Source organism: Scatophagus argus, chromosome 22, assembly GCF_020382885.2.
Source record: "Scatophagus argus isolate fScaArg1 chromosome 22, fScaArg1.pri, whole genome shotgun sequence".
Taxonomy (NCBI): Eukaryota; Metazoa; Chordata; class Actinopteri; family Scatophagidae; genus Scatophagus; species Scatophagus argus.
Window position 1 is genome coordinate 13,544,645 of NC_058514.1, and position 136,405 is coordinate 13,681,049.

At 40.6% G+C, this 136,405-nt stretch overlaps 6 protein-coding genes across 13 annotated transcripts in view; 3 read left to right on the top strand and 3 right to left on the bottom strand.

The window, feature by feature from the left end:
* Nucleotides 1-4,833: 4,833 nt before the first annotated feature.
* pik3cg (phosphatidylinositol-4,5-bisphosphate 3-kinase, catalytic subunit gamma) lies at nucleotides 4,834-18,975 on the bottom strand. The gene is made up of 24 exons (XM_046379721.1): nucleotides 18,779-18,975; nucleotides 16,976-17,196; nucleotides 16,675-16,846; nucleotides 16,333-16,595; nucleotides 16,131-16,217; nucleotides 15,939-16,039; nucleotides 15,577-15,746; nucleotides 15,251-15,438; nucleotides 14,523-14,630; nucleotides 14,292-14,379; nucleotides 13,771-14,200; nucleotides 13,567-13,665; nucleotides 13,343-13,478; nucleotides 11,324-11,389; nucleotides 10,853-10,996; nucleotides 10,581-10,662; nucleotides 10,202-10,305; nucleotides 9,666-9,812; nucleotides 9,492-9,582; nucleotides 9,265-9,395; nucleotides 8,045-8,156; nucleotides 7,236-7,393; nucleotides 6,812-6,893; nucleotides 4,834-6,615 (listed from the first exon to the last, which is right to left on the bottom strand). Exons 2-24 carry the CDS (start codon nucleotides 17,186-17,188, stop codon nucleotides 6,416-6,418), a joined length of 3,372 nt encoding a protein of 1,123 aa, XP_046235677.1. The 5' UTR covers nucleotides 17,189-17,196; nucleotides 18,779-18,975; the 3' UTR covers nucleotides 4,834-6,415.
* A 1,673-nt stretch (nucleotides 18,976-20,648) lies between these two features.
* On the top strand, nucleotides 20,649-27,673 carry LOC124054063 (HMG box-containing protein 1-like). Of its 2 annotated transcripts, none has more exons than XM_046379725.1 (13): nucleotides 20,649-21,047; nucleotides 21,721-21,822; nucleotides 22,159-22,266; nucleotides 22,602-22,797; nucleotides 22,984-23,110; nucleotides 23,221-23,332; nucleotides 23,528-23,637; nucleotides 23,889-24,045; nucleotides 24,133-24,277; nucleotides 24,409-24,527; nucleotides 24,697-24,880; nucleotides 24,995-25,136; nucleotides 25,222-27,673. In XM_046379725.1, exons 2-13 carry the CDS (start codon nucleotides 21,732-21,734, stop codon nucleotides 25,237-25,239), a joined length of 1,509 nt encoding a protein of 502 aa, XP_046235681.1. In that variant the 5' UTR covers nucleotides 20,649-21,047; nucleotides 21,721-21,731; the 3' UTR covers nucleotides 25,240-27,673. The 2 variants fall into 2 exon arrangements, with proteins under 2 accessions (XP_046235681.1, XP_046235682.1); XM_046379726.1 differs by lacking the exon at nucleotides 20,649-21,047 and adding an exon at nucleotides 21,072-21,091.
* A 42-nt stretch (nucleotides 27,674-27,715) lies between these two features.
* Nucleotides 27,716-91,050, bottom strand: LOC124054059 (receptor-type tyrosine-protein phosphatase zeta-like). Of its 4 annotated transcripts, XM_046379719.1 has the most exons (35): nucleotides 90,815-91,050; nucleotides 89,818-89,937; nucleotides 88,424-88,475; nucleotides 62,663-62,731; nucleotides 51,123-51,302; nucleotides 49,356-49,507; nucleotides 49,175-49,270; nucleotides 48,944-49,010; nucleotides 48,544-48,701; nucleotides 47,216-47,366; nucleotides 44,914-45,098; nucleotides 43,165-43,291; nucleotides 43,030-43,082; nucleotides 42,090-42,563; nucleotides 41,713-41,899; nucleotides 40,881-41,099; nucleotides 37,842-39,527; nucleotides 36,921-37,065; nucleotides 36,746-36,834; nucleotides 36,568-36,653; nucleotides 35,570-35,590; nucleotides 34,780-34,876; nucleotides 34,000-34,082; nucleotides 33,760-33,894; nucleotides 32,503-32,634; nucleotides 32,238-32,395; nucleotides 32,027-32,162; nucleotides 31,776-31,922; nucleotides 31,529-31,622; nucleotides 30,899-30,972; nucleotides 30,663-30,791; nucleotides 30,396-30,548; nucleotides 30,145-30,287; nucleotides 29,917-30,052; nucleotides 27,716-29,815 (listed from the first exon to the last, which is right to left on the bottom strand). In XM_046379719.1, the coding sequence occupies exons 5-35, from the start codon at nucleotides 51,235-51,237 to the stop codon at nucleotides 29,672-29,674; spliced, it is 5,772 nt and encodes a 1,923-aa protein (XP_046235675.1). In that variant the 5' UTR covers nucleotides 51,238-51,302; nucleotides 62,663-62,731; nucleotides 88,424-88,475; nucleotides 89,818-89,937; nucleotides 90,815-91,050; the 3' UTR covers nucleotides 27,716-29,671. The 4 variants fall into 4 exon arrangements, with proteins under 4 accessions (XP_046235675.1, XP_046235673.1, XP_046235676.1 ...); XM_046379717.1 differs by lacking the exon at nucleotides 89,818-89,937; XM_046379720.1 differs by lacking the exons at nucleotides 37,842-39,527; nucleotides 89,818-89,937 and having other exon boundaries at nucleotides 90,815-91,049.
* On the top strand, nucleotides 90,767-92,733 carry LOC124054065 (cytochrome c oxidase assembly factor 6 homolog). 2 transcript variants are annotated; one of them, XM_046379728.1, is made up of 3 exons: nucleotides 90,767-90,916; nucleotides 91,610-91,771; nucleotides 91,929-92,060. In XM_046379728.1, exons 1-3 carry the CDS (start codon nucleotides 90,843-90,845, stop codon nucleotides 91,930-91,932), a joined length of 240 nt encoding a protein of 79 aa, XP_046235684.1. In that variant the 5' UTR covers nucleotides 90,767-90,842; the 3' UTR covers nucleotides 91,933-92,060. The 2 variants fall into 2 exon arrangements, with proteins under 2 accessions (XP_046235684.1, XP_046235683.1); XM_046379727.1 differs by having other exon boundaries at nucleotides 90,894-90,916; nucleotides 91,610-91,775; nucleotides 91,929-92,733.
* Nucleotides 92,734-92,882: 149 nt separating this feature from the next.
* On the bottom strand, nucleotides 92,883-115,304 carry slc13a4 (solute carrier family 13 member 4). Of its 3 annotated transcripts, none has more exons than XM_046379723.1 (16): nucleotides 114,812-115,304; nucleotides 106,922-107,050; nucleotides 104,041-104,177; nucleotides 103,717-103,892; nucleotides 103,038-103,101; nucleotides 102,561-102,597; nucleotides 102,364-102,450; nucleotides 102,022-102,206; nucleotides 99,595-99,714; nucleotides 99,274-99,375; nucleotides 98,514-98,615; nucleotides 98,158-98,273; nucleotides 96,817-96,929; nucleotides 96,254-96,415; nucleotides 95,138-95,275; nucleotides 92,883-94,910 (listed from the first exon to the last, which is right to left on the bottom strand). In XM_046379723.1, exons 1-16 carry the CDS (start codon nucleotides 114,932-114,934, stop codon nucleotides 94,773-94,775), a joined length of 1,929 nt encoding a protein of 642 aa, XP_046235679.1. In that variant the 5' UTR covers nucleotides 114,935-115,304; the 3' UTR covers nucleotides 92,883-94,772. The 3 variants fall into 3 exon arrangements, with proteins under 3 accessions (XP_046235679.1, XP_046235678.1, XP_046235680.1); XM_046379722.1 differs by having other exon boundaries at nucleotides 102,561-102,600; XM_046379724.1 differs by lacking the exon at nucleotides 114,812-115,304 and adding an exon at nucleotides 109,148-109,194 and having other exon boundaries at nucleotides 102,561-102,600.
* A 12,929-nt stretch (nucleotides 115,305-128,233) lies between these two features.
* Nucleotides 128,234-136,405, top strand: part of zgc:162331 (uncharacterized protein LOC793007 homolog) — a 15,912-nt gene continuing 7,740 nt past the window's right edge. Inside the window, exon 1 of the mRNA XM_046379659.1 lies at nucleotides 128,234-128,896. Within this exon, the coding sequence (XP_046235615.1) occupies nucleotides 128,623-128,896 (274 nt within the window). The 5' untranslated portion in view covers nucleotides 128,234-128,622. The remainder of the gene's footprint in view (nucleotides 128,897-136,405) is intronic.

The window sequence follows — 136,405 nt, forward strand, 5'->3', positions numbered from 1 at the left end:
AATGAGGAGTTTCACTGAAGAAAAGGGAGATAATGGCGATTTGCATAAGGAAACTTGAAAATTACAGCAGGGGAGAATTCATCCTCCAAAAACACAAAGCAAAACAGCTGATCCTTGTCTTTCTCTCAAACACATAGGGCTAATAAAGTCCTTACATCTCTGCAATGGTTTCCAGTCTGTCAAATAAATGCTATTAAATGTATAGCTACTGAGTGACTGACATCTCTGTACTTTCTAAACTAGGCCTGGCACAAGGACGCATTAAATATTTTTACTAATTCATACTAGCGGACTGATGGTGGCAGTAATGCATGAAGCAACTTGTCAGTAAAATATAGGAAAGAAAAACTGCTGGCTAGTACATACCGCATTGCAAAGCGGGGACATGTATTATATAGAACTGAATACAGCTGTGCCCCCCAGCCTTGCTTCCCATTTTGCTTCTGATTTTCAGAAATCCTTATTAGACTGCTCCATCTTTGCTTCTGGTATCCTATACTAAATCATAACTGGGTGTAGAAGTATGTTATCCCATTGTGTCAGTCATTTGGGCATGGTGGGAAGCTCAAAATATTGTCATATGTATGACCCCTGACTGTTGCTAATATGAAAACAAAAAAAGTCAGAGACGCAAGTTGTAACAAATTCAAATTCAGGCCCGTACCTTTTTATCCAAGAAGCACACATTTTTTGTTGCAGTTCTTAATCTTCGTGATGAGTGATGATTCAACCAGGAGAGTTTCATGCTCATCCAAGCAGCACAAGTGCTTCAGCTCTAAGTTGTGTAATGTTGTCTATGGGAAAAAGACACATTTTCAGAGAGCATTTTGGTGAGGAACACAGAAGGTAAACATTGCGATGTGTAGCTTCACAGGGTACCCTTGACTTTAAACTCGGTGGAGCTGTTCTTTGTTGTATGCTGCACAGACCTGGTATGAACTTCCATAAAATCCTGACTCATCCTTTCAGTATCCTGCTGAGGTGGCCTCTTAGTTTATTACTTTGTGCAGTAAACATGGTTTACAAAATATACTGTACTCATAGGAAGTTCTGCAGTGTAACATTTAGCAACTACAATAAAGATTATTTTCTTTAGATTTAAGTTTGCATACTTCTCTCTGGCTGACTGCAGCGCCACAATTTTAGCTCTACACAATGTCTTGCTTTTCCACTCTTTAAGAAAGCAAGGAATGAAATAAATGGTCAAACGTTTGCCTGGTTGTGTGTTTCACATTCTACTTCCTCCCAGTCTAATTGCTTGGCCAACCTCCTCAGTATAACTAATTGTTCTACCTGATGGTAACTGATGCTAAATACAGATAGAGTGTGAGAGGCAGTGTCAGGTTGCACACGCACAAGCACGTACACACCAACACGCACTCCCACGCGCCCTCGCTTTCTGTCAGTAAGGATATCTGATGTGGCACACTGACCAGACAGCACCCCCCCCCCCCCACACACACACACAAGCGTGCGCACCCAAACACACCTCCACGTTCAGTGTCCAGTTACAGCGGGTACAGATATGTTCAGGGTGTTAAATATTAAAGGCTGTAATATTAACAGAGAGGTGTTGTAATCAAGGAAACTGCTAAAAGGTCAAGTTTGAAACAGAGGCTGCTGCTGGCTGACCGTCATGTTACGTAGCTTTATCAGCAAGCACTTCTCAGATGCTGACTCGCAGGAGCCATCCAAGTTCACTGTCACTCCTGTGGGATTAAGAAAAGTTCTATTAAATTCAAAAGATCAGCCAGAGTCTGAGTTCAGTAGCGCTGAAGTTCCAAGTCACTTTGTTTGCGACTTTGGTGCGATTCTAGTCCAAGTTTAAATCACAAGTCCCGTATCTGTGTACTAAACTGTGTTCTCCCAGTTGTGTAATGTGCTTTCAGACAGAATGTCACGAACAAAATGACTTGACACTCGACTTGAGAATTGGCCTTAAAAGACTTGACACTTGACTTGAACTCTAGTTCTAAAACTTGAGACTTGCCTTGAACTTGGAAAAAATGGCTTGTGAGCATCTCTGTCTGGGAACCCCGGCATTGCCTCATCATGGATGACAAATAAGCAGCAACAGTGGGAATAGTTTGGTAGCTTTTTCATACCTTCTTTATACTCATTTCATTGCTAACATTAAAAATGAAAAATACGGATATTATCGAACTTAAAAGGGAAAGCATCTGTATTCATCCTCAAGCCACTTAAAGGCACTGTCATAAATAGTCTGAACTGCATCACACCTACACAACATCATCATATACATATATACACACAATATAGAAGCATTCATATTTATAAAGAAGTGCACATAAAAAAAAATGTGCACGCACATATACAACAGTATTTCAGTACTTGTGAAGACTCTCACTGAGTACATGTCTAGCTCCTAACTTTTAGCTCTATACATCACCTGTACACAGTGCTTAATATGTGCTAATTAACTCTAATTAACCTCAGCCCAAGTGCTGACCCTAAATCAACTCCTTGGAGAACTGAAGACAGGCAATATAGCCTCACCCTGAAGATCTAAAACTCAAATTGTTCCTTGTTAACAGAGAAGCACTGGAACATATTAAACCACATATGAGCGTGTGCACGCACACACACACACACGCAGGCAGAGTGATTTCCCCCGTCGTCTGATCTGGTTCATGTCTTCCTGGAGAGGAACCAAAGATAATAGAGAAAGAGAGTGAATCGATTCTCGATGCTCCAGTTTCTTCCAGTTTCCTCCCACACCAACCTCACACACCTGTCAGAGCCGAGGACGTCATTCCTTAAAAGCTACAGAGCACCAAAAAAAAAAGAAGAAGAAAAAAAAAAAAAAAATCTGTCAATATTTCAAAAGCCAAGTACCTCCTGCCAAAATGTCTTTGTATCAGGAGAGATTTCCAATCTTAGTACAACTTGTCTTGTGGCATTTTACCCACAACCTTTCTATAAGAAAAGAATGTTCAGGTTTTGTAATAAACGGCTTAAAATTATTACAGATCGATAATTTGATTTGTTGAGTTTGTCAGCAAGCAAGATACACGGTAACAAAAACAAGTCAACAACAAGTCACCATGATCGGTTGTTGTTGGTGTTTTGCAGGCTTTCCATGTGATGCCACTGAACATGTGCAATGTAACAGGACAAAACAAAAACAAAAAAGTTGTAGCTTTACTGACATAACATTTAGCATGTCCATAATATCACATACTTGACATCCTATAGTTTGATAGTACAATTTAAATCCTGCAGTGTGTTTGTCAACAAAACAAATGATTTGAAAACATATGTTGAATGCAATCCCTTCCATTATAAAACAATTTACTGCCACTGAACATCAGTCACTGGGGCAGTGTTATGACCATGAAAGGTCTGGTTGCAGAGGCGTGATGTCCCTGTCAGGACAAAACAGGAACGTCCACGTGGATCATTGGTTTACACGCCACAGAAGTGCCCAGTAGCTACAGACCTCCATTTTTTCTGTCCATACTTTATTTATACCTGCTGTATTTACTGTATTGTTACAGGCTATGCATTCAGTTGATTTGATTCACTTTTTGTCAAATTCTTAAATTATTTATGACTTATGATGAAACAAATGGTGAAAACTAACAATTGCTTAATGTTACTTTAAGTAGCTCATTTAGTTCAGCTAACTTAGCAAGCAACAACCACTGATGCTAATAATGTAATGCTGGTAGTTTTGAATTTTGAACAGTCTCCATATGCTGTCATGCATCTTCATATTGTTGTTACCTGCAAACTTTCAACAGTATGATGTAGGCTGTAGTTCAGAGCAGAATTTTTCAACTGAAATTATATATATATAAAAAAACAGGGATGAATAGCATGAAAATGGTTGGCTTGAAATAATTAGCATCAGCGATTTTGTTGTAGAACAGAAAAACTGACCTTCCACAATGCACTCAGTATCTCTCAACAGACTGCATTTATTTAAAAAGTAATTTTTTTCTATGAATGTTGAGATTGTGATTTTTTTTTAATATCTAATACAGATTCTACAGTTTGTAAATGAAAACAAATTCAAATCCAGTCATTTAATCAGTGCACTCGAGATGGTTTGAAAATAACGCTGCCTTTTTTCAGTTCTTCAGATCATCAGATTTCTTAACGTCACATTTTTTCCAATTCATTTGGCACGATGCATGAATAAATACACAGATGCTATGGAGAAACAGCGAAGAAAGGGAAGAAAGGTCCTGCAATCTATTTAAATTTCACTCTTCACTCCCATCACTTCCTGGAGAAGCCTCCATACAGTTCATAGACATGTTATAAAGCATGCATTCAGCAGAGCAACAGCATATAGAAAGAAGACTTAAAGCTGTGGGGAATGAGGAGGCTTATCTTTCTAATCCATTTAGACCCTCAACATCCTGTGCATCAACACATACATATAGCAGTTTACAGCCACAAAACAGTGACATGAAAGAGGCTTGTCCTCCATGCAGCGCACTCACACCCACTCATACGTTTCTGTGAAAACAGTGCTGACGGATATGCTAAGAGGAGTGGGATGAAGGTATGAGTGGAAACTGACAGGGAGGAAGAGGGGAACTGTGAGAGGAAAAGGAGGAAAATTTAGGGGAAAGTGTGTGAAGGACAAGAAGAGGACATCAAAATGCATGATGTCACTCTTGTGGTGTTGCTCCATCTTGTGGTCAAAGTCAATTATTGCAGATGATATTTCAAACACGGGATCTTATTCAGCATGAGACTAATCCTTTGTGGACTTTGTAAGACAAGCATGTAAATACGGAAGATATAACAGAAAGGGTGTAAACTACTGCAATCAGGAAATGCTGAAGAAAACACAAAAAGTATTTATAGGACAGAATTTTAATTTGTCTGATATGAATACATAGAAAACATGTTTTGGTTATTTAATTTTCAGAATCAGTGACTGAAAGCGTTTGCAGTCACATTTTACAAAATATTCATTTTGAAAGAAAACAAAGGTTTGGATCTTTCTGACATGTTTTTATGAACTCAAAAAATATTGATTTTCAAACTGCTGATGCTTACTATAGCTTTATATCCAACTGGGACGTAGGTTTTGCTCATGAAATGTAACAAATAATCCACAATCCGTGACTGTCCATTCCAAACTTGAAGAAAAGACTGTTATTTTGGTTTTACTTTGTCTCTTGTCTCAGGCTCATACATTTGTCAGGATTCACGTCAACAGAAACTTGGCTAAGAGAGATGTGTCAATTACGAACTTGTTGCTTTCAGTCAAAGAAGTCTTGTATGCTTGTTTGAAAATATGATCCATAGTTTAAGAGGATAATAAGATCACATAGAGATTTTAAAATCCAGTTACTGTGTACAGAATTCATTTACTTCTTGCTGTCTTTGGTGGTATAAAAAATGTACACGTTCCACCATCCTATAAGAGGTGACTACAGCACTGACCAGCATGTGCTAAATGTCACCAGAAGGCCACCGTAGAAACACAATGCCACGGTCGTGGAGCATGTGATTATAAATTACGGTAGCTTAATTAAATCTCACTTTAAATACACACTTTTGGAATTTAAATTTAATTTGCAGTAAGTTATTCAAGACATCTGAGAACAATCAGTGCAAATAAGAAAAAGATTGTTAATATAAATAACAATCAAAATAAAAACTCTCAACCTGAACACTTTGATTAATATTAATATTAATATTCATTTTTTTCCGTATTTAACCTCCAACTTATTTAATAATTCCTTCGAAGTTATTCTGTAAAGAACAATATGAAACATTTAGCATTTTGCTATTTGCTATTTCACAGGCTGACCCTTTAATCTTCAGTCTACCAGATCCTTCTGGAGTGGAGGGACAGTGCAACATTTCTTCACTGAGAATTTGATAACCAGTGTAACATGTACCATGTTTCAAAATGGAAACAATGTGACGGAAATGTGAGAGAAATGTGTTTCCTCAGCAGGAAATGACTTGAATGAGACGGCTTGAAACGGGAAGTAGTTAAGACTTTGTAAAAGGACAAACCAGAGTTTGCAGAGATTCATTTCCTTACTCACGGAAACCGGGTTTCCACTCTAAGTTTGGTTCCTTATTTGCATTTGAGAAATACTTTAAAATGTGTGGAAATCAGAGTTTGAGTTAACCCTGAAAAACCACCTGTTTTGTATTTTAAGTTTGGTGTGGCTTCTTGACTTGAGTCTAAGCTGTAACAGTTTGATTTCCAGTTTTAGTCTCCTCACAATAGAGCAGAATCAATTAAATTTTATTTACCACTGAAACACCTTGGTTTCTGTGTTTGGAGGTATACTAGGTCTTTATTTTCATCCCTGTGTGCTTATTTACAACAGATAAAAAAAAAAACATTAACGCCTTAATTAAAACTGTTAAGAGAAAAAATTTAAATCTCAGTCTTTGCTAACTACACCGAGTCTTAAGTGGACCGTTTCTCCACACCCTGCTTGATACCCAGCACCAGATGAACAAACCAGTTAATCTGAACCATCCAGCCTTTTTCCCTGCAGATCTCTATCTGGTCCAGCAGGTGGCGCTGTGCCTCATCCTCACTGCGGCCAACTGTCAGCGCCTCACGGATGTACTCGATATCCTCCTTACTCGTCAGCTGGGGCATGCCTGTCGGTGACCACAATTTTAGTCTCACATCGACAGCAGCGAGATAACTGATTTAGCTTTCATCATTTTGCAAATGCATGCGACCGTAGTTCTGTTAGCAAAAACGAAAGCATACAAGTTACCCTGACTGACTTTTTAATCTCAGTTCTAAGAAATAATGGTGACAAATTGGTTTTGGGAAGAAAGCAGGTCGTACCGGTCATCAGCATCATGGAGAAGAGGATGATGAGTAGGTTGGTGTGGTGCCGAAGGGCGAGGTAAGCCTTCACACACACATCCTGAGACAGAGATAAAAGGTGTATGACACATGCACACTGTACATGCAGACAAATAGATGTGAAAGATATGGAGCAAAGAGACATATGAGCTAACATGACACAAAGTGCGCTCAGCTGAATGTGTTTTCAAAAAGCTTTTTTTTAAAAAAAAGATTTTTTTATCTCTCATATCCATATCCTGGGAATTTCTTCAGGGATAAATAAAGGAATTCTGATTCTGATTCTGATTCTGGGATGACTTTTCTGACCCATTTAATCTTTAAAAATTGGTAGATGGATGTTTGTGTATCCGTGTATGTGGACGACACACAGCGTGTTTAGTGTCTTCACACAATTCTGCACCTGGAATTTCTGGAAGTGGGGGCTACTTTTCTTTCCTGATGTTCCCATGACATACAGGAAGTCTGGCGTGAGCACGAAGGGAACCCACTCCTTACTGATTCCCATAAAACTCTTATAATTCCCCAGGATGTGGCCAAAGTCGATGTGGAAGAGGTTTCCTGCCAAAACACAAAGGAGACTCATTTTATTTATATTCCTACACATGAGTACATCTAAAGCCACAGGTGAGGAATTTTGCTCAGTACTGAAATTTAGATGGTTTATTCAAAGATGAATTAAATTGCAGATGTAGGATGTAGGGGCAGCCGTGGCCTAGAGGCTGGAGAAGCGGCCTGTGATCGGAGGGTCACCGGTTCGATTCCCCCACCGGACAGGCAGGAAAAATTTGGGTGTGGAGTGGTGGAGTGATTAATGTGAAAAAAATGCTCCCCCCTCCATTAGCTGGCTGATGTGCCCTTGAGCAAGACACTTAACCCCCCAATATGCTCCCCGGGCGCTTGATGCTGCCCACTGCTCCTGTGTGTGTTTCACTGCATGTAATTTGCTGGGTGTTGCATGAGTGTGTTCAACTAAGGATGGGTCAAATACAGAAGACGAATTCAGTGTGTGTATGTAAAAATATATATACTGTCAATAAAGCTGATTCTTCTTCTTCTTCTTCAAAAGAATGACCTGATAATGACCTTACAATATATTTTATTTTAGTTATGCTTTTAATAATATAATAAGAACTTAATAACAACTAAGCAACAATGGGTTTTTTTGTAAACAATACAGTTTGCAATATTTCCAAAATGATAAAAGCTTACCAGATTCAGTGATCATGATGTTGTCGTTGTGGCGATCCCCAATACCCAGGACGTAGGTCGCCACGCAGTAACCACCGCAGGAATACAGAAACCTCTCCACCGCCTGCTGGAACTGCAGAGACAGAGAAACACTTTCTCACACAATAAAACAGATTTCCAGCTTATTTTTAGTGGCATCACTGGTGTTGGTTTGTTGTCAGATTCAGCTGATGTGTCCTTGAGTAATACACTGAGTGAATTCCTCACCCTGTCATTAGAGCTGCAATTTAGCTAAGAACAATGAACGTGCAAACGTGTGGAATGGAACAACAGTGAGAAAAGCAGGGGTGCATGTGTCACTGCTAAAAGTGTGTGTGAGTGTCAATGTGACGACGTGGTTACTTCCTTCCTGTCTGTTACGCTGTCACATGCTGTAATGTCTGATAAACAAAAGTAGCTGCTGGAGACAAAACCTTCCATCTTATTATGTATCACCATTAATGCTACAGTCTGTTGATTGTATTGTTGTCAGGCTCATCTTTATGCTGATACTGCTATATATTCTACTGCTGATCCTGTACAACTGGTATTACAAACATCAGGTTTACTACTCATTTTGGTGATAACAAAGCAGCGTTTATAGCTAACTATGTTACAAAGACTATCAGAAGTCACATACTAACATCCATCCATCCATTTTCTATACCGCTTATCCGCCAGGGTTGTGGGGGGGCTGGAGCCTATCCCAGCTGACTGCGGGCGAGAGGCGGGGTTCACCCTGGACTGGTCGCCAGTCAATCGCAGGGCCTCACATACTAACATCCTGCCTAATATTCAGTCAGCATGCGTTGCATACAGCCCATTAAATGAACCATTAAGTGCTTCACGAAGATTAAGTCTTCTTACATGACCATACCAACAACATTACTGGTCTCCATCATTCTTAAAAAACTTTCATAATTGAATTAGACGGTCTGAAAAGACATAATGCATATACGCAATAAGCTCATGCCACATACTGAGAAACTCTTCTCAGTACGTGTCTCATGTTGTGTGAGAAACACACAACATGCTCGACTCAACGTCATGTTTGGTGTGAACAGTACTTTATACAGTACGTAGTATGCGATTCCAAACACAACCAGTGTTTTCTTTCTGTTTCTGGTTGAAGAATAGTCTGTGTGTAATAACTATTTGCATGTTTTCAGTCATGAGCCTGAGCTATGTGATGTCACGCGTACCTTGTCCTCGCTGACACACCTGTCCCGGAGCCACTGATAAAGGATTTCATCTTTAAAAGCGCCGGTGCTTCCAACAACACTCTGCTGGATGTTAGCAATGGTGGTGGCGTCCTTCACGGTTTCAATCATACCTTTAATACAGCAGTAAAGACAGCAATTAAATATCGCACAGCAACTATGATGTTCAACTCATGTGTTTTACATATATGTCTGGCTGAATAACTAACCTATTCTGTTTCCAGTGGAGATGCAGCCATATGGCAGCAGACAGAGATCCAGTGATTCAGTCTCCCAGATCGACTCCATGATCAGCAGAATCTAACGAGACACAACAGGACACTAAGTGCAAAGACTCTGTCTTCACTCATCTGCTAATCTGTCTGTTAGAGACTGCCGCTCACCTGCAAGATGAGCATATCCTGTCTGAGGTCATCGCCGTCTTTGAAGATGATGCCGATGGGGTCTTTGGACAGAGTGGTTGGGTCGGCCCTTTTAAACTGCAGCCACAGCGGCTTCTTCTTAGATGCCATCACTTTGCAAAGCTCGATCTGAATGCACGTCAACAGTATTTATCTTCACATGATCAAGTTAACTTTCCATTTTTGTTTATTTCACTTATAAAACCGCTTTGATATATTAGTTATTACAAGTTTTCTTCTTGCAGCAGTGGTGGGATATAACAATTATTTCATTACTGTATTTGAGTACAGATTTGGGGTACTTGTACTTTGCTTGAGTGCTTCCTTTCTGCAACATTCTACTTCTATTCCACCTCTTAGAGGGAAATACTGTACTGACTATTTTACTATTGTGTATAACAGTATAAAGTACTTTTACTTTGACATATGTTTACTTCAATAATACAAGACACATGGGTGTAAGGGTGTATGGTTTTCTCCACTGACAGTGCGTGTGTGCATGTGTGTTTGTCCCTCACCAGCAGGGCTCCTGCTCGGAGTCCAGGATCATACGGGACTCTGAAATTCGTCGGCAAACCGGACGACTGCAGAGTCTCCAGCTTTTGACGCAGCTGAAACACCACTGACACCACAGACACAGACAAACACTTCAGGACTCGCAGATTTTTATCTTTAAATCATAAGTTTGAATGAGAACGTGTAAGGGATCCAGTGATGTCTTTAAATGTTCAGTCTCACATGTTGCTTATGATTATATTGTGCTGACTAAAAACAACCTAGAAAACGTACTAATATATTGCTATGGCAACTGAATACTGCAGCCTAGTCTCAGTTCTTGACATCAACTTGCAGAGCTGCAGGATGGCCTGGATGAAAAGTTTAATTTCTCCGTCCCACCTTGTGCTGTGACGTCGTACTTGTCAGCGGACATGGCCTTGATCTCACGGGTGACTTTCTGCAGAGCCTCAGTCACCTCCACCTGGAGAGCATCAGTTCATGGTGTCAGTTACCAAAAGAGCTGATTAACAGACAGACTGCAAAAGTGAATTAAAAGGTCACATGGCTCCCTCCCCACTGTGATCTGTACAGGATGTAAAGCCTCTTGAGGCAAATTTGGGATTTGCCAGGCTAAATAAAGACTGCACAAGGCATGCTGACGTGTTTCTCACCTGTTTCCTGAAGTCCTGCAGCATGTCTTCGCCACAGCCTCTCAGGTAGGACTCCAGCAGGACAGCATACCTCTGTTGGTAATGCATGGACTGGGCGATCTCACTACGCAGGAACCAGAAGAGAAAATGACCGATACGCTTACTCTGTGGAGAGAGAAGGAAGCAAATTAAGAAGAACAAAACAAGAATGGAAAACTCACTGTAAAATATCCTTCGCATCTTTCTGCAGCTAGCATCAGGCGGAAACCTGAGACAATAAAACTTATTTCAAGTTATTATCAGTCCAGGTAAGACAAAAGAGACCGAATTAAATATTCAACAAAACCTCTTTATATTAGGGAGAAAGACAAAAACATACAAACAGGTGAATGGGCAGAAAGGCAGATACCCAAGGAACGAACACACACACACACACACACACACTGCACACATGGAAAGACAGTGTGGAAAACACCTGTTGGTCCTGCTTACCCTCAGAGCTCTCTTCAGCAGGAACCTGACCAGGGCGCTGTCATGGTAAGGCTCAAACTTGACCGCCTGCAGGACACACACACACACACGCCTCAAAATAAGCTGGTTTTCTTTAAAAAGGATGACATATTGGGCACGAAGGTTTCATATTGTTTTAGATTCTGATTTCACTGTGAGGAGATTTTAACCGATTAGTGGTGCTGTAGAGCAGCTTGCGTGCCAGCAGAACGCAAGAAGAGGACCTCGATCTGGTGCGAACAAAGCCTCATTCGAGATATTGCAAAAACAGGTTTCGCAAATGTTTTACGAGGTTGAACACGCTTGCAGAATGTTTCAAGTGCCTTAAGGACGCACACACGTGTGCAAACACACACAAAACGTTGAGAATAAAATCCTCACAGTGTACTCAGTGTGTCAGAGGGAGTTCAGAGGTCACAGCGTGATGAGACAGAAATTGGACCGTGGTGGTTAGGTGGGGTGAAAACAGAGGGCTCACTGTGTTAACTGAAGGAAGTGGAAAGTGGTTCAACAGGTCGGAGGTGTAGACAGACACAAAGACAAAAGAACTGAGCAGCAGCGCAGTTTGGCCTCAAATGAGAGTCAAACGTTTCCTCAACAGCATGAACATGATGCGAGAAACAAAAAGGCCTGACGGCAACTTTCGCACCTACCAGTAACACGATGATCAGAATGCAGACTAGGGACACGGCCAATACTCATTTTATTATCAATTAATCCATCACTTTCTTTTCAGATTAAATTATTTTAAGGTTAGCTTGGAATTTATATCTAATTAAATTCAATGAGTGGTTGAGCCTATGTCAGTATTAATTACAAATACTTTTTCTGTTTAATTTTTGTTGTACTTAGTAAAAAAAAGAGGATGACTGATGTAAAACCACATCTTTGTAGCAAAGTTAGCCATGTTTAAGAAGAGAAACAGTATTTGCAGCAAGGAATTTCAGGCAGCAGTATTTCTCTAAAGATACAGCGAATAACATTCCCTACATACCAATCTTTGTATAACGTGTGGATCGAAAGCCTCCACATCACACAAAAGTTCACAAGATGCAGACACAACGGTTTATGTAAAGGTGAGAGTCTGTGTCTCCTGTCTGTGCAAAGGGCCCTTTGTTGGCCTAAGCCGATTATTCATATAACTCATGCAAAGCTGACCACAGAGTCGCTATGGAAACACATCACAAGACAAACATGCAGTGTGCATCCCCTGAGTTGCCTCTTTCCATGAACATGTGAGATATTGTAACTGAGAATCAGGTGGAACAGGAGAGTTACTGGAAAAGGTGTTTTGCATGTGGGATCATCAGAAAGAGTTGTTAAATAAACAATGATGCTGCAGTTTAATAACTGTAAACAGTAACTATCAAACGTTGCCCTGCGACAAGTAGTAAAATGCGTTCAGTAAACAAACATCATTTGGCAGAGGTAATATGATTTAGCAGCAAAATCTCACTGTTTTAATGCTTTTCACTGAATACTAGCTAATGTAATTAAAGGAACAGTTGCCAATAAATGCATTTTGGGAAACGCGTACAGATAGAAAAGTGATCGGCAAACCTCCTCTGCATATTTGGCGTACAGCGCAGAATAGCATACAAACAGAAGATTGGTTTCTAAACATGCAATTGCCACAAGTAGACTTAGCACAGGTACTGGAAACAGGTGGACAAAGGTGGCTTGGATCTATCCAAAGGTTAAAAAAGTCACCTCCCATCTCCCTTGTATTTATCCAAATAACAAATTATGCTTTGTGTGTTTAACCTGTCCAAAAATATGGCAATTCATGGTCCAGTTTATTTAGTCTTCAATGGTTGCCGGGTGACAAAAGCATACCCAGCTGCAGCCGCAGTGCAAAGGACAAACGTGAGGGAAGGTGAAGGCTTGCTGGCTGGTTGGGTCACAGAAAAGACCAAAAACTACATTTTGACATACTATTGTAGAGAGGGGTTGCAACTTCAACAGGTAAGCATTAAAGGATGTAAAACAGAAAAAACACACCTGCACAAGCTGGAGAAGATATATGAGCACATCATCATTTTCCAGAGTCTCCAGCTTCCTGACAGCCATTGAGCGAACCTGAGCATCTGAGTAGTGACAGTCCAGCAGCTGCATGGCCAGGCCGACATCCAGACCACTGAACAGGAACGACATGGTGACAGGTGACGGGACACTGAACGTACTGAGGACAGAAGCAGAAAGTGGCTGTGTGAAAGTCCTTTTACCTGCTGTCCCACGCATTGCTGCGCTCCAACAGGCGATGTATCTCCAAAACATCCTCCTGTTTCCCCCACCTGACCGAACCCAGAAGCTTTGGATAGGCCCTGAAGACAGGAAGGAAATATTAAATACCTGCAGTATGAGCTAAAAAAAAACAATGACATGACAACTTGCAATCAATTTTCTTGGGAATAAAACATAATAAGTACCTGGGATCACGCATACACTCATGTCTGAAGTGCCAAAGTAGCTCTTTGTCCTCAGGACTAAGTGGATGCAGAGGGTCGGTACCCACGATCGCCGCAAACTGTTTCTTCAAGTGGTTCGGCATCTCTCTCTGGCCTCTCTCCCCACCCTCGGCTTCCTCGCTCCCAGAGCTGACATCCCGGCCCACGTCACGACTCTTGGGCAGCACGACGGGGTAGCAGTACTTGTCCAGTAAAATGGCGATGGCCATGGAGGAAGCCTTGTCTGGGTTGGTGGCAGAGGTGAGCTTGTCTGCGTTGATGCTGCTGCTGCTCTCCTCACCCTTCTCTGGCATCTTCCACATGTGGAGGATGAACTCACCCTGGCGGAGCAGAGAGCGGTGGTCGATCAGCAGCAGGTTGACGTAGTATAGGAGACGACTCTTGGTCTTTCCTGAAAAAAAAAACAGACAAAGAGACCAATATAAACTTTACTCTGATGGTTGTCAAACAGGTTACAGCTGGTAAATGTCTGCTGACTGCACCATCATGGCTGCCTGTTCCTGCTGTATTATCCTGGTAGGTTGAGCCTCCCTTGGAGTTTGGCGTCTGGGGCTGCTTCCCACAAACCACCTGTGGGGAATAAATAGAGGAGATTGTTGCCAGAGCATGTGGAAACTCTTTTCCTACCAAAAAAAAAAAACATACCCGGGGATTGATTGCAATAAGTTATGAGTGTAAAACAGCCCTGTCTATCCTTTGAATCAAATGTTTACCTGGAGGCTCAGGCGTGCTCCTTTGGGCAGGTCCTTGATCTTAATGTTAAACTCCAGCCAGCAGTTCCAGAGCACTTCTTCATTGAAGGTTTTAGAGGATGTCCTCTCCTGAGAGAGCAAAGGCAGGGTTAAACTCTGCTACTTCTGCTGTCCAAAATCAACGGTCTGTGTTTTGGAAAACAAGCCCTTTATGAAATTGCTGGTTACATAAACACACAACTGAGATGGCTTTTTCTTTTTTCATAAATTTACAGCAATATCCCTTTAATGTGTATACAAGTTTTCAATAGAGGCAGGGTCCGCCACTCTCCTCCAGGATTCAAATTACCTTCACACATAAAAGATTCAAATGAAACAGTGCAGGATATAAACCATCGACACTCTTTTTAATTTTATCTCACTGATATCAGCCTCACAGTAAAATTTCTTACAGTCGTAAAAAAGAAATCAGATTAAAAGCATCCAACTTGTGAAACGCTGGGAGGTTTTTATTATGGAGCAGACACTTGACATAGAATGTATTTCTCACTGTTAGCACTGAGAGTGACCATTACCAAAAAATATGCGTATTATATAAGACAGACATTAGTTTGAACCCATGATGAGCCGTTTTGTATTCTTTGTACTCTTTAGTGTTGATCACATTTGATTTTAGCTTCCATAAAATCAGTGCACATCACAGCCGTCATCACATTTTATTCCCTCGTGTGCTTGAAACATTGGATTACCTGGGCTAAAAGCTGTTGTCCATGGAAGATGCTGGCCTCTATGAAGACAATAAATTCTGGGACTTTGGGGAGGGAAGGAATGTCAATACCCAGCACCTTTACCCTGAACTTCCTGTTACAGTCCCACATAGAGATGGTGAACACTCGTTCATGGTCCTTCTCATCGATGGTTAACTGCTCGTGGGTCCCTTTCAAAGAGACATCAGAGAGAGGTTTCAACCACTAGGAGCTGCACTGTGTTTACGTAGTACCAGGTTGGCCATATCTCAATAAACTGGAATTCATACGTCGTGCAACAGCCACACAAACAACACAGAACTCATTACCTGCCACTCCAGTGCAGTCATCCACTTGAGCCCAGTCCTCCTTCTGGACCATGTCCAGGTTAGGGTCAGGGGGCATCTCCAGAACCAGGTGGATTTCCTCCCCGCTCTTCAAACACTGCCGAATCCAGTTGAAGTTCTGCAGCGGTTTATCTCCGTAGAGGTACTCCTCCCTGTGTGAGCACACACTGGGGGGGTTATTTTCAAATCACGAAACAATATATATTATTAATTATCTGCTTAAAACTACCATCTGTAACAAAATCCAGTCAATTACTTTTAATTTCTGTGCAAATTTGATCACAATATCTGCATGTCTAAGACGCTACAGTGTGACTGCTGATATGTTTCAGCAACTGAAGTACCTTCCACACACACGTAGCACAAAGTCTGTCTCACACGTGTTATCAGGAATGCCCAGCAAAACTCTCTTATTTGCTGTCTTGGCGAAAAAACTCACCAATACCTGAACAAAGCAGAAAATCAGAAAATGTAACAGCAACAGAACAGAAAGTCGTAAACATAATGAATTGTTGTTCATGACTAAGCTCGTCTACCTGCGCTGGCGTGTCATCGATGGAGACCTTGATGGTCTGGCTCACCGTGCCGATGTGGATCACCACCAGAATGTGACCGTTACTGACCTGAAAGGAGGAAGAGAGTGAACAAAAAGACAGTGAGAAGCATTCTTTGGAACCGCTGAAGTATACTTAGGGAATGGACAATTTAAATAACGAAATCAATCCACCAAACACACACCTTGCTGAGCAGGTGCTCTGGAAGTGACTTGCAGGTCACCCAGGGATCCATGGAGTAGAGCTTCGGGTCGCGGTCGGACAACTCGATGCGTCGAGGCGTCAGCAGCTTCCTGCGGGTGAACTCCAGCTCGTCGTCATGCACGTTGCTGACATCAGTCACATCATAGCCCATCAGGTAGTTAAGGTCGCGCTGGTACTGCGTGGACTCGTCCGACGGCTGAGGACGGGGAAGCAGCTGGATCCGCCCCACATCTTTCTTCAGGGCTTTTAAAACACAGCAGACATGTTTGAAATCATCCCAATGACTCAATTTCTGAGCCCACAATTTGTCACTGGCTGGTACCTCTCCAGTAACGGATGCAGTCCAGCGTCTGGAACACCTGGTGCTTATCGTAGATCTCACACACGTTGCCTTTCTTCTGGTAGAGCAGGATGCAGTGGTCGGGAGAAAACCTCTGGTAGAAGTCAGGACAGAGGTTTAAAGTCACCGCCTTCAGCCACACCTGAGCTTTCACCTGAGAAACAAATAAGCACTGAATCAAAATAATGTCGAAAGCCTCTCTGAGTACCATTTTAACATCATTATAACATCATTATAACAAATAACCCCACTGTATTGACAATGAATCTGTAAGTCGGGCGACCTGTTCCACCGTCCAGTTTCCAGCCACCTCCAGCAGCAGAGTGTCGGGGCCGTTTCCACCCCTCGCCGCCGTGGGCAGGACGAACTCCACAGTGACTTGATCCATGGAGGCGTTGGATGACGAGGTGATGGCCTTCTTTCTTCTCCTCCTCCGGTTGTCTTCTCGCACAACTTTGGGCTCTTCGTCGCTCACCTGGATCTGCTTCCTGTCCATCGCCTTAGCTTGAGGGGAAGGAGAGACACACAGAAAGAAAAAAAGATCGAACATTCTGCTGCCGTGGTCCTTCGTACGTCCTCCACTGGAGGCAGATTGATCAAAGAAGGGTCATAAATCCACCAGGAAACACTGACCTCTGACCTTCTGGGCTACAGGCTATTAGCAATAAACTTTTAAACTGGTTTCAGTAACCAAAGATATTTAATCTTGCTTCCTCCAAACAATTAAACAAGTAACTACTCTTTTCATTGTCCATTAATCATTAATTTTTTTTTCCATGAGATCAATTTTTAATTGTCTTGTCTGCAAAATGTCAGAAAACAATAAAAAAGGTCTGTGAATGACTTCCCAGTCCAATCAGTGTGATGTGATACAAAATAATACAAAGAAAAGCAGCAAACCATCATTCTGAGATGCTAGAACCACAGAATAACTTATATTGTGCTTAAAAATGACTTGATCATTTATGTCCATCATGCTGTCGATTAATCGAACGATCATTTCAGTTCTAAACTGCCGCTAGCAGCAGTGATAGAGACATCAGCCTACACCTGCGCTCACAAGGCCAGTATAAGAAAAAAATGACATGACATGTGGACGTGTCCATAGTGTACAGAACAATGCAGCTAAGTGACATCTCTTCTGACATGTGCCACGCTCTCACACCAGGTACATTCTGACCTACGACAAATCCCAGTGTATTTTTACATTTAATTAACCTACAAAAGCTCCATTTAAAACAACAAGTTACTGCAGAAAGTAACATTTTCGTGGCAGCTGTAAATATGGGCACTTGGCCGCACTGCTCTTCAAAGATGTCAAATTGTGACATTTTGAGCAGCGACAGTGATTTATGTTTGGCATTAAGTTTACTTTTAATACAGTTGGTGTATTAAACCTGAAAGAGACCAAAGGGATCTTACTTTAACCAAAAATAAACAATAATAATAATAATTTATATTCACTGTTGAATTGACTACATTTCTAAAATACAACCAAATCAGATGAACAGGTTTAAATTTGTTGATTGAGACTAATAGTGTCTATTGGAGCGCCTTCTCAAAGCAAAACACTTCAGTCTTAATGTTTGAGTTTGTCTAAAACAATCCAATAAAACTCATGTTAGACGAATGAAAATCTGTAATTTCCTTGAGAGCAACTGAGAAACCCTGCAGTGATGACAGCCGCGTTATTTAACGTATTTGAACGAGCATACTCCTGATCTTTACTGAGAGAAGAGTCTTCTGTTACAGGACTAAATGGCTGGCGTTTCCCCTCTGCTTCTGTCACATCAGCAGAGGAAGTTTTCTAAAGCAGGAAGCGACAAAACGGGCCAGCATGGATGCAATTATAACAGCTCAGACAGCCCGCTGTTTCAGACGAATGGGGAATAAATATTATTACGCTTGTATCAGCAATTAAAATGGATAGCGACAACCCCGCGAGAAGTAAATGAGTCTTTTCAAAGACACCATAGCGGAACTGGGTTAGTCTGTGGTGAATGTAACGGTACGGCTGCCATAATAATCGGAAAGAGAGGCGTCAATTTTGTCAAACAAGATCATGAAACTTTTTTTCATGACTCACCAATGAACGCAAACGCAGCCAGCAACGAAACCCGTAGGTCCGAGCAAAAGTTTCGGCATTTATGCTACATGGAGCGACCAAGAACCAGAGTAAAGAAAAAAATATCAAGTTTTTTAGTTTGAGCTAACTCTGTGTTAAGGAAATGCTGCGCTTCAACTCGGGAAGAATGTCAATTTCACCGGCTAACTTCGTCCAGCCACAACAAGAACACTACTTCCGGTTGTTTTCTTCAAAATAAACCACGTATGACAGCTCTCAAAACTGGTTTTGATAAAGCAGACATAAAAGCCACGTTTTGATTTTCTGATTGTCAACTATTCTTCAAATATGCAAAATAATGCATGGAACTTTTCAAAGATATGCAAGAACTAAATGTGTTCTTATTTACAAACAGGAGGGCTAGTTTGGGCTTTAATCCCAGGCAATTATGAAGGTTCACTGCTCACCATTGGTAATTATGAATCACGAAGAAGAGAAAGACACATCCCTATTTAAAAATGTATAGTTACAGTTGGCTCACACCAACGTCACGCTGTAACGATCTGGAATTTCTGCTGTCTACTTTCGGATTGTTGTAATGTATTATTGCTTATTGATTTATTTCGAAAGTACTGGACGGAAGTGTCTCAGGTGTAATTTGACGTGTCCTGTCTTGCTGCAGTTGCTTACTGTGACCACTGGAGGGAAGTGAAAACACCACACTGATGTTACTCTTAATGTCTGAAACAATCTCACTAATAAAGTCGTGGATATATTACCATAACAACGTATTATAAGGAGACTGGAACTTTGAACCATCTCTATTTCAACCCATAACGCCCAGTGCTTTGTTTACTTAATCTTATCAACATTAAACATTTAAAGCTTTGTCAGGTGACTTGTTGGTCGAAGTATAAGGACACCGTGACAGGGTTTTTATCCACTTTTTTGTTGTTTGGTTATTTATTATTTGTTGACTCATAAAGTTACTCCTCATTCAAGTATATATTCTTTTTGACTATTTTTATCTCAGTATTTTTGGTCCTACTTTTATTTATTCAACAGCCTACTTGTTATCATTAAAAAAGTAGCACTACATTTTACCTAAGTACAGCATTTGGCAGCTGCATCTCTGACTAGGTGAGTGGATGTTGCTCTCCCTGACTTGCAGCAGTGAAATATCTATAATTATGCTAAAGATTGTACTTATGGATATTAAAGGTTTTATCCATGTGTTACAAATGTGTTTGGCGCAGGGGAAGGTCAGTTCACTGGGATGAGACTACCTGTTATACTAGTTGCACTGGGTGTATAACAACTGAGCTGGAGGCTATTTGTGCGCTGCTGAAATTGTCAACATACTTGTACTTCATAGTTTATTGTTATCATGTATTCATTTCTGCATGGCAATGTGCTTATTGATCATGTTTACTACATTACACACTTAGGTGCACAATTATATACTCTCAATCTTTGAATTGTTAAGCTCAACAGTGAATATTGTGTCGTGAGCAGCTCAGTGATAAATTACTTTTACATATAGCCACATAGTTAGTTTAAGAGATCAAACTTTTTACTTATCTTGTTGTCTCATAGTCTGCTTCTGCCACTGTTATGATGTTGAAAAGAAGATATAGCACACGTTTGGTAACTGCCATTTGTGGTACTCTTTGCTCAGCCATCTTTCATCATTTTAACCACTGGATATGTAAAGACCCACCCAGTGTTTTATTGTTGTGGGATGATAATGAAGAGAACAAGTCTGAACTAAAGTAACCAATGAAGATACGCGCAGCTGTAGATTGACATCAGGTCTGTCCAATAGGAACGCAGGGGGAAATGTGTTTATACCAGCCCCCTTCCCCGTACGAGACGACTGTTTTGGTGAGTTAAGGAAAGTTCATTGAAATCATTTATAGGGTTTAAAACATTGAATTTGAGACGTGATTACACCATTTGAATGATTTTTCCTTGAACTTGCCAGACGAGCAGTTATGTGAAACTGACAAGGCTTGTTTTTTTGCTGTAAATGCAGTTTCGCTGCTCTCCGTTAAAGCTTCATTGTCGACGTTAGTTGTTTTGTTGTAACTGCCTTTGCGCAATAGGATGACTCGTCCGTTTTAATGCATTCAATCATATTTTCACACTACGAGTGTCTTTAATATTGTTAATGTGTCCGTTAAAAGATAGAAGTTTAAGATTTTTGTCGTTAACGTCGACGTATTTCAACGGCACTTTTCTTTCGTGACAACAACGCTGCTTCGCCTGAAGTTTTCCGACCCGTGAAAAGGTTGACACCTGTAGCTTTTAACGCCACTCGATAATGTCACAATGGTTAGCTTATATTCTGTGATTCATTTGGTGGTTTTTCCACATTTTGAACTACTTACTTAAAATGTATTATGAGTGTCTTTCGTATTGAATGAATGGGCTTTTCGTGCGCATGCGTACAGGATCTCAAAGTTTATAAACAAGAGGGAGTCACATGACAAGAATATTGCGAAATAGATAAGGCTGAAACAAGCTCTTATCGTGTTTACATGTTTAAAACGGAATATTTTATATTTTAAACAATTATATCCAATAATTTAATGAAATAGTGCGGCGATCACCATGGTGAAACATAGAGAATGTGCCTAAACTCGTTTAGTTATTAGGTAATGGCACCTTGTCACCCTGTGTCTCCTTGTCTCACCCCAGCCATTTATAGCCTATACATTATAGCAGTGGGGGATTAAGTTTCTCTCTGTGTGTTAGTGGGTACTTGGACCATGAGATCCTGGAATGTGGTGCCAGTAATGTATAGTTTATCATTATGTGCATGTTTTATTTTCTATCTCCATCATATTCCCTTTAACTTTCAATTTAACTGTTCACATTGAAAAAATAAAACTATTATGCTTCTAAAGTGAGACTTGCTGGCTTTAGAGCATACAGTTATGCAGTTTGTCTGCGTGTTTCAGCGAGAGTGGACATGATGGTTTGGGAGGTGGTGACCCCAGCTGTGCGGTCCAGCGACACCAGGCAGAACGTGCGGGAATCAGAGCCTCAGGGTGATCACACAGGTAACCACAGAGCGTGGGGGGGGGGGGGGGGGGCTGCAGAGCTCACCTGCATACTACATGGTAATAGATATAATATTCATTTCTCCATAGTAATAAGGATAGGCCAATAGTAAATTGTGAAATACATTCAGAAAACACAACCGTAAAATGCGCTTCATTAATTTAATATCAACTTTATATCCATATTACAACACGTGTATTTCGCATTTCTATTCAGTAAGTCACCATGTAGAAGTTATTTTAAAGGCTGCGTTAATCTATGAACAAATTTAAAAGTGCTTTGAAGCTTAAACATCACCCTCAGGTGTCCTGCTGTTTGTTTGGTCTTACCTTCAGGAGTGATGATGGATGAAGATGGAAACCAATCACGTGGCCTGCTTTGCTGTGAGGAACGCCTCCCCTCCTCACCTGGCTGCCCCACCAGCGACAGTCATATGGAATATGGTACATAAAAAAGCAACAGCATATGCCAGTTTTTAACACAATAGGCCTCGTCAGGGGGGGTTACATTATTTTTTTTTACATAGATTTTTACATTAGTAAAGGAGAATAACCTAAATGTGCTTGATTGACTAAGGAGTGTGTCTATGGGATCAAATAACCCTGACTCCATTGGTATCCAAGAATTGACCAAAGCTAAGCAGGCAAACTAAGGTGACACCTTTTCCAAAGCTTCGTTTGAGGGGAGGCTCAATGTGTGAGGCTTTCTCTGGCACAATGCACGTGGGCTTCAGGATTTTCACATCACACTTTTCTGCTTGTGTTTCTCTCCTCTTAAGATGACCTTCCAGACCTGCAGGAGGTTCAGGAGGAGGCGGGGCCAGCAGCGCAACCTGTCTACCAGGTGAATGTGGGTGTGTCTCACCAGGAGCGACATGCACACGCACAGCCTCCTGACACACTCTGGCTGACGCAGCTTGCTCACATCGCCACGGGGCCTCAGAGCCCACTGCTACAGGAGCCGACTCACAGCAGGTAGGTGTGCTTTGTACCTGTGCTATAATATACACGGTTGTAACATGCCTCCATGTGCAGCAAGCTACAGTATCACAGGAACACCACTTCTTTTAAAAGTGCCATATTGCATCAGCCCTACAAATGACATTCCACTGAACTGTTTGTTGTTGGAAATGAGTACTTATGAGCCTGTGTCATTTTCAGCTCCTCCTCAGTCTGCCTCCCCAGAACCAGCAATAATCTACATTCCTACGCTCGGCCTCCTCCACTTCTTCCCAGCAGAACCTTGTCGCCCCCTAGAGGTCATGGCAGGGAGCACAGGCGCAGCAGGGTAAAGCTCACGTTTACCTGCTTCTTCATAAAAATCAAAAAAGGAGCTGTTGGCTCTGTGGCAGCTGCTTGTTCCATGCCTGACAGCGTTGCCGCTTTGTTTTTCCACAGAAGAGCAGTGAATGCGGTTCCGGAGTGTCGACCAGATCTTCCCTGTCTGATGATGAAGACATGGGCTGGAGCTTCTCCTGGCCACCCACTGCCTGGCACTGCTTTCTCAAAGGTATGCACACACACGTACACACATACATTGGGCTTAACTGGACAACTGGATGAGACAGTGGGATATCGGAAAAGCTTTCGTTGTCCCCCCCGTCACGTCACGTATCACCACTTGTTTTTTTCTCTATTGGGAAGACTTTAACTGTGAGATTTCATTTGAGGCTGTAATCTAAGAGCAGCTATTCCCTGTCGCCAGGCACTGTCCTGCGCTTCCACAGTGGCTCTAATGTGGAGTGGCAGGACGTGGAGGACCTGGATTCTGCTGAGGAAGACAGTGCTGATGAGGAGCAGTCAGTATCCCTGAAGGTACACGATGCACTACGCTTGAGGCTGCGCTTAACACTGTCGGGCCTCTGAGTTCACTGTACTTTTTAATCTGGTCTCCATCTATGGTGCTGTGTGGTGTTTGTTTAACAGCTGCAAATGTATAATTTAAGGAGACAAAAACTTAGATTTTAAGTCAATTCTCTGCCAATGGTTCAAGTCGGAGATGAACAGAAAAGACTGCAAATGAAAGGCAAAATCTCTGAGTAGAACCACTGCTTTCTCTTTCGCAGAGTTATGGCACTGAGGGTCTGCAGCTGGTGGAGCATTCAGAGATTGTGTTGTCTGGTCAGGCCGTCCTGCAGCTCACCTTTGACCCCGGGGCATTCGGAAGCACCCCCATGACCGCCCGGTGCCAACTCGATCACCCCTTCTATGTCAAAAACAAAGGTGACAGTGATGAAGAGAAAAGAGCGGGACTGTTCAGTTTAGATAGTTCAGTTCGACTTTTTCACACTCTGTATCGCTTCCTGCCAGGCTGGTCGTCATTTTACCCGAGCCTGACTGTGGTGCGTCATGGGATACCGTGCTATGAAATGGAGGTGGGAGGCGTGTGCCTTCCTCCGGGACACAGAGATGCCAAACACACCGATGACTCACCGGTCTTTGACACATTCAGGAGGTAAAATAAAAAGTACAAGTCAATGCACATTTGATTGCTGTATGCTGTTCTAAAACTAAAGCAGCAACAGGCCAATCAGCTGATTTATTACTGTTTGTGAAATACTTTGTTTTTATATGTGTCTTCCTCAGTTATGATTTCACTCCTCTGGACTCCTCTGCTGTATACGTGTTGAGCAGTATGGCCAGACGGCGGCGGGCCTCCCAGTCCAGCGGGGGAGCTGTTTCTCCAGACAGACACACATCACAAGGTACTGTACTTCATCTCTGCTACATTTTTAGATAATCTACTGCACGGATGCGCAGAAGCATTAAAAACAGGGATTGTTCAGTTTAAAATAAATAAAACACTCAAACATTGTTGAGGATGTATCTCATGAAAGCAAGCTTGTCAGTCCTGGATGTGTTTAAAACCTGCAGACGCCCACAGTCCCGGTCACTCCAACTCTCCTCTTCTGAAACCAACCAAAGGCCAGAATACCAGCACAGTAGGAAGTAATAACGTCACGGCCACTAAGTGCAAGCGGCCAATGAACGCCTTCATGCTGTTTGCCAAGAAGTTCAGGGTGGAGTACACACAGATGTACCCCGGCAAAGACAACAGGTGGGTGCACTCTGTGTTTGTGTGTGTTGGGGAGCCGTAACTGCTTATGTGTGATGTAAACAGATTTGTCACATTGCCAGTCTGAGCCTGAATGTGTGTGTGTCTGTGTCTCAGAGCAATCAGTGTCCTCCTTGGTGAGCGCTGGAAGAAAATGCGAAGTGAGGAGCGTCGGGCGTTCACCATACAGGCCAAAGTCCTCGCAGACGAACAGAAAAGACTCAACCCAGACTGCTGGAAACGCAAACGAACCAACTCGGTGAGAATACACAAACACACACACACACACTGCTGCTAATCCTGTGCTTTTTACAGCTGTCTAATTCCTTCTCTGTGTCCAACAGGGTTGTCAAGGAAATTGAGGATGCAGACGAGAGAACGAATAGCATGGCCTGTAGGGGTACAGACAGACAGACACACACACGCAGATGTTCAGAAGTGACAAGGAAAAGGAGCTATGCATATTCTAAAACTATGCTCGAGAATTATATTTTGTTAACAGACTTGCTTTAATCTCCCAAAGAGGGAGAAGGATTAGATTCTGTCTTTTTAAAGACTCCCGTCACAGTAAAAAGAGCAGCAGAGTCTACTTCCTGCGGACTTTCTGAGGAACTCTCAAAGTATGCGTCTTCCCTATTGCTTATAAAAGGTGCCAAAATGCAACATTTTAAAGCGGTATAAATCATTATCTATTGGTAGTAATTGTAACAAGTTATAAGCCATTACATGTTGAATGTTGCAGAGCACCATAGCATCTCCCTACAGAGGGGACATGACAACAAAATCATAAAGCAGATCAGTGGATTTTATGTATGACTGGAGCTCGCAAGTGATTTTACACAATGTGACAATAAAAAAAAAAAGAGATTCTGATCATTTTCAGTTTCTCATCATATGCTTGAAACAGGTGGAAGTTGTGGTGCTGTAGCATTTTAGGTAGAGAATGTAGCAATTATCCCAAAATTATATATAAAGTTATATAGAGTATTTTCTTGCCTGTGTTACTTGCATTTGCACTCAGTGTATTGCACAAAACTACATATTTTAACTTTGCTTTCATGTCATTTACTATGTCATGTTTAGTTATTAAACAAATGTACATCGTAAATTCTCAAATAGGGGTCCTGAGGTTTTAATGATTCCAATTTGAGATCCCAACCGAGATGGCAGTAGGGGAAACTGAAGCAGTTCGTGTCCAGATTCCCTTTGCTTCTGCTGTCGTTTCAATAAGCAGACTTTTCCACGACAGCCAGTATAGCAGAGATACTGCAATGGCCTTTTATTTATTTTATGGCTTTTATTTGAGAATTTATGATAATTAATGCGTATTGTCACAAAGGATATAAGATCACATGGGCTTGTTACAGACGATTGCCATTATAGCACAGGCTGCAGGATGACACGAGGACTCGATTTGAAATTGTCAGACATCACCTACACTGCTGAAGGGTCCTTGAGCAAGACGCTGGATCACAGCAGCTGTAGGGGGGCAAACACACTCTCAGTGCAGGAATTCATATAATGTGATTGCTTTAGATTCTAACATTTGTATGTGCCATTACACAGTTTCTCAGCTGTGTGTTAAGTACAGTATGTTTGTGTATAATCAAAGAAGCGTTAATACAGGTGAGGGTTGACGAAGGTTTGTGACGAGGGTCCGTTTCTGGCCTCAGGCGGGCGGGTGGTGTTCACACTGAGAAAACATTTTGTGGCAGGTGAGGTGAACAGACAGATGAGGTAAATTGTCTGAGACAAAATCACTCCGAGTTGACACTGCTCAACAATTATTGTGAACAATGGGAACTAATAAACTACTCATTTGATATTATCAAGAATGAGGAAAAAATACAAGGCATTGTTTTCTTAATCAGGATGTTGGGGAACTGAGGTCAAAAATACAACAGATTGTTTATCTGAACTCTTCATTCAGTTCTTGGTCTAGTCTCTTACAGTAGCACCTTTGGCTCAGGTAATGGAAGTCTAAGGAAATCTTTGCTCGTTGGTCCTTGTAGTCCAGACTCACGCCTATTGAGTTTGAAAGCATCACAAAGAGCTGTGAGAATTCACTGTCTGCACAGTGAGACGGCTTGATCCCACATGGACTTGGATCAGAAAGGCTTAGCAAAGTCTTTGAGGGTGGAAATCAGTGTTGCACACCTGCTTGAAAAATGTTTCATCTTAAAATGAAGCCTGGCTCTTTCTAGCTACTTATTGTGTATTACAAATGTATGTTCTGGACCACTTTTTACTTGAGAAAAACGCCTGTCAGCTAACAGGTCGGCTAATTTCTAAAATGTCACAGCTGAAACACAAGGACACTTGATGCGGAGCAAAAATGCTAAATAAAAGCCCGGCTTGTGTTAATGTAGTGATATGTCGCATATCATTTAGAAACTGAATAGCATGTGTGAGCCCAAATGTGTGAGGCTTTAGAAACGTCACAACTGGGCGAGTTATTTTCATGCAGAGTGCGAAGGTGGGGTGCGGTTGAGAAAGTGATGTTTTAACAGAAATAGTGAAATTCTCACAGGGTGGACACTTATATTCTCACTGCATAACGAGGTTTATTCTTAATGCACTATATACACTTTATCTTATGTGACTGCTACAGTATAATTAGCAAATATTAATATGATTATATAGAAATATGTATTTTTGGATTTAATCTTTGTTAACCTTTCAAGGTTGTGCATTGATTATTTTGTTTGTCTTTACTATCATGTCACGTGCAGGTAGATCAGGGGAGACAATGCAATATAATGTATTATGGTATAAATAAAAGCATGATAACTCTGTAGTCCTGTGGCTTTATGTTTTTTAACTCAATTAAGGGATACGTTTGGGTCTAAGCAAGAACGCTTTATTTTTTTTTCCCACCCAGAAAAAGAAACAAACTTAAATCATAAACAACCTGTTTCTATATACATACTGCACCAGTTTCTGGCTGTAGATAAAGGTAGAGACAATAAGCTGCTACTGTAATCATAAAGATAAAAAGAGCTACCATTCCATTTAAACTATAAACATGATCAATATTTCCAGGCTAAAATTATCAAATAGAATCCACACAGTTATATATGTGTAAATGACTAGAAAATCACTTTTTATAGTAAAATAGAAAATATATAGAGATACAGTATAAACATAACAAGTAATTTGGCCTTTTGATGTAGTCAAGGATATTTACACAAAAGGTGTTCAGACTCGTTCCAGTTAGTATCACTGCTTCAGCTGCAGTAGCCTTTATGATTTGTGCCATTTTGCATCCCCAGACGTGCTAAACAAATGGCACAGAGCAGACGCAAAACAGGCACAGACAGAAGCTGCAACGTTGATTGAAAGTGATTCAAAGGTTGATCGTATCTGACGCAATGGAAACACCTGGGCTCCCTCAGAACGCGAACAGTCATAGCAAGCGGCACAGGGACGCAGAGGAAGTGCGGGGAATCCAAAGTCTCAAAAATCTCACTTATTTCAGCTGTTTGTCTCATCATCTAAGCATTAAATGTTTGCATCATTATGACAACTGTCTCAGCTGAACGACGTAGTGATGTCCTCATAGATGATTATATTGACTGATTATTCTGTTTGAGGAGCGGTTAGATAGGTTTTTATACTTATATAAGTATAAAAGCTGCTTATCAATGAGATGAGATTCAAACTGTTACTTTTTACAACCACGAGTCAGACTTACAGGGACTGTCCTGTTTAATACTCAGAATAGAGATTTTGTGTGGAATATCGCTTTAAATCCCAGTTTGCATCACTTAAAAAAACATCCGGGCCTGATAACATTTGCCCCTCCTGTCCTCTTTGACCTTTATATACGAAAGTAACAAGCGCAACAAAACTTTAAGAAAATAGAAACAAATCACAGATCATCATTTTGGCTTATTAGTCACACAGTTGTTGTATCAAAACAAGTTTAAAGTACAAGAAGATGAATCAAAAAAGGCACAGGGTGCCAGAGACTATGGAGCCAGTGGCAGCAGGACGTGAAAAGAGAAACGCAACAGCAGTAAATACCAGCAGTCACTATAATGTCACTAGTGCGGCCTTAAGAAGATTTGGTTATTCAAAACATTACTCTAAATAAGAATGCGGGGTAGTTTGAGCTCCAAAAACTGCTGGTTAATGTGCAGTGCATAACGTGAAGGAAAACAAGGGTTAAGGAGGAAGTCATTTCCTGCATCATTTTCCTTTTTGTGACAATGAAGTCATCTTGTGGTTCCACTTTTATTTTATGTTATTTTTTGGAAACCTTGATTCAGTTCTGTCTGCCTGCTTGCTAATTGGATTTTTTTTATTAATATGCCTTTCTTTGTTACAGAAGCACGATGGAATGCATGAGTCACGAAAAAAGCGGAAAAAAAAAGAGATCAAATGAAAGAAACAAAAGAAGTACATGTTAAAGATTTAAATGAATGTCAGGTAGGTATGTACTTCAAATTATAGAAAAGAAGAATCATTTCTAGTGGAATACAGAGGAATTCATTAACAAATTTTTAGGTTATAAGATTTATTTCATATTCATTAAGTTTTGAAGGAAAAGCCCTTAAAAGGATTTGGCTGTCATTTTTCTTTTGTTTGGCTCTCTTTACAAAAGGTTTAATTCAAAGGAAGTTTTAGTGTATGTGATCCCTGAACACACTGTACATTAGAGCATGCTCAGTGGACACAGACACACATCCTCTCATCATGCTGGGCCATTTCTATACTGGTGCGTGTTCTCGTATGATGCGGTTTCTGTGTTTGAGACACGGTTTTGTGTTAGGCGTGCATGTGTGTATGCGTCTACATGAGCGACTCCAGGCTCTCGGCGATGTTGGTCTGTCCCAGCGGTACAGATCCGTTGGTTTCTGGACTCTGCAAGGCTCTCTGGTCTTCCTGGCTGCTCACCAGGCTCAGCACGGCTCGGTACAGATACTGGTACTGCTCCTGAGGGAGGACAAAACACGGCTTCAACACTCAACCAATTTTAATTATAAAATATACATCATACAAGTGCATACCAAGAGACATTTCATTTCAGTACTTACTATGTCATTAAAAACTCCAGGCCTCATGAGATTGGTCATCCGTGCCACCTGGTAGACATCTACTGCTCCCTCCTCCTCTAGCTGACTTGACAGGGTGGTGAGGGCACAGAACAGCCCTGATGTAGCACCTCCCAACCTTCACACACATATCCAAACACATACATACACAGATTTAAAGAAAAAACAAAACATGAAATGAATGAGTGAACCTGTCTCTGTTGTACTCACGGATCATGTACGACTATAGGCGCATCAGAAAGTCTGCTGTGCTCTCTGACTGCGCTGACCACATCAAAACTGTTCCTGATGGGACTGTCTGGGTTGGGCCAGCAGTTGGCGCTGTACTGACGCACCTCCAACACATAATTGTTCTAGACAGAGGTGGAGAAACACAGAAAGGAGTGATTGTAGTTGACTTTATATGTAAAATACAGTATACTGTGTGTGTGTGTGCGTGTGTGTGTGCGTGTGTGTGTTACCTGTGGAGAAGCCACTGTAAAGTCCTGCACCAAAAGTCTCTCGTCATTGGGCAGACATACATGCTCCTCCTCCGAGTATGACACAGTGAAACCCTCAAAGCTCATTGGCTGGTCTTTACTAGGCCAGTAAACACAAGAATGCCCTTCCTCACTCTGACATAAAGAGGAAAACATGTTAGAGTTTGTGTTTATACACATTTTATTTAGGTAGACTTATTTAATTCTAGTGCTGTGAGGGGTGTATGCATGTGTGTGTGTGTGTTATACCTGACAGTGTGTGTCTGGCAGACGGACAACAGTGTGTGTGCCGTGTTCCCAGATCATTCTCCAGAAATCTGCCACGGTGCTGCTCAGAGGAGTCTGACTCACGATGAACTCCTTACTGTGGTGATGTCCCTGTGGAAACACGAGCAGCATCAGACCAGCAGCACACGTCACACTCACGTGCTTAAAGGGCCCTTAAATATAACGGCAACAAGTAAAATGATTTTCTGTTGTCTCACCGTGACATAGGAGGCATTGATGTATCCAGTGGAGTTTGTTTCTGAAGCGGTCAAGCACACTCTTGATCTCTCCACTATTCAGAAACAGAGACATGAGTCAGCAGTACAACATCTGAAAATAGAGACTTTCCATAATTCATGAGTGTCTGATCCATCTTCATCATGCTGATAAGCTTACCAGTCAAAACATGCACCTCAACCTACCACTGACATAAAGAGACAGTTCACCCCTAAATCAAAAATATTTTTTATTTTTTTTTCTCTTACCTGTTTTGATTTTGAGGTGAACTGTACCTTTAAGGGTACTGTGTACAGTATGTGAATAAAATTATAATATTATGAAACCTTCTAAGCACTCATTTGATTAAATGAAAATTAATGTAGCAGCATTTGAACTCAACATCAGCTTTGATGAATTAAAGTTTTAAAAGCAGATTTTTACTGTTGGCCTCTCTTTGAGACACGCCCTCAAGATCTCGAGGTAAAGCCCTCAATGTGTCAGTTGATATTGTGGTTCACTTGGTGCATGTTCCCAAATTTCCAAACAATTTGACTGATTAGCACTAACACACAGTGAACACAGGGTTTCTGGGGGCTTGTTGCAGCAGTTCGTAAACCCTCCCTGCTCACCAGGCATCAGAGCCCTGGCTCTGTTTCTCTCGGCGTTGCCGTCTTTCAGGGCAGTGCTGTAGTCTGCGTGCTTCGCCTGACGCTGACTGATCAACTGAAATGCAACAAAAAGACAACATTGCCACAATACTGCTGCAAAATTCAATGTGTATACTTGTATGATAATAACATGATCAAAAACTAAAATGCCTAAAAATGGAAAGGCTAAATCAGAAGAAACACAACTAAACTTCTAAATCTGCTTGACCTTCAACTGTTTGTCCATGCGTGTCCTGCCTGTTGCCCCAGGTGTCAGGAGGTCAGACACATAAGAGTGCAGGAGGTCAGAGGTAACCATGGTGTCACGGCTCAAGATGGCCTCCACCAGAGCATCATGGATGAACACGTACTGCTCCTACAGGTGAGCCACAGAAGAAACGATATCTTTTTGACTTTGTTCTCAATAAGGATATACTGAATGGACACTGAGAACATAAGTCTGTGTGTCAGTTCACCTACCTCCGTCTGAACCAGGAAGTTCCTCTGCGTCCGGACATGTTTTAGGAAACCGAGAACGTTGACAGTACCCTGATCCTGGATCTGCTGCAGCATGCTGTCTATCACGATGTAGGTTCCTGTCCTTCCTACACCGGCACTGTGACCCACATTACATGTCAAACACATGTATTCAGTATATGACGTGTGAAATAGTAACAGACAAATGGTGTACCTGCAGTGTACCAGTACGGGTCCTATCTCCTGCGTCCGTGCCTGGGAGGATGCTCTGATGAAGGACAGGACAGGCAGAGTGTATTCTGGGACACCCATGTCGGGCCACTGGGTGTAGTGGTAATGGAGGACCGTGTGTTCAACTCTCTTCTGAGAAACCTAGTGGAGCAAAGAGTTGTTATGTGTGCGATTTTGCATGTGTGGACACTGTTTGCATATCTAAAAAGCTATGCAAAGCCTGTGTGCGCGAAGTGTGTGTGAAGTACCTTATTTGTGGTATCTCTCACAGTGAACGTACGCAGTGTGTAGTAAGCGAGGGTCTTGCTGCTTTTCAGGGTCACCTGGTATGGGCCGTATTCCTCCAGGTTCTCATCCGGCCAATACTGGTCGCATTTCGTCTGTAGAATGATAATAAAGATAAAACAGGAGGAGATGACAAACAGAGATGTACCTATGGAACATTTGACATTTTGTTTTGTTTTTACAATTGTTTTGGTTTTACAGCCTGCAACTTTAAAGTTTTTATTGATATCATTCATTGCTTTTAGCTAAAAAGCTCTGATAAACCGACCATACACTACCTGCCCAGCACCAAATAGCAGACAGACAAAGTTAGCAAGTAGCTGTTGAACACAATGGAGCGTTGAGCAGCTAAAGTGCCACATGTTTCCCTTAGGAGTTGGTGGAGACCAAAACAGAGTTTACAGTAGAGTGAATGTTGGTGGCTGTATCAAAAAGCTGATATTTCCTAACACATTATAAACTTTGTATGGGGTTGTCAGTGTTACATAGCCTTCAAAGAGAGGGTCAGAGAATGAGAAAGGAAGCCGGCAAACGCGACTAAACGTATTCAGTGATAAAATTTTCAAGCATTACTTGGTCCGTGAACATTTCTGCCTGAGTCATGTCATGATAGATTTTCAGCAGCAGTGGTTGTTTAACAGTGAAAACAGCAACTCCCATAATCCCACGCTACTTAGGTTTCGCTTTGACTGAGAGACCTCATGATGGCAGAAACTACATCCTGTGTGTTTAACATAATGATAAAATATCATACTTACTAGGTCATCACAATTGCAATCTTGTTTCACTTCATAATATTTGAATTTCTGAGCAAAGTGGTGATTCAGAGGACTTGATTCATTTGCATATTGCTTGCAGGTATTTGACAAAATAACAATGTAGTTTGCTCTGCTTAACAGTGCTTGAATATTAATGTGCTTGTACTAATGCAGGATTAACACTTGACAGGTGTTTGAAGGCAAATCCTAAGAATTTGTTTTAAAACAGGGTCAACTAAAATGCAACTAAATGCAAACAAAGTTTCATGTTACTCATGGTACATTTCAACATCTCGTTTTAGGGAACAGGAAAGTAGAAGGAACCAAAATTAAACTGAGATTTTCTTCCAAACCATACAAGCAGCACAAAATGAGAAATCTCAAGCTTGGCCTCTGCATGTTATTTTGAAGTCAAATATAAGACCAGATTTACTGATCTCTGTGGGGATGAGTGCCTCCTACCCGTCCTTTCTCCTTGAGGTTGGTGATCATGACGATAACTCCAATGTTCTGCTGCCAGATCATCCTCCAAAAGTCTTCCCTGCCTGCTCTGAGAGGCCCCTGAGCTGCGATATACGCCCTCGTTCGCTCATAACCCTGCAGAGGAAACCACCATTTTGTCATGTAAACACTGGATTTAATGTACAGTATGTTTCAGCCTACAAGGCTTGTTTCCTTCAAGCCTGACAAAAACACACTCACATCCACAAAGTTAGCGTTGATATAGTCTCCACATTTTCCATCTCTGTCCAAACTGTTGGAGAGCTTGACTCTGCTGTGGTCATCTGGAAGAGAAAACGGTTCATCAGTTTCATCACCACTGGCTTTTAAAATTAAAGGGACAACTTGAAAGATATGACTATAATTCAACAATATCTCCAGAAACATAGTGGGCACCATGTCACCAGAGTGACTGTCGTGTTTTGAATTTTTTTATTTTATACTTGACTGTAACTTCAGGTACCCTTAGCTGAGCTAGCTGTGGAGCTAGAGGTCCTATAGCTGACTGCATTGTGCCTGGGCCACAACCTCAGAGCACAGAGGGGGAGCCACTGTGGATAACAGAGGTCAGCTCAACTGGACATCACAGCCTGGACACAACTGGACACCAGACTGTGACTGGACAAAGCCTCCAAGACCAGAGGAGGCCAGTTTGAGGACAGAGCATACAGTACAGAGGTGAGGATGAGGATTATGACGGCGGGGATAAGGAAAAATACAAGACCTATTCAGGCCTCAGCAGTGAGCAAAAACTTAGCGAAGAGCAGGGATATTTTCACATCTTACTCAGTAAATTGAGGATTTCAACAGAGACAGGACTCCCAAGCTGGTTAGCATACTTAGATATCTTGTAACACCGTTTTCCTTTGCTTTCTGAGGTCAATGTTAGTTTGTTCTGTTGGGTTTGTTTTTTACAATTTTACTAGTAAAATTATGGCCATATCTTGCACCGTTAAACATAAATGTTGATCAGTGACATACAGGCCAGTATGTTGATGTATCTGTTCTTGCTTTTGTTTTCAGGGTGATTGGAGCTGTCGGCGGTGATGCCCATGTCCACCGTGCATGCCTGTACCTCCTGAAAAACAACAATTACGATTCGGGTTAGTCACTCAGAGGAAGCTAAATACTAATTAGTACAATGAGCACCAGAGCCACTGGAGTGAACATGAAGTGTGGCTGTTGTTCTTCTGGACAGACTGGTTTTTGATGCCTTTTATATCTTTTACTAGTCTGTAAGATAACTACAATATTACAATACAACAGTCAAATCTCCAGTGAAGACATAAAGACAAAGACAAAAAAGCTGTAACTATAATAATATTAAGGGAAAAAAAATTGAGGAAGAAAGAGAAAGAATACACATACAGTTATCACTAGTTCATTAAGTCCATACATACGCTATGCACAGCTTCTTACACAGTGAAGGCATAACCCACGACGTTATGCAGGAGACTTATTGTATGTGACATGTTTTTAAGCCTCATATTCATCATACATAATAAAAATGTAAGCCCAAAGTCAAAAACGGAGAATTATTACAAAGGCAGATGACTTTCATCATGACTGTCTTTCAGTTTAAATATGGGTTAATCATAATCATACATCAAGTAAATATGCAATGAAATCTGAAGAGGCAGACGGCAGCAGAGAAAGTCATCTCATCAAAGCATAAACCTTACTGTTCACCAAGTCTACATTCAGTATCACATCTGGCGTACGGCTGGTGCAGCATACAAACTGGAGAGGGGTGGTACTGTAGGTTTCTTACCTCATAGGATTCTTTGACAATCTAATGGAAGGTAGTGAGGATGTAGAAAGCACGACGATGGTGGTGGAGGTGATGAAAGGAGAGCGGGAGGGGGAGGACAAGATGGCAGACAGACAGACAGGGAGTCAGTGTAGGTACAGGAATATGGGGTTCAGATACACACAGAGAGGCGGTGAGGGAAAACACTGATATTCCCAGTAGATCTGCAGACTTTTAGCTTCCAGCCATGTTAACCATGTCCTCTTGTTCTATACTGTGAAATACTAAGAATGAAATATTTTAGATTTGATAGGTGTGTTTCTGCAACTATAGATAAGGCAAAAACACTGCATAGAAATGGAAAAAAAACACACAAAAACACTAGTAATTAAGTAAGTAACATGGGAGATGTATACTTGAATCAATCCTGTCTGTGTGTGTTACTCAGGAGGTTCATGCTAGGAAACAGAGGTGACTAATGTCATGCAGATGTACCTATTGCTGGACCTAACCCAAAGGCTGCTCTAAAATGCCTGCCAACATTAAGATATGTCAGTGCTCTACATGAGACAATTTCAAAACACAGATGAAGACTTTAATGAAGCTTGCAAAGGGATGTTTTAATTGATCAAAACGTGCTTATCAAATTTCAAGTCCTGCCTTCAGTTTGATGTGCCTGCATATTTGAATTTGGAATGTGAGATGAGAACCAAGTTGAACTGCCGTGGTTAGTACCAGACGCCCTTTTTTTCATACTGTTGCACAGCATGTTGTATATGGACTTTACACATTGTCGCTGTGCTGAATGTTATTCCTAAAAACACAATGTTAATAGAGGCATGGGAGAGCATTAAGAAGCTGTGACAAATGAGGTACTGACTATGTACACATATGAACCAACACTAACTACAACTGGGGGACTTTTTAAAAAAAATATCTTGTTACTGTTTGTGTTCCCATTGTGAAAAAGCACACATTTTGTAGAACTCAAATACTCTTACTGTGAGCATCCCACTAACCTCAAACTCCTTGGAGAAGGTGTTGGTGGTGTGTAGCTCCATGACGTGCTTCACAAACTGCTTCACTGTCAGCGGCTCATGACCGTCTGCAACCAAAGAGTGAACAGAGTTTTATATTTCAAGGTATTGCCTGATCCCACAATGACAATGACATAAGGTCCGTGAGTGTGTGTTTTACCTGTGGCCAGCATGGGTGTTGATGGGGCAGATATGACTTTAGGTGATGCACTGTCATCTGGGTAGAAATTAGCTGCCTGGAAACAGTTTCTGTGACAGAAAAAGCTCAAACTGTCAGTGAGGTATGCAGGTGAAATTAATGCAAGCAGATACTGATCCCATGTGCGTGAGTGTACCTCCAGTAGATGAGTATGCCCACCAGCACCAGCAGACAGAGGATGGTGAGAGTGGAGACAACAGCCAGAGGAACGACTGTCCTCTTCTCCCTCTCCACACCTCCCACCAGCCCAACCCGAGACTCGTGGCTGCTGTTGCTGCCCTCTGAGAGGGAGGGATAAAGAGGGGTGGAGTGTGTCAGAAAGCACAGAAACAGGAGGCAAGGAGGCACAAAGATGGCGTCAGTGGAATGGCCTCTATTTAAAGTTGATTTATAGATGAAGACAACTGATGACTAAAAGCTCCAGAAATGAAAGATCAACTACTCCTCAAACCAATCTTTCATGCAATGCTTTGCATTTTTCATACATAACTGAAGACAAGGCATCAACAATAACACTGACATCCATTATAATCACATTGTAAAGTTGAAAGTTATTAAGCAAGCAAGAAAATCTATCAGAAATGGACAGAAAGTGTTGCAATCATTTATAGTCATGTCTTTGGCTTCTGAGTGAGTCCAATATTCACTTTCCTTTTAGCTCTGTTTGGGGCTCTACCTACTTCCAAAGGAAACTACTCCACAATGTTCTACAGATACTTATTGACTTTGTCAGTCACTTGGTGGTGGGCAGGTGGCATAGAGGTTTATCAGAGCTGAAAACAGCATCTGTAAAATGAGGATGAGCAAGCCGGAAAACCAAATCACCGAGCTGCTAAAGTGTTCCAAAGACTAAGAGGATATGCAGAGTTGAGAGACAACTCTCTGTGGGTCTGTTGCTACGATTGACCTCCCTCTCATTACACTTATTTCATCCTCTGTGATTCTAAAAATATACATTATTATTATTAACCTTAAGTGTTTATGTTTCCAACGCTGACTGTAAAATAAAGCCGGACAACATGACAGCTCACCATGTGAATCGCTGAGTAACATTTACCTTCCATTTGCTCCTCCGTGGCCTTGCTGCCATGTGTCAGTCTGAGCAGAGGGTCAAGACGTGCCAACACTGGACTTCTTGCAGCATCAAACAACAAGCCATCTGCATTTGAGAACTGCTGCAAACCCTCTCCGGTCACAGCTGCCCCACTACCTTCTCTACCACCTCCTTCAATGTTTTCCTCATACACCAGTTCTTTCTTTCTTTTACCGTCATTATTTGCCTCTTTGTTGTCCTCCAAAGGAGAGTTAACCCAAATAACTCTGTGGGTGAAACTGTTGTGACCCTTTTCATCATGTTCATTGCTAGTTTCTTCACTGCTGTCAAACAGTGGTAGGTCTTCTGTCGGTTTATCTTGACTGACAGACAGCTTGAGACCATCTCTTCTTCCAGATCCAATTTCTTTGCTGCTGTGTTCCCCTCCATCACCTCTGTCACCACTTTCCTTTCCAATTACAGCTTTGATACCTTCTATGTCATCACTGACTTTCTTTGCTTTTCCATTGTCTACTCCATCTCCTCCCTCTCCAGAACCAAGGATGTCCTCAAGCCAGCTCAGGCCTATAAAATTGGGCTCAATTTCATCCCCACTACCAGGCTCACTGTATATTTTCTTTCCTGCTCCAGTCTCAACTTTAGTTTCTTTCTCTTTCAGCATGCCACAACCTGATGTGCTATTGACCTGTCTGGCACTTTTGTCTGTTTCACCATCCACTTTCCTCATGCTCTGATTCCCACTGTTGTACACCCCTTCTCCTTCTGTTTCTTCTTCCTCACCACTTAGCTCACTGTCATTCCCCACCATTTCTTTCTCTACCACAGTTTCACACTCTTTCTTGCGACTTATTTTGCTTCCTGCCTCATTTGCAGTTTCACCTGTTTCACTATCCATCGTAATTCCTGTTAATCTGTTCTTGTTTCCAGTATTATCCACCTTGAAGCTAACACTTGAAAGGTCAGTCTTGACTCTATTGACTCCACCAAAGTCTTGACTGAACGTGTTGCTATAAAGGCCAGAGCCTGATCCACTTCCCTCTACTGGCATGTCTGGGTTGGACTTTTCTGAATTATCAGGAACAGACAACGTCAAGCCTTTAGAATTAAAGACAGATAGGACTGAAATGGAGTTGGGGTGTTTTTTATGTCTGTCCATCCTGCCTTCCTCTTGTTCTCTGCTGTCAGGTTGTGGAAAACTGTTCAGACCATCCTGAATCCTATCAGTTTGAGTTTGAGAAGCATTTGGGTTCTTCTCTTTAGCTGTGCTTGTTTCTGATAAGCTGATGGTACTTGAGTCGTTACCAGGCAGCAAAGAAAAAGAGTATGCAGTGATTAAGTGATCCTGAGAACCCAGAGTGGTAGAGGTCTGAGGGTATTCTAAATCCATTTGCAGACGGACAATAGAGTGCTCTTCAGAGGACTTGTCATTATGATGCAAGATAATGCCACTCCTGTTATCTTCAGGGAGGGCAGGAGAAGGATGGAAACTGCTGGTGTATTCATTAAAATGGTTGAGTGGCTGAGGCGTGACACTGAATGAATCTCCTTTGGCATGGAAACCTCCTTCTGGGACAGACACTGCAGGATTTGCAGGGTTGATGATCACTCCACTAAGAGTATTGGGAGAGTTTGTTAAGGCAAAGGACTGATCAATGGCTGAGTTCTCAATCTTGGATGTGGGTCTATTTGCTGCAACAAAAGCGAAAGTAAAGGTTTGAACAAAAACCTTTCCAGCAGGGTTGTTCTGATAGATGCCAGTGTCAGAAATGCCTCTTATATAGTACTCATGAGGACACGAGTCTATGCACCGATCTGACAACATGTCATTTATTATCTTTTAAAAGGCACCCTGCCACTTCCCAGCAGCATCTCATATGCCTGTATGTAACTTTTTAGGTACATTTTTTTATTTTTTTTACTGCACAAGTAGTATCCACAAATTTAGCAACCTGCATAACTTGGAGCACATGTCAGCAAACTTACATTTGCTTACATTTGTGTTCCTTATCAGTTATGACTGATTGTAACCAGATAATAAAACAGAATTCTAGGGAATTTAATTCTCTGCGTGAATTTGTTCAGGCTTTATAAAGTTTAGTAGTTTAGTAATAGTAAAAGAACTATAAAAATTAAATATAATTTCCTTTTGTAATGCACTGTTATCAGATCGGTGCTTGGCATCCAATCAATATAAAACCAATAAGTAAGTCTAGCAACGAAATGGTGTGCATTTCTCATTCCAGGAAAGATGAAAGAAAAGATGAGAATTGAATTTCCCAGAAGCTTAGAAATTTGCAAGGACAGTCTTAACTCAGCCAAGGTAGTTTTCAGTCATCTCCATGCACACATCATATTTAAAATGCAAGAAGAGGGCTAATAATCGGAACTTGAGCTGGAAGTTGTCATGAATCTCGTTTGTGAAGACGCAGAGATGAGGTCCCCTTGAGAGTAAGAGCGCTGGAGTCTTTGAGAAGGAAAGAAAGAAACCAACCACCAGAGTGCCCCATTGAGCCACAGAAATTGAGACAGAGCCAGAGGAGCCAGAGTCCCAAAAGCAGATGCTAATCACAAGATTGAGTGGACTCAAGTAGATTATACAGAGCCAGGAAAAATATGACCTCTTGGAGCTGAAAGCATACTGCATGTATTGAGAAAGAGTCGAAGCATATTTCATTCCTCCACCAGTTCAGTGAGTGAAGCAGCTGCTAACTATCACATTAATCATCACCAACACCAGCGTAGTCTTATCAACCATCACCATTACCACCACCTCCACCAGCACTATCTACATCATGCCACTATACAATGTGCCACTAAGATTGCAGAGCACAGCAGTCATTATCCAAACAGCAGTGGGCTATTAGAGGAGACAGGCAATCATCCACCGCAATTAAGTCCAACCGTCTACCCACTCCAAAAAAAAAAAAAACATTTATTTATACCAAGCAGCTGAGTTAAATCCCTCATATTTTAAATTCCTAGCCACTTTCACATGGTAGTAAGTCATATTCAGTGTATTACAGTATACATGTTTTATCTTACCATTAAACATGGGCTGGGTTGTGTGCATCAACACCCTGAGCAGAGAGGAGGAGGTGAATGATTTGTAGACTGACTCAGCCAGTGTGTTGCTGGCAGTTGCCGCCCTTGCCGTGATCCAGATGGAGGAGGGGGTGGAGGGGACTGAGGCGAAGGTTTCTGGTACAGGTTTGTTCACAGGGGCACTGCTGTCTTCAGAGAACGACGAGGAGACTCCGTTACCTGTGAGATGGAATGTACATAAGGATGATATGAAGCTGTGTGACATGATGTGATACCTGTTGAACCACAACATGTGAAGTGATTTTTCATGGTGTCATAACATGACGTATAATGATGTTGATTCATGTGATGTGGTAAGCTCAGATACAAAAAGACTTGGCCAAAAAATGACAGATGATGTGACATACAATAGTGTAACGTGATAGAATGTCATCTGAAGTAATGTAATGAGGCATCACACTCATAATCATATTCTATCAATCAGAAATCAGAGTAAATGTTGCTGTCTTTTCTTGGTTTTTGAGGCAAATTTAAAAACATCAAAAGTTAGCTGCCATTCAGCAGCAAATTGTTACAATGATTCCAACTGAAGCAGCAATGCCTACTTATTATTAAATGATTATCAAATGTTTGAATTTAAGTTTAAATTGAGAATTAAGCTGTAAAAAGTCAGCAGAACAAGCAGCAAACGTCCAGTGGAAGAAAAATCTTGTGGTGGTATTCATTCAAATATTTAAGAGCTAAAGTCCTGCAGTAGCAAAACCAACCCAAGATGTTTTTGGTAAACAAGAGTGCCAGAAAAAAAAGAAAAGCTCTTGAAGTCAAATCTGACCTGGCAGCACAGCAGCAGCAGACGCTGTAACAGCAGAGGTGGTGGTTTCTAGTGGAGAGCTGTTAACCGTGTCTTCATAGAAGACATCCGTGACTTGGATGTCCTCCACAGGAGGGGTGTAGAGGTCCGACTGGGGAGAAGGGAGGCCACTTTCTCCAGAATCATCTGGTGCACCATGGTCGCTTGACTGCAAGAAGAAGAAGAAGCAGTGCACAAAAACACCGGGTTTTATAGTATGAGAACACGAGACAAATGTTTGGATAAGCAACTCTACATTTCAACTTTGTGTGCCTGCTGGTTGTTTCGACATTTTAATCAGACAATTAATCAGTTCTGAGTATAAAGAGAATAAAAACACTGAGGAAAAATAGTCTTGCCTGAATTGATGACACTGATAATGACGCCTCCTCTGTGATCTGTCTGCGGTTCGTCGGCAGGGTGGTCGTCCGTGCAACTGGAAACAGGAAGCCCGGCTGCTCAGTTACGTCGGCTACCCATATTGCCCCGTTGCTGTCAAAACCTGCATTAGTGAGTGGCCGGTGCGTTGGCACATCCTGGTCCTCGTCGATCCAGTTTTGATCCATATCATTGAGATTAGAGCTGCTCCAGCCCGGTTTCTTTTTCACGTTCTGGTTGAGTTGAGTTTCCTGTAGAACAGCAGACTCAGAAGGAGTTCCTGGGGTCGAACGGGAGCCGACCTGGTTTTTGGGCTGATTCTGGTGGTGTGATGGTTGGTTCTGGTAAACTCTTGTCTGCTCCACTGGGACCTCCTCCACTGGGCTGTGGTCCTCTGAAGACAAATCCACCTGATTCTGGTTCTCGGGCTTCTCCCATCTTGCTTTTGATGAGACCTAGCACAAAGGAAACAGCACTAATGTTGACGCTGGGTCACAACATGATTGGTCAAAGAGTGCACAGTATTATGAATGAGATTCATTCAGGAGTTGAAATAGCAACAAAAACATAGAGGGATTTTTATGCTATCACAGCTTCCTCCTTAAACTGCAGCTGGATTGTTTACTTGTCCAACATTCTAATGAACTGATAATATGACTGAATGTAATCTCCATTAATGCAGTGTGGAGGAGCACAGTCAGTGCTGCTTCTCTCAGTGAGAAAAACACAGTAGGACTATTATTTCATTTTTTTTAATCTCTCCTAAACACGCTGCAAAGTCCCTCTTAACCTTTTGTGCCGCTTTCCAAACACGCAAGGACAAGCCTCAACTGACATAATTACAATTGTCTGCATAATAATTAGGTTCACCGATAAGACTGAATACGGGGCAAACTGCAAAACAGTGGTGTCAGGTCCTACCTCCCTGTTGCTCTCCAAGTCTCTTGTGATAGCATCAGGATCTGAATCACTTTCTGTAAAGAAAGGAGAGAGATCATAGTAAATTATCCCACATGCTCTTATTTTGTGTGAGTTTTTGTGTATGTTTGTTTGTACCAGGTTCTTCTAACGGCATGTCCACTATAATCTGGTCACTCCATCGTCCTCTGAGTCCGTTGGTGCAAACAGCAACCACCTGAACCACGTAGCTGCTGTTGGCCAGCAGGTTGGGGATGATGGCACCCTGTGAAATCATAAAGTTTAAATTAGTGGTTGCTGAACCTATTTTTTTTTTTCCTGACATACACTCACAACCCTGCCAGGGGAGTTCAAGTACCCATGCATCAACACCACTCCTCGTGATGTGTTTATTTGAATCCATTTTCAATTGACTGCTATTTATAATTGTATAAAAAAGGATACCACTTCAGTTATGATCCTGGAAGTTTAGGTTCAGTCTGGTTTTGTTTTCAGTGCATTTAGTCAAGTTTGCATTCGTATTACAGGGAGTATGGACACCTGAGGTTTCAACCAGCTGTTCTGGTACTTTAAACTATTTCTATCTATTTCTCTGCTCGCTTGCAAAGTTTTCACTCTGATTGCCATTCATTTGTGATGGTGGGGTATTATAAATGGTTAATTCAATGGTGACAATAAATATAATGAAGTTCAGTATCATCTTTTAACTAAGTTACTTCATAATCTTTCCAGATGCTGTCTCGAAACTGCAGAAAGGACTGCTTGGGGTAAAAAAGCCTTGGGAGGGATTTATAGATTTAAATGTCATTTTGAGTCTTGAAACCCCAAACCTGAGAAAGTTTAGGGAAAGAAAATTTCCATAAACACTGCTAGCCATGCTGTGTTTGACATTTAAATAAGACGATATTGTCAAAAAGTTTCAGATACACCTCTTTATCATTGAATTCAGTTGTGGGATGAGGCTGTTTTTTACAGGGGTTGGGCTTGGCCCCTTACTTCCAGTGAAGGTAAATCCTAATGCTTCAGCATAACAAGACATTTTGGACAATGCTATGCTTCCAACTTTGTGGCAACATTTTGGGGAAGGTCCTTTTTTATTCCAACATGACTGTGGCCCAGTGCACAAAGCAACGCGAATAAAGACATGGTTGGATGAGTTTAGTGTGGAAGAACTTGACTGGCCCACACAGAGTCCTGACCTCAACACCATCCAACACCTTTGGGATGAACTGGACCAGAGATTGTGAGTCAGACCTTTTGGTCCAACATCAGTGTTTGACCTCACAAATGCTCTACTGCATGAAGTATAAAAAATAGTATAGTATAGTAGTAAAAAAAAATATTGGTTGCAAGACCAGAATGATGTATGTTAAAAAATAAATGCAACACCAAAAAGAAAAGACAGGGTTTATATTTTCTAACAGCCTTTGATTTGTGTCCTATTATGCTGCTTTGAATACTGATGACTTGTCTACACACATGCAAAGGTTTACACAGACACACAAATATAGTACACACACACACACACACACAGATACTGCTGGTCACATTAATGAATGCTTATTGACCCGTTAAGAGGCCAAGATTGATTGTCACCTCCAATCAATCGATCACTTTGATCAATCCAGATCCAGCACTTGTAATGTGAGTGTAACAGACAGACAGTCAGAGCCAATGGATGACTGCCAGAATCCTAGCCAGCTGTATTCTACTGTTTGCCACAAAAGACAACAGAATGACTGTAATTTCTACCTATATTCTCTTTGTAAATGACAAACATACGTGTGGACTGTGGATAATGGTGTAAAAACATTAGCCAAAATTGCATGCAGTTAAAGAGGTGTTTTTTTTCTCTTCTGTGGAGATGTGAAGAGATTTTTTTCGTACCACATCCTGGTCCCCGTCTGTCCTGTACTCCCGCTTGCTCTGGTCTCGGCCCTGCAGCCTCTGGTAGGTGACGGTGTACCAGTCGATGGTTGTGTCGTAAACCACGCGGGGACGCTCCCACGTCACCACGATGGTCGTGTCGTTCTGGGCATCAGCCTGAACATTCTCTGGCTCCGAACTGCAGGCTAGAGACGGCAGAAAGAGGATTAAAAAAAGAGGATAAAATTGGCAAAAAATTTAAAATATTGATTGGTGTGGACGTAGCAGAAAACTCAATAAAGCCTGTAAGAAAGAGATGAGAAAAACACACTACAACTGTACAACTGTAAATCTAAATCTGAAGAGCCCAGTGCAACATCTCATATTAAGTTGACTGTTGTTCAAGGTAACTCGGGTCAATCGACTGTACCGAAAATGGAAGAAAACAGGAATGAATTTTAAAAAGTCCAGCTCAGGAGGTGTGTGGAGCAATGAGTGGGAAGCATACGAGCGCGTGCGCGTGTGTGTGTGTACAGCTGTATGATTTTTTTATTGAAAAAAAAAAAGAGAACCTTTTCTGAATTTCTGAATACTTTATTTCAATTTCAAAAAGAGCCGCAAAATAAATTGCCTGCGCTGAGAGGATGAGGGGCACCGAACTACAAAGTCGGGCTCCCTGGCAACCCCAAAGACCCACTTTACTTGAGGGTCGACGTTGCGAAGATGGAGAGCATCGTGAATTTTATCTTTTGATGATCATGACTAGACTGACCTTGGAGGACAGAGTTACAGCTACAAAGGAAGCAGAGGACTGGCAATATTTTCAGTCATGGCAAAAAGATTTAAATAATAAACTATGATAATGTTATATTTATATTGATCCATGAGGGAGGGTTCAGTTTTCTCCAGCATGCTGCCCAATATCTGGTAGAAATTAGACAAGCTTTGTAGGAGTGGGAAGTCTGGGCTGAAGCTTTAAAAGTCTAACAAGGAGGAATTTTTTGATAGTACAACAACATAACATGCTATAACTGCTGGGAGTCAGTAATGCTGTTGATCAATACCCATGTCTGAAGCAACACTTGGTTGGTCCAAACTCATTTTCAGGTCCAGACTGAAAAGTACCAATAAGTAATATCAAACTAAGCTCAGTGGGATGTAAATGTCAAAAAATGTATTCAGTAGATGAGTTATCAAAAGCATGATTTTGAATCCCAGATCCATAAGCAGGAAAAATAATTAAAAAAAGAACCCAAAGCTGCTGTCATGGAACACAGTTCCCAGTTCTACACCTGGCAAGCTATTGGACGGCCTGCAGGCACTCATTCCAGTTTCATGTCAAAACAGGCTCGGCACAGAGAACGAGAGGAGAGAAACAAAAATGTAACTGAGAACTGAGAGCACAGGTGGAAAAAGGCAGCAGAAGGGTCAGAGAATGGAAACCAATTTTTTTATATAATCCCAAAGATATTCAGTTTAGAATGATATGAGACAGAGAAAAGCAGCAGTCTTTGTTGAGTTGTTTGAAACAGAAAAGCATTTTAACACTATGTTTTCTTTAAAAAATAACTATAACAATTGATCAGTCACAGTATTTCTTTTATCAACTGTTTCCGATTTATTTCAATTCAAACATTTTCCAGCCAAAGAAAAAGGTGCTGTACCTCCTTTAGGCTCAGTTAGCTGAATCACACTCTAAGTACATTGAAAGCTATTCTTGAACTACTTGGAGTACAGGCAACAGGCACAATCACTCTGAGAGTGACTGGAGTTATAGAAGTTTGGGGATGTAACGAGACAGTTTTATTCATCTGTGAAATGCTACAAGGCATCAGCACAACCACACAACAACAGTTTGTGGCTATTTATGGATACAGTGTTGTGTTTTGGAACTAAACATTGTTGGATATACTGAACCTTTGGGAATGTAACAAGACCATTTTTGTTGGGTGGACCAGAACAGGAACAAGACACTTCCTCTGTGAGTAGAAGTTTGTTTATGGTGTTTGCCGTTTGCTGCTTAGATCTCTAACAGTGCTTGTCATGAACACCCACTTGGACTGAAGAGTCGTCGATGTTGCGTAGATGTGGTTGTGTTGTTGCGAGAAATGTTGAGATTAAACCCACTCTATGGCATTTAACATATCACGGAAACACAGTAATTAACCATTTATTCAGACAATACAGCATCTTTCTATCTATACTATCTTTAAGCCTTCTGTGTTTTTCTCAAAGTGCAGTTAAGAGAAATTAAATGGACTGAATTGACTTAAAATGAGTTTAAAATAAGAGAAACTTTTCATATGCTTGTTTGATGACGTACTGGGCGTGAGAACGTCCTCAACTCCGGTGTATGAGGCAAACACCTGACCCGTGAACTGCTGCTGCTGCTCCCTGAAGTTGTTCTGCAGGTAATCCGTCAGCATCACATATCCAGCCTGCTCCATCGTCATCACCTCACAAAACACCTCCAACTGGGAACACACAGACAGAAACAGTCAAAGAGACAGAGAAAAGAGAGAGGATGGGCGAACAGTAGCAACTGAAACAAAGAAAAACACAAGTCTGCTGCATCTTCCATGTTTCTACTCAGCCACCAAAATAAATGCAGCGCTAATGCTTGTGAGCGTGTTGGTGCCAGGAGGAGGCAGAGAGACAGTGCTGCTCTATTTTAGGCACGCCAAAATGTGCCCATGTCATGCCTTGCCACCCCTGTTTCAATCATGCAAACACAGACAAACACGAGCACGCCCACACAAATATGCTCACAGAATATACACACAGCCACTTTCATGACCTCATTTACTCTCCATTATCCTGCTACATAATTGATAATTATTACACAGATGATTTCATCCACAGTCGCTGCTCCTCAGAACCTTAAAGGACTTTGGCCTGAAATCAACCAGTAACCACATAACGGCAAAACAAAAACCTTATTCTCTAAGTTCACATTTTGCCTAAACCTGTCACAATGCATCACTTCATTGTGATGCATTGTTTTTATTTTGCTGACCTGAAACCAGTCACGAACTGCAACCAGGCACTACTGGCAGCACTGATGTTAACTTCACAGGTGCTTTTTGTCCATTTTAAAAATGTTGTCCATCTATACTTTTAGCTAATATTATGCTTATAGAGTAATATACAAAATAAAAACAATTACATGCATTTAATAAAAAGTGTGTTTTTCTTCTTGTTTCCACTGTTGAATGTTTGGGTTTCACTGTGTAGAATGATGCATGTACTAAGTATGACACTTGCATTGCTGAAAGTGTAAATTTGCTCAATGAAAATCAGATTTTAAGAGGCAGAGCCTATGAGCAAGATCTGTGACATCACAAATAGTTTGGTAACCAATCACGGTCCAGTATACAGCAATGTGACGTGTAAACTGGAAGTCTCCAGAGCACATACAATGTAAATGGACTTTGCCGTGACTAAGGAGATATCTTGTGAGTGACATCTTAAGGATTTTGATGTAGTTACACAATTTTGCAGATGCTTCAGGTGAAAAGAGTGAATGAATATTAAAAGATGATTCTATGTGTTGAGGTGTTCAGAAAGAATTGGTTAGCGGCAGTGGACACCTGTGTGTGAGTGTGTGTGTGTGTGTGTGTATGTGTGTGTGTGTGTGTGTGTGTCGCTGACCTGAGTTTCTGATATGGCGACGGTATGTTTAAAGACGATCCATTCCACCGTCTCAGAGCAGGGAGGTGCAGTCAGCGAGCCGTTGTAGATGTAGTATTTATCCGTATTATTAGGCAGCAAAGACCGCAGCGTGAAGGCTTCCATCGACCCGCTCTTACCTGGTCAGAAAAACAGTCAAATTACAGACAAACTGCCACAGCAAATAACAAACGTTTTGTCCCACCTGAGATCAAGCCTTTTAAAAGTGTTGATTCTATGTTACGTTTATGATATGTATCATCAGGCTGGTTAAAAGTCTTTTGTTTTATAATTTCATCATTTAGGAGAGAAAAGTGGAACTTGTCATCTGATATTGTATGATATTTTGACTCAGATGTAGTAACGGGGGAAAGTGACGTACCAAACCTGCTGACAGTGTTGATGGCCTCTATAACAGGAGTGAAGTTCTCATTGTCTTCCAGGCTGATCTGTGGAAAGGAACATGAGCTTCAAGAACATTCTTTACACACACTTTTATTTGAATCACTGTACTTTGGAGTATTTGAGGAGGGGCTGTCCTTTGACTGATCTGAGGACAGTCCCTCTGAGACTGATCTCTGACTGTGGGGCACAAATCAAAAGGTCGACCTACTTCAAAGAGCACAGCCAAGGCAGCGATCCTCCCTCCTTCTCTAATAGCATCATCCAGACTTTGGAAGTCGTCTGGATCATAACAGTAGATTTGCATCTGAATAACAATAAACGGGAAGGTCAGCTGAGTGAAAGGCAAATGTGCTGATGGACAGACGAAGTGACGCCTTGTATCTCTGTACCTCCAGTGGGTATTTCATCCCATTCAGGCTGTGTTCAGACCCTTCTGACGATGCATTGCAGCGCCCCCAGTGGAAGGTGATTCTGCCAACATGGAACCTGGAGCTCAACCCTCCTCCACTCACAAAGAATTCCCCTTCCACACTGAGGGCCACTAAAACACACACACACATGCATGTTTAACCTTTATTCAGACCATACTGTTCAGATCAAAAATAATACTCTTTATCACTGAATGCTAAACTAATATAACTGCAATAATATATCAGAGTCAAAACAGCAGGGTTAATCATGTACATTTAAAGGCTGTGCAGCTGTGACAGTTGCAGCTTGGCTACCAGACTCCACAGCTTTGCACAAATTTGAATCTTTTGGCTCTAAACAACTACCAAGATGGTGTTATTAACCACAGTGAAAAGGACGCAGCAACTTAAATGAGTCGATGTGATGCATTACATGTGGATATTCTGGTCTTTCAGCTATGTAATTCTGTATAACATGTGTCATCTTCATAGTTAGTAACACAAACAATACTTACCCTCTCTGTCTCTCAATACTAATAATAACATTTTTTTTTGCCTACTTGAAGGCAACCAACAATAGCTATCAACATAACATTATTACCATATAAAGGCCATAGGCAAGCCATATAAAGAAAAGCCTGATGGCAAAGAGTTGCTTATTTACGCATTCAGCAGCTACAGGATAACATCAGAATAACTCATGTTTCTGCTCACCCGATGAGTGTGGGTTCAGTACTCACACTTTTTAGCTCTGTTTTGTTCCCCACCTACTCCTGAGGGAAATATTTAGCTCTTTAGCTCTACCATGTACACCAGCTAGTTGCTAACTTTGTCTGTCTGTCATTGAGTCCTGATTGAGACTGAGCCCAAAGAGTATAGCTGTAGACTACAAAATCAAAACACTCCATAGAGGAGAGGGAAACTGTTTTAGTGACTACTGTCTGTGATAAGTCCACAAGTGACCCTTTTCATTTTAATGTACACTCCATGACGATCATTCCAATGTTAAAGCAGACAAAAAAATCATCCAACTCAAGACAGAACATTCAGTTTAGTGACTGTGCAGGCCATATATTTCTCTCATGACAGCTATGCATCTTTCTATCTGTTTTAATATGCAATTTCCTCCCTGACACCATGAAGAAAAAAAAGATTAATTTCAAGAACATTAACATATAGAGGGCACATGCGCACGCACGCACACACACACACACACACACAGCCCAGCCTGTATTGGAAAGATGGTGATGATAGTTCAGCTTTCATTTGTTTATCAGACCAGACGTCACTCCTCATGTTTTCTTTCCTCTCAGTTTCTCTTCACATCATCCTCATTTGTCTCCCCTGCTCTTTCTATATATATATATATATATACATTCTTTCCTCTTGCTCTTTTGTTGCTGCTTTTCTGTTGCTCATTTTCATCTCTGACTCGTCATATCGATCTTATTTCTTTCTCCACATGATCTCTCAGTTTTGCTGTCCCTCTGGCTTCCCTCTCTCTCAATTACTCGCTCCTACCCTTTCACTGCTTCTGTCTCTCATTAGCCTCTAGTTTGCAAATCAGTTTCTTGCTGCATGTGAATGTTCTTTCCACATATAGGAGTTAAGATGCCATGCTTTACAGCAAGAAAAAAAGAATATGCTTGGGTTTTGATTATAGCTAAATTATACTTGGGATTCCTATAGAGTGACAAGATGTATTTCCAGGCTCAGCAGGAGAGGAGTGAAAGAAGAAGAACGTACCAGTCTTCCCGTTGTTGTGGATAGTGCTGGATTCTGCTGTCAGTCTGTCCCAGCCTTCGAGCTGCAGGTTCTGGTACTGCAGTCTGACTTGGGTAAATGTCTCATCGATGTCCATTGGAGACTGTCTGGCGCTGTTACAGGATGGGTACCTCTTACCCCAGCTGCGCTGGTTCAGAGTCCCTGTATGCGAGAAAGCTGCGCTTAAATAAAGAAACAAAAATGTTCAAGGATGTCTGATCTAAAACTGCCAAACTTTCTGGAAGCTCATTGGAAAATCTTTTTCATCTGCTGTCACTGTTAAATCTAAAAGCTCTTCTGCATTGGCGCTGTTAAAACAACAGCCTGTTTCTGACCAACTACCCAAGTGTCCCCAAATGACTTAAATGCAGTCATGATTAATGGTATAGTAGTGAAACATTACTGGTTAGCCTGAGGTCACACTTTACCCAAGTACTGTGTGTGTGTGTATGTGCACTTGTTAATGCATGCTTGCATTTCTCTGTATTTTATTATTTTGAGGTGGCACACAGCATGTATTCAGTTTAAACTTAATGATGTGGTGTGGGTGTCTGTGGGTGTGTATTTGTGTTTTTTAACAAGGCTTTCCACATGAATAATGTAAAATCCTGTATGAAGAGCAACAGAACAGGACGAGCCAAACATGGAACGCCCAATCAAAAATAGCAAAGAAGTAAAGTGACATTCTTCTATTTCAGTGCTCATACAATTTTTTTTATTTATGAGCGCATGTCTGCATTTACAATTCAGCCACGTCTGAATGTCACACAATCTGCATTTACATTTACATCATCTGACGTGATGTGTGTATGCTTTTATTTATTCTTTTGAAAATATATACCGTATCTTCACATTTATTTACATGCAGTGTGTGTGTGTGCTTGTGTGTGTAAAATATTAATATGCATGTCCAAGTTACCTCCGTGCATGCTGGACTGCTGCACATACTTGTGTGCAAGCATGAGCAGCTCCTCTTTGTATGAGTCCGTGTGTTAATTTACTGCACATGCATTCACCCGCTATTAACATTCAGTCGTTTCCGCCAGGCACAGTCAGGGAAGTCTCCGGGTCTTAACTGCATTTATTATGCTGACTAATATTTCTGAGTCCAAATCACAGTAGAGGAGACCAGAAATTTGTAATACATTACAAATAATGTAATGTATGAACGTAAAGAAAGATCTTCTGTTCATATCTACCTTATCTGTGCAGAGCAAAGACTTTCTGGATAATGTAGAGTGTGTGTGTGTGACAGAGAGCATGTGTTACAGTACTCAATAAAGACAATGGGTCTAAAGAGGTCAGAGCAGATGGTTTAACTGTAACTGGTCACACATGACTTAACAGGTAGGCTGTGTAATATATAAATGCTTGGGTCATCCTGCTATTTGATTTATTTTGTATTTGCAGCTTCATAGCATAACAGATGCTTTTGAGTTTTCTAGCCAAATGCGAACTACTGTCATTTGGGAAAGTGTGATTGTACATTACAATACAGAACTAACTGAAACTGAAATGATTTTTAAACAATAATAATGTATCCGTCAGCCCCAAATATCAGTTGTCAGACACACACACACACACAATCTGTCAGTGAGACCTCTAAAACCACTTCAAAACAAAGCTGACATTTTATTGGCAATACACCCAGTAAAGTTGACTAAATGTGACAATGAAAGGTCAAAACAGAATTGGGGTGTGTTTTGTGTTTTTAGCATCATTTAAGTTTTACATCTGATCACTGTAGAGCTGTACGAACAGCTCGGCTCCACACTTCCATCATGAGATACATTTAGTATAAAAGTACTGAAACTGTACACGTGTGTGCTAAAGAAATGACAAAGGGGCAGCCAGTGTGTCAATGACCACGTGTGGCCCCTGCAACTGCATCCATCAGCAACACAACACACAGGGGCAAACACATACACCGAGTTACTCTTCTGACATAACGCTACCATGGCAACAAGAAGCCGACAGGTTGGGAAAAGGAAAAATATCCCTGGAGCTCAACTTTCCTGCCTTCACTTAAATCCATAAACACGGGCATGCAAGCACACACGCTCGCACTCACAGCTCACACAATTTTAGATGATTAAATATGGAAATTACATTTCCTATCTCTGAGTTCCATTTGCTTTTTCTTAGTAGTTCCTGAATAAAGTCTGCCAATGCTGCCACTGTACCTATTGTAGTTAAATTCATACAGGCTTTTAAAGCAGTCTGCAATTTTGGGACATAATTATAATCAGTATTGTACTATATTTTTGCCCATGTCTTTTGTCTTTTCTCCCTGTTTCTCCATCTGCCACCCCTGCATCTAAATGTCGAAGTAACTTTAAACAAACACAACAGACACTATTCCAAATAACAAAATACAAGTTCCACAGGAAGATTAAGATAAACCAAAATGACATTATGATTTGTGTGAACATTTCATTCATTTTAATTGGCGGGCTAAAGCGGTAATACCACCAGAGTAAAATGTCTGGAAACTTTGCAGACTCTGTGGTCTGCAGCAGCTCAAAGAGCAGTCAGCTGTTAAAGTGGTCAAGGCAGAAACCATTTACACCTGATGTGGCTGCTGCTGCTCTTATTTTTTTTTTTTTTACCCCGACACCCTGATCATTTCAGCTCACCCCTCATTCTCGAGGGAGGAGAGGTGAGATGAGAGAGGAGCAGAGGACACAAAGGTAAGAGTGCAAAGAGGAGCAGAGAGGTTGTGATAAAGAAAACACTGAGGAAGAGATACGACAAGAAAATGGATGAGACAAAAAAGAATAGGAGCAGGGACAGGACAAAGGAAGAAAAAGAGGACAGAAAGGAGAGAAAAGGAGGAGAGTCAAAATGTTTTCTGCATACACACACAAACTGATGCACTGCACAGATTTGTGTTTGATGCTGTTTGCCTGCCTACGCTTACACCAATTAAGCTCCTTTGGAGGGCACAAACACACAAACACACACACACACAAGAGTTGATTTCACCCTCTGTGGAAAGGTTCTGCACTGCTGAGCGAGCTAACTGTTCAGAAAATATGCAGGATTATTAAATTGAATAATGTAGGGCATGACTTTTTTTGGGGGGGGAGACTGTCTGCTCCTGTTTGCATCACTGCTGGCAAAAATAGCTGAATATGTATCAAATATTAAAAGCAGAAAACGGCTGCTGGTTTAGTTTAACCCACAGTGGTGCTTTTGAAAGTGCATCAATGTCTGGCTGGCAGGATAAACCACATGTTGTTGAGTAGTTTAACCTCATCTTATGCATCAAGGCCCCAGGCTAAATTATAAAAGGCTTGCCTTTCCACTAATCTGCTGATCAGTTAATCAACATAATGTTACAGCATTAATTAGCTTGCATCTGTCATGCAGACCTTATGACACTATATGCTCATATACTGGTAGTTGCTGTAGCCTACTTTGTGGCTAGGGTTGGCCCCCTTTTCAGGTCCAATAAACCAGTCTTTGCTGTTTAAAGTAAAATTCATCGCTAGCAATGAGCCAGTGTGGGAAAGTCACCAGAGACTCTAGACTGCAAAATAGAGAGAGATTTATCTGACAGTGACAGGCTTCATCAGCATTGTGTAACGGACATTCATTTATATGGAAAAGTCCCGCTTTCCAAGTTTAATTTACTGTAATCACAAATAAAGAAGTCTCCAGGAGCCTCAATAATAAACCTTTTTCAGAGGAGACATGTTGACACATCATGGCGGGAAAAGCACTGGTGTTATTAAAAATCTTAATAAAAGCTTCAGTTGTCCCACACACAGGACTCTGGTGTTGTGAGTGGCTCAGTATTGTACTATTATAAGCACCAGAGTGAGTGCAGCCATTGTTACAGTCATTAGCAACACCTAAGCAAACTATGCTTTTCTTGCTACGATAAGGCAAAATGTCCGCTGTGAGTAAGGCCTTTTGTGAGCCACCAATCTCATTTGTGTGACTTTCGAACCAAAAACTTCAACACAGGGTCACGTGACCAACAGTGACAGCTGAAGGTGTCAGTAGGCAACTTTTCTGCATCCAGGCTTGTTAAGTTTGGCTTCTCATACTGTAAGAGCCGAATTTTAAAACACTGACAGTAGCCAATTTCTCTGTAAAATTAACAAAAAATTAAAACTAACTTTCAAATAAAAGTGGGAGGACAACAGGAGACCACAGGGCTGATACATCAATTTTTAGAAAAAAAAAATAGTACAGTTTGTTGTTTAGCACAAAAAACAAGTCTCCCTAACCTCACAAACCTCTTTCAGTAGTGGATTTACCACTAGAGAGCGACTTATGTTATGTCTTAGCTGGTGTCTTGTGTTTCAATCACTTTCTCTGTTTAGAGTAACACTCTGATTATAACACAGCAGAGGTCTGAGCAGAGAAACACAAATTATTCCACTGTGTGAGAGGAGACTACAGCCATTTTTATTCTGCAGAATCAATGTCTATGAATGCATTCATGGATGCACGCACACACACACTGATAGACTGACATAAAGGAGTGAGCCTGAGGCTGACAAGATCTAAGCTACAAAATGAATCTATTATGAATGGCATGACACACACACACACATACACACACACACACACACACACACACACACACACACACCACTCATCTCTCAAGATGTGAGATCTACAATGTTAATGATGGATTGTCACACACATCAGCAGCCAGCGTATCTGACAATCAGGCCTGTCAGATTATTCAAAAAGAAATAAAGGGTATGAATCAGAGTCCCCGTATGCTCCTCATGTGATCTCTTCTCCGTCTAGACAGGTGAATATGAAAAGGTTTCTGAAGCGAGAGACAACCGAGGAGAAGACTCTCTGCAAGGAGTCACTTAGTTAAATATTAAATAATGGCAGACTGACTCTCTGAACTGATTTAATGTTTATCTGAACATATACGGTGAAGGTGAAAGCTTAAACTGGGCACCTCTGGCTCCGCCCGCCAAGGTTTACCTCAATCAATTATGTATCTCCTACATAAGAGCAACTGTTTGTGTACTAAACAAAAAATAAATGCAACACTTGTTTTTCACAAGTTAGATTTAAAAATCTAAGACTTTTATTTTTTAAGCACAACTAAGACTTATTTTAGTGAGCACTTCTCCTTTGCCTGTTGCTAACAGGTGTGTACCAAGATGCTGACTGAACAACATAGTTGGTGTCCTTTGGACTGGTCACAATAATCATATGTTTTGGATACTGAAGCCATCCACACAGCTACCTCTCCTGGCTGTGTGAACTCACTAATCCAGCACAGGAAAATGGTGCAAGGAGCAAGGAAAGAATAAGGGAGACAGAGGACGTGTGTTTTGTGAACAGAGGAACACACATACACACCTCTGCATCATTACCTCACGTCTCCCACAAGGCTCGAGGAGCAGCCACAGAGACTGAGCAACAACTAGAGCAGAAGAAGAAGCCAGCCTAAAGTATTTGGTGACTAAGAGAACAGTTGAGAACACAGTGGGTGGTGAGCACACACATATAAATACAGAAAAAGAGACCACAGACATGTGAAACGAGAGGGGGAAAAACAGAACTGAACATCTACCTGGTTGAGGGACTCTTGGAAAATTGGGATCAAACATTCAGTGTTTTCCTCCAATCATAGAGTGAAAGCCTCTATAAAAGCTTTAAGACCCTCATGGGACTAAAGTCCTCAAGTGGAGATTGTGATAATAGAAAACATCAAAGACAAGCTAATGCATACTTACAAGGGCTGAGCAGGGATCAATTCTACAATAATAAAACCGACTGCAGGATGCAGACTGGCTGATATCTGGCTTTCAATTGACTAAAATGATGTTGTGGGACAGTATACTGGTCATTTGGGACAGGCTGATTATCAGTACGATATTCAGTGTTTTTTTCTGTCTGACTGCCGATAAAATACATGAATTTTAAAATGTGCTGCTTTGGCTCTGATGCAGCCACCTCCCTCTGTCTATAGTCAGATCTCTGTGGTCTCACCCTGTACCCCACCTACAAGACTGATCTGATAGCAGGTAATAGCCTATCAAAACTGAATACTCTGCAAAGTAACTAATGACTTAATTCATCAAATAAAAGTGGTGGAGCAAAAAGTGCAAAATATGCTTCCACAATGTGGTGGAGTAGAAGTATAGATTTGCAGAAAGCTGTAATGCTGAAGCTGAAGTACCACAAAAATGTACTTGAATAAGCCTCAATACTTCACATTTACATTCCTCTGCAGTTTATTCTAAATTATAATACTAAGATTTCATTTTTTACTGAAAATGTATATTGATTCCAAATATTCACATCACAGCTTTTTTTTTATTCCCTTTCTCCATGATCGTGGTGTTTCTGAGCTTGTGTGATTGTCAAACGGATGGTACTGCGTCATTGTTGGATATCTTTGCATGGGCACTCACACAGCATCAGCACAATGGTCACACTGAAATGAATGGCTGTATTTTGGGGTGGGGGGATTTGTGTCTGTTTGTTTTCCCACACAGTGTTAATGTTGATCTAGACTTCTCATGGAAAAATGGCAGCTATAACATTTTGAAAATTATTCTCTTGATTCTTTTATCTTCCCTTATTTCACTGGTGACAGGCACACTTCATGCTGACATGCCAGGAAATGAATGAATGAAATAAGAATGTAAACTCATCAGCAATATAATGAACGATTAGCATTTTAACGTTGCTGTCATTAAAGTAAACGCATAAAGAACTCTTCTGGGGTTTGGTCTCATGGAGGTGCCGCACTGCTTCTCAAGCTGCCTGTGCCTAGACATGATTCCGCTGTACTAATGAAGGACAGATACATGACGTTTTCTTGGAAACTACTGTGGCATTTAACCAAGAGTGTGATCTGATTCTAAATGTAAACATATGCATGCATTTGGTGTCTGCCAAAGTCCACTTCCCTTTCCAATCAGATAATTAAAGAATAGACAGATAAAGAAATGTTTTAAGAACAGAATTTTATGAGTTTATGTGCATTTATTCTTTAAATCTGTATGAGAGTGTGAATGTTCCCCAGACAAAGCACCAGGGGAGCAGTGAAACCTGCACTGCTCCTGGGGGACAGAACAGACAGAGAAACCGAGAGACAGACAGACACTTGAGAGGACGAGGAAGCAGAGACACAGACAAAAAAAAAAAAGAAAAAGAAAAAAAGACAACACATAAAAAGTAATGGATTCAATTCACTCTGATTGCCTCTTAATGCCACAGCTTTAAGGACAAGAACAATTAACTTTTGTCTTGTCTAACTGCATGCAGAATCTAATATAATATTTCATTATATATTCTGAGGGTTAATACTGATGTTGTTCTGTAAGTAATTCCTTGGAAATGGCTTTTAATGCTGCTTAATATGAAGAGCAGAACAGTATCACCACAGTATTCCTTTAAGGACCTCCTGTACAGTTTGGAAAATGTATTGCATCCCATTGCATTTGCTTGAAAGAGGAAACTCTGGGTTATCAGAGCGCACTATTACACATAAACACATCCACACATACACACATAACAGATGGGGCCCTGGGGGTGTCCTCCAGGCAGAAGGATCCCAGGGACCCCCTGGAGACAAAGTGGAGAGGAATGATGAGGATGACACGGAGGAGCACGGATTCTTTCATGCACAAACATGCACAGTGCATCTGCAGGTTTAACAGTAATATTTTAAAATACCTTTTTAAGAAGCTACCCAGATTTAAATTTAGACTGAGTTAAACACCAAAATAAAGAAAACAAACTCAAACTCAACTTAATTTTATAAATGAGGAGAGCAGCAAAATATAAGTTCTGCTTTGACTAGGGATTATCAACAGGTATAAACATTATGACAGAACGATGGCTTAAAATCTGAATCAAAAGCAACTCAACAAAACAAACGTACTCGAAAAGCTTCAAATTTAGATGATCTAAGTCCCTTTAAAGTTAAATATTTTCTTGTTCACAATGGGTGAAACGGCCGGATCACGTGAAAGGGTTTGCTTAGGCCTATGCTGAGCATTTCAGTGTCTTTCAGCTCAGTGTTTCAGTTTTTCAGCATACTACTTTATTGTTGCTGCCATAAATTTGAAGCACAGCAAGCAACTGTTTAAAAAATGCTCATATAAGCCCAGATAAACCCACGGTACAGTACCTGCCCAGCAAGCAAACAGCAGACATTAGCAGCATTAACAGCCAAAGAGCAACAGCAATGACCCTCAGAAGATGATGGAAAACACAGCTTGAAGGAAACTGAACATTTGGACTCAATGTTTGTTGTGTGGCAAGAAACACTGCAAATATATGCTGATGTTGCTCTGTGTGTAAGCAAATTCAACTTTAGAGCTTTGTGAGGTGACAACATGTCAGTGTTGAGTTATTTGAGACAGTTTGCCCTGTAACGAGTCACCAGAGAGGGTGCAGTGCAACCACTTCAGACAGGGTGTGTGCTAACACTTAGCTTAGCAGATGCAGTGGCAATCTGGCTTAAAAATAAGAGTGTAAATAACATCTTGCTGAACCAACTGGGGATTCCAGGGCTTCAGGAGACTTAAATTACAATGAATGCGCTGTTTTGATTTTTTATGTCCCCAGCTTCATCATTTGTTTAGGAGAATGCTGCAATGCTATTTTGCTCTGAAGCTCCAGAAATGTTTTGTGGACAAAGAAACTGTTGTGAGAAGATAATGACTTAAATGTACTTTTTGGGTGAACTGTTCCTTTAACAACTTGCACTACCCTCAAGTGCCCAAAAACAAGTGACAAAATGCCAATCCATTGGATTTTTTTAGTCATAGCGTGTGAGTAACTGATCTGAGTGGAGGCTGGAGGTGCTGTAAATGAATATGGACAGACATTTGGCAATGAAAAAAGAAGAGACTGGAGAAATAGTTTGCTTTTCCATCATCAGTCTGCTCCAGTGTCCACATTATATTCCTTAGAAGACATTTTAAAGGATGGGGTTGTTCATATCGTGCTCAACAGAGAAAATCCAGTGCTACCTCTGTAATCACGTTGTGTTGTTTTCTTTGTTAGGCAGTCATCACATTTTGTCAGCCCAGTGTGGATGGCAAAACTGTCTGACTTGATCAAATTCAAACCAAACTATTATAGTTTGTTTGACGTACATGCTTTGAAAAGGTGCATTGTGCTTCTGATGTTGCTTAATTTTAAACTTTCCTCTTCTGACTCCCTCTCCCTTTAAGTTGAATTCTTGTTTTTCAACTCTCCTTCTTGCTATCACTCACTCTCTAACTCTCCTACCCCCCTCTTTCTTTCTTTTATTTCTATTTCTCTTTGCACCCCCCCTCCCACCACACACACACACACTTCTGACCTCACTAAAAAGCCATGCACGGTGCCTCACAATGAAGTGCGTCTCTTTCACATGTTAATGCTTTTACTCACAGCTCAGTGCACAGCACAATGCAAGAAACAGAGCTGCTCAGAAAAACAAGATTGTACACACACTTTCTCACACACACACACACACACACACATGCACGCACGCACGCCGCAGGAATGGATACAGTTACAATGAGTCCAAATGAACTGCCACTGAGTTGCCTGCAGTCGTGATGATGAACTTCCAAACCCAATGGAAAGGAAAATTTGAAGTGTGAAGCATAAAAGAAGGAAAGAAAGAAGAAAGAAAAATATTACAAATGGAGGGGAAAAGAGAGGGTGTCTCTACTTCATTTCTATTGCAGACAGGCTTTTCATCATTCATGACTCTATCACAAAAAAAGAAAATCTATTACAAGTGTATGTGGCTGGGAACTGATTGTTAGGATTTGACAGAGAGAAAGAAAATAATCTGCAAGATGAAGACACATCTATTGATATTCACGCAGCTCTGAACGATGTGAGAGGGAACAAGGGGAATAAATTCACAGCTGTACTGCAGCGTGTGACTCACTGCATTCAAGTCCATTAAAACATGTCTCATGACTGGACTTCACATTAAAATATTATTAGAAGAAGAAGAAGAATCAACTTTATTGGCAGTATACATATATTTTACATACACATACTGAATTTGACTTCTGCATTTAACTCATCCTTAGTTGAAGACACACATGCAACACCCGGCAAATTACATGCAGTGAAACACACACAGGAGCAGTGGGCAGCATCAAGCGCCCGAGGAGCATATTGGGGGTTAAGTGCCTTGCTCAAGGGCACATCAGCTGGCTAATGAAGGGGGGGGGCATTATGCTTATTTAACCGCATGAAAAGTAGTGAATAAGTCAATGTGGTTACATTTGCTGTTGAAGTTCAACAATTTGGTTATGTTGCAATTATTTGATTCTGTTTGGGGTTTATTATTTTGCTCCTACGTATTTTATAAACATATTTAATTCATTTAATTTCCAAGAGCACAGAAGTATTGTACAGCTGTTGGGAATAAACAACTGAGACAGCATATATGGTATTTCTTGTCAATTTCATTATTGTGACTATTCATCTGGCATTAAAGCTTGATCATTCAATTGCACATTAGCCTAACATCCACACTGTATGTTTTAAAAGCTGCAGTAATTGGTATATCTCAGGTTTTGTCATGTTTTAATGAGGATTTTCAAAAAGGCATGTAAAGGACGCCTGAAAGTGCACAGGCTGATAAAAGAAGACAAAAAGAAACTAAGATGTACACTGAGAACATGCTCAGCTGCAGCTCAGACATCATTTCCTTTTGGGTGCTGAACATAGTGTCACTTTTTTGAGTGACAGAGTGAAATCAACTGTGTGTCTTCGCGTGGATGAGCTTCCATTTGAAGCAGCTGAGAGGTAGGTCTTCAAAGCACACATCCAAACACTAGGACAACAGTGCTGTCAGCTCTCTTCCCCTTACTGGCTGCTCATGTGCCATTATTGTCTTACTTGCCCACTAACAAACATTTGGTCAAATTTGTAGCCATGTTAGAGGAAGTTCAAGCTGTTTGGGCAATTAATGACCACAAAGAATAAAAATCAGCCTTACACCTGGTGTATCTACCATGATAGGGCCGCATGTACTTAAGGTATTTTGTCGGCTTCAGTATTATGAGCTTCAAATGATATGTCAATTATCACTGGCAATCCATTTGGGGCACAAGTTAATAAGTTTAATAGCTAAGTATTTAACCTACCAAAGACCTGCTGCCACCCCCCCCGACAATTAAGAAGATAATCTCTCCCACTGGGACCATTACTGTCTGTCTGTGTCCACTCTTTGTTTCTGTTGGACCACAGCTTAGCTCTGTGGGGGCTTTGTGTTGCATTAGCTGATGTCAACTGAACATATGGTCTGAGGCAGATCAAGGTTTCCTCTTGGGACATGTTAACAGATAATTTCTTCATTTCATATGATATTCAGACATCTATCAGTCTGATGGAGCTGTTTCCAGTTCTGTCTCTTTTTTGAAAGCACAGGGTTTTAGGGCTTACCAGTTAGAACTGAAAAAAAAATGTTTGTCATCTAAGAACTTAGAAAAATATATCATGCATGTACAGTAATTTACACCTAAAATCAATAAGAATTTCTGTCGTCTTTGTGGAAAACGGACCTGAGTATGACCAGTCGATATCTTCAGGGAGTTTCCTCAGGCCTCGGACCAGCGGCTCTGCTGCCACAACTACAGGAGAGAGAAAATTACAGAAAGCATATTAGTGCCATTTTGCAATTTCATAAACACACACACACATGCACACAGACAGACAGGTGAAAACCATGACCAGCTGCTGTGTGACTTAGCCACATGATGACAGCAGGCTTTTCCTGTCATTCAAGGGAGATATTTTATAGCTACACAGTCTGCCTAGAAATAGACTGACTTCATTCAGTCAGAGAAGTCTTGCGCATATTAAAGCAGAGTTTTCTGTGCAGACAATCTTGAGATAACTAAACAACAGAAACACTTACAGCCAAAGATGGCAATTACCACCTTATTCTCATCATTATCCTCATTCATCATCAGTTTGATTTTAACTGGACTTGAGCCATGTCTTCAAAGGTGGAAAATGATTGGTATGCAACACACTCAGGTGTCTGAGTAGCAGAAGCAGAACACTAACTTTTGGTCTCGCTAACAGACACACACATACACACACAGACGCAGCTATCTATTTCATGGTAGTAATTTTCACTCAGGGACAGTAGAGGATACAGTGATGTATGAAGGATTCAGTGTGTGTAACTGTGTGAGGGCTACTTGCCTAACTCATTCTTTTATTAGCTACACATTGGCTAATAGCTTTGCGTCCTTCTCTAGACATCTTCTCTTGCCCTATGACATGTAAGGACACTGAATAACACATAACACATACACACACACACACACACACACAGAGCTCCCTCTTCCTCGTGCCATTTCTACTTAAGTCTCTCTTTCTGTTTTCACTTTCTTTATATTCATATCTAACCTTGCTAACAGGAATCTCTTTGTGGAGGTCAACACACAGTTCACCTTTCATCTGCTCTTTTCCTCTCTCTGTTCCTCAAACACACACTGTCTGGGCTCAGGTGGTTGATAAGCAACTAGGTTATTTTTGTAGGAAAGCGGTGCAAGTTGGCTTTCATAACAAGACCAGTGGGTGCATGTAAAAAAATAAATAAATAAAATAAAATACGTGTATCACTGCTGCTCATGGTTCTGAAACAGAGCGGTGGAGATGACACGACTTGTCACTTTGGTTGCCTGCTTGCTTTTCGGCTAATGCACAGTAAGGCATTCTGGCTGTTTAGTGCAAATAAACACAAATGATCCTGTGAACCCTGCAAAGATTTCATTCCCATTCAGGTGATATGTACATGTAAAAACATACATCTTAGGTTTCAAACAAAAACTTACAGGGACATTGTAAATCACTCAATCCGATGTCATTTTTTATGTAATCAAATCTTAACCACAGGTACTTAGGAAACCTCTTGCTGAGTTACCCTACCTCTGTATAGAGAGGAGGAGGTAGCAGCAGGGGTCACATGCAATACAGACTGACTGACACAGCAACAACATGAATCAATAAAAATTAAGGGCAATAAAAAAATGCTGTTACTATCTTTTCATTACACCCCCCCCCCCCCAGAAAATCAAAGCCCTATGTTGAGTAACATTTAGGTCATGGGCAACAACCACCATCTCTACTACATTAGGTCTACCCATGTGGCACAGAGGAACACGGTGTAATTCTATTATTTAATGTGCACAGCAGACATAAAACACTGGGTACGTTAGTGCACATGAGCGTGTGCATTTGTTCATACAGTGTTATCAACCTACATGTTCCTGAAGACATGCAGTGAATTTACTTTGACAACAAAATCCCTCTGTAAAATCTTCAGCATCAATGAATATTCATCAAATCCTGATAGCGATGCAGCCACAGGGGGATTTAATGTTGTACCTCATACTTGTTGAACTCGTTTTTGCTTCTTTCTCATTATTTCCCCCCCACAGAGACCGCTGCTAAAAGCAAAAACATTTTTTTTTCTACTTTTGGAGGTTACAGGGAGCTCTCTGCTGACTAACTGCACGAAGAGCTAAAAACAGATTACCTATGGATTAAAAAGGTCTTTAACAGTCTGAGCACTGACTCTTTGGGCTTTGGGCCTCAAAATAATTTATATTGACATTTAATTTCAGCTTTCTTTGTGATGTCTTTTCACCATGGGATGAAGTTGATTACTGATCTCAGGATTGTACTGGAACGTGTAAGTACAAAAAGATAAAGAGATTATCAGAGTCCTATAACCTGCCCTACTGTACTGAGAGGAATGACAAATATTAGACCCGTATATTATAAAGTGAAGACTGTGATGGACTGAGCAGACTGACGTGAGCACACGCATCTTCATATCACATTTCAAGTCTGTGAAAAATAAGTGGATGGTGAAAAGAGAGAAGAACTAAAGACTGTAAAAGAAAGATGGAAGAAAGAGTGACAAGAGAGAAAAACAACAAATGTAATAGGAGACGAAAACAGGAACACTTGAAGACACACCAAGAGAGATGAAAATTACAAGCAAATGTCCAAACGACACCTCAATAAAGTTGGAAGTTCCTTCGCAGAGCGTTGAATGTGTGAGACTACACTGTCATTCAGACTGCTATCCACTGTAGAACTTGAGTGCATTTGATGATTACATTCATGTTTTCACACAGGAGGAAAGACTGACAAGGGAAATGAATGAAAGAAAGCAGAAGGGGAAAATAGTGAAGAATGGAGTTGACTGTGGGGTTGTAGCATCAATAATGGCTTCATTAACATCACACTGTGAGGGGTTTTAATCTAATTTGCCTTCGGCACAGCACACACACACACAAATGCATCCTAAGGATCACTTGTTCTTTCACATTTTTGAATGCATTTGGAAAATTGTATGACTGAAACTCATGAGAACTGCATCATCAAAGTGGAAATGCACATAAAATACATCTGAAACTGATTGATGGACAAAAATATTAAACATGTTTCAAATACATAATAAATGTATGCCTAAAAATACATTTTTACTGGTCACTGTAGCCACACTCGACTTGGCCTGAGTCTAAATTTACAAAACTGAAAGCAGAAAAACAGACGGGATGACTTTGACATCAGTCAGCCTTTATTCAGGTCAGTCAGCTAAGGCATCCTGATGTGACTATTAAGTAAAAGTTTCTTTGAATCATCCACTTAAAGCTGCACTAACGGGAACAAGCTGGCCAAGTCATTTGTCCTACAGTGATGGATTACACCTCTTAGCCCACTACTGAGTCTGCAGCTTGATTCAATGAAGTGACACAAAGGCCAAAGTATGAGAATAAGCAAGTAGTCAAACTTGTCTTACATTTTATATTCATCATTTAAATATTATTTTATGATGCTCTGACCTGAAGAAAAGAATATTAAACACAGAATATGAAAATCTCTGAGATCAAATATCTTTCTTTGAAGGAACAACGTTTAAAAATACGTCCAGAATACAAAGGTAGCTCCAATAATATAGAAGGCAACATATCACCAAAGTAACTGCTGCTCACTATACTGTTTGCTGCAGTTCGCTTTGGCTGCGGTTATACCTACCATTAGCTCAGTTAGCTGTGCAGCTACACCAGACTGGGACTGGAAACAGCCTCCAAACAGCCTCCTCCTTGGCGGAGGCCAATTTGACAATAGAAGATACAGTATGGAGATGATTTACAGAGGCTTAGACGAGGACTACGACTCCGGGGAAGGGAATATACGACAGGTGAAGACAGGAGAGAGCAAAGTGGTAGAGGAGTTGGGTCTCTGCTGCTGCCGAATAACAGCATGTTGAGAGTATTTTCACATCTTACTTGGTGAATTGAGGATTTATTTCAACCAAACCACAGGTGATTGTCCAAAGGCAAACCCAGATGGTTAAAATTCTAGTCACATCTTACAAATTGCACCTATAATAGTAGGCTATTGTGCACAAGTAAATGATCATTCCTGCCATTTTTGAACATTTATGTAGCTTTTATGTAGCCAATGGAAAAGACAAGCCGGTGTTCAGCTTTAAGAGCACAGCGGACAGTGATGGGACTTCATTGCCGCAGGCCGGCCATGCATGAAGCTCACAGCTGAATCACTGTATTATTCCACCCATCTGCGCTCTATCTGTTTGATCAGATTTTCCAGCAGGCTCCAGAGACCTGACATTAAAGGTTTAGGTGACTGAGATAGCATTTTCATGGATGGTGTGTTAGTCATATAAGGAAAGGTCAATGTTACATGCAGGTTCCCAACAGTGCTCTGTTTCGGTGTCTCAAATTTGTACACCTCATTTTTGATGCCCGAATGCAGGGAAGCCCAAGTGAAAACTAATGGAGCAAAAGACTGATTTCCACTTATGACTTGTTGTAAAAGTATGTTTCAGTCCAATGTCAACTATGTCCTGTGTACTGGCACGTGTGAGTAGGACATCTCCATGACTGTCAGTGTGACTAATGTGCAGAATAATGAAGTGAAATGAAAAGCCAAATGAGGAAGTGTGTCAGCCAGACACCTGAGACTCCTCTCACACTAAACTATCAGTCAGTGAGGATCGCTGACTACAGGTTACCACTCCTAAACATTTAGTATATAATCAAAACGCGTTGAGGCAATGCAGGAGTGAAGGTCATTAGCTCTCACTTGTCAATCAGGTGAAAGTTAACATTCCTCTCATGGCCAAGGACTTTGATCTGATCTTTTGAGCATGTTCATTACATTGCTGTCAATTAAATGAGCACAGCCACTGACTGGTCGATAGACTTGGTCCAGGCAAGTGTTGATCATCGAGACTTGGACAGTTTCACCTTAAAAATCCCTGTTTCTCTGACGTTCATTGGCGCACAAAAGACATCAAGAAGGACCAAAGGATGAGCTGCCACTAACGTTAGCTCATCATGTGTCCAATGGCTAAAATTCATCATTCAGTGAAAAGATATAGTTTTGTTAAAACAACCAACATCTAAAAACTGGTGGTGATGTGATGAGACAGGTAGTCAGCTAGGAACTATTTAATGGCCAGCCACCCTCTCCATAGGCACTTATGGAACTGGTACTTCAGTGTTACTGTAATGTTATCACAACGATACCGCCCTCACTCTTTACTGTTCAGTCAAATCAAACACAAAGGCAACGGCCATGAAATTACAACCATCCACTCTCAATCCCCCAACAGGCTAGTCTGCCCTCTTAGATGATCTGGCATCAATCCATCACGTTCTGCTCATTACAGGATTTTGATGTAAGAAGTTTTGAAATTTACTGTTTTGGCATATCCATTTGGCCTTGACCTTTCCACTTCTTTGGTTACTGATTTCTTATGTTTCCCAGAATACCTTTCAATGACCCAGAAGGAGGGGGCATGAACTGGTCTACTGCAGTTTGTGAACCTTATGTATGTGTTGCTAATTAAAACTCTTGTAACTGCACTGACTTCAAATCTAACACTGACCAGTTATATATTTTCTTTAACCACATGCAGCCCTAGATGACAGCTTTTTGGGATGAAGTTGCTGCAGGGAAGTGTCACAGATGCCAGTTCTATGTTATTAATGCTGGGATACATGAAGCTGTCCCAGCTGAAAACTCATGAATAGCACCGTGTTGGATTACTGGACTCCTGGGGCTGATTTAGCCCGAATCCCTGCGATGAGGGAATCTTTCATCGGCTGCATTTACACCAACAAAAACTGATTTTTAACAGTAGATGTAATTATTGTTCTGCCATTAAACGAAGCCCAGTGTTCCTCCAGGGACAGAGAGCCTGTGTGTTCAACCCACAAGAGTGAAAGAGTCTGTATGGTTCAGTGAATCAATGTTTGTAGCGAGTATGTGTCTGGTTTAGTTTGAAGGCTAATAAATAAAGCTGTGTGAGTTCGCTAAAAAATAACAGCACTTTTATCAGTTTTTCAATCAGCTTTTTCATCATCTTTCAACAAACTATGTTTGAAACACGACGTAGTGAAATATTGGTATAGGACAGCAAAATCTATTGTAGTGGGGGACAGAGTGGATGAATGCACATACATTTTGAAGCAAAAGACAAAGTGGTACAGCCTCTACACAGCATCCTCTGGGGACCATTGATACCTGTACCAAAGCTCATGGCAGTCCATCCAACAGCCATCAAGGTATTCCAATGAAAAACAGCAATGTCAGATTCATGAGGGTGACAGAGGAAAAGTCAAAAGATTACCAAATTCAGTAGGATTCAACCTTTGGGAGGCACATGGTTCCCAAAGGGAACCGACCATCATCTAAAACCAAACTGTGACATCACAGTTCAGTCACACTTGGCAACATGGAAATTTATTTAAAAGAATTAAATTTTCAGTCTGCCAATATTCCATTGGCATGGGACTGAATAGACAGATACTGAGTGAGTAGATAATGACAGAATTTTTATTTAATTTTTTTGTGTCAACTATTCATTGAGACAAGCTAAAGCATATGAATGAAGCACTCTATCAACACGAGTGCCATTCCTATAGTAAAATACAAATTCAACTCAATACTGTTAAAAATCGTTTGCAAAGTGAAAGGATGAACTGAAACAGCCATAACTGATTATTGATGGGTACACGACATCCATGTCACATAAAACGTGACACCTGTTGACCTCAGTGTCACAAGTGCGCACACACACACACATATCACATATATACAGGCACATACCTCCAGGGGCCAGACTATAACTTATATAGCATTCAGCTGTGTTGAGTGTCAGCTGGTTAAATTAGTACGCCTGACTTGTCTCTCATTCACTGTCTCACTGTTTCTGTCACCTCATCTTTTCTCTGTCAGACTCGATCTGATCTGCTGCAGGTTATGTTAGAAACTATGCACATTACCGTTAACAAGATGGCTAGATACAAACAAAACACGAGAGAGAGGGGAATTCTAACTTGTTCCCTGGGTAGTTAACATTTTAATTTAAATGATTATAAGACAGACATCTAATTTGATGCTGTCTATTTGATGGCTGGGACAATATCCACCATTTAATTATCCATTTAATTAAATAAGAACTATTTAATTACCCGTAAAGAAGATGAATATTTTATGTTTATTAGATAAGTACTAACAATTGCTGGTTCTCTTCCCATTGTTACCCAAAAGTAATATACAAATATATAACGAAATATACACTATATAGGGAAAAGTATTGGAACACCTGACCATTACATCAGCAGGACTTTTAATGACACTGCAGTCTAAACACAAAGCTATAACAGCTTCCACTCTTCTAGAAAGGCTTTTAGAGTGTTTCTGTGGGAATTTTTGCCCTTTCATGTAGTAGAGCAATAGTGAGGACAGGCACTGATGGCAGACAAAAGGGCCAATCTCCGTTCCAGTTCATTCCAAAGGTGTGTCATGGGGTTTAGGTCAGGGCTCTGTGAGGACCAGTCAAGTTCTTCTACACCAAACTCATCCAATCATGTCTTCATGGACTTTGCTTTGTGCACTGGGGCACAGTCATGCTGGGCCTTCAACAAACTGTTTTGGTATGCTGAAGCATTGAGATTTCCCTTCATGCAAGTAAGCGGGCAAGCCCAACCCCTGAAAAACAGACCCATACCACACATGAATTCAAAAATAAAGAGGTATATACTATAAACTTTTGTCTATATAGTGTAGGAATGTTGTCTGATACAGCTTTATAAAATCACAAATTCATCTGCGTGATCCAAGGCATTTTGGGGCCCTTTACAGTCCATTTCTACCATTCTAGTAATGCTGAAGCATGGGAGACGTCTCCTATTCATCTCCTCTGTCCAGCTGGATGAACGAAGCCTCACAGTGAAGTCCAGCAGCACAGGTTATGACCTAAGGAGATTAGACTCGATATTAAACAGAGGATATTGTTTCTGAGAGCTAAACAAACCGCACATTGTTCCACAGGGACTCGACAGCATTAAAGCTGCAATATAAAACCTTATCAGACAAGTCTATCACAGGGATCTGTGTGTGTCCGTGTGTGTAATGGAGTGTGTGCAGTGCCCTGAACTCCAGTTGTTCTGGTGGGTACAAGGGAGTCAGTCTTGAGGTGACCGTGAGAATTCGGGGTCCTGTGTTGGAGGTGGTAATACAGTTGAACAGCTGGTGAGTTAAAACACCCGCACATGCACAGACACACACACACACACACACACACACACACACACACACACACACACATATACAGTGTCAGGTAACAGCCCACTCTGTCTAGTCAGATGGGGTATCACGAATTCCTTTGCAGCCCTTTGGCTCCACAAAAGTCTAATAAAACTGTTATTTAAAACTCTGCTCAGCTTTAACCAAAAACACATTGCTGACAGTTGAAAAGTGATGGCTGTCTGTAGTGACAAAAGGTCTAGTATATTTCAGGGTAATGGACTGGAGTCATCTTACTTTAACATTATTCAGAGGTAGAGCTGTGGACAGCTACAGAGGGACCTACTCCTCAACTGGATTGGTATATTGGTGTGACATTTAATAAGTCAGAAGCATTTCTGATCATTTGCAACCAATTAAACTCCAGTATACCAATGGTGAAAAAAAAACCAGCCCACAGTCCTCCTAACTCACAGAGCACTGCAGACAAACAAATTCATAACAGAATAATGTTCACATTGGCAGCATGAGTCAGCAAGTGATGCAAGTGCAGGTGCTCTGGATTTGGTTTGTAAGCATAGCAAAATTAAAGTGCTTCATTTGAACTTCACTCTTTAATCCATGCTGAGAATGAAATGAGGCTGTGTAGATTCTGTCCAAACCTTCCCACCATGACACACACCTCCCTCCATGGATGCAAACAAATAAAAGACAATGTGCAAAATATACAGGGAAAGCTGTGATGCTGGATTTATGTTTTCATATTCTATGCAGTGGAGCAGAAGTAATGGAAATAGTCAAGTAAACTACAAGTACCTAAAATTGTACAGTACTTGAGTAAATGGTACTTAGATACTTTCCATCACTAGTTATTCTAACTGTTGACAATAAGATTTTCATTTTTACATCAGCAAATGTACATTAGCTCCAAACACTGGTCACCGGTCTCCTTGGTTACTAATGATCAGTGTCGGCCCTGAAAAAGAACCTAATGTACAATCCCTAATTCAGTTGTCAAACACCTAAACTTCAGTTACTCTGCAATGACTATACTAATAATAATGCCTACTTTGGGCTGTATTTATCAATGATGGTAATTCTTCTGGCTATGAATTAATTAATTAATTAATTAGTCATTCAACTTATCACAACATATATGTTTTGAGAAACTGTAATCAAAGTATATTTGGCATGTTTGCTTGATACATGGTTTGATGATTTAATATAGCTGTCACTCTGTTTTTTTTTTAAATCAAAGGATTACAAATGTTATTGCTGTGTACATGTGTTTAAATGCAAATTACTTCTGAATTATCGATTCCTGATCAGTGGGCTTCTCTTTAAGTTTGTTAAGCCAGTAAAACTGTGGTTGTTCTTCATTTGGCTGTTACATCTGCATTTTATTTATTTTGAGTAGTCCAGTTACAAACTTAACACAAATGCGGGGTGTTAAGGGGAAGGCTAAACATGTCCCCCGCCCCCCCACATTTTGCCATGGAGACATTTTTGATGAGCATGCAGGGGAATGACCTCAAATCCTAGTTTTGGGATAAAGAAAAACAAACCAGGCAGGCAGGACATGACTTATCAAGAGGCTATGAATAAATAAATTCATTAAAACACACATCACACACAGGATCTCATACACACATGCAGGAATTCAGACAGAGATGCAAACAGATTCACGTCTGAAAAACAAAAATGAAGGTCATATAAACCATGATACATGTGTCAACAGTAAGGACAGTGTGATGTTTTGGGATGACATTTAGGATGCACACATGCACACACAAAAGGACACAGCACAGGGGACTCGAAGGAAGTCAGCCAGTTGGAGGCTGCATGTGTGTGCCTCTATGTGTGTGCGTTAAATGTTATAAGCTGAATGCTCAGCCTCGCAAGTGTGTTTTCTGTGCATGCAGGCAGCGACTTTATCCACTGAGCATGTATGATCACACATGTCCACCTCAGTTGTGAGGGGGGTGTGTGTCTGTGTGTGTGGCTCACTAATCTGCCTGCCTAGTTAGAGCAGTGAGATGCTCCATCTCCATCTGTTCGGCACAAATTGAGAAAATTCTGCACAGTGTGCTCGCACGTGAGTGTATGTGTGTGTGTAAGTGTGTTAAATGTATTACTCATGTTGTGGAGAAATAAATCAGTTTACAAATTGTGGGGAAAAGTTATTAAAGTTTAGGGTAGAGAGTTGGCTGAAGGTTAGCCTAAAGGTAGATTTAGATTAAGGTTAGGGTAAGGGTTGGGTAAGTCTCTAGGAAATGAGTGTTCTGCCTGAATTGATGAAAACACGACTGTGTGTGTGCATATGTGTGTGTGTGTGTGTGTGTGTGTGTGTGTGTGTGTGTGATTAGGCATACTGTAGCATTTCAACTGAGCAGGGCTGCAAACTACTACAGCAGCTTCTGTTGGAAAAAAGTCTGTGGTGCCTATAAGCACTGATCACTATTTATCAAGGAGAGCAGAGGCTGAAGTCTGCTGCTTTTAATCACCAGGAGAAGAACACAAAGAAGACAGTAAACAACTGGCTTCAAAAAGGGCTGGAAAAACAATTTTGCTTTAGGACGTTTTTGAGTTGAATGCCTGGCAATGCTGTTTGTATACTGCAGATTATAAAGACTAATTCATCTGTTTAGAAGTTTCATTTTAAAACTAAACTTTCTAAACTTTTCTTATCAACAATTGTTGAGGCTATGGATGAGATTCTTTCATTCAAGAATCCAGTCGACGTGTTTTCCCATCAGCATTCAGTCTGAATCAGTGGAGTCTCCATGACAACTGTTCACAGCGTCATGACAACAGGAGAGCCCTCGATGGCGTGTGGAACACCCTGACTTCCTGTCGGCTTCCTGTTCTGACTCTCTCTAACATGGATACAAAACCATCCCTTCTCCTCTCTATCTTTCAGTGCAGGGTCACGCCCCCAATTCCTCACTTGTCTAGCAAACACACACATACGCACACTAACACACACAGCCAGGAATACCACATATACCCTCTCACAGACCTGCAAACATCACCCTTACACAAAAAAGGCATGCATGTATATTCATGCACTGTAATGGGTATTAGAGCACTGTTTTAAAGGCTTTGTGTGAATATATATATATTTATGTGCATCTGGGAGGGAAAACTCTGTGACCACCCAAAGATTTCTATTGTGTGTATGTATGTGTGTGTGTGTGTGTGTGTGTGTGTGTGTGTGTGAATAAGGGGGGTGGTCGGCTGGTGGGGTAAAGGGTTAATCAACTTTCAACCAGCTGACTGGTCATAGCAACCCCTCCCCAAAGAAGTTCCTCTCTGAAAAAAGAAAGTCGGTCCCGTGCTGAGATCCTGTTAACTTCCATTCCACTCATCTCTGAATTCCAAAACAACAGGCAAACCTCCATTAATTTTCATCAAACCAAATGGTTTTGGTTTCCACTTCATCGCTGCTTAAAATAACAAACCCATCTGCAGCTCATCAGACAAAATCCCTGCGACGAATTGTTGACTTTTTCTGGGTAAAAAGAAAACTTTTGTGTTTCAGTTGTGAATTCTGTCTTTGTTTTTCTCTTTGAAGCCTTTGCAATTCTGTGAACAATAAAAGGAAATATTTGTCAGCACTTGAAGAAAAGCAACTTCAGGTACTGGCTTTGTATCTCCCTGTCTAACTTCATTCATACTGTTATTCGCAGCGCCTTCTCTCATACAATGAAGCTTGTAGGAAAAAGAGACACTTTCATGTTGGGCTCTCTGTATTACAATTTAATTAAAGAGTTTGGTCTAGACCTGCTCTAATTGGAAAGCGTCATGAGATAACTTTTGTTGTGAATTGGCACTATATAAATACACTGAACTGAATTGAATTTAATTTGAAAAGCTCAGCTTCAAAGAACTTTCCTGTTTGCTGTCTGACTGGCTCACTCGGTGTAATGTAACCAATCAAGGTGCTGTAAATGTTTCCAGTTGTCAGTGTGGACATGAGTCATAAATCAAACTGAACGACATCATGAAACAAAAAAAATGGTCCATATCTAGGGAAAGCAGAAGAAGCGGAGGAATGTGTTTAGGATGGATAAGGCCATAATTTACACAGGTCCTCCTTTCCTGACACACTGAAGTTGTCTAACATACTGTATATGATAAAGGAAGGAATATGTCCTGACATATGAGAACAGAACAGTTGGTATATTTTTCTTGAAAAAATAGATGAAAAAAGTGTCCACTTAATTTCCTGTCACTGAACAATCATTGCAGCTCTAGCTTCATAACATTCTGTAAGAGCCATGCACTGCACCAGAAATAAATGAAAGTAATATGCTGCTGTAAATAAATTGTCAATGTTAGATCTTTTGAAGGAACCTTCAGTCAGAGTAGGTTTGAACTGAGATGTGAAGTATTATGCACCGCTTCACTGCTGAGGCTGTAGACACGCACTTAAACTCAGAACACTGAAGTCATGGAACACATCAGGGGAAAAGCTCGACGGTCCTCAAAGGCATCCATCTCTACTCTGATCACCTTACTTTACCTCACCGTAACGACAACAGGACCAGGTTGGGTGAAAATTTCTAAGGTAAGTTGTACTCAAAATTGTTGTTTTACTTAGGATGTTGCACAACTCAAATACACTGGAGCAGAATGTATGAGCCTCAATGCTGCCACAGTCTGTCTGACCTCTGATGGAGGACTCTAGCTGTTACGCAAAGAACTCTGAAGCAGTGTTTGCAAAATTTACAAGACAACAGTCACACGGGTAAACCACAGTCTCACCACCACAGAAAGAATACTACACAAAAGAGAAACATCTTCAGCCGTGAATCAGGTCAATAGCCTTATTACCGAAAAATGTTTCTACTTTTACACGAATATGTAGTGACGAACTTCTCTAAAAGCTGAAGTAAGTGCAGTGTAGTTACATGTTTTTATGTGTAAAAGTCTTGTTTGCCAGTCAGCTGGCCCGCCGAGAAGTAGCAAGGTTCTTTCCCTCTCCGGTAGAGTCAGTCCTTGGTGCCAGCCTCTTAGAAAAACAACAGCGGCTTTTATGTGTGGGCACCGACAGAGACAGACGACCATTGTCAGCAGCTGTAACTTCAGACAGACCTCCTCAACTGGAGAGACCACAGAGAAAGCATTGGCATTTTGTGGTTTCAGTGACTTGGTTTCACTCTTCCTCTCCTTTTCACCTTTTGTCCTGTGTGATCCTGCCATCCTTCTTTTCTAGCTCATGCTCCTCTCCCAGTTGTTCCTCGCTACTTCCTCCTTCCTCAAGTTCCAAATGTTGAATATAAATTGTTCCTCTGGTCATTCTTCTTTTACTGGGGCTGTCCAAAACACAATTTTTGGTGAGAATCAATCAAATATTGGAAGCTCTGAGGAGGTGGTTGTTGGTTGTAGTCATATTTTATACTTGGCAACTATAATTATGAGTCTAATGAAAGTCAACAGACTCAGTAACCAGAGCCTTTTATTGGTGGGGTTAAAGAAATACGTTGCTAAAAACTTGTATTATAAATAGTATTACTGTTAATGCTAACTTCCTGTATAGCCCTAAAAATGGCTCTACAAAGTTTTTGGCTTCCTCCTTTTGTTGGCAGCTGTAATTAGCATGGATTCCAGTGGACTTCTCAGACATCTCTCAAAGCACTCCTGCTGCATAATTCACTCCATTTGTTCATTACATACCTAAAACTCATTGTTATTCCACATCATAGCTAAATACACTCCTTCTTTGCCCATTCATCACGAAGCTCCAAAGGAATACACTGGTTTACAGAAGCAATTCAACAACAAAAATGTGGATTATGCTGCAGGTTCACACAATGTTTGAGAAGTTTCTATGAAAGTTACTTTGACACATGACCCTGGGTGACCATTGGGAACTGTTTGACAGTTAGTTCAATTGGCTGACCTTACAGGAAACTGACTAATGTTGCTGTTCTCTGTCAGAGACTGAGCTTTATACTTTTCAGAGCCACATTGCCAGACTACAGGCGAGGTGAGTATTTTATACTGAAATGCCAGATTTAGAGTCAAGCCTTCCTTTAAGGGTCAAATCAGGCTGAATTAAGCACATGAAAGAAGAACAAAGAGAGAGTGGACAGTGTCTTACTTAAAACTACAAGGTTTACATTTGTGTCTTGGCTTTTGTACCACAAAAGAGTTTTCTACCATTTGATTACCCTTTCACCTTTGGGACCTTGCACTTCTCCCAATCACTGCCAACAACAGTAACTACCAAAGAAACTTTTGAGTGACAGAAGTGTTGCACTGAGCTGAGTTTCCTGTCCAGGCTGCTCAGCATCAAAGAGACTCAGCTGTCCTCATGGCACAGACCAGCTTTAAAATAACTGTGACCGAACGTTGCCACAGTAAGAGCACACTGCAGCTAAGTGGATTAAAGAATGAGAGCACTTATGAATAAAATGCTTTAGATGGAGAGACCAGACATAAAAAATCAGTGGAGAGAGGGAAGAGGCGGAGGGACAGAAGACAAAATATCTCAGTAGAAAGCAGGCAATCAATTATTCAATGTAACATCTGTGGTTTTTAGCAATGCCAACACTGTGGTGACTATAAAAGTGCAACACACTTCTATCTGTACACTCAGAAAATCAAAATAAAATCTGTGATTATAAGAACATAATGCTCAAATCTGCAAAATCCCAAAACATGTTACTCCATTCTAAGGATTTAATGATCCGCGTTAGGAAATTACAATTTCTTTAATATTTTATAATGATTTCTTTCTTTAGAAACACCATTATCTTTTAAATTTGTATTCCAAAAAAAAAGGAAAATCTGATCTGTATTTTTTTTTCCGCTAAAAGCCAGACAGTTAAGAAGGCTTTAGGAAATCTTTCTAACAAGATTTATTTCCCTCAGTGAAGATTTTTATTTGGCTGGTTTACAGAGCTCGACTCCATCAGGCTGTGTGTGTGCATGAGCGCACGTTTATGTTAGCGCACACATAATCTCATCTTAAGCATGGAGTTAAGACTGGATGGAGGGAGATGCAATTATAACTCATGTACTATATACAGTCCCAAAAAAACAGGAGTTGAGAATAGAAAGAATAAAAAACAAACAGTGATGGTTCATATTATATGAATCAACACTCTGGCATGGACTGTGGTCAGTGTCAATACTTGTGTGTTTAAGGTCCAATCCCAATTTATCCCCTTGGCTCTACCCCTCCCTTTTGTGTGTGGGGTAGGATGTCCCCTTGCTTTTATGGGTGGAGGGGTAGTGGTCATCTAACCCCCTAAATGGCCCTTCAAACAGATCATTTTTAGATGCAGACTTCAAACACAGTAACAGAATATTTAAACTCATGTCTTGGTATGCTGAAGCACTAAGATTCCCCTTCACTGGAAGTAAGGGGGCAAACCCAAACCCTAAAAAAACAGCCCCATCCCAATACTTTTGTCTATATAATGTGTGTATATAATTTCAGCAATTAGTTTGTTCGTCAGTTTAATCATGTGCAACTCTATAGACAACTATACACAGTTTCATCCCAACTGTAATGTACTATGCATCTGATTCCCCATCATCACTGCTCTCTACACATTATTTATGGATTTACACACTCAGTACGCTATGTGTGCCAGTAATTTGGAGGCAATTGCTATTACACCATAAGGTATCCTCTTATGTGACCGGATGCAACCCCTCTGGCTCTTAGTGCAGCGGGTGGCCAGATGGTATCTCACGAGGAGAACATATGATAACTGAGCTCACATTAAGTATGACATAGTGTATGGTGGCATGCTGGCCAGATTTCTTTAGAGGCAATATATAGGGGACCTGTGTGATTTGCTGTATTTAATGATGGAAGTTCAGATTAATAACTGGAGGAGCTATTTTATGATTTGTAGGTACCAACTGTTCACGTGCATGTGAAAGTACACACACAACGAATGATGCCAAAACTCCAATACAGATCCTATTGAGCTGGTGAACAATCAATGACATGCTGTGGTTGTGTCATTCCATCCAACCAATCACCATGCATCTACTAAGCAAGGCATCTGTCACCAACAAACAACCCATTAAAATATATATATATATATATATATATATATATATATATATATATATATATATATATATATATATATAAAAACATATTTAAAATATACCTAATACCGACTGCAGCAACACAATGCATGATTTCCTTTCCATGCCGTGTGAACTCTGTTGGTACCACCTGACTGCTCCAAAGCTTCTCAAAATATATGGTTGAGTCCTCTAGAGAACTGAAATGCAGTCTGGTAGAAGTGATTTGGGGTAAAAGGAGTCAGTTTCAGTATTTCATGTTTGGAAAGCTGAGTAGAAAAAAAAAATGAGGTCTGGAGAGAGAAGAGCTATGAGAGAAGAAAAGATGAAACCAGATACAACCATCAAGCTGAGCTGAATTAGATTACTTTTAAATCTCTAACCAGGAGGATCACAGGATACTAAAGCCCAGAACTACCAGGCTTTCCAACGCTTGTATCTAGATATTCAATGTCATAATATTGGATCAAAACAGGAATATTCTCAAATCCCTTTCCTGCCTAACCGCACATATGGAACCACATGCAGAAGGTGTGATAACCACTGAGAAGTCAGATGTATCGAGGCAACCATGCTGTTGATGTAAAAAATATGGCACAGTGAAGGGCTCCAGCTAGAATCAAGCTAGATAACTGTGTTCACTCTCAGATCTGCTTAAAGTCAAGTCAAAATGAGAGCACAGACCACATCACTGCAACTTGTGCATGTCTGTGTGAGAGAATGCAAGTGAGAGGCTGAGCAAGAAAACGTGTGTGATGAGTGAAGTTCGGGCATATTGTGGGACAGATGGCTGAAGGATGCTCTATTTCTTTTCCCTAAAGGAAACAACCTTCCCCTCTCATCTTTAACACTAACATTTAAAGGAAATTAACCAACTTGCAGCAGATTGTTGCATTCAATACATGTATAATTGCTGGTTGAAGTGCTAGAAGTGAAAGCAACTGGAAATGTTTGGTTGTCAAAGACGTTTTCTCTTCTCATCCAAAAGGCTTCTCCCCTTCAAGAGATTGAAGGGGAGTTCCAGCTATAGCTACAATGACATGGAGGACTGAGAACCTCCATCAATGCATACTTGCTGCAACAGCAAAGTAAATAAACAAGCTAAGATTCCCAAACATCTACTAAAACTGACTTGACTGTTGCAAGTGCAACCGAAATTTGACTGTGCAAAGACATTTTTCAAAAGAGCATCAAATCTACCAGAAAATTATGTCAGGCAACTGTAGCCAAAAGATGACTTGATTCTAACATCTCCAGTTAATTCAGGAACAGCTTTTTTCCTCTGGAGACAAGTGGTGGAGGAAGGAATTAAAGGCATATGTGAAAATTCTGATTCCCATTCCATGAAACAAGAGGAGAAGTAGTAACACTGCTGTGATTATAAACAGCCAATCAAAAGCGAGGGGAAGTCTCAGGAATGACAAAGCTCATTCACCTCATCTATCAGCCTTTACATGTTTCTGCACCAAGTTATATTATTATTATTTAAAAAAAAAAGTCTCCTGGGCTCATCCGAGTTAATCTGATCACACAAAATCTCATCAGAAGGGAACATGCAGGTTTGTGTTCAGGACACAAAAATGCTTGAAAACCTCTGGCGTCATGAAATTCACATAATGCACTTTCCTTGAACAAATCAGATGATGGAGTAAAAACAATGAAATAACACTGTTAAAATGGTTATTAATCATTTTAACATGCTATTTCATTTCTCAAAGGTCAAATCAAAATGTCAGACAAAACTACCGAAGATGGGTGAATGGGGACCACCAGAAGTCCTTCAGAAGGTTCAATGAGGTCCTCAACAAATTTTTTAACTTTAGTGAAGAAGGCTTTGTCCCTCCTCTATCTAAAACTTATTAATACACCAAAACTGCCATCAAGAGAAAAAAAATGGCTCTCCAGGAGTGTTAAAATTAAAAGTTCACAGTTTGTAACACAAACTTGTTGTCTCCAATGCTGCTGATCTGCTTGTTGCTGCATCTGAAGCTGATACATGCGAGCACCATGTTGTGTTAAAACAACACATTGACTGACCTAATTGGGAGGAGATAAATAACTGCAGTTATCTTCTCTGCTGCTAGGCTGGTTTTGTTGAAAACTGAATTTAATAAGAAATACTATAGTAATAATAAGAAATAAGTACACAGACAGATTGTAAAGAATTTTTTTCAATCTTACTTTTGCAAAAGTCTCTGAACATCAAGTCCTACTCCAACACATTCTTTACCAATGATGATCTGTGCTTTGATGGCTGTTCAGACTCAGACCTTGAGAGACTGTTCTTACTATTTAAATATAAAAAGTTTACTCTCACAATTAAATACACTAACATGGTGGAAATTAGCCAGGAGTGTACTGAATTTTTTTAAATACAGTGGCCATAAGAGAACCAATTTAAAATTGATGCTCAGAATCCATTCTGGAAATATGGGCTGCAAATCTGAATTTAGAAGGTTAATTTATCAATAGTTTAAAGTCAATAAGGTCATACATTTCACAACTGAGTGAGGATTGGACTACGTTTTGAAATAAATCTCTAAAAATATGTATGGTATAAAAAAAACATAGATATATGGATTTTGGGAACCAAAACCCAGAAGGAACACTTGGACTGAATGTGTCTATCAAAGCAAAGTTCATCAAACACTGAGGGAACAGTTGGAACATCTTCCTCAAATGCAGTATTCAGTGAAGAGAGCAGAAACCACAGAGCGTCGTCACACCGCACGCTTTCATTCATACTTCAACATGTGTTTTGGAAGAACGGTTCAACCTGTTCAGAGCATGACAGGAAAAAAGCGCCTCAAAGGGCTGCAGATGATCCACTTGAGACTAAATTTAAGTGGAATATTTTGCAGTAGACCGTAGTGAAAGAAAAAAATTCAACGCACGTTCTAACAAGCTGCATCTACGTTTAAAAAAACCAATCTTTCTTTCTCCGATAGCAGATTCTGAAATACAGAATGAAGTGTACAGGTTGTTAGATGTCCGAGGGAATTAAACCGCTCAGTCTTTGACAGCGTTCAAAACGTCCACGGCATCACACGTCAGCCACCACGGTCAATTAAATCAGGATTATTTTCTCCATTCCAGTTTCTTACCTAACTGGCTGAAAAGGAGCAACTGGGAGATGAAAATATCGGTCCTGAGGACTGTCGTCTCCATGGTCTCGGCGAGAAAATTGAGCGTGAAGCGGCACAGTGTGGGTTTATAAGATAGAGACGGCGCGTCAGTGCGTAAAGATGCGCTACCAGCTCATCTTTCCTCCTCTGCTGCCTCTGTGTGAGTCGGCAAGGGCTAAATGCTCGGACTGGTTTGGCTCGCCTCGGCGCGGTTCGGCTGGCTTTTGGTTTGAGGTGTGCTGGCTCGCGGGCTGGTTGGTTGATAACGGACGCGCGCGCACACACACACACACACTCACGGATATAGCAAAACGACACGGACTGTGTGTGCGCGCCGCCCACTGCCCTTAATGGAAATCACTATTATCACTCGGGTAAAATTCTTAAGATATTAGGGACATGGTGTGTGAGCGTCTGTGATTTAGAGGCTCGTATCTGCTCAGACAGCAGTGAGGGACTCGTAGATATGTAATATTCCTATAGTGCCTTTATACAATCTGTAGAACGACACGTGTTTACAAAGAACTGTCATACTTTATGGTATTACGATCAAGGCCGTAAACATGGAGTCAAATTACCCCCCCATGGAGACCTTACCAACCTAATATATTGGGTTGTCTTTGCATATATACACCTCTACAATATTTTAGCCCATATATCAGTGTTATTTACTCACAGTGAGTTTGAGAAACCTAACATTTGAACGTGTGTTTCCACAGGGAGTGATGGGTATGGTTTTGTTGTATTTGCAGTATATCTGATCATCATAACAAGCTTGATAAGAAATGAGGGAAACAAAAAAAACTTTCTACGAGCGAGTAACATATTAGTGACTTAATAGGAAATAAACAAAAAGGTTACTTCAAATGTCTATTCTTACTGTTGAGTATTAAAAGTCTTGCAATATAATGATGACTTTGATGTGAGCTTTCAATTGATCGCCTCATAAAGCTTTAAGGAGAGTCGGGGGAAAACCTTACAAGTTTATTTATTTATTTATTTTGTTTTGTATAAAGCAGTAAAAAGAAACAAGAATGTGGATCCAACCAGCAGGGCTATCCCACAGCAGAATCACTGTGTGTGTATTTGCAATGGTGGGGAGATTTGGCAACAGTTGGACTACAGGATTCCCATGAAGTACACACAGTACTCAGTGTGAGTGTGTGTACGTCTTGTGAAAGAGAATCAGTGTAACTCAACAAGCAACAGGCTATTATCATGAAATAACACAGTTGTGGGAGCTTTTAAATGTTTGTGAGGGCAAGTGTGTGTGAGATGGGCTTCAGCCACACAATAACATGCTGCTCCCATTACTCTGTGCGCATATATTTGCATAAATTAAGAGAGATAATCCTCTTCAATTCAGGCGGGAGCCTTGTTTCACTTGTTGGACCAACATTTTTTCTGATGCTTGTTACAATATCCTGTCTTCCTCTGTGCTTCCGGTATATAAGCTCACATTTGTGTGTGAAAGGGCTCATGGAATAACAACATGCTGATGGCAGCATCAGTCCATGTGATTATTACTGACAAAAATAGAGAGACTAGAGCAAACAAAAGAATGCTGCTTGAAAAAATGCCCTCTTATTGAGTCTTATATAACAAACAGACAAAGAGACATGAGTGTGCACGCACACAAACATCTTTTTTTTTGAGTTGTAGCCAAACAAAACAATGTGAGGGTTAAAAAAAAAAAAAAGAAAAACTAAAGCAACATCTTCACAACAAAACACACTTTCTCTCTCTCTCTCTCTCTCTCACACACACACACACACACACACACACACACACACACACACAGAGTTCCTGCTTGCTCTGACAGGTGGTGTAAAGACACAAGCTGTGTAGTGAATGATCACAGGACTGTCGTCTGCTGCAAAGTATCCTGAGCTTTTTCAGATCCTGTTGCTTGCTGTGGAAAGCTGATTTGCCTGTCACTGCACACAGCCAGCTATATGGATTATGGATTACGTGTTGCTCTCCTTTTCCTCTCTCCGACTGTGTGTTGGTACCATGAGTGGAGCAAGGTCAACAACTCAACGGGAGTTCATTTAGGTCATCCACTGTCAACTATTTGGTCCTGCTGTTTATTGTGTAAAATATTTTGGAGGTCACTGATTAGATTTTGCTGAAGCTTTGGGAAAAGATGTGCACTATAGCCTCTGTCCATAATTTCTTACATTATACTGATTCCTCTTAAGGTGGCAATGTTATCTGTTTAATAGTCTGGACAGGCAAAGAGGACCACATCTGCAGATCAGAGTAAAAGTATGTAAAAAATTCACTCAAGTACAGTACTGGAGTAAATGTACTTTGTTACATTTTATCACTTCTTAATCAAAATTTTGAGAATGTCACTTTTGCTGCAAATATTTATCGGTTATCAACCTCCTTTGTTATTAATAACCATTATCGATATAGGGCCTGAAAAGCTCCAGTCGATTGATCTCTAACGACGACTATTTGCTGTTGAATCATTTCATTCTCTATGAAAGTTCAACTGAATAGGTCATCAGTAGAAATGACAAACACTGATAAAAAACTTTTCACCAAAATGTTCCTATATTAATTTCTGAATTCCACCTCACCTTACATTTCCATTACATGCACGTTGTGTGGTGTGCGCCTGAACCCCTGTTGCCATGACAGTGGATGCCGTTTCCAAGTTGACAGTGATATTGACTTCCAGCGGTGGCAATCGTAGGTCAGTATCCTGAACACCACTGTGCTGACGAAACACTGGTCGATGTGCGTGCGTGCGTGCATGTGTGAATGAGAAAGTGACAGATAGAGACAGAGACAGAGACAGAGATGTTATTGGTGGTCGATGGCTGCTATGGAGCAACATATCTGTGTGTGTGTGTGTGTGTGTGGTGTGTGGCTTGCTAGTTCAACACACCCAAGGTCGACGTGTAAGTTTGTGTGCGCATGTGTTTGGGTGAACACTGTAGTTAATTAATGCCTATGTCCATTTGTGTGTGATAATGTGTAAGTGCTGAAAACAGTGATCCATGCATATTACAGCAGTGGCACCTACTAACGCCTCACTTATGTTTAAATCTTTAATGTCATGACCTGCAACAATTCACTGATAACTGATCTACAGAAAATTGATTGGTAAATATTTAGACAAGTGAATATTGATTTTCAAGCAAAAATGTCAAATATTTGCTTCAAGTGTGATGATTTAATCCTTTTAATATGTCACATGTGAGATGTTAATGGTCTCCGTTTGTTCTGTACCGCCGCTCTGAGTCTGCATTAACCTGTACAGTAAAACATGCATGAATCTAATTACATTTGTACCTAATAAACTTAGAACTCAGTGTACATTACAGCTCTGCCAATACAGGTTCAATAACAGCTGATCACTGGAAGTGTAGTGCAGAAGCTCTGCGCCAAAGGAAAACCAACCAAACCCATAAAACTAACAATCATGTCAAGAAGTATAGTTTTCCCTCACATTACACCAGCACTCATCAGTTGTTACAGACCCCCAAGCTCTAATGCACCATGATGATATATGTGCTGTGCTTCACAAAGATACAGATGCAGACAGAGATATACTTTCTTTCGGGACATAAATGTTGACTGTTATTTGCCCTGCGCTCTAATTCATTTAATTTAAGTCAGATAACAAACATGCCTACCAGGTGTGCTCCAACACAACTGGAGTCATATCTGCCTCTTGTATTGACCACATTAACACTAATACCAGTGAACTCTGCTCCAGAGGCATGTCTATCCCTATTGGCTTATTGATCACAACACAATAGCTTTAGCTCGAAAAAAAAAATGTTCTGTGGGCTGAGCCTCAGACTGTACTGCAAAGATCTTACAGACCCTTTAGTGAAGAAAAAATATTAATGGTAGAAAAACGCACAGTGGCACAAATAGATATTGCACTATAAATGTTGTTGCAGAACATACTGAATGTTGCTGACAAGGTCGCACAAGTAAATAAAATTCACTGGGAGAAGAACTTTGGCCCATGGCTTGAACAGGAATTGAAAACACACACGGCTCACCGGAATGCAATAAAACATGCTCGCAATAAAACCGTAAGACTCTATTCAACTGAATATATGCCATAAACTCAAAAGCAAGGTTACAAAAATGAACAGACCTCAAAAACAAAGGAAAAAATCCAAAACAAGATTCATGAACCCAAGCATGATAGGAAGAAATTATGGGATACTTTTAACAACATACTAGGTCAGGCTAAAGCATGTGAGTCAGATGGTGCATTCGTTACAGAACAACATCAAAGTGCTAATTAACCTGAATAATTTCTTTATTGAAGAGACTGACTACCTAGGACATAATATGAATAATAGTGAACTACACTATATAAACACAAGTACTGGGGCACCTGACCATTACACCAGCAGGGACTTTCATGACATTGTGTTCTAAATACATAGATGGCTTTGCAGCTATAACAGCGTCCACTCTTCTGGGGAGGCTTGGTACTGCTACTGCTAAGACTTTGTGAGTGTGAGTGTTTCTGTGGGAAGTTTTGCCTATTCATGCAGCAGAACAATCGTAAGTTCAGGTACTGATGTTTGACAAAAAGGCCTGACTCACAGTCTACGTTCCAGTTCATCCCAAAGGTGTTTGATGGGATGGAGGTCAGGGCTGTGTGGGCCAGTCAAGTTCTTCTACACCAAACCCATCACACCATGTCTTTATGGACTTTGCTTTGTGCACTGGGGCATGGTCACGCTGGAATAGAAAAGGACCTTCCCCAAACTGTTGCCACAAAGTTGAAAGCATAGCATTGTCCAAAATGTCTTGGTATGCTGAAGCATTAAGATTTCCCTTCACTGGAAGCAAGGGACCAAGCCCAAATCCTGAAAAACAGCCCCATAAAGATACTGTCTGGATACTTCTGTCTATGTAGTGTATCTCTATAATTAATTGAAGAAGTAAACATGATAAATAAATATTGCAGGTTTAACTTCAAACTAGTACAACTAGCTGAACTAGTATGTCATATTTTTTACATGAGTCTGAAAGAAAAAGGAAAGCATGGAAAATTCAAAAATTAAAATGCTTTAAAAAAGTAAGATAGCCTTCGGTGGTTTGTATAACAGACCAATTAGTATTCTTCCTACTCTCACGGTTTTCATTCCACCGGGCAAGGCTGTGGTGTGGTTTTGTTCCATCCTCAGGGCTGTTACATACACCATGAGGACCATTTTAGAAGCACAGAGTTTTGCCTACCTGGTTTTGTTATTATTTTCAACTGCCTGCAACAACTCACCTCTCTGGCAGATATCACCTTTCCTTAACTGCTGCTTGCAAAGAAAATAACACGGTCTCTCTGTCGTCTCTGGCTGTGTTCTAATTAACAGGCAGGTTGACCTATGAGCCAGAGCGGAAAGAAAATGTTCCTTTAGGGAGAATCTACTGTGATTAGTAATCAATAAACTATTCTTCTGTTATATCCATTATGCTTTAAAGATCATCTCTCTCTCTTAAAGGCAAGTCATGTTTGTCATTTATCATCAGCATCAAGCAGCTTCAGAAAACAGTAAGATCCACCTGCCTGCATCCTTGTGTGTATCTGTGTGTGCGTGTGTGTTTCTGAAACTGAAAGTGAGCAAGAGTGTGTGTATTTAAGTGTGTGTTTTGGCCTTTTTACTGACTATATGTGTCTGACTGTGATCTGACATTTAGCTGCCTGGCACACTAAAGGTTCCAGCACAGATCTTAAAGTCATATGACTCGGCTCGCACTTACACACTCTCCACTCATCATGTGTTAAATGTGGATTATTACCTGTGGAGACATTTTTATCCCCAGCATGGACCACATTTTCTATAATTACTGAATTAACATCTATTAACTTTATTCATATAAAGCACTATGCCTGTACAATTTCTCATTTTGACTTTTCTTTCAGTTTCTCTTGAAAAAGATGCCATGTTGCAGTTCTGAATTCAATCATGTAAATAGGACATAACTGGGGTGATAAACAAAGGGACTGAGCAGAAATCTAGATGTACAGATGATGCCGGGCATGCTCATTCACATAATCATCTCATTAACATGAATCCCATGAATCGGAGGAAGGTTTTATGTAACAGTTTCTATGAGGTACCAAGACACAAGACAGATAAATACACACAGAGAGTAGAGAGAGACGTGGACATACAGGTGGACCAACTAGTGTTTATACAGCGATGCCTTATGGGCAATACTGGGGGTTTTGCATGTTTTAGCCCATTTGCAACAAATGTCATACACTGGTGCCAAAACACATCTTTTTTTTCTTATGGATGCTGTCTTTACCAGGCAGCCGCTGGTTGTCTTCGGTTAAGCTGAATTACAAAAACAAATAAAAGTAGCAAAATGTTCACTGGATTATGCGTCGCAAATATGTTTTATTTCTAAGCTGCTGATTACTGATTAAAAAATTAGCCTGTGGAAACAATATTGAACAAAGTCATGGTAGTTTTTTCAACAATAAAAAAAAACCAATCCATTACACACAGTATGAATTTGAAACTTACTATAATTTTGTTTTGTTCTGTTTGTGCATTCACTTACCAGTGGAAACGTGTAGGATGAAGAGGCAGCTGTGCTCACTGGACACCAAAACCTGCAACAACAAAAAAAGAACAATAAGGACTGCAGTTAGACAGACGTGAGTGCAGCTGAAGATAACTGTAATGGCCATTTGGAACTACTGTACATGTGTCAGTCTTTATCAAACTGTCCTGTGTCGGTGCTGACAGTACTCTGTCATCCTTCTTTTGACATTGTGGCTGAGCTGACACTGACTGACAGGCCACGGCAGGCACTTCTTCTCCTGTCCATGAAGGCAATAACATTGAGTGGCCGTAGTAGTAGCAGTAGTAGCAGTAGTATCACTGATGGCGATTATGTCAACAGATAACACATCACATTGCTGCAATTAATATTTCTGAATAAGGCTGTTTTTTATGTATTTATTAATTCAAGTGCTGATCCTGTACCAGTGCTTAATTAATAAGCTTCATTGTGTGGAGTCTCTTTTATGTGTAATGCTTGAGTCAAATATTGCTTTTCTAAATTTGTAAAATAGATATAAATTTAATGATTTCTTTTATTATGAAACTTGATAAATTAACTTGATAATTTAAGAATCACCAAGTATCACAAAAGTACACTGCCTGAGAACCTAATGCTTTTCTTGTTGCTTTTCTGAGCTATTTTTGCAAAGCAGCAACCTGACAAGCCCCTAATTCTCACACAATGTACATTTACATGAGCGAGTTTCAAACTTTCAGTTCCACGATTCAGGTCATGTCTTTTCGGAAATTTGAGATTTTCTTGTAGTTTCTAAACAACATGATAGCAGTTTGTCTGACACTAGTAAAATGTGCATCCCAGTAAGTAAGAGTATGATATGTCTGGGTTGTGGGTGTTCTTTTAGACAGAATTGTCTATCTAAAGCTCAAAATGTGTCTCCTGTACTATACTGAGAAAATATGACTTACGAACTCTTCCCACTGTGGCTGTGAGATGCAACCACTTCTGCTATTGAGAAATCTCACCTCTTGAAACCTGACACAACTTTCTGAAAAGCCTCTGGTGTTTGATTCACTTTGAAGAGCAGAAAACGCTGAATTCATGACAACTTTCCTTAAAAATACTGTTGTGCTTTTGCTCAAGATGAAAATGACATTTTCATGTATTGGAAATACTATCATCACAGCACTTACATCTACTATTCACACGCTCCTTTGCAAGAACTGTGTGAATTTGCACTCATAAAGAGTAAGGACACATTTTAAAAAGAAAATGTTCTTGGCCAGTAGAAGAAAATGGACAGTAAATGCTGTGTGATATGAATAGTGAATGAAGTTCTGTCTCTGAAGCAGCTAAAGAAACACATTCAAGTCACACAAACACACACACAGGCAAGGCGACAAATAGTTTCTTAAGAAGAGAGTGAGCACCGCGCTCCAGCATCAGAGTAAGAGTACTTGTTTCTTCAATCCCTTCAATCCACACAAGCACAGGAACTGAGAGGGATTGCTGCAGGGCGCCATGGCAACCAATGGGGCTATTCTCCGTCACTGGTTGGGGGGGGGGGGGGGGTTAATCAACAACACACATTTTCATTCAATGTTTGCTCACTGCTAAGCCATACACACATACACAAACTTTTTCGTATATTCATGTAGCTCACTGACAAACCCATGTTATGCTGAGAAGGAAAACATGCTTTTGGGGGAGAAGCAAGCATTCACAGAGTGGTTTCTGCTTGATTTGAATGGATGAGGAATGCACACACAAACAGACACAAATGTAACTTTTAGCCTCTAGTTAATACTTATCAGATGGCAAGTGGAAATAATTTTCAAATAAGGACAAAACAAGGACAACAATTTTACCTACTTTAATTTACTTCAAACTAAGCTGTACCTTAGCATTAGTCTTCTTCCTCTTCTTGAATGATCATTCTGTCTATGAAAGGAGGTCTATCAAATTTTCTAATAGTCCACAGCGAGTGCAAAATCTCCAAACTATCTAGATGATATGAAACTGAGTAAAAAGAAAGTCCTCTCATGGGGCTGGGAGCAGCACGTTTGGCAATTCTACTTGACTGAACAACTTAGTTATCAAAGTTGTCGCCAAATAATTTTCTGCCAATCAACTATCTGACCACTGGCTTTATTGCTTCAACTCTAATCCAAGATGTGCAACTGGTAATATAAAAAACTAGCTAATCTGATTGTGGTGACTATGTAGTATTACAACGTGACCTTTTATGAAACATTTTTGGATATTGTGACACTTAACTCGACTCTTAACCACCAAATGGTGTTGAACAGAGTGACAAAGCTGCCGTATCACCGTGTTTAAAGGCTGTATAGCGTTGCAGTGTTGAAATTTAACGAATGAGACCCCCCTAAAAAAACTGTTGAGCTAAGTCAGGACGCTCCCTCTCACCTGTGGCATCCTGTCGGCCGGATTCATCATGGCAGCCGGACGAAAACTGTTTATTACTACACAAGCGTCCATAATCAAAGACGTCTTCTGGGAGAAATTCTGGTTTGTTTACATTTACTTATTTAGCAATTAATATTCAGAAGCTTCACCAAAAACGTCGCAAAGATGTCACTTCACTTGAGTTTGTTTTTTAACCAGCTGCGCCATCGCCTGGCAGCATTCGTCAATCACGCTTAGACGTCATCATCAAGCGACAAAGCAGTTCTTCCATCCGCGTCCTTCACTTTCAGGGCTGTACTGCGGAAACACGTTACAAAAGTATTGTGCTCGTAGTTTAGTAACGATATGACTTATTGATTATTGATTGTGGTGTTTATGGAATGACAGCAGCGACCAGCAGTGGTGTCTGGGACAAATAAATCCTTCGGAGGTTTTATTGTTTCATTCGGTGAGTGACAGTTACGCAAACGAGCTCAACTGCTGTTGCATTCTGTGGATAGTTAAGTTAATGATTTGTTGCCTAAAATCAAAATTAACACGGCACAGTGGTGTTATGTACGTTAAATTAAGATCCTGGATCTTTTGAGGTTGATTTAAGGATGTAAAATTACAGCTTAATCATTGAATATAACATGAAGAGTAAACCAGAGTGGCATTATATGAGGATAAACACCTAACATGCAGTAGCAGAAGAATTAGATCATTAAAAGGACTCAGTATTTTCAGCAGTTCGACACTTCACTTAGCAGGTCACATTTGTTCCTGTCACCTTGCCTATTATTCTTTTTTTTAAAGTCTCTCCCGGGGTCTAGCAGTAATGACAGCTCCAAACGCTGAAGAAAGAAAAGCCTGCTGGAACGCCAGAGACCATCTGTGGAAATGTCTGGATGACAATTATGACAAAGCTGAATCCTGCCAGAAGTTCCAGAGGGAGTTTGAGGCAAATTGCCCTGCTCAGTGGGTAAACTGCTCCATCTTTTTAACTGATCAGTGAGATCTGGGATCTGTAGATTGACTGTGATGTCATTAAAGATGAAATCAAAAACACAATGTCAGATTTTGTTTGTTTTTCGTTTTTTTCTGCCTATACCATCTTTTCCATTTTCCCTGCCAGGTGAAATATTTCACCAAGAGGAGAGACTACCTGAAATACAAGGAGAAGATGCAGACACAAGGCTTCATTCCTGGTGAGGGCCCCAAGCAGCCTTCCTAACCACGGCAGTCCATCGAGCCCTGCAGACTGCCTTTTAGCCCTATTCAGAACAGGGCCACTGGTGTAGGACTTGGAGAAGAGTTTCCCAGCTTTATTGTGGACTGAGTACCTGAACGTCACCTTCATCGTTATTTATTTGTACGGATGTAAGCTGCATAAAGAAACCCTTCATATTAGCAGCTCCATGTGGCTGCTTGTATTTGAGCTGCTCTCCTGAGAAATATGTGGCATCGGCTCATGTTAACAAGCCCAGCTGGTCTGAGATGGTTTTAGTTTTTAGATGAAACTTAAACATCAAAGTGAAAAAACATTTTTTTTCTCTATCAGTTGGATGTCACATGTCAATGTGTGGGCAACCTCATCTGTTGTTCCTGGTAAAATTTAAAATGATCCAATACTTGTAATCAGTGCAGCTCTTACAAACACGTAGTCCATGCAGACACACACACAACTTTGTGTCAAACACTCACCCCGACTCTGTCCAAGATTCTTTTCTGTGGTTGTGGTTAATGAGAGTTGAATGATGTTTTTGTGCATCCATACCAGTAGTGAGTCTCGATTAATTAAATACTACAAGTCTGGTTTGCACTTTAACACTGATCTTAACTGATTACTGACAAATACCTTTTATTTCCAGGATTCATTTGACAAAATCTTAAAAGTGTGACTGACTTGGATGTGAATAAATAAAACAATAATACAGACAGTGGTCTTAGTTGTTTTATTGTTGTGCATGTATAATGTATCATCCTAACTCTAGTTTTTGTCTGAGTTGGATAAGAATAAAACATCAAGGTAAGACACATAATTTAGGGATATTACAGCTCATTTGGAGACAAAGGCACATTATATTACAAATCTGTATGTATTTACAAAGGAGTGTGGCCCCTGGCTCAAAGGTCACTGCTCTAACACCATCAAGATGTAAGAGACCTTCAGCAGAAGTGAATAAATTATAAAAGAAAAGTGAAGGCACTTGATTCTGCCCACGCTAGGACCTAAACCTAAAATGCAATGATATAAAAAAAAAAAGCCACAAATTACATGTAAAATTTCTGTAAAAATATAAAGCATATCTTTTATATTATTGCACAGTACAGTTAATGTTATGTGCAAACCTTGTAACCACCAGACCAAACAGTTAATGTGATTTGACAGCTGATTGAACACTACTGTATCATACATACAACCCCGTGCTACCTCACTCTGCCTCTCGTTCTTAAAAATGCTGTGTTCAAATGACTCAGAACTTAAAGGGACTCTGCAGCCTCCAAATCTTTCTGCATTCACATTCCAGAAATGTTTCACCTCCCAGGTGACAACAAATTAAAAAAAAAAAGCATGCCCACCCTGTTGCTTAAGATGCTCATGTAACAAATTAAACCATAAAAATACATATTTTATATATATATTATATTTTAATACATTTTTATTACCTGTTGGTAAACACTGAATCAAACTTTCACGGTTAAATATCATATTGGCATCAGATCCTCAGCTGGTACATTTCTCTCAGATTTTATGACTCCAGAATCTAATTATGGACACTACAGCCGAGGACAGAAACTGACTAAGGAGAGCAGTCAGGAGCCTTGTTCTTAAGCGCCAAAGCACCCAGCTGAATACACACAAAAATGGCTTGAAGCCCTCAAAACTGGTGGGTACTGTGAGCGAAAAGCTACAAGGAAAGAAAAGCTTAGAAATCGAGTAAGCATAAAGCACACAATGGTCTGACTTTCTATGCCATACACCTACAGTTTACATTCTTGATATTGTAATGGTAACAAGCACAAGAACATGGCTGAGAGAAAGCACTTACACTACTGCAGACCCTCATTTAAGGAGGTCTGGGTTAGAGAGTGATGCTCAAAGTGTCATTTGACAGGCAGTAATAGGATGAAGGCACTAGTGGTGCTGCGAGGCGAAAAATCTTCACAGTATGACGGTCAAAAAATCAGCTTTAGATACTTTGGTGAAGACATCAGGCAGATATTTTAAGCAGCTAAGAACATCCATTTACCGAATGTATGCTTTGTTGCTAAATATAAACAAGCTTTTATATGTTCAGAAGCCGCTCATACACATCTAAAAGTAGCCCTATGTATACAGTACATGATCAGGCACAGTGGAAGCCTCTTTTCACACATTTTGTCTTGCTCTAACAGAGCAGTCAGCTCTTTCTTTTAAACTGAACAGTGTAGCCAAAGCGATACAGCAGAAGAAGAAGAAACAGGCATCATGTGGATCTGAGAAGACCTTCCAGGCAGTTTCTAAAAGCTTATCATTGTGTCTATTAGAAATCAAAAACAAAAATAATCGTTCAACACGAATACGTTTGTGGCTTTTTAGTAATATCTTCAGTGGGAAATAGAAACTCCATCAAACTTCATTAACAGAGGAAAGAAACAGAAGTGTTTGCTGGAGGTTAGAGCTCCACAAAGTGGCCACTTTGCCAAAGGCACCCAGAATTCCTTCCTTCTGGCCAAACAATATATAATTCTAATTATATCAAAGCAACAGGTATGGTTTTTCTCGCTTGTCTTCTCCTCCTTCCCTCCTACCTTCTTCCTCCTTCAGCTCCACTTTAATGAGTCTAAGAAAGGGATTCAGTCTGAGCAAGACCGTCCTCCTGGCGCTTTTTCATGTTGTCCTTCCCCACAGAAACTTTGCCCCATCTCTTTGCTTTTGTTCTGTCTTTCAGTAATGCATCCTCTCTTCCTCCCACCAGCCCCACCTGAGCTGTGGTTATAAGGTCCCGGTGACATTCCTGGCCACCGCCCAGGCTGGAAACTCAGTCAGGTTGAAGAGGGGAACCCCCCAAGTAGTGATGGCCAACATCACCACTGCTACACCGATCAGGTTCACCCCGAAGCCTGCTTTCACCTGGACAAGAGGTGAGGAGAAGGAAAAAGAAATATTAAAAATGGTTTGTTTGTTTAAAAAGGAGAAGTTCTGAAAATAGATATTATAAGCAAAGAGAGTTAAGAGTTAAGAAATAAAAATCTTCATCCCTCTGATTATGTAAAAACAACTTTGACACTTTGTACTCTTGAGCCTTTTGATGCTGCAGGTGCAGAAAGAGCATGTGACTTTATGTGTTTGTGTCGTACCATGTCGCTGATCTGCACGTGGCCGTAACTGAAGACAATGGCGTTGGGGGGGTTCCCCACTGGAAGCATGACCCCGAATGACACACACATGGTGGACGGGATCAAAGTGTGGAGAGGGTTGATGTACAGCGTCTCTGACTGGAAGGAGGGAAGTGGGTGAAGGAGAACAAAGCAAGACAGCACAAGAGAGATGGTGAAAAAGGGAGGAGAGCGAAAGGGAAGAAAAAGAGGTGAGGGAAGGGGGGTAGATAAAGGAGGAAACGGAGGATGAAGGGGATAAATGGAGAGCATTGGGAACAGGGTCAGCTCAAAGGTCACATGAGTGTTAAAAACTGCTTTCACAGGCTTATTTACATTCTCAGAGTCTGTTTACACTAACACAAGTGTGTGGGGTATTAATGCTAACACGTGCACATGATTATATCTTTCCCTGTGAGCAATCAATAATCCACAAGGGGGAAGCAAAGTCAAAATGATGCTATTGTGTGAAAATGGCCTCTTATGAAGAAATGTATATGTAATATCTCCAGTGCAGCAAAAGTAGCCTTTTGAAAAGAAGTTAGAAAGGAATATTTCAACATTTCAGGAAGTACACCACATCACTTTCCTGCTGAGAGTTAAATGGCAAGACTGATGCCATTCTCATGTCTGTCTAGCATAAACACCACAATGGAAACAACTAGTCTCACTGTGTCTGAAAGCTTCAAAGTCCACCTACAGCAACCTCTAAAGCTCAGTAGTTAACAAGTTAAATCTTGTTTGTTTAATCCATAAAAAACTGTGGTGTAAAACAAGTTGTAAGACTATTTACTGAAGTCTCATCATCACCTAATTTGGAAGGTAAGCAAGGGTGTTTCCCAAAATTTCAACCTATTCAACCTATTGGTCAACTTGTAAATTATGACCAAAAATATCAGGAACAGCATATCACCAGAGTAACCACCAACTCACTATACTGTTTCTGTAGTTATCTTTGGCTGTAGCATCTGCTACCGTTAACTCAGTTAGCTTAGTTAGCCCTACGCCCGACTTTGGGATGAGAATGCACAGCAGCAGAGAGAGTTGGGCATAAGCAGCCAGTGTGATGTGTGTGGTGTGGGAGTGTGTGTGTCGTACCAGCGCTGACAGGATAGGCAGGAAGACGGTGAGAGTTGCTGGGTTGGATGCGAACTCTGTGACCGCCGACACCAGCAGGCAGGCCAGCAGGGTGACGGCCCAGGGGGGAAGACCACTCATGGGCTCCAGCTGTCTGCCAATCCACACCGACAGCCCTGACACCTGCACACACACACACATACAAACCACATGTGAGGCTCCTCAAAGGGCACAGTCAGTCTCTCAACCTCAAGCTGCAATTATGTCTACCTGAACCTCTGCTGCTTTGATCTCAAGTCGTTTAAATCAAAGTTGTGTAGGCAGACAGTAACAGACTGGAGCTTCTGGTGGCCATCAAATGTCAGATTAGCTGTATTCACTTTCATATTGTTGTTCCTACTGAGCTTTCTTATTTCATCCATCACAATCTGGTTTAAAGTTAATCTGTTTTACTGTTTACCCCCCAGACCTTCACGGGCTAGCCAGAAACTAATCTGGTCATTAAAAAAATGTGTCCTATACTAAAAACAATCAGATGTTACAGTGCTGTAATATGACATAAACGCAGAACACTCATATAGTACCTTGCAACCAGCAGCCAGTGCATAGCCTCCTCCGACCAGGATGACAATCTCCCATGGCATCAGCCTCTGGAAGTCCTTCCACTTGATCATGGGAGCCAGCGGGTCATCATCATCTGATGGTTTCAAAACACAGGAAATAGAATACAGCTGGAATGTTAATGAGGTCACCTGTTGCTTTTATTATTATTGTTGTTGTTATGCTGTAGTATTTAATAAGAAATATAAATATGAATCATTTTGTCGTCAATATTTTTAGTGTTCTTTACAAAAATATTCTTCTTAAAAACACAATTTTGTATTTATTGTTTTTTGGTAGCTAGAAAGAGTTAGAGATGAGTTTATGTTAAAAAAAAAAAACAAAACAATAAAAAAACATAATAGCATTGTAGCTTATATACAGTACAAACAATTTTGTGAACATTTTATGTTAATGGATTGTCTTTTTCTCTAAATTTAATTTTAGAAAAACTTAATTAAATATTCACTGATTAGTGGTTAGTATGTTCTTACATATATGCTTGCCTTCCAGCCTGCTGTGCATTAAGAATTACGAAGTCTCAGTTATGGTTATTGAACAAGCTGAGCACTAGTTTGACATTAAGTGATGCTAGTCCTTCAGTCCTTCAGGACTTTTAGAATTGAGGATAAATACAGAGTTGCCGCATTTTCTGAAGTACTGAATTCAAATAAAATGTCCCATTAAATGGGATTTTGCAAAAAAGTCAAATTGTTGAACATAATTTTTCCAGATGATGTTTACCTCTCTGTGGCTGAAACATCATAAACTGTAAAAAAAAACGGCCTGAAGGTATCAGCATGCCTCAGCTACATCTGTGTCTCTTTATTGTCACGGTGTTCAGAGGTTAGCGGACTGACGAGTGTTAGCGGTAAAACATCTTTGGAGCGGGCATAGCGGAATCCAACAAATGTCAGATTTTTCCAGTGTTTTTCAAACTGTTGTACAACGGTGGAAAACACCAGCGTTTGAAGTTGAAGTGTTTTTCTGCTTAAGTAGAGGCTTCTCTGACCTGGTGAACCTGCAGCAAACAGGCAGTAAATCAGGCTGCTAACACAGACAGGAGCCTGTTCTCAAATTTTAACCTTAAACCTTAACTAAACTCACTTTTTTTCAGTTGTAATGTTTTAAACCTTCTTCTGAGTATCAGATGAACGGAGTGGACTCTAACAACCGCCATGAGGTGTTTGCAGCATCACAGTAAATATATGACCAATAACTAATTGATTTGCAATGTTGAACAACTTCAGTAACCTCATCGGTCTGTTGCCTCGGGGAGATAAACTTATACAGCTGCGTTAGATGAACGAGTGCACGGTCCTAACCTGTGTTTTCATAGCTAGAGGAGGAGGAGGAGGAGGAGAAGGGTCGTCTGGCGGGGATGAGGAAGAGCAGGAAGCCCAGAAGGACAGACACTGTCGCATCAGTCCTGTAGCCTTTCCTGAGAGGGAAAACACCCACACATATAATGCAGATATAAAAGGTTTAAACTGGTGCTGATGCTATGTTCCAGCTTACAGTGTCTACGTGTTCTGTCTGTGTGATATCGTGTATTTATGTATTACTTCGTGACAAACTGCACTGCTTAGCTGAAGCCACTCACACCTGTCAGATCACTAAATGCTTGTTAGCAATAACAACATCAACCGCGGTGGCGTGTCGCAACATTATGGGCTCTCACTTCTCAAAAAGGGACGTCCAGCCCGGCACAAATCCAGGCTCTCTGGTGAACCACAGCACAGTCATCAAGATGAAGAAAACACCGGTCACCACCTCTGGGTAGCTGAAATACACACACACACACACACACACACACAGGGAGAGGGAGAGAGAGAGAGAGAGAGAGAGAGAGAGAGAGAGAGAAACCACAAAAGCATGTGAGCAACATGAACATGAGTGATAACATGATTGTGCCACCATGTCATATCTGCGTGTGTGTAAGAAACACACACGTAAACACAGGTTACTGCCAAAAGTCTTTCAATTTGTTTTAGGACTTTCAGATCTAAAAATCACACACTCAAAGTTGAAGAATTGCATGCATTTCCAAATTTGGGCTTGTATTATGCAAAACCACTGAGATGAGTTCTCTATGTATCTTCGAATGCTGGAACTGTTTTACAGTGTTTGCAGCTGCATACAGCAGAGTAACATCATGACCCTGATGTAAAATGTAAAAATATTTAAGTGAGTTTCTGCTTCTAAGACCACTTCCAAATGGTCTCCCTTTCTAGTGCGTTAATGATTTTCAGACTGGTTTCCACTGTGGTCAGACTAAAAATCACCTCACTATAATAAATTATTCCTGTAAAGTAGCACATTTCTAAATTTCCATCATACTACATCAAACTGCCCACAGTAACTGGCCCGATTTCAGTGAAATCCAGGGCATCCGGTCATGAGAGCTTGGACAAACAAACCAGAAACACACACATACGCACCTGATGGGTCCCAGTTTTGCATACTCCTCATGAATCCTCTTCTCTGACAGCATCTCTCTTCTGGTTTTGCGTTTCTTACTCAGTGAGCATGTTTCCCTGAAGCTGAACACACAACGACAACAACGTCAACCGCACGGTGACCTGACGCACTCAAAAGGCGCCATGGCTCAGCGGTGTACACACGGAGGGATTATCATGAGTCTATAATGATAAGATGCATTTCTCCTGCCCAGCAGATAGATAAGTAGGATATCCACACTAACATAATGACATAGTAGGTTACAATCTGTAAAATACACACACACACACATACACACTCACTTGCAGCCAAGGAAGAGGAAGTGCAGCCAGAGCCAGGTGAGGACCAGCATGATGATGGCGATGGGGAAGCTGAAGATGAACCACGTGCCGAAGTTTATCACCTTCGCATCTGGATAACGACTGGAAAGACAAAGAGAGAGAGGGAGTTATGTGTTTCCAGCCTCAAACAGAATATTAAATGTACTACTGTGCTGCACAACTGGGACACATATGGGGTTCTGTGATGTGCTCTTATGCATGACGCAGTGGCTGGGCATAATGTCATATTGCACTGCAATAGCCTGTTTAAAGTGATCAAACAGCTAATCAGAGATGAGGGATGATAATGCAGTACAAGCTTTGAATTCTTTAGGCGTAGCTCTGCAGCATTATCAGCAGCCCAGACGGCATGCGGCAGGGAATACAACACATATTACAACCATGAGAAACTTGAGACACGAGTATTAATTGCAAAAAAAAATTATGTTTTGAGCTTGTCTGTTGTGAACAATTCTTTTAAATAAAATGACTTTTGTAACAGCAAGGAAGAGGGGCTGATGGGATATGTGGTCTTAGTCTAGAGAAACACAGGGCCACCGATCACCTCTAACACTGTTATCAACAGTCACAGTGATTGGATATATTAATGTGTGGTATATCAATGTTCAGCTACAACACATAGGCTCTTTAAAGGCTGAACCTTGCCATCAGCTGCCTATCTCGATCCTGCTTTGCTCTCATGTGTATCTGTGCAGCAGCACAGCTGAATCTCCACGCTGATGAAAAGTGAGTCAATGTAAGCATCATGCTTAAGTGACCTGACAGTAAAACCAGCAGGAATGACCTGGTTTATTAAGCGACAGGATGGGGTCACAGTGTAACATTTACATTCAAAAACCCTATGAATATCTGTAAAAAAAATAAAAAATAAAAAAAAATAATAAAATAAATATATATATATATAACTGAATGTAAATCATTGCTGCAATTAACAAAGTATAAGCCTTCTATAAAAGGCTTTTTAAACAATCATTTTAATCCCTAATTTTCACAGTGAATGTATTTTGCCAAACTGCTCCTGTGAGGGATGAAGCAGAAGAGGAGCAGTAGCAGACATATGAATCGTGACACAGACCAAATCGTCAGTGATTTAACGCTACCTCCACCGCATACATTTTCCTCGAAAGCTCCACTTTACAGGCAAAGGTCACGGACTTGCAGACACGCCATCAAAGTCAGTGTGAGGCACCGTGGGAAATGTTTGCACAGACGACAGTCAAACTTATTTATTTTATGTTCCACAAAGAAAAGAAAACCATTGTAGAAGTGCGTACTGAACAGCCATCTGTGTAGTGTACCAGTGGTCATTCATCTTCAGTGCACTTAAAGCTCTAATCGGGCAAGAAGCTGTACAGTTGATAAAGTGTGTTTGCTCAGACGTGCTTCACTGAGCTCTCTGCTGTATGGACACTCAGTGGGGTAAAGGTGACATTCAGAGATGATGAACATGGGTGTGCTGCAGAAGCAATTCTGCCATCCCTTCAATAATCTTCCATGATCCACTGTGTTTTACTACTATTAGATGCTCCACTAGTCAATGCTATGCAAACAACCTAAACTTTTCTTGTCTGTCATTTAGAGCCGGGCAGATGGCGTACAGTAGGTTTATCAGCGCTGTTTCACCGATCACAGCTGCCTGCCCATCCGAACAATTTTTGAAACTTTCTCGCTTAATAAAAATCCAAGTTGAATGAGTTACAAATCACGTATAAACAGGAGTCAGAGTACAAAACATCAACTGCAAGCTACAAAACCAGTTTCAAGTTCATTGCTTGGCCATACAAGTCTGGACTTGTTGCAGACAAGGACTCGGACTGACTGACCCAAACACACACACACACAATTCATTTACATTTACAGAAGTCGACTGTGGGTTGTTAGAACCTGAGTAAAATTCAAACCCAGATTTATACATTTGGGGGACTTATATTTCCTTGTATTGGTTGCTGGTCCTGGTAACATCTCTTTGGGATTACAAATACTACTGCACACACAAAACACACAAACAGAATCAAAACCTGACCTTTGTCCAACAAGCTGCGGCATGAAGGAGGCCATTCTGCCGGGCTTAGCGCTGTGGCTGGAGGAAATCGGCTCTGTCAGAGCTCGGAGGCTGATTAGTTTGATCTCAGACCTTGCCCCCCCTCCCCCAGAGACTGAGTTAACATAAACTGTTTCAGTCCGACCAGCACAGCAGCAAAGAAATCAGTCAAGCTGTAAATGTGTTAGAAGTAGAGATGGTGTCTACAGGTGTCCAGAGCTAATACCAAAGCAAAATATCTGCCTCATATCAGTTCTTAAAGCTAATATTTAGTGTGATCATCAGCAGATGGAAGGAGGATTTTTAACTCCTTACACGAGCGAGAGTGTGTGCACGTGTGTACCTACGTGTTAAACTGTTCTGCAAAGATGAGGTTGGTCGACGTGCCGGTGATGGTGATGAGACCGCCGATCGTTGCAGCGTACGTGATGCTGAGTGACAAGCATTTACAAATCATGTGATCCCTCTTGGTGGGATACTGGGAGTCTCTCCTGGCCTTCACCCGCTTAACATTAGGGATTTCAATCGCAACCTGAGAGAGAATGAGGAGAATACTGTAAACGAATAGAAAATGTTACTGACCTTTATTAGTTGTAGCTGGAAATAGAGTGAGGAGTGTTTCTCATTACTGTTCCTGTCACAAATCCACCTCTTTAACATCTAGTGATCTGTGTAAGTGTGTTCCTAACCTGAGGCAGGTGTCCATTGGTGTGTCTGATGAAGTCCTGGTTAGGGATTGGCCTTAGACCCAAACCATTGACCTCCCCAGTCTGGACCTGAGGACAAAAGGAAAAAGACTTCACTTACAGCATGAAGATTTTCTGCTGCTCTGCTGCTAATCATTTGAATTGTGTCTGGTTGGCAGAAAGCACTTTACAGGTCTCACCTCACTCACTGCAGAGAGCTCCTGTTTAGTGCAGCCACTTCTGGAGGGAGAAGAATTGGGGTCATTACTAATATTTTTACATGATGCTTTTGCTGAAAAACCTAATTCATATTTTAAAAAGCTGTGATCATGTATCAGCCATAGTAGACATATTACATGACACGATTGGTAGATTACTTTTTGGACAGAAGTTCATCTGCCCGGACTTTGTAAATTACGGTGATTAAAGCCAAATACAAGAATATTGGATGGTTCTGGATCTTTTGTCATTACAAATTTGCAAAACTGAATTTGTTCCAAGCCACAACTGAAAAGTCCGCTGTGACGAGGACTGTGATACATACGGAGAATCGCTGCTGATTACAGAAGGGAAGAATAATAAGAGGAAAATTGAGGAAAAATCTTTAATATTGACCTCACACATAATACATGCAGTATGTTCGGCATACACACACACACACACACACACACAAATACCTGTCGTTATGATAGAGCAGCTCTAGCTGGTTTTTGTCCAGGTTCTCTTCTTTGTCTGAAACAGCTGCAGACAACAACATTCATCAGAAAAATGTAACTGGAGAACTGCTGATAGTATTTCCAAAGTCCTTGTCTGTTCATCTTATCTGTAGTGCTATTTAGCCATCTTGATTGCTTTGGTGTGAGTTTGCAGAGGTTTTGTATCACAGTGCAGAAGGAAGCCTGCATGTACTCATGGAAAAGAGGCTCATGGTCGTGAGAGGTAAACAAATGGCGTCCTCCTTGGCTGAGCTGTTAGTTTTCTTTGCTAGCCTCATATCCATCCATCACATGCATGGATTATTTTAATTAACTTGGTCATGACTTCTGAAAAGAGACATTGCTGTTGAGTTTTTCAAAATTTTTGTGCTATCTGTTATATTCAGGAGAAGGCAGACTCATCTGTACAGCTGATATTACCTAAACTCTTCACACCAAAGCAGTCCAGATTGGGTAAACAGCACTGCAGGAAAAAGGAAACTGTGTTATTTTGATTTATGCTGTAAACCGTCCCTTTAACAAGAGAAACTGCACGGCTTCAACTGGATCCACAGTCTAGTGTGACTGTTGGTCTATTTTTATTTGTTACATTTTTTGCTCAGAAACTTTTACACTTCTGTAGTGACAGATCCAGACGTACCGCTGTCATCTTCGGGTGCCTCGGCAGTTTCTGAATCGTTGTGGCCGTCAGCCAGGCCGGTGCAGATCAGCTGCTGCAGGACCGCCTCTGCGATGGGCATCACCATGGCTGTGGTGGATGTGTTGCTGAGCCACATGGATAGAAACACTGTGCAGCACATGAAGCCCAGCACCAACCTGGACGAGAGAGTGGGAGTGTGTTCTGTCAACATGCTACAACCTTTGGCGGAATGACACTTGAACACACTCAGTGTTGGATTTAGCGCATATATGTGTGTGTGTGTGTGTGTGAACAGGTCCTCTCTTGAATGAGTGTGCTGCTCACATGCCAGGCTTGGCCCCTGCAATCATCACCATGCGTAGAGCGATGCGTTTGTGCAGGTTCCACTTCTCTATGGAGGCTGCCAGGCAGATGACTCCCATCAGCAGCAGAGTTGTGTCCTTACAATATTCTGCTGCCACCTAAACACACACAATTTCAGAATAACAGCTTATTTAATTTCAAAGGAATACAAACATCTTGAGATCTGATAGATGGGAAGGAGTGATGGAAGCCTTTCGCTTTCCCTCCGTCACCCACTTCCCTACTTCCCCCCTCCTTCATTTGAATCAACACTTACAGTTTGCCATTTGTTCTTTTTAATCTGCTCTACTTCCCACCCACAGGGTTCATGGCCTCACAGTGTTGTATAAGCCTGCGTCTCTTCACCTCTCACCTAAAACCTGCTGCATTTCCTCCTGCTGGATATTTCTCAGTCTCTCTGTCATATACAGAAAAGAAACTTCACAGGATGCACGGTGATGCTTTTAACTCTCCTCTTCCCTCCCTCATAATGACAATAAATGTCTAAAAATGGCACGAAGGTGAAACTTTCAGCACTGCCCTGAAGAATATGAGGTCCACTTCAAAATTTAAATCTAACAGAATGTAATGTGGTGCTACGAAAGCAATTTGTCTCAGAAGATAGTTTGTAGGGAAAGAAATGGACAATTTGACTTGACTTAACTGGTATTTCAATTAATATTGCAATATTATATTAAAATACATATTAAAATTAGAGAAGTAGAAAGTAGGATCTCTTGCATGATAATGATATAGGAGCTAAAGACTGGATAAAAATAGCGAAGAAAAGGATTTAACTATTTCTATTTCTCTATCTATTGCTCATTGATTACTAAAGTAAGCTGTAGGGGTGAGATATAAATTCCAGGTCTGACAGATACAGAATAAATGCCGAGGTATACGTGTAGTGTGTTGATTCTCGGCTCATCCGTATCAGTAATAAGTTTAGAAACTTTTATTAGTGCTAATATCAATTAATAGCCAACAATCAGGAGTCGTAGTTGCAGGGTCATTTCCAATAAAATTCAACATTATGTCTTATGAACTTAGGAGGATAGATTCTTTAGAAAGTAACAAATCAGATTAAATGTGAACCTAAGTTTATACCAGTGCTGTTCCAATCAACATTTACACCGCGTGAACACGTACAATGAGTGACAGCGAATAAGTCAGGAACTTTAGTTGCGTGTACAACCCTAATGTGCCATGCAGGCAACCTGCCAGCAATCACTAGTGGGTTCTTTAGGGAAAGAGAGTATGTTAGAGGAGACTGGGAGTACAATAATAGACTGAAAATGTTGCATAAAGCTTTGTTGGCATATTTACTGAACACCATCACAAGAGGCTTACAGCAATGTTAACAGGCAGCTTTGTCACTGTTTGTCAATGCGATTTGGTCACATGAGGCGTACAGCTCACTTTTTATGTAATACTGATAAGAAAGGTGAGGAGGTGGGGGTGTAATGGAGAGGAAACTTGTTTCACTAGTATAAAAAAAGTGAGTCAGCTGTCATCATCAGTCAAACCTATCAAATTTTGCCTGGAGGTGGTGATGATGGTCAGCTAAGTGTTTGAGTGGCTGGGTGTAGAGTTTAAATGCATGTATTCAGAGATTGAACATTGAGAAACATCAGTAGGATAATGATGATGAGCGCCGGGTTAATGCGGTCGTCTTCATGCTCCACACAGTCATGGCTGATAAAACCTTTACAACCGAGTGATGTCCCCTCTGGCTTACACTGACATGTAATATGATAAGTAACACTGCATCATAAAACCCTAATGGAAGCTTACATACTTCTGAGAAACCTCCCACTCACTTCAAGGCACACAGAGAGATGCAAGTGGATCAGGGTTTGTTAAACATATTCAGGAGCACAGAAAGGCCTTTCACCCATTTTCTTCTTGATCTGGACTTACTGTACATCCGCATATACCGCAATCTGATCAGCTGACCCTTACCGCCAGCACAGTAACACACAGTCACAACTGGATGTCCTGGCATTCATGGCAGTCCTGCTGGTTCATTGCATTACTGTTAAGCCCTGTGCAGTTTATGTTGCCCTAATAGTAAACTGAAAAAGTGATACTCTCACTTTTCTGCTTTTAAAGAGGCAAAGCTGACACACTGTAACACCGCCCTTCATATATTCATCCTTCTAAAACCCTAAAGTTTTACATCTGTTACAAAAGAACTGAGATGATATAATGAACAGTATGGGGAATGGGTATGTTCACTTTAAAGTTTTACCAGGTTTGTTTTAGATCTATAACATCTGCTTTTCAGACTATTTTAGCTCAATGTTTTGTTATGGGTTTTTTTAGCAAAAAAGTAAGCTAACTGACCATTGCTATTTGTCGCTGGCTGGGGCAATTAGCTTACAGATGAAGTTTGCAATTAATAGTAGCTTGGACAAGTAAAACACATCGCTACTTAATGAGGCAAATGTTTTCCATTATAGTTGGAGGAGACCAAAACAAGATTAAAAAGTGAATCCTGGACATACATTTGTCAGGTTGAAAGAAACTCAGCTCAGAATGTATGGTAATGTCTGTGGTATGTAAAACACTAAACAGAAATAAAATATCACTGTGTTTTTTTTATCTCTTCTGTCATCAAGGTGGCTAAAAACGTTGTTTTACTTGAGAATGATCCATTTTTGATCCATGTCAGCCCACTGACCTCAGTAATAAGGGAGAAGGGGTGAGATTGAATAAGCTTTGGCTTCTTCCCACTCCTTTTGAACACAAATAAGTGTTAAGTCTTGTAAGAAGGGGAGTCTGAGAGATCATTTCAGTTTTTGAGAATTTTTTTATAGAACTAAAACTCCAAACAGACAGCTAAAGTTACATAGAGACTCACCTCGCTGGATTTAAGCACCCCAAAGAGTGGATAGAGGAAAGCAGGTACCAGAGCAGCAGCCCCCAGGGGAACAGCTTCCGACACCCAGTAGACTGCTGTCACCATCAGCACGTACGCACAGCAGGCCTCCTGTGACAGCAAAACACTTTGTCACTGACTAGGTTTGACGCAGGTTCATTTCTCGACATCTGCATGTGTTCTTTCAGCAAAACAGAATATAATGTTCTTACATAAGCTAGAACAAATCAGTTTCCAATAATATCATCACTTCAGACAGAGTGAGTGCTTCTGAGAGCTGGACCTCTCACTGATTATTGCACAAAAACACAATTTATTTACTGATTACGGTGAAACTAGATCATACTTTATGGGAAAAATATTTTCTGGTGTTCCCTCTGATGTTCTGCAGGTGCACTGCCTGGCTTTACTTGTCAAGTTATTGATTCTAATTGTACCAGGGTCAAAAAGCCAGTGAACACAGCCTGTCCGTCTCTGAGACAAACCGAGGCCAGTTAGATGACAGGGAATCCAGCGCTAAAGGTAGTTTACAGAGTTGGCTTTAATGTATTGTATTGTATTTGCTGTTAAACAATTTGTTTGGTTAACAATACAGCCCATTAACAGTATAATAGCTGACTCCATTCAGAGGTACCAGAAGCCCAATCCAACAAGAAATCCACCTTGGTGCTGTATTCCCTGTCATCTAACAGGACATGTAAATATCAAAACATTCATTAACAAACCTTTAACATTAAATCACAAAATCAATGATGTGTTTACATTTGAGAAGTTGCAGAAAAATATTATTAAGGTCACAAACTTAATACCACATTAATCTAAGGCCCTGTTCAGACCTGGCAGTAACATGCATCCTGAGTGATCAGATCACAGGTGGATAGCTCTAAGTACAGGTCTGAATGCATCCAAGAGACCACAGACCACATTCTGACGTGGTCTGGGCCACATAAGACCATATTCTTTAAGCAGTGTATCCTGCAAAGCATCAAAGGACCACTTACTCAAAGGATGTTCTCTGGAAAGGAAGAAGTCTAATCATAATGGATTACACACCGTCTAACTTTCATTTGGTTCAGTGCAGTGCAAGTCACATAGGTGGGCTGTCTAACCTGCTAAAGTAAGCAGCAAATGCTTGTGAAAACACCACAGTGTCTCCAGACACTCCAGACACACTAAATTTTGTGACTTTTTTTAGTTAGGAGAAACAGTACTAAACTTCTATGACATCTATGACAAATTCTTAATGTTTGGGCCTTCTTGTAATTTCGGCAAATGTTGTATATTAAGCTATTTCTTTGTTTCCCGGTTTGTTTGCATGTTGAGCACAGAAGTGAGATCCGATCAAAGAGGCACATTATAATGCCAAGTGTTTAGTGTACCCCCAACATGAGTATTAAATGGATGCAGTTCCTGCTTCTGCTACATGCTGTGTGAGCTTGTAGTAGCTTTTATGTAAGAGGAACATTCAGTATCTTGCCAGTAACAGGTTAGTTAATCTCACATTAATAACCCCAGAGGAGGGAGAACTAACCACAGGGCTCCAGGATGAAGCATGTCCAGACCTGTCCACACCTCACACTCACTCTAATATGATAGGTCACCAACCACGTGTTTTAGCAGTCTACTGTTTCAATGTATAATCTTCATGTAACTTTTCATAAGAAGTGATGTGATAACTAAAAATTTTCACCTCACATAGAAAAACACATTTATATTACTTTAAAAAATATATATTAGTATCTTTAGTTTTTCCCATAGGATTAGAGTAATTAATCAAACTTTGTCATGGGCCAGCTTTGCCCTGCTGACCCTACTCTGGCAGCTCTGTTCTAGATGGTGTGTCCAAAAGACTGTAACTCTGGGCTCTGACCCCCAAACTCTGCTTATGCTATCATCTGCCACATGGAAGTCCTCAGTCCTCAGTCCCAACTAAAACTGCGGTTACAATACACTGAATACATTCACACTTATAACAATAAAAACTCACAAAAGAGCAAAACAATCCGGTGCTCACTCATGATAGTTTGCATGGAAATTCCAAAGTAAACACCGAGAGTCACAATTCTGTCTTTCTGAACAGCAGTGGCTGCTACTTCTGTACAGAAGTGTGGCTGGATGTGGACTTGGTGCCAGCAGTTTACGTAAAAAAAGAAGAAAAAAAATGTGAGTCACATATGAGCAAATAAATCAGATTTGGGACACTTGTACCTGCAGTCTGAACGTAGCCTAAAGCCACAACCCCTGCTGCTTTCCAGTGCTTTCCAGAGGATTTAACTTGACAAGAGGCATTTCCAGGCATTAGGCACAGCTGCTGGATTAGGCTGAGAACAGAACAAGGTGTTGGGGTTCCTAATCAATGAGAGCCTCGCCAAAGAAAATCTTACACCAACATAAATCTTCCTAAAACACCTACAAACTTCATAAACATGTGGTCAAAAAAAGACATTTAAATAAGTTTACTGTTCACAAACTACGCAAACTGCAGTTTAGACAAAAGATTCACGCCAGTGTCTTTTCAACGTCTCAACATTCAGGAAATACAAGGTAATTGAGAAGCCTGGTAACGGTATTAAATGTTTGACCTGTCATTGATGAGAATGACAATGGGAAAAGAGAGATGGCACAAGGGAAGTGACAAGAAATAGATAAAAAGAAAAGAGGCAAACACAGATGGCTAAATAAACACACAGGGGGATGGTCTGATTCAGCAGTCACTGATCATTGACTATTGGTCTCTGTCTATCAGGAGATAGTTGCCAGACAAGGATTGCAGTCTAAGTAAGATCCTCAAACGTTCATCCGTGCTTCTTTTTCTTTGTGGCAGTTTTGTAAGTTAAAGCCAAAGTGCTGGGTAAGCAGAGAGGCCGGATTCGCTGACAGGCTGATGTAACCTCTGTGATAACCAGACTTTATACTGAGACGTGTCAAGGAGCAGATGTCAATACATAAGGTCAGACCTAATTTTAAGCGGGCAGGCCGATACAATAAGTAAGCAGGCTAACAAGTGAAGTAAGCATTCTTAAAATTGTTTTATTAGGAAAATAATTCACACCTTGTGGTGACATAATCTAATTTGTTTGAAATGTAAAATATTTTTTTTTCAGACTTGTCAGCTTCTTTAAAGAGTTAACATTCAGAGTTGAGCTAAACCAAATTCATTTTCTCGCAACCTGCAGTTTTCTTTCAGATTTACTGACAGCTACTGTGACGAATACGAAAATGAAGGGATTTTTTAAAATAAATCTAGGAGAAAGAGTTCACTTGATTTTCAGAGGCTGTAAAAGAATGCTGAAGTGCCTGAAATGGTCAGTGTCTGCGTGTGTGTGTGTGTGTGTGTGTGTCTGAGCAGGCTGCACTACATTAACACTGCCAAGGTGAAGAAGTCTAATGGAGCTTTCTGGAAGAATTAGATTTTTCCTGTACCACCTCATACTGACAAAATCAGAACATACATGTTTAAAAAAAATACATTTACCAAATACAATGCAGCTAAAAAAAAGAAGAGAAATAAAGTTATTTAGCTATTGGTTATTTGGCTACAAATTGTGATTTTAATACCCATTGTGCCTTATTGCAGACAGTGCATGCTAAGGAATGAGGAACAGGAACACCTAATGTATGTTGTCCCATGGTTATGGAGACTTCTGACAGGCCATAGGATGTATATTACTACTATGACTACTAATAGCTGACTACCAATAGATGTCGACCTTTTGCCTCTAGGATACTCGTTTTGTTTGGCTACTGATACAGTCAGTTTTGGTAAGATGTTGACTTTAGGGGTTTTTAAGCCACAATATACGAATAAACACTACTGTCTGTGGCATAACAGAGACAGTCCATCCTTCCTATGGGGGCCACCACAGACAAACCCAGGTCTACTAAATGTGCCACTGATGTGAACTTAATGCTCAGACACGCAGATCTTTTCTCAGCTTTGCTAATTGCCTTTCTTAAGAGTGAAAAGAGTTTTAGTGCAATAACTGACATACAATCATTCTTTTATTACTAATTCTACGTGGTGTTTTTGTGTTTATTGACAGTTGGACAGTGTAGATACAGATATGCAACTTAAGTCCTGGGCTAAAATAATGAGATACATCTCAATCACAAAGCCACAGATTCACCACCCAAATTCAGGACATTCACATAAAATTTCACTGGTGAGGTGACCGGAGCATCAACATGAGCCAGCTAATCAGAAAAACATGACTTTACATGGTCATGGTGGAAGTTTAACTATTTAGTTGGTGTTGTTGTGTTCATACAACATCAAATTGTCTGACAGTATTGTATAATCAGTTCTTCAGGGTTCCCTTCTGATGTGGTTTCAGAGGGTTTTGTGTCTACATGAGATGTGACATAAATCCATGACCCAAGAACTTCATTCAGATAAGAGAGACATTTTCCTCAAACCCTGACAATTTCCAGCTGACAGGCCAACTTCTGACTCAACATTGAACAGAAGCCTATTGATTGGCTCATCAACTCTCTGTTATCAGAGGACGGTGAAGGACATGATTGGTATTTCGGAGGAAAAAAAACACACAGCGGCTTAAGGACTCAGATTAGGTTACTGCTGAAACCTGTAATCACTGCACCAATCAGCAGAGGGCTAAATATGTTTTTAGGCTTACAGATAACACACAGACAAGTTTACACAGCTATTGTTATTAGGATATCACATTGATTTCTATTCACTATGGATAACCTAACCCAAGACTTACCCCATGACCTCAGAAATGACATTTTACCTTGGCAGGACCAGACTTTGTTCCCCATGAGACCCAATGGTCCCAACCAGGTTAGTGTTTATGCCTGAGATACCCCAGTAGGTAGCAAAAACTTCCACACACACAGAGAAGAAATATTTAATATCCCTGGCTGACAATATAAAATGCTTTTTAATTTCAGGGTATTGCTTTTGCAGTACATGAATAGTGTAGTGAAGGTACATCTACAAATTTATGCAAACGGCCCAGTCTAGAGTCAGCGCTCGATTTGTTTGCTCTTGGCTACTGTAGAAACAAGGTGGTGCCATATGGTGGACTTGGTCCAAGAGGACTTGTTCCCTCTCTAGATGTAAAAGGCTCATTCTAAGGTAAAGAACACACAACAGTTCTTAGATTCAGATGATTATACATTCATGAAAAGATAATTAGATTATTATATTCCATTTCTGGCCGTCCTACACACTGGACCTTTAAGTGACCATTAAAACGAAGACAACTCATCCTAAGGAGACCATGAATATCTGCCACAACCTTATAATGGTGCAAGTTAAGTTAGTTAGTATTCATCCTTTAGACACCATGGATATCCTTGAGATCCTGGCGGCTTGCATAACAAATGTAACATAACAGAATTGAAAGGGCTGTTTGCTGTATGTGTATGTGTCTTGCTGGACTCGCCTCTGTTCTACATGATGACTACTCTACAGCTTTTCATTCATTATGAGGAAACAAAATGGCACAAATATGACTCTGATGAGTGATGAGCCCTGTGCATATATGCCATTAGCTTTGAATTCCTGTCTGGTCTCTCTCTCTCTCTGACCTGGCCTGACTGCATCCAGCAGATGTTCTGTTCTGCTGCAGCTGGACACAGTACCACTCCAAACACACACACTTTCACTCCGAACCCCTGCCACATTCTTGACACAGTCTGGGGTCCCTGCTGTCGTAAGGGAGCCACGTGGGGGCCAAAATCCACCATGGTGGCAGGCTGATTATATAACTTAATTGCTTGGATTGTTTCTTTCTTTTTCTTTGTAGTGAAGTTTTTGTTCTTTTGTTCTTTCTTGGCCTCATCCTGCGCCTCCTGCTCGTGCCAAATATTCTGACATAACAGCAAGGCTCCTGGGTGACAACGTGATTGACTGATGGACAACTTGTAAGTACAGCTCCTTTTGAATATTTTAATGATTGATGAGTGATGAAACACAAATAAGAGTGACACACAAGAGCCCATTTATTAACTCATAAACACACACCTGTCACAGCTGGCTGTTTGGAAACGACCTTATTTAAAAAGTGTTGGAAAAAAACATGACAAAAAGTTAATATTGGGTGACATGTGAATGCATGTTTATTAATTAAAATACAAGCTACAAACTTTTAAAGATTTTAAAACATGTTGGGTGAATACTCCTTTTGACTCCCTCGGGGTGTCAATTACTTCCTGATACTTTCTACGTGTTTCCAATGAAATTGTCTATTCACAGTTCTAAATGAAAGTGCTGGCTGCAGACACCCCGACATTAGAAATAAATGACATAGATAACACATGGACATTCATTTGTTTGTGAAAATTTTTGCATCACTTTGTCCGAAAAATAAATAAAACTAATTTAAAAGCACTTATTTCATTTCCATCTGCCATCTTTGTTTGGATTAATTAAAATAAAATCTCTTTCACTGAGTATTTTTTTCTAGACTTTAGACTTTTTTCTACTTTTTCTAGCATTCTAGAAATACGTTCCGAACAGCTGCAGTAGTTGTTAAACCAACTTCTAAGTTTTTCAGACATCAAAAAAGTCTTTATTTCTCAGACCAATGGACAAATTAGGCTTTATTGCTCATCATCATCGTCTTTGTAAGTCTGTGGAGACAGCAAGCCTGCTGTAAACCCAGTTAGGGTTTTTGTCGGGACACAGTAGTAAGCATTTTTCACAGGGTATCATTTAATCCAGCATGACTGAGGGAGTTTAAGTTTGCTCCTGACATTTAACCTCTCATACAGGTCACTCAGGGGCCTAGCATAAAACTCTGGACGTAACATGTAGCCATCATTACATACTCATCATCTAACATTATCATCCTGTACCACCCCTCACTAAATATCTCTTTATGTCATTTGTCTTTAAGGCCAATTTTATTCAAATTTATGACACATTTTATTTAAACAGGTGATTTGTTGTAAACTGGATTTATGCCGCTTGAGATAATCATATTGTTTCCAATGCAATTTCATTTGTCTGAGGAATTCCCAAACAACAAACATGAGCTACGAGGCAGACCACGGCTGGCATCTATCCTCCTTTCCGATGGCTCTTACAGCAAACAACTAAAACTGAGCATGAGCCTAAATGTGTATCAGGTTGCTCCCTCTGCTCTCCTTCCAACCCCCCTCTCTCACTGATCTCCATTTCATCAACGCGTCGCGACATCTCCTCTCCACACACACAGCTCAGCTGATGATCGGCACAGCTCAGGACAAGCATTCATCAAAGAAGACAGTGTGCCTTTTGATTGATTCTCTCTCTCTCTCTCACACACACACACAAAAACACACACACATACACACACAAAAAGTCCCATCAGGTCACTACAGCTGTTAGCAGCAACCAGGACGAGCATCAACAGATCAGCTGGGTGTTTTGTTTACTGCAGTATCTGATGTTTTCAAGGTATTTATACATTTGCTGATATGTTTCAGAATGAATGTCTAATTACCTCATTTTGAATAAAACAGTGATGTATGCAGCATGTGTGATACCTTTTTAATGTATCATGTAGTTTTTGCTATTCTGGGGAATCACCACTACAGGAACTTCTTGTGTGTCTATGATTTGCAAGGTGTCTGGCATATACTGGTACATTAATCACTTAGAATATTCCCATAGGACCTTATTCTGTTACAATGGTACTGAATAACTTACTAGCTCTGTGACACGTATGGTTTTTCTTAATTTACAGAATAGACTAAATTCCTCTTACAGTGACAAGGCGGTTCCTTACAGATTCCAGCTTCCTTAAATTCCATTCCAAATTTGTGATGTGCTCTTATTTTGAAAATCATAACTGCCTGGCAAAAGTCTTTCATTATGGTTAGAATTTTAAATAAAGTATATTTTGTTTTGCTTGTACTCACGCTGGTGGGGTGGATGAGCGGTAAGGGAAGCAGGGACAGTGGAATGAACACAACGACGATCAGTTTCCTCGCCTTCCACAGCTTCCTGAACAGATCCATCCTGGCTGCGGCCTCTAGCCTCATGGGTGACCCGGGGCTCTAAGTCGGACCCGCCACAACTCAGCAGAACGGCGTGAAAGTCACAAGCCGGCCGACGGGCAAGTTTCAAACCACCCACCCTCTGTGGAGGACTGCAGGAAGGAGAGGGAGGGAATCCTCGGAGCGCGTACAGTCTTGGTTTGGCTGTGCGCTTTTACGCACAGACCGGGGCGAGCAACCGGACTTGTGGGGCGTCTCAGTGAGGTGAGTGTCGGAACTTCTTTTACAGCTCTGAATTTTACTTCCACCGTGTCTGACTGTCGTGCCATGCGCTTCACAGGTTCCTCTCCTCGTCCTCCTCTGCGCGTCGGATGCAGTGTGGAGCATCAGGTGAGTCTGCCGGCATTTTTATGAGTCCGGATAGGTATGCTAATTAGTCATGGCTTTGCCCCACCTTCCAAGGCTATGTTTCAACCAATCAGGGATGAGTTAAAATGTTTGGGTTTGTTCGTGTAGAGGTTTGTGTTAGACAAAATGGAAAATGGAATTCTATAGGAAATAAACTAAAAGGATACAATGGGGCATAATTTCCTATGAAGAGGACACATTACAGAAAACCACACAGATAAATATGAACATGCTGCTCAAGTGTATTTTTTTGTTAGACATATAATTAATTAATGGTTTTAATTAATGTGGTGGCCCTAAAGAGAAAAAAAACACCTGCTGATCTTTGCTGTTTTGCACTCAATGTGTAAATTAACGACAGTTATTTGACTTATATAGTTTGAAGTTAAATAATCCTGAACTGGAATTCCTAATACGTCAAAAATAGAAGGAAACAAAGAGACCAGGATGGAACCACTGAGTTCAGGCTGCAGGCACACACTGCCCTCTAGAGGAGGCCCTGAGTCAGTGCAAGCAGGATCCTTGTTAAAGAGAACCTTCCCAGAAGCTTTGTTTAACATAAATGTCACAGTTTAATCTAAAATCATAAATGCAAACTGTATTTAGAGGAAAATGACATAGTTGAATATTTTTGCTCTATTTTTTTTTCTTCACATAGTTTTTGCTATACAGCAGGGGTCACAGTGGAAATGTAGGCCTGTTTATTTTCAGTATAATTTATTCTAATTTATTTCTCTAAGAATGAAATTAGTTTATAAAACTGAATACAGGCATGACTCACACGCAAGTTTTATATTACACAAATAAGAAACAACAGCATTAAACGGTGACGTCATAACGTACTGACATCACTGCAGCAACTGCGGGTCAGCGCCAAAAAGACGTTCAACTGCTGCTAAGTTGCTCTTTAATCACAAACAGATAAAACTGAACATAAACACATAATATACAGATATAATGAAACACATTGTAATATGTTCGATTCTGTTCATATGTGTTGCTGTTTTCTTTATGAACACCAAATGTAGCCCACAATTTAGCTTTTCATTCTCCACTTAATTTTGGAACCGGTTCATGAAACACTTCAGTTCATATTGTGGTTGCATTCAGTGTAAACATGGTTAAAAAATGTCAGTGAGGCAGACCCCAGGAGTTACAAAACACCTTGCACACATCAAGTGTCACATGAAAGTGGTGTGTTTAAAACCATGTGCGGGGCCCTCGCACGCATTAAAAATCACCAAACAACCAAACAGCTTTTCCTCCATTGTGTAATCGGGATTAATTCTTAGCTTCTCGTTCGGCAAACAAAATGGCCGTCATCTAAAAGCGAGGGGGCATTTTGAGAGATTATCCTTGCAATGTATGGTAATGTGTGAAAATAACGATGATGAAGAAGAAGCAGATTACTAGATTATGATGACTTGTGAATGAGGACAATGCACTCTTAACCCTGAAATATTTTTTAAAATCATGCACACATAATTTTGGCTTCTGACTCATCTGGTTGTAACTTATAGGGACTGGCTTCAGGGCCTGGCAAACACACACACACACACCGAGTGTGTGTGTGTGTGTGTGTGTGTGTGTGTGTTTGCCTCCTCTTCATTGGACCTTTGAGCTTATATAACCCAATCACTCTCAGCTAATTCTCAATAAACCTCTTTTAGTCTTAAACTGTGTGAAACTTTGTCAACGGCTTCACACTTCACACAAGTACAGTTCACAGTGTGTGTGTGTGTGTGTGTGTGTGTGTGTGTGTGTGTCCGTGCGTGTGGATGGGCAGTTCCACAGAGCTGTCAGTCTCATTATCACAGATGCACTCAGGGTTATTAGTGACCAAACAGATCACGTAAGCGCAGTACAAGCGTTCAGTCACTGCTCCTCTATTTTCAGCCTCTCAGCAGGTGAACTAGTTAGTTGTAGAAGTAAATTCTTTTATTTTGGCGGCTCTGTGTTTGTCTTTTTGCTCCACCCTCTTGGTTTAATTGGATTAGAGTCTGGCTGCTTCTCATTCAGATTTCCTGTGTTCTAGTGTGCAGAGTTAAAGCTACTCATGCCAGGTACTCCTGGCCAGGATTATAGAAACACTCGAAAACTGCCAAAGACTTTAACTATACAAGGAAAAACATTTTATTATCCTGCATTACAGCATAAATGCTTCTTCTTCAACAAGCCCCGACACTGTAAAAAATATACTGTACTTCTGGAGTATATGAATGCTAATTGTTCTGCTTAAAAACAATCATGTTTAAAGAAAATGAGGGTGTAAAGATGCCTATTTGTAATGAGAAAAGAAACTGCTCCAAGTGACAGAAAATTATCACACAACCCAGAGGGGCTTTCAGCAAAAGTTAGTGACTTGCTATTGAACAGCCACGGATCTAGAAACTAGAGAGTATGATATTTACTTCAGTAGAGGCAGAGACCAACAACCAGGTCAAAGTAGTAACAACACAGTTTCCAAAACGCCACGGTGGAATTTTGATTGTCCAGTAAGTAGTTTTTCATCCCATCACAAAACTTTCTGCATCCTGTCCTCGATTGTTCCTGTTGTGCTTACATAACACTGAGTCTGCCACTGATGTACTTTGACATGTTGAGCCGCTCAGTCTCATCCAATCATTCTAAAATCGTATAAATATGACATTAAAACACTGAATCTAACGTCGTACAATATACTACAATCAGCAACCCCCACAGTCCACCTACATTAAGCATTTATAAACTTCCACACAATATACTGTAAGCTGGTATCAGTCTGAGGCAGAACTGTCCAGTCTGCAGTGGTGCTGAATAGTTTTTATGAGCACCAGCTACATTACATTACATTACATTACGTTAAAGGGACAGTTCACCCCAAATTCAATAGATATCTTTCCTCTTACCTGTAATGCTGTTTCTCAGCAACTTAAGCCACAATAATCCAGATGGATAAATACAGGTGAGAGAGAAAAATATCTGGTTTCGATTTTGGGATGAACTGTTCCTTTAAAGACAAATGTACACATTGCTTTTTCTAAGCCATGTTTTGTGTTACTCATGTCGATTATAAAGTGGATTTTGTACGGATAAACAAGTGAACGTGTGGCTGCGATGGCATGAGGGGGTTAAGTGGAGACTGCCTTGCACTGCTAGCTAATAACCACAAGATGGTGCTGTTTACTTTCACAGAGTATGTGTTAGAGCTGAGACACACTGCTCGGTCAGTGCAACGTACATTTAATTTAACTAGTAGTTTAACTTCATTTTGTGATTCAGGTAGTACTTTTTTGACAATTTTGTGTATTTAACTACTGAAAGCACAAACAATTTTAAAATAAAAAAAGAAAAGAAAAGGTATAAACCCTTTTGTTATTATTATTGTTATTTTACCATTGCTTCTGAAATCTTATTCCAAGCTGACATTGTTGCTTGGCCACAAACAGTGAACATTTCTTTGGCAACTTTCTGCAGTGAAATCAGTTGAGTTGGTATTTACACTTTTGTACACTGTCACCTTTTTTCCAGCGTGAAATACCTGGTAGCTTGTTTTAAAAATAGCTCACAATCATGAGAAAACGCTCCGCTGTCATTTTAATTTGACATACTGGTGGATTTTTTGTTTTTAGTGCTTTGTTTTAGTCTTGCTTTCACTCTTCTTTTTAAATGTCATATTACAATCTTTTATTTTGTTTAATGGTGTTTTTCTTTAACATTTTATCCCATTTTTGCCATTTATTAGTTCTTAATTTAGCTTTTAGCACTCTGTTGGTCATCTCTGGTGTTGCTGATGGAAAAGAAGAAGCCGTTCCCCTGTGGATTACAGCTTAGCAAAAGACCTGAAAATGTAGAGCCAGATTGCAGCGTACTCTGAACTCAGATTAGGAATCACATCCAAAACGTGTGCCACACAAACATGACGGCAGGCAGACTCGGGCACACGCACGTCTGAGATGTGAATCTAAATCCATAAGTCTGCTGTTCGCCTCCACAGCACTTTCAGTCGTTCAAACTTCAGTCCTCATGGAAGAAAGATGCTCTGGATTTCATCAGGTTTTATTTTTTATGAATTCCCACTGTTTTTCGTTAGTTTTATTTCAGTTAAATTTTACATTATGTTTATTTGTTTTTTAAACGATAGTTTGATTTAATTCTTTATGTATTTAGGCTTTGTCACTGAACTTGTTTCCTTATTTTCAGCATATAAAATGGTTAATGTGTAAGTTCAGGATTCATACATTCAAATATCATCATACTGCTGCCCTCTCACTGACCTTTGTTGGAACGATGCCGACTAATCACTTTCTTACTACAGTAGTCATTGACTCTTAGGTCAGCCAGGTCCCGCAGCGTAGATCAAATGGAAGATCAGACAAGCTACAGGGGTCCCAAAGTCTCCTGGCCTCACACAGTGTCACTGCACTTTTATCTGTCCCACTGCTTATTTCTAATCTGTTGCTACCGCTCGCCTCCCAAATTAACGTCAAACCTGCAGGGAGTCACCCAAAGCTTGGATCTTCACTTAAATCCCTGGTGTACAGATTTACAAGTAGTTCAGTGCTTCGGTCTTGAGAGCTCAGCGATAATCTGCACATGTAGGAACCAGAAAAGGGTCAAAGTGGAAGCGAAAACCTTAAACTGCTGGTTGCAGCTAAAGGTTAATGTTTATCTGGTTTTATGTTTTTCATTCCTGCTTTTCTTCATGTCTCACCATCTTACTCCTCAGCTGCTGTGATGGCCCAGTTTCTTCACAAAGATCAATAACTTCTTCCTCGATAATTTTTCATGCTTAGCCTCAGGGATGGAAGGGCAACGTTTTGAGACTACACTCCAATTCTCCAAGTCAGTCAGCCGGAGTGGGGAGTACTGTTCCCTTGAGAATGTGTCATTTTTCTACAAACAAACAAAATTATCTGTAAGGCGCATTATTCTTTTCACCAAATGAAGTGAAAATGCATCAGCAAGCGCTAACAAACACCTCAAGGACACTCCAGCAGTGGTTTCTCGTGAAGGATTATTCACCAGCTGCTCCAGGGATTTGAACCAACCGCCTTCCAGTCCTGATCCCTGCCCTTCAAAATCCCCTTCCTCTTGTTTGACCCCTGCTTTGCCTCTCTGGGGTCAGAAGTCTTCACTGGTGCTCACAGATAAACACTTTAAGTATGGGAAACAGGAATCCAATCATTGAAGATCCTTCTATCTGCAGCACCCCCCACTGTGCTGCAGTAAGACCCTGAATGTTGTTTACTGTTACTGAATGATGATGTTGTGGCAGTAAGAGCAGAATTAAAGTCAGTGCAGATGTACTGAAAGTAATGAGTTGACTTGGAGCAAAGAGGTCTTGAAAGAGGTATGAACCATACTGAAAGTGAGCAAAAGATTACCACTCAAAATATGTATAAGTATGGAATGTGAAATCATTTATGAGGTCCTGCTCGGCAAAAACATCTCGATTTAAGAATCTTGTTTGTACCTGATAACACTATTTTGAAAGTCAAAGATAAATCTACAGAGGTAATGTCCCACAAAAATGATTAAATTGCTCATTTAAAAATCAATCCGACTAACTGTTCATTAATAAGTGAATGAGACATTTCACCTGACTCTGAAGCTTTTGGTGAGACTTCTGTTCTGGCCTCATTTATAAAAATGTTCTTAGATTTATACCTGAACTTAAAAATTTAGGCTTAAGCAGGTTCCAAGAATCCGATTTTTAACTTAGACACCTGTGATATGTAAATCTCAAATCAACCTGCCCTGTAATTTCCCCTTACATAATGCTAGCACAAGTGGGGGTTTATTTTAGGAACTAGTGGTGGACCATAGGAGAAAATCAAATTCTCTGGAAGACAAGGTCATAGTGATGGAAGAGGAGACTGAAGCCAGGCAACATGTATTATTTGGTGGACAGAATAGTGGGTTGACAAGCACACAGCTCAGGAGTGTGTTGCTACTGCAGTGAAGGAAATGGTGCTGAAAGCTGAAACTGTGGCTGATTGACGAGAAATGTTCTTAAGAATATGAAAAAGATGAAGTGATGCAGTTTGCTCAGAAATAATAACTGTGGGTCTGATTCCTCACAACTTTAATTGATAATCTCCATCGCAAATTTGTTAATAAAGCTCATGTATATATGATAAAGATAAAGCTCAAGTTCACCACGGGCTTTGACTCATGTGTCCCAAGCTCCAGTAAGTCTACATCATTTACATCAAGTCTAGACTTTTCTAAGAGATGAGATCATTTCCAAAGGTCAAAGGCTTCATAAATGACTGTTTTTAAGTGGTTTCCCGTATAAGTCATTAAGATCTAAACTGATGGTAAGCCTTTTTCATAAATGAGACCTCTGGGCACCGCAACTTGCAACAGTTCACTGCTAATCATACTGTCACAGATTTATTTAGTCAATTGGATGTAGCAGCTCTGTTACATCCAGTGAATACAGGAAACAGAGGAAAGACCCAAATGCAGACAAAAGTAGGTAGACAGGATCAGTTCAATGATTAAAAGAAGAAGTTGTGAATACTTAGAGGGAGAAGGCAACGACGGGTCCAAGCCAGGAGGGCAGTTGGAACAGGCAAACTCAATAAAAAGAGTTAGAGAAAGAATGAGAAACCTAGGGAGCAGACAGGTGACAGGGTCCAGAAGCCAGCTTCAGCCAGGCAGAGGAACAGCGGATCTGGGTCTGTATATGTAGGGACGATCTGATGAGGGAATGAGATGCAGGTGGGTAGATGGGTGTGACAGGAAGTAGAATGAAAGAGCAAAAATCTGAGGGCATCTAGTGGATGGAAGGACAATGACAGTGAAACGTTGGTATACGAGTTTTGGGGTAGAGAGAGGTGACTGAGGGAAGGGAAGAAGGATTACTTACAACAACACTTAATTACAAAGAATTATATACACCAATTGTTCTACCAGCTCGGTCAAAAGAACTGGTTGACTAAACTCCTGTGAACACAACAATATCATATTTTAAGTTGATATGGCAAACTACACAGCAAATTTGTTTGCAAGAATTAGAAACTGAGAGACATAGGCTTTCATTTGGAGTCATGTTTCTGGCCACTCAGTGAATATAAATCTGATATTACCTCTGCTTTTAGCTCGATTTTTGGTCTCCACCAACTCTTCGGAAGAATCTCTGGCTCTTTAGCTGCTAAACACCCTACTATACACAGTTTGATGCTGTTTGGTGCTGGGCTAGAGGCGCAAAGTGAGCCCATCTGAACTATTTTACTACAAACAGCTGTCTGTTGCAGCAGGGGACAGGCTGATGACCGCATTGAGAGTGAAACAAAACAGTACATTTACAGGCCGAAAAAACTAAAACAGTGAGCTGAATGATGCTGAAACACTCATACGTCAACTGCAGAGTTGGGACTAGGAGAGAACTCTTTCACATCACATATAGTAATTTTATCCTGCAGAATAACAATGTTGACTAGTGCACCTTAAAGATGTGAAAGTGAAGGCACAACCGTTAAGTCAAAGTTAGCACACAGGAAAACTATTAAAAATTAAAAGTCTAATCCTACTTTTAAGAAAGATTTAATATTCTACGGCTGTTATATACAAATACTTTGAACTTCATGCTATCTTTCATATCATTCACACTTCAACTGGATGAAGCTGTGGATGGGACTTGGAGTAGAGCAATGACTTATGAGTGCAAAAAGTGTGTGTGTAAATAAAAAAAAAAAGTATGGATAACTGTTGACAAATAAACTAAAAAGAATGCTCTGTTTTACCACGCAGGCTAGATTTTCACAAGCAGTTTGCACCAAATGCTGAAGCCCTGTAGCAAAACAGAACTGTCAGTGGAAAAGATCAGAATAGCTTAACTCAAGCTTTCTGGATCCTGTGGAGAACCCTGCAACAAACCGTGTCCTAATCAGAGCTGCTTTTGGCTCAGTGCAGTTCCTCACAAGAAATTCTTCAAATCTCCATCATTTGGGCTGCTGCCACAGATGATCTCCACTGAGGACTATCTTCATTAAGCTCACGTTAGAGGAAAGGCCCTCCGTCCTGTGACCCTGCACGTCCATACTTAGAGCTCATTATTGGGTTTATATGCCGCTGTGCTCCACACACACAGTAAACACACAAGCATATACATATACAATCTGTGTACAAAGACACACTGACAAAGTATACACAATATGTGCATGTTGGTATGAACATAATAACAACATAGTGAACTGAAAGTGGAGTGAGTCTAGACTGTGTCATAGTGCTTGCATGTGTGTTTTGGTCTGCTGTGCTTTTATATTATATAACAGTATTTAATGTGCTGCGAGATGTCGCATCATGGATTAGGTTCATATTGACAGTGTTGCAGATTGCCACTACCTCTCTCTCTCTCTCTCTCTCTCTCTCTCTGTGTGTGTGTGTGTGTGTGTGTGTGTGTGTGTGTGTGAACAGAGACAGACAGACTTGTAATATTAAATACTCATCAAAATAACTACACTGTACATGCAAACAGAACAGTCTGTGTTCCCTCGGTCTGGCTGATCAGCTCAGATATCATCTTCATTTTATGCTGTTTTTCCAGACATCAGAACTTGAAATCATTTGAACTTTTTCCAGACCGCAGTGTACAAAATTAGCTGTTAATTATCCCGTTGGTGATGAGACTACTTTGCTTTGCTTCCATTTTCTAAAAGGGGAAGCAGTTACTTTCCTTTGCTGTTAATGGCAGTACCATCTATGCACGTACACCAAAGGGTCTTCATTCCATGCAAATTATCGCAGCACTGTGCAAGGTTTTTATGGTAAAAGCACACCCATCCTATCAGAACAAATCTCAAAATGCAGAGGATGGTTTCTGGTGTCAGGTTTTAAAATGATGCAGAGAAATGCTCTTAATGCACAGGCAATGTGAATTTAAAATGTGTGAGTTAGCACTCTTCTCAGCTTAACACCAAATCGAACCACTATGAAGAACTGTTGTTACGTGATATCGGGGGTTGGGGGGGGGCAGCCCTCCAGTATCCACATCTGCTCAAAATGCCCCCACCTCCCTCCCCCAATATACTGACATGGAAATATGAATAAAAAATTGCTATGCTGTGGCAAGCAACCATGCACCATGTTGCCTCAAACCACATCTGTGGTGGTGGTAGCTTTGGTGAAAAAGCTCTGACAAACCCACTCGTACACTTCCTGCCCAACACCAAACAGCAGATACTTAGCAAACCTAAACCCTGCTTACTACCAAAGCTTCAACATTTCTCTTTTGCCAGCTTACTACAAACAATGTACGTCATCACACATGCTATGCTGACTGTTTTCTTGATAGAGACTTCACTGTTAGATAAATAATAAAGAAAGCCTCGGTTTTATGTTTGAGTTTGCCAAAGAATAGAGAGTGACCACAGTTTGAGCCTTCTCATCCATATCTGCCTGGCTGCTTCCTTAATCCTCATAATCTTTCTATCCACTCAAACTGTACTATTGGAAGACCACAGCGCAAGTAAACACTGCTGTCTTAAAAGTATGAACATGTGCTGGACATTTTTCAGCACCGGTTGCTTTCTGTTTCTTCGTCTAATGTTTGACTTTTAACTCTTTCAACCAGCTTCAGTTTTCTTCCTGTTCCCTCCTTCTGTTTTACGCCATAAAGCAACTCAGCAAAGTTACGCCGTGATTTACACCAATTTAAAATGCTGAGGATGTTAGACGGCTCAGTGACAATCTCATTTGTTTGCACTAGTTATCCATATAGCATGTTTCATAATTAATGTGATAATGATTTATTGATGTGAAAAAATGCAAGTAGCATATTAAGAACACAATATATAATTGATGGTAATGCATGTCTTATAGTAAATACTGGTACTGCCCTCTGATCAAACTGTGTTTGTAGAAGAAATATGAATAAATACAGATGTAAAAGTGGGTCATTGCAGCAGTCGTTGTACGTCTTAAGTCGTACGAGCAACTAACACAATGATTTCATGATAATGATTTCACCAACTGGACACAGTCTCCTTGTCTTTGTTCCATTATACCACATTGTAGCTGAAAAATATTGAGAATAAGCCAACCAATGGGGTGACTGGGATGTAGATTGAGCTGCATAACCATCCTAACCACAGTAAAGAACATCCTCATGAACATTATCATAAATGCATGTGTGCTGCCAATATATATATTTTCAAAAAAGGAAACAAACTTGAACCTGAACTATAGTGCACAGTAGGAACTGAATGAAGTCATGTGTCACCACCCATATTTTATGGGAATTTTTACAGTTAAAGCACATCTTTGACCTATCAGATTTTTCCATATAATAAATTAAAGTTGAGATATGATAAATACAGGAGTTGAAAAGGCTTTCATATTGAACAGTTTTTAATAATCGTCAAAATCCTGGCTCATTTTAGATTTTCTTGAGAACAAGAAGAAATTTGTCTCTGTGTTGGTTGTTCAGTCATCTCTTGTATTCCAGATTTTAAAACAAAAATCATTTTTAAATAAAAGTCCTCCTCTTTCTCTCAACACGTCATAATTCATCATTAGCATGGGAGCTTATATAAAAATCCAAGGTGATTTTAGGGCATCCAGCCTTTTTATAACCTGAATTAACCGTTAGCTTCTGGGTCATAGAAAGCATTAGGTTTGTGTTTGGATGTCAGTTGGCAGAAACAAAAGTCTAAAGCTTACAAACCTACATTTTTCACTTTCTTCATGAACCAGTTATTAACTTTGTCTGCTATTTGGTGATGGTCAGCCAGGGTACAGTGGAAGCTTTTTCAGTGAAAACATTTGCTTGATGTAGCTCAAAACAAGTTGGAGAAGGCTGGAGTTGTAGGCTCAAAAACCAAAATGCTTTATAGAGATGAGGAAACTACAGAGTGGGCTGTACGTATAAAATATGCAGCTTTATATAGTACAGCTTTAGAATAAAGCCTAAGCATTCTTTAACTCAGATATCACATACCAACAGTTCCTTTTTATAGTGCCTGGTGGATTTGTTTTCTTTCCATTTCAACTTCAGTCTTGTCTGTGCATTCTGGGCATTTCCCAGCATCAATTAAAGCCTGATGCCTGATACCACATTCTCTGTCCAAGCCCCATTTTCTGATTTACACTGAAAGGATTGGTGTATTTTTACCATAAAAACCTTGCCTAGCGCAGCTATAATTTGATGACTTAAAATAAAGTCTTGGATCAGTCCTTTGAAGCCCTTCCTGTGTCCACTTTGGCAAAGCTGTCGCTGTAAATAATGTAGTTTGTGGCAGCAGAGCCCACCGAGTCCCCATTTACTGGCAACGTTTGATAGAAGGCAGCTTTCTCAGGCTAAAAGCTCCAGATCTCGCTTCATCTGTCTTTCTTCTGGTTCTCTCTGATTGTTTTCCTCCTGCGTTCATGTCATCACTCACTCTGCGTGTCCCTCTATCACTCTTTAATCGCTCTCCATCTCTGTCTCTTTTCTTTTCTCTCCCTGTCTTTCCCCTATTTTTGGTCCCACATGCATCAATTATTCATGTCCTTGCATGGACATTCTGACTAGAGAGCTATCCACAAGAGCTATCAGGGTCATCGTGTTACACCTGAGCACCCACCTGTGACACGCACAGTCCCACACGAGGATGTCCATCCACATACAGGGGGGTTGTTCACACACTCACACACCCTGCCCACAGGGGATGGCAGGCAGCTCCTGAAGTCAGGTGTTTCACCACGTGCCTTTTGTATCAGTTCATAGTCAAGATACTGCGAAAGAGTCAGCACAAAATCTTATAAAAGTCACATATTCAAGACTTTGAAAACTTGTGTGCGATCTGAGAGTTTTGTGTATGAGATCAAAGTTCTTGATAGGGGAATAAGGGCAAATGAGCATAGCGATGTAATTTGACTCCAACCAATTAGGTCAGCCTTGCAGAGCAAATACTTGGCTTGGACTACAAGGTCTTAATGTGGAGAAAGAGCAGCTGAGAATAAACTCTGCCCTGCAACTGGATGCCGAGCTCATTTGTCAGATCACAATGAGAAAAGCAAAATTTGTGTGTGAACTGTCTTTGCACGGATACAAAACTGCATGATGTTAGAGCTTTAAAACAAATTTTTACAGCAGATACAATGCAAACACCTAAGCAGCTGCTGAGCAAAAGCCCAAGGTTCACCACTTTAACGAGCCAACTAAACTGGTCGTTTGAGCAAAGATTTTTGGGACATTTTATAACCATCCTTTTGGCACTAAAAACAAATACCTTGAATGAGATGTTGGGAGAGTTTCCAGCCTTTTTGTGTTTGTCATGACAAAACAAGGTATTTCAAGGTATTTTAAAAGCAAAACATGTTCGCATGTACGCACAAATTTACCCAGACTTCAAACACAGTGTTGTTACAACAAATATGTTCTAAATTGGAGCAGAAAGTTTCAACATATCGAACATTAATATTTAATATGTCCCTGGTTTGCAGAAACGTACAGTGCCAACATTTATTCTGGTGACTGGCTGCTTCTAGCACATTTCGTTTTTAGCTGGAGTTGCTTGTGTTTTGTGGTGTAATCTCTCCAGTCACGTACTTATTGTTCTATGTGTTCTTGTTTCTCTCCTGCCTGTTAAAGTGGTGTTCTGCTTAACACCTTTTGGTCGACTACAAGCTTTCAAAGCCTCTCTGGAGCTGAAAAAGTCCAAAAGCATTGATCAGTGCGAATGGTTTTCCGGTAAAAGTCCAAGTGAAACCTTCAACTGTCTGTTCAAGTCAATACACTGAAAGTGCAGAGTGAAACACGGTGAGAGAGGGAAAGAGCTGCAACCAGGAATATCAGGACTTAAGGCTGCATGAGTTACAGCTCAGCACAGCTCAGCGAATGAATTACTGTTATGCAAGAGCTCAGTCAGCCCAGCTGGAGATCAGAGAGAGGGAGAGGGAGAGAGAGAGGGAGGAGAGGGCAGCAGACCGAGCGAACAGCGAGAGTACGAGTGAACGAGTCGAGGGACAGAGAGGACAGGGGCTGCAGAAGACAACAAGCAAGCGAGCAGAGAGCAGTCAGATTACAGCTGGATCTACACACACACACACACGCACGCATGCACGCACACTCTCCCTGACTTCCTCTCTTTTTCTATCGTACCCTCTTGCAACACAGCAGCATCATGAGTGGCCACACAGAGGGGGTTTTCCTCTCTCCGCCAAGGGAGTGAAGAGGAGGACAGACAAGAAGGAAGAAGAAGACTGAGGAGGAAGCAAGAGACAGGGAGAAGAGAAGAAAAACAGGAAGGCTCCAAACTTTCCTCTGAAGGATCTTCCCACCTCACACTGAGACCATGAGGCTGTGAATCCCTCCTTCTTCTCTCCACTCGCAGACCTCTTCGTTACCTGACCCCATGTCTCTGAAAGGGAGACCCACCTCTCACAGCACAGGCACCCATCCCTGGATGCTGCTCTACCCCCTGTTCTGTGCTGTGGTCCTGGCTAGAGGCTCCACACTGAGCCCCAAGGACTCGCAGCGCACGGCTGCCATGTCGCTGCCAGAGGACTGGACCAGTACCACGATCCAGCTGCAACCCGACCTGCAGACTGAAGCCCAGACACAGACGGAAGCACAGACAGAGGCTCTGACAGACACGCCGACTCAGAGCACCACTAACAACTACACAGGTTAGTCTGTCCGTCAGTGACTGTTGATTATCAGTGTGACAAACTTTTCCTCTGAAGCAGCTCATGTCACATTGAAAAAAAAAAGGGTTTGTTTTGTTGTTCTTTACTCTGGCTACAATATGTAACCTGATATTGCCTTTTGGTGAGAGAATTATTCTGTTCAATCAATGAGTTAACCGACAGAAAAGCAGTCAGTTGTTTTTAAGCCAAAAAAAAAAAAATCATTGATTTCAGCTTGTGAATGCTTGCAAGTTCTGAAATCAACTGAATCTGTTTGAGTTTTGGACTGCTGTTTGGACAAGAAAGTTATTCAAATATGTCAGCTTTTTGCGTGCCTGTCTTGGGAAATTTTGGCTAATTTGCGACTGTAAGAGACACCGTCACAGACCACATTTTATCTAACACCAAAAATGTTGGCCCCGTAGTGCATAGATTAGACACTGATATTGTTGACCCTGTAACATCACAGAATGAGATTTTGGCATAACACCAGCAGTCTCATTGGTAGACTTCCCAAGGTCTTGAAACTATTGCTATACTGTACTGTCTGTTGTGTCTGTATTTGTCCTCACCTTAGCCTGACTTTACTCTGAAATCCAAGTATCCTCTGTGGAAACAAAGCCTTACCAGAACCCTAACCACAGCAAGCAGCATATATAGGCATATAAATACTGACTGTTGACACTTAATCAAAAATGTTATGTTCTGATATGTCTGTATTTGATATTTCATCCCAAAACATGCCCTAAAAAACCAAAGTGCCCGGAATTTCAGTGTTTGTTTGGACTTTTTGCTTGAGCACTCACCCAAGACGAGATGCTCCAAAAAGATCCACTCTGTTTTTAATCCACACGCTGTGAAAAAGTTTTTACAAAACTAGAAAAGACCTGTTGATTCTCCCCTCAAAATTTATGCAGAAGGACTTTTCAAGTGTTCAAGCAAATCTGTATGCCGTAATGTGTGTGTGTGCGCACGCGTGTGTGTTTGTATGTGTTTGCCTGTAGGTCACTTGGAGTGGTTGTGCACATGTTCTTACTCTGCTTTGCTTTGATTAATAGTAAATCTCTGTGTGTGCATGTGTGTGTGTGTGTGTGTGTGTGTGCGCGCGTGTGTGTGTGTGCCCTGCAGATTGATATGCCTTTGTATGTATGTTATGTATGTTATGTGTATGTGTTTCAGCAAGGTGCATGACTGTTCTCCCGTAAGAGGTCGTCATTGGAAGTATCAGAAACATATTATTTTATATTATTTTGCATTGTGTCAAGATGTCAAGCACTGACACAAGTACAGAAGTACAAAGCTGAGAGTTTCTACATGTCAGCATTCATGTCTGACTGTTTTCCTGTGTTTGTCTGGGAATACAGAAGTGTGAATGCATACAAGCGTGTGTGTGTGTGTGTGTGTGTGTGTGTGTGTGTGAGGTGGCAGGTGATGCCATTAAAGACAGTTTGTTAAGTCCAGGCTGGAGCTGTTCAGCCTGAAGAGAAAGCTGCAGAGCCGCTCGCATGACTTCACCTCCACTGGAGCATGAGCTGCCTTTCTCTTCTCCTCCACTCCCCGCCATCCATTTCCTGTCTTTCTCACTCTCATTCCCTTTCTCCTCTCCTTCTTTATTTTCCTCTCTTTTTCTCCTGTTTATTTTCTCCAACCTCAAGTCACATTTGTGTTTTTCTACTAATTGCTCTTACCCCTTGGCACTTTGTTTCTGCTTCATTGTTTTTTTCTCTTTTTTATTCCCTCTGAGGGTCTGTCACTTCATCTTTTATTTCCTTCCACTGTCTCTCTCTTTTGCTCTCCACCATTTATTCTTATGTCCCTCGCCCGCCCCTTCTCACTCACGTGTATGCATAAATAGCCCACAGCAGATGACAAAATGCAAACCTCACGTGCCTAATGGACTCATAATACACACACTCATGCACACACACACTAAAACTGGACGCGTTCAGCCCAAACGACACCAATCTTCTTAAAGGTTTATAGAATAAACAACACAGTTGCTCATTTCATGACGGCAGCTCTGGGTCTGACAGAGCAGGAATAAGCACTTTATACTTTAATAACATACACACACACACACACACCCAAAAGCCCGTACAGGTGATCAGCTGGCCTGCCACATCGCACCACATGCATTAATTACGCCACACCACAGCTTTTATGTGAGAGAGCTTCCAAAAAGTCTAAGCCCTGGAGGTGTGATTAATGTCAGTGTTCCCATAACTGAAGTGTATATCTGCATCAATGCATGTGTGTGCGTGTGTGTGTGTGTGTGTGTGTGTGTATGACACAGAATAAACTATTTATTCCTCATTTTGTTTACTTGTTTCCCACCACATTTTAAGCCTTTTTGATGCTTTCCTTCAGGTCTGGATTACAGCAGCACTGTGCCCAGACTGTGCTTGTATTTGCACATTTTGAATATAAAAGCACTCTCAGTTGTCATTTATAGGACAAAAAATAAATCCAGTTAATTATAGAAGGCTTTTGTACATGCAGAAGATTTATAAAGAAGTCAAATCAAAAGCACTGGATGAAGACAAAGCTTCTTTTCCTTGATGAACTCAAAAACACCTTCATTAACACCACCTGTCATGTGTCAGATGTGCTAATTTGAACTGGTTTGAATTAAAGTCTGTGAAATTTAAAACTGCTATTTATGTATATAAATATTACATATATAATATTATATATATATATGACTGGACATACAAGGACATTAATACATTAATTAACTATTTCAACTCTTTTGCGTTACTTTTAGGCATCTAAAGTTAGGGAGAGTAAGCAAAATGTTTCCATGTTAATGTTACCAAATATAATGTTATAAAACGTTATATCAATATTAACTTTGGCTAACAATCTCAACTACATATTCATTACTTTTATTTATTGATGATTGCTGTTTACCTAATTTCCACACATTTGTGGTTACGTATTTATTTAGATGAAAGATTGACATGTTTTTACATTAGTTGGGTTTCTCTGCAATCACTTAAAATGACGTATATGTTTTTTGGTATTAATTTATAAAAGTTTGCAAAGTTTGTTGAATGCCAGAGAGGTCAGAGGTCAGCTGGAATGAAATTCAGTGAATGAAGGGCAGACACAACCTGAAAGCCTCATTCCTCCTTCCCTACATCTGCTTAGTGAATCTGCTGTTTTAAAATCGATAAAAACTGTGAAGCAGACGTGTGAGTCTTTCAGCTCCGGATCAAACTAAAGCCCTCAGACTCCGTCGATACAAGACGTGACTCATTACGCAGCTCATCCTGGAATCCTCGCTGCCTGCCGTTCCTGGAAGCAAATTGATCAGAGTTCTGCTATTGATTAACTTGTCCTCAGGTGCTCCTCCTTGTACATCAGAGAGCATTTACACATTGTTACTTACACAGTGTTAATATATAACTCTATATAACTCCAATTTTGTTTATGTCCAAAATTTTAAATTTTTTGCTCATCTTTATTAATCGTCTTACTACTGGATGTAAGCACCCAGTCTGATTAACAGATGTCTATCTTGCTCTGTACTATCTTTAATATTCATTCAGTAGTTTTCATGCTGCATTCTCTACAATGTCTCATTTCACCTCCCTCTCGCTCTCTCCATATTCACATTATACATAATCTTAACTGCAGAAAAAACAAGTTATACAGTACACACATATGTAATAAATGTATTCAAGAGGAAATTTATTGCAGTTTGAAATCTAATGAACTACACATTTTAAACTCATAAATAAGAGTTGGCCAGCCATGCTCAGTGAGGTTGTATAAGGCACAGTGGTGCTTTGAGTTAAACACTAACGTCACCATGCTAACATGTTCACAATGACAACGGTAGCTCATATAATATTTACCATCTTAATTAACTGTATTAGCATAGTAACATTTACTAATTAGCACAAAAGAAAAAGACCAGGCAGACGGAAATGTCATTAGTTTTGCAAGGAATCTGTACACAAACCAAAGTACTGGACAAAATTAATTTCGACCTTACATTACTTATAACAATTCATCGTGAAGGAAACATAAGTACTACAAAACTTCACCTCAATCCACCCCATAGTTATCGAAACACTTCATTCAAAATCATAAATGTCGATGTCATGGTGACACTAGATGAAAAGTCAGAAGGTGTCAAAGTCATTTGGATTTATTATCTGGGGACCATGAATCCATCCAGTGTTTGGCAAAATATTCCAGACTGAACCAAATTGGTGAACCAACCCATTATGCTGCAAGCCCACAAGTTATTTTTCTTTGGGTCCAGTTGTAGAAAAATTAAATTAGTAACAAGATGCAAGTTGCTGGTTAAAAAAAAAAACTGCCAACTATTTCCTGTGACTTTTTATTGATTTATTTTTTCACATTAGGTCAGAGTCAGACTACCTGGCTGCGGCTTCTCACTCTTGCTGAGGATCCAATAGTATCCTGATGAGCAAGGCTTATTTCGACCTTAGAAAAGCCGTAAGCCTTAACATTAACACGGTAACACAACCTATTAACCTGGACAGAGTGTGTGAGAGTTAATGTTAGTGTTAATCCCTAAATGAGTCCTATATCAGTTACTTAGCAGGCAGTCTGCCTCTTAATCTGGCCAAGCAGGAGTTTACAGTGAATCCTTACTGTCTGTAGTATTATTTTTTCTTGATTTTGTCTATAATTTTTAGGTCCAAAACAGCTGTACAGACTTAGTGCATAGCTTTCTGAGACAGTTCCTCTGTGTGTAAAGGGTAAAGGTACATTCCAAACAAAAGGAGGCACTGGTGAACAATCAGAATCAGAATCAGAATCAGAATCAGCTTTATTTGCCAAGTATGTGTGACCATACAAGGAATTTGACTCCGGATTTTTCTCTGTCCTGTGCACCATACAAAATACAAAAAAGCAATAATAATAATAAAAAGAAGAATAAAATATTTACAAGAAAAAATATATATATATATATATATATACATGTAGTGCAAACAGTGGAATGAGGTAGTGCAAACAGTGTGATGGTTCACACAATGGCAGGTGGTTTTACTTGGTCGTACTTCCAAGTAGCTAAATATTCTAAAACAATATAGTTCAAATTCTGGTCCAAATTCTAATGTTCAGTTTTAGATAGAGCATCTACCTCACAATGACAATAAGCTGCTTATTCCTTACACTTAGTCTCTTTAGATGCGATCGTCAGCCAAAAGCCTAAAACGTAAATGTGAAATGTTACAATGCCTTTAAGCTGATTAACTGACAGGCAAAGCCAATTACATCTGTCTATTCCAGGCTATTTCTAGTGCAAGAAATCCTGTTAATGACACGCTAACACCAAGGAATACAGATGCACTGGTTGCAGGTACAGTCCAGTGTATTTCGAAGCCAATTACTTCTGTACATTTCAGGGTTTTTTTCTTTTCTTTTTTTTTTTGTTGGGGGGGTGGGGGGGGCTGTCCTCACGCAGCTCAAATAAACAAATACAAAAAAGCGAATTAGTATATTGTATCAGAAAACTTTTACTTATGCTCTCTCTTTTTTTCAAGTTTCTTTTGGAAAAGCAGCGAAACACAGCAGTGATTTAGCAGAGATTGGAACTTTAATAAAGGAAATGTCTGAATGTGAGCAAACATGCATGACCCACAGTGAGGATTTCTACACATGCATACCCACATGCAGTGCCAGGGGTATTTCTGTCATCGACACACACTATCGTCACTCCTGAGCCCTACAGGCTTGGCGAGCTTCAAACAAAGAGTTCTTTCTGTCTTTTGCCTGTCAATCCAGCACGGCTGCTGGCAGCGACTCAACTTCATTATTACCTTCCCACAGCTTAAAACCAGCACTGCTTGCTGAATAAAGTCACTGAGAGAGAGAGTTTGAAATGAGTCTTCTCTCTGCCCTGATGGTTAAAACTGGATGGCAACAGCTGAAGGGCAGAAGGAATGAAAGTAAAGAGGCAGCGAAAACAAACACACCTCCAAAAATCTCATCTACATCATCATGCCACAAATTTTAAGCTTTTCCCTCGTCATTTAACAACGTTCACTTTGATAAGTTTTTCATAAAAATGACTTGGTTTAGGTAATATCACGGTTCGGGTTAGACTTTCTTGCTTTTTATACATCATTTGACATTCTTATCTGTGTGTATTCATGCCTAAAATGACACAAGAAAAGCTTAATACAGCCAGCGATAATTGACACACAAATAACAAAAAATGCATTAAATGACTTATTTATTTGTCATTTGGTGAGACCAGGCTGTTTTTTGGCACAGTGTGTCATGTCTAACTATAAGCGTAAGCTTTATGACTGAAAGCAGTAGTTTGACAATTTGTCAATTAGTCTCTCACAAGGTGCTAGAAGGTGAATTTTGTTACCTCTGGACCAAGCCAAGCTAGCTGTTTACCTGTTTCCATTTGTTGCCTTGCCAAGCTAAGCTAACAGCTTGTTAGGTCTGGCTACATGTTTAACATACAAATATGAATGTGGCATTGATCTTCTCATCTAACTGATAGCACAAAGGTAACTAACTGTATTCCCAAAATGTGCAACTATTGCTTTAAAATAATCACAAGACAGGGCTCTTGACTTTGAAACTCAAACACAGGCAAAAGTTGAATAGTAAAATTCACAGTAAATACCGGCACTAGTGCTCATCCTAACTAAATGTTTTGTAATGGCAGGTTGTTGGAAACAATGGTACTGTTCCCTGTAGGCCTACTTCTGATTTTATTTTCTACATTTCCATAATCCCAGAGTGAGTTTTAGTTGACATTTTCAGTTTGAAGCACAGTGAGAAAGTGGGACTTAAGATCTATTTTCTCTTTGTCATGTAACTTTAACTCTCAAAATCAGCCCTGGGGTTTCTGCTCTGCTCTGTTTAACTGGACAGATTATCAGAGCCAGATAAAGCCGCCAGTTAAAGGAGAACACTGTTACCTTTCAGCTCCTGGGCCTAGTATCTGCATATAGTCAGCTTAAAACCAAAAATTAAACCTCAGAAAGTGACTATGCTAATGTCTTTTGTCACTTTATTTTACTCTGCTGGCATTTGGGCTTCGCTGGACACAAGCACTCATGCATGGCTGATGCAAACATGCATGTCGTTATGTGTTTGCACAGGAGCACACACACTATGCAAGCAGGGTGAGAGTGAGAGCCGAGGGGATTAGGTAATCTGTTGTGATACCGCGCATCAGTGAGGTGCCACAGAAATAGATACACTGATGGAGAGGACACGGAGGCTGGATGTTTGTTTGAGGGCAGAGCGCATAAAGCTGGAGCAGCTGGAGCAAAGGGACAAAAAAAACACTCAAGAATCAGACAGGAACACGAAGATGAACGAGATGAAACTAGTCAGCCATCGGCCAAGAATGCCATCTTTCATTAACTTCAACTCAGACTTTTAGCGTCTTGTAAAGGCTGAGTCAGATGAAATTTATTTTTAACCATTGTTTATCCAGGGAAAACAGCATGGAGTCTTTCCTTCATCTATCTAGCTCTTTAGTTGCAGGGCTTTTCTTTT

Excerpts from the sequence above, each read along its gene's own strand:
- pik3cg (XM_046379721.1), bottom strand. The coding sequence starts at position 17,188 with ATGGACAGGAAGCAGATCCAGGTGAGCGACGAAGAGCCCAAAGTTGTG. Across the intron at positions 15,439-15,576 it reads TGACTGCACTGGAGTGGCAG|GGACCCACGAGCAGTTAACC; the intron begins GTAATGAGTTCT and ends TCTCTTTGAAAG. Across the intron at positions 14,380-14,522 it reads GAGCACGCCTGAGCCTCCAG|GTGGTTTGTGGGAAGCAGCC; the intron begins GTAAACATTTGA and ends TATTCCCCACAG.
- LOC124054063 (XM_046379725.1), top strand. The coding sequence starts at position 21,732 with ATGATGGTTTGGGAGGTGGTGACCCCAGCTGTGCGGTCCAGCGACACC. Across the intron at positions 24,046-24,132 it reads CTTCTATGTCAAAAACAAAG|GCTGGTCGTCATTTTACCCG; the intron begins GTGACAGTGATG and ends GCTTCCTGCCAG. Across the intron at positions 24,881-24,994 it reads TACCCCGGCAAAGACAACAG|AGCAATCAGTGTCCTCCTTG; the intron begins GTGGGTGCACTC and ends TCTGTGTCTCAG.
- LOC124054059 (XM_046379717.1), bottom strand. The coding sequence starts at position 90,886 with ATGGACGCTTGTGTAGTAATAAACAGTTTTCGTCCGGCTGCCATGATG. Across the intron at positions 49,011-49,174 it reads CCTTGGCTGTGCTCTTTGAA|ATCAGCCTGGAAGACAATGA; the intron begins GTAGGTCGACCT and ends TCCTTTCCACAG. Across the intron at positions 32,635-33,759 it reads ACCTCAAGGAGAAAGGACGG|ACGAAATGCGACCAGTATTG; the intron begins GTAGGAGGCACT and ends ATCATTCTACAG.
- LOC124054065 (XM_046379727.1), top strand. The coding sequence starts at position 91,632 with ATGACAGCTCCAAACGCTGAAGAAAGAAAAGCCTGCTGGAACGCCAGA. Across the intron at positions 91,776-91,928 it reads CAAATTGCCCTGCTCAGTGG|GTGAAATATTTCACCAAGAG; the intron begins GTAAACTGCTCC and ends TTTCCCTGCCAG.
- slc13a4 (XM_046379722.1), bottom strand. The coding sequence starts at position 114,934 with ATGAGGCTAGAGGCCGCAGCCAGGATGGATCTGTTCAGGAAGCTGTGG. Across the intron at positions 107,051-114,811 it reads CGCTCATCCACCCCACCAGC|GAGGCCTGCTGTGCGTACGT; the intron begins GTGAGTACAAGC and ends TTGCTGTCACAG. Across the intron at positions 96,416-96,816 it reads CACTGGCTGCTGGTTGCAAG|GTGTCAGGGCTGTCGGTGTG; the intron begins GTACTATATGAG and ends GTGTGTGTGCAG.